The sequence below is a fragment of the Myotis daubentonii genome, chromosome 21, assembly GCF_963259705.1.
Source record: "Myotis daubentonii chromosome 21, mMyoDau2.1, whole genome shotgun sequence".
NCBI lineage: Eukaryota > Metazoa > Chordata > Mammalia > Chiroptera > Vespertilionidae > Myotis > Myotis daubentonii.
Window position 1 is genome coordinate 10,936,664 of NC_081860.1, and position 121,896 is coordinate 11,058,559.

Below are 121,896 nucleotides of genomic sequence, written 5' to 3' on the forward strand. Positions count from 1 at the left end.
GGTGCTGGGGATGGGGCAGGGGAGGGATGCCCACAAATCTCCAGCTCTCGGGGTCCGAGGGGGGGACTAGATTCTTATTTGGGGGCCCCTCTGGCCAAAATTTGCGACGAAGACATGGAGACCCAGAGACACACCAAGGAGAGCTGGGGGAGCGAGACGCCCGCGGGGAAGGCGGGCGCCCGGCGCCCCCCGCCCCGTGCGCCCCTCCCCAGGCCCGCAGCAGCAGCAGCGCGCCCCCCCCCCCCCCCCGCAGGCCCGGCGGGGCTGCCCAGACTCCCTCCGCCCCCGAGCAGCGCGCCGCCCTCCGCCCGGGGCCCTGGTCGCTGCGCGCGGGGCCAGGGGCGGGGCACGAGGGGTGCGGGCGGACCAGCCAGGGCTTCTTACCTCCGCGCCAGCGTCCGTCCGTCCGACCGAGCTCGGTTTGCCGCTGGGAATGCTGGGCTCGGGAGGCTCCCACGGGCTCGGGTCGCCCCCAGACCCTTCGGTGGCCCCTAGCGCGCGGGGGCGCTGGGACCTGGGACAGGCGCCGCGCCGGCGGGAGGAGGCGGCTCCTGCGGGGCGCGCTGGGGCGGGGGCGTCTGCGGGGCCCCGTCCGTTAGGGCCTGGGGAGCGATTATCTTGAAGAACAAAGGCGGCCGGGGGAGGCTCGGCGCCCCCCGGGCCAGGCCCTGAACTTGAACTTGACACTTTGTCCCGAAGGTGGCGCGGGCACCCCTCCGAGCTTGGACGGGGCGCAAGGGCCAGCGCCGGTGCCAGGGAGGGGGCGCCCTGTGCGCAAAGGGGACCCCCGGTGCGCCCCAGACTGCCTTGGGCTGCCGGGTTCTGGGGTCTCCGCGGCCCTTCGAAGTGTCGGGGTGCGAACGAGGCCCCGAGGTCTGCGCCCACAGCCCCCACTTCCAGCCCAGCCTGCGCCGGGGCCGGCTGGATTCTCCGCACGTCGCGTCGGCGGCCGCTATTCAGCCGCTAATTGAACGTTAATGGCAGGTGCGGATGAGGTCACCGGAGCTGGCTCTTCTCACACATTTTTCATGCAAATGCGCGAAACTTTAAACAAATTTAAATAAAAAGCTCTTTGTGCTGCGCGCGCCTCAGTCCTCTCACTCCCGCCCGGAATCCTGGGGCCCGAGCCCGCTGCCGGGAGGAGCGCGGCCCGCGAGGGGAGCCGGGCGCCCGGACAGCGCCGCCTGCCGGCCGGGGGTGCAAACCCCGCCGCGCCGCCCCGGGACCGATTGCTGCCTGGATGCCATGGGGCGGGGGTGAGGGACCTCTAGTTGGGGTCCTGGGACTCGGAGAGGCTAGCGGGGAGGCCGAGTGGGCAGGGGTTACGTGCCTGTGTTGGCATCGGGCAGCGCCCACATCCATGCCCATGGGCCTACCCTCTCCGTCGGTTCAATAGGATAGCGCCTAGTTATGCGTACGGATGTCTGAGGGTTAAACCATAATTTAGGACACGAACAAGCACTTAGAACAGCGCCTGGCACCAGAAAATATAGATTTTTTTTTAAAAAAAATTTTATTGATTGATTTTTGAGAGAGATTTGTTGTTCCACTTATTTACACGTTCACTGGTTGATTTTTGTATGTGCCCTGACCAGGAATTGAACCTGTAACCTTGGCATATCGGGACAACACTAATCAACTGAGATACCCAGCCAGGGCAGGTGTAGATTATTAATCTGGGGTCCAGGGCCCTGTGAGAACCCAGGCTGTGATTTTGCACATGCATGACAAACCTTGCCAAGCCTGGCCAGCGTGGCTCAGTGGTTGAGCGCCAAACTATGAACCAGGAGGTCAAGGTTTGATTCCTGGTCAGGGCACATGCTCAGGTTGCGGGCTCCACCCCCAGTGGGGGGCGTGCAGGAGGCAACTGATCCATGATTCTCTCTCTTCATTGATGTTTCTATCTCTCTCTCTCCCTTTCTTACCTCTCTGAAATCAATAAAACTATTTTTTTAAAAACTTGCTCATGCATCCCATCCTGGTCAGTGGTGAGAGCTGAGCCCAACTCTTTGTATATGTCTGAGCCTCCACTTCCTAGTCTGTAGAATGGGACTAGGGTTTCTGAGGTTGTTTGAGGATTAAATGAGAAGACATTTAGTGGAGTTTGAGGAGGAGTTTGGGGGCTGCCTCACACAGTCCAGAATCTCCAGAGCCCCTCTCCCAAGGGTAGGACACTTGGCTGCCACCTTCAAGGCCAGCCAGCGACCTTCATCCTCTTACCCAAGGACCCCCCGCCCAGGTCAGGGAGACAGGCTCCCCAAAGCCTCGGGAAGTGTCTTCTCCTACCTCCCCATCCACGCCCGGGCCCCCACCACATCAATGCACCATGAATTGTCTTGGCTGGTGGCTGAGTCTCACTTCCTTCACCCATGTCTTCCCAGAAAAACTGATGAGAGACGCAGGTGGCTTTGCAAAGAAACTTTATTCATTGTGGGCTGGGGAGAGAGAGGCAGGGGGGTCACAGGACTGGGAGGGGTCTCTCTCCCGGGACTCAACCTAACCCTCCCTCAGGACCATTGGGAGGGAGAAGAGGGGGGACCCCTGGCCTTGGGAGAGTCCCGATGATTCCAGGTGCCTGGTTGGGTCTCCACTCTCCCACTTCTGCTTCTGCAGCGTCAACCTTCCCTGTGCCCCTGTCACTCAGGCCAGCCTCGGAAGCTGGGGCAGGCCCGGGAGTGTCCTCATCTTCTTGCCAGACCCCTTCAGGCCAGGGGCCCCCAAGAAAAAGCAGAGCCCAGCCAGTGTGGCTCAGTGGTTGAACATCGACCTATGAGCCAGGAGATCACAGTTCCATTCCCGGTTAAGGGCACATGCCCGGGTTGCAGGCTCCATCTCCAGTGGGAGGCGTGCAGGAGGCAGGCGATCCATGATTCTCTCTCATCATTGCTGTTTCTCTCTGTCTCCCTTCCCCTCTGAAATCAATAAAAATATTTTTTAAAAAAGCAAAATCTGCAGGAATGCAGACAACCAGCAGCCAGGGGACGCTGCCCACGCCCCCCTCCCACCAGGTGGAGACCCAGGCCTTTCCCGGGACCCAGCCCCCGCTCTCCAGCGCTCACTCAGGCTTGTCTTGATCAGCAGGGCTGCAGCCTTGCCTCCAGGCCGCACCCCTAGGAAGCCGATCTGGACAGCCCCGGAGGTGAGGCAATAATAACCAGGCCTCACTCCGCTGTCCAGTCCAGCTGGCGCGGTGCAGCCCGTAGATGGCATTAGGTGCAGAGAGGGAGGCCCCGGGCGAGGGACTGTTTGGGGCGACCTTGTGAAGGAGGGGCTAATGTCTCTATGTTTGGGGCTGATGAGGAGGGGGTGCAGCTTGGGGACTTGCTCTCAGTGGCCAAGCCAAACAGGACCTCTTTGGGGTTAGGAGTACAGACCTTAAAGAGATTTAGTTTTGAATCTCAGTTCTGGCACTTGCAAGCTGTGTGACGAGGGACCTATAATGTAACATTTTGGGCCTCAGTTTCCTCATCTGTGAAATGGGTGTACCAATGGTGCCCACAGTGCCTGAGGTTATAAAGCATCGGCTTGGTGGCTTAGCCTGTGGTTGTTCTTAATGCTTCTTCCCTCCCCTCTCCATAGGCCCCACAGCTGATTTGGGGTGACAATAGCTCCTCCCCAGACCCCAGGAGCCCCCCCATGGATTTCCCAGGCCCTTCCAGGCGGCTCCTGGATCCAGGTGGACTGCGTGCCTCTGCCCCCACTCCGCCCAGGCCATCGGGGCCCCGTGGGGAGCCCTGGGCTGGGCTGTGGGCTGGCCTCTCTGCTCCTTTCCTATTTAGGGGTGAGGCAGGCAGGGGAGACACCAGCCGCACCAGCAGGACGATTCTCTCTCGGGACACACGCTGCTTCTGCAAACAGGACCCTTCACAGTCCTGCCCACCAGTCCCCCAGCACAGTAGCACCTCCATTGGGCTGTGGCGGATGGGGGACACCTCCCTGCCCACCAGGCCCACAGACCAGCATGCAACTGGAGTGGGGCGTGGCCAGGCTTCCAAGGCCCCCCCCAGAAAACGGGGGGGCTCCTGAAGGCGGAGTTGAATGCCTACTCATCTGCTCACAGAGACACAGGGAACCCCTCCCAGGCCTCTCCCGGGAGCTCGGACAAGCAAACAGGCTGAACATCCGTGAAACTGGAATACTGAGACCCACCTAAGCTGCACCCAGAGATACTAAGCCTGGCACGTAGTAGGCTTTTTAAAATGCACCATTGCAACCAGGATGTTGAAGTGTGGTTGGCAGGCAGAAAATGGGCTGTGGTGGGGTTTCTGGGTGTTTTTCCCGCAACATCCCCAGCGCCCTCTCAGAGCGCCTACCCCAAGGTGGTTAACAGAAGTTACCACCCTGGCCCGTGTGGCTCAGTGGATAGAGCATCGGACCACAGACTGAAGGGTTCCTGGTTCGATTCTGGTCAAGGGCACATACCTTGGTTGTAGGCTCTATCCCAGCCCGGGTCGAGGCCCATGCAGGAGGCAACCAATCGACGTGTCTCTCTCACATCAATGTTTCTCTCTCTCTCCCTCTCTCTCCCTCTCTCTCTCTCTCTCTCTCTCTCTCTCTCTCTCTCTGTCTCTCCTCCTTTCCACTCTTTCTAAAAATCAATGGAGCCGAAACAGGTTTGGCTCAGTGGATAGAGCGTCAGCCTGCGGGCTGAAAGGTCCCAGGTTCAATTCCGGTCAAGGGCATCTACCTGGGTTGCGGGCATATCCCCAGTGGGAGATGTGCAGGAGGCAGCTGGTCGATGTTTCTCTCTCATCGATGTTTCTAACTCTCTCTCCCTTCCTCTCTGTAAAAAATCAATAAAATATATTAAAAAAAAATAAAAATAAAAATAAAAAAAATAAAAATCAATGGAAAAATATCCTTAGGTGACGATTAACAACAACAACAACATAATAATAAAATAAACAAGGAGGAAGAAGCAAATTTAAATAATTAATTTCAAAAACACAGAAGTTATGCCTTTTATGTTTAATACCCTATTTAATTTTTTCTTTTTAAAATTTTTAAAAACTTTTTTATTGAATTTATTGGGGTGACATTGCTTCATACATTATATAGGTTTCAGGCGTATAATTCTATAGCACATCGTCCGCATGTTGTATTGTGTGCTCACCCCCCCTGTCAAGCCCCCTCCCATCAGGCCTTTTCCAATTTCTCAGGAAAAGTACCCACAAGCATGGAAAGAAAATACAACCATACAGAGAGTTCACATCCACCTGCATTTCCAGAAACTCTTCAGACATGAGCGCACTCAGGGCTGACTTCTAAACACACACAGTCCGGCCGGTGTGGCTCAGTGGTTGAGCATGGACCTATGAACCAGGAGGTCACAGTTCAACTCCTGGTCAGGGCCCATGCCCGGGGTTGCGGGTTCCATGCCCATTAGGGGGCGTGCAGGAGGCAGCTGATCAATGGTTCTCTCTCATCATTGATGCTCCTCTCTCTCTCTCTCTCCCTCTCCCTTCCTCTCTGAAATCAATAAAAAAAACCCCACATATTTAGCCCTAACTGGTTTGGCTCAGTGGATAGAGCGTGGGCCTGTGGACTCAAGGGTCCCAGGTTCGATTCCGGTCAAGAGCATGTACCTTGGTTGTGGGGACATCCCCAGTAGGGGGCGTGCAGGAGGTAGCTGATGGATGTTTCTCTCTCATCAATGTTTCTAACTCTCTATCCCTCTCCTTTCCTCTCTGTAAAAAATCAATAAAATAAAAACATATTTTTAAAAAATAAACACACACAAATGAGATCACATTCTACTGCCTGTTCTGCAATTTAATCTATTCACCTAAGAGTATACAGGGTGTCCCCCAAAAATGTATACACACTTGAACAGCCGATAGCTCAATTTTGAAAATGAAATGTATTTTAATAAACACTGCCTTCATAGTTATTCAAAGGACCCCTTATATACTAGCCAACCCTCCCCACCAGCGTAGAGAGAGACCCACCACACTCATTTTCATAGCTATATAGTATTCCACACTCTGAATGGTCCACAGGCTCACTTCCAATACTTCACATTCTTTTTTTAAAAAATATATTTTTGTTGATTTCAGAGAAAGGAAGGGGGAGAGAGAAACATCAATGATGAGAGAGAATCACTGATCGGCTGCCTCCTGCACGCCCCCCACCAGGGACCCAAGCATGTGCCCTTGACCGGAATCAAACCTGGGACCCTTCAGACCATAGGCCAACGCTCTATCCACTGAGCCAAACCGGCTAGCGCCATACTTCACATTCTTAATAAGGAAAGCTCTGAGGCACACCCGAGTGCACACGTCTCTGGGAACGTTTCCATCTATAACCACCGAGTAAAGGCCCTGCAGTGCCATTTGTGACCAAGTGTGTGTGCATTTCACAGTCGGATGTTGCCACATTCCAGGAAATACTCTACAATCTACACTCTCCAACCAACAGTGTTCGAGTGTCTTAAAATACACGTGCTGGCCCAGCTGGCCGGCGTGGCCCAGTGCCCGGGTGTCCACCTATGAACCAGGAGGTCACAGTTCTGTGCCCAGCCAGGGCACATGCCCGGGTTGAGGGCTCGATCCCCAGTGGGGGGCGTGCAGGAGGCAGCCGATCCATGATTCCCTCTTCATCATTGATGTTTCTATCTCTCTCTCCCTCTCCCTTCCTCTCTGAAATCAATAGAAATATATATTTAAAACACACACACACAAAGGCTGGTGGCCCAGGGGTGCCCTGAGTCAGAGGGGAGTGGGCCCACGGGGGCGCTGGGAGTGGAGGGCAGGCCAGCGTGGCCGGATCCGCCTGAATGGTTCCTGCGGCCATTGTCTCTCCCAGCCTCGCCTTCTGGGGCAGCTGGGGGGGGGGGTGTTCACAGCCTATGGAGAGGGGGCTGGGCCAGAGAAGGGTGTGCAGTCTTCACCAAAGGAACCCAGGAACGTGCCCCAAGGAAGCGAGAGAGAGGAAGGGGGGGACCCGTCCCTGGGGGAGAGGGACGTCAAGAACCCCTGACTGATGAATAGCGAGTTTGCCCTTGAACCTCACCGGGCTTCGCCGTTCTCAGGCCCAGAACAAGAGCCGAGACACGTCTGAGCCCAGCTGCGCGGGGACCGGCGGCGGTCCATCTCAGACACTTTGACAGGCCGGGCCTGTTCCCTGCATAGCTCAGACCGGCCTCCCCGCTCCCCTGGCAACAGGCAGCCTGGCTCCCAGGTCCAGGCCCTGCCACCCAGAGGAGGGAGGGGAGGAGCACCAGGGAGGAGAGCTGGGGGGAGGGCGCCGCCCCCACCCCGGGGAGGAAATGTGGACGGATGGGGAAGAGCATCCTCCCAGAGACCTGGCCAGGGCACATGCCTTGACAAGGGGACAAATGGTGGCCAGAGGCAAAAACCCCCCCCACCCCCCCACCCCCGTGCCCTGTGGGATGGGTTGGGCGTGTTTCCCTCGGTCCCCGGCCGAGTTCCAGGTTGGGGGGGGGTGGGAGTGGAGCTTGCACTCTGCACAGATGCTCCTCCATCCTGGCCCCTGAGTGCGGGAGATTCAGGACAGCGACTCCGGCCTGGCTCTCCCTCCTGATGACCTGGCCTGGCGTGTCCGGGAGTGTGTGTGTGTGTGGGGGGGGGGTGGGTTGGGAGGGGGCGGGGCTCTGTACCCCTGTGCCCTGGGCAAGACCTACAGTCTCCCCCCCACCCCCAACTCCCACCCCCCCACCGGTCTCTTTCTCCATTTTCGGAGCCTCGGAAAAGAGGCTGGCCCCTCGCACAGCACAGGGCGATCTGAAGAGAAAGGACGTGAGGAGCCGGGCACTCTGGGGAGGGAGGTGTCCTATAAATCTCATTCAGGTATTCTTAGGGCTGAAAGTAGGTACCGCTGCTCCCTGGGGAAGGAGGGGGGGGAAGGAGGGCGGTGCGTGGGGGTGAGGGGGTGGGAGGGGTGCAGGGGGTGGGAGGGAGGAGCCACCTCATTGTCTCAGAACCTACCCAGGCGGGGACACTCACAGGCAAGAGGCGGGATCTGTCTGGGGCCTTGCAGCCTCTGGGTTCAGCGGGGAGGAGGAGGGAAGAGTCAGCCACCGTGTAACTTCAAGCGATTTGACCTGTGTTATGTCCGCGCCTCCCTGCAGCGTCCTGAGACAGTGTGGTTAGCCTCATTTTGGAAATAGGCAAACAGGCCCTGGCCGGTGTGGCTCAGTGGATAGAGCGTCGGCCTGCAGGCCGAAGGGTCCCGGGTTCGATTCCGGTCAAGGGCACGTACTTCTGGTTGCGGGCACGTCCCCAGCCCGGACCCTGGCCGGGGAGCATGCAGAAGGCAACCAATCAATGTGTTTCTCTCATATCAGTGTTTCTCTCTGTCTTTCCCTCTCTCTTGCACTCGCTCTAAGAAATCAATGGAAAAATATCCTTGGGTGAGGATGAAAAAAAAAAAGGAGTTCAGAGCTGGCCCAAGGTCACAGTGGTCATCCCAGGAGCTGAGCCACGTGCACCTGCCTCCTGCCTGAACTGTGTCAGCTGTTCCGCAGGCGGAGTCACTTGGCGGGGTTGAGGGGGGTGGGGGTGGGGGTGCTGGGAGGGGCCTGGGCACCAGGAACAGCACTTCCCCCAGGACTGCATCTTGGGGTTTGGAGCTTGAGTGTCAGGGCTCTGGCCCAGGGCAGCGGGACTGGGCGAGGCCCCCGGGGGCCACCTGGGGGCAGACAGAGCCACCAGGGCAAACACTAGGCAGGGCAAGTGGGAACACGAGAGAAGGCTGCAGGCCAGGGGCTGGGAAACTTGTGCTCTGTGGGCGGGCCATGTGCCAGCCTCATGCACGGGCCAGCGGTGAGCTGGGTTTCCACTTTTGTAGCCTCTGGTGGAAGGTAGGTGCGTCCATGTCCCGGGGCAAAGGGGATAAGGCCGGATGGATTTCCTGTGAGCCGGGGGTTGGGGTTACTGGCAGGTGACAGAGGGGGAAAGCAGGAAGAACTTCCAGATTCTAAAACGCTGGGGATGCCGGGCCGGTGTGGCTCAGTGGTCGAGCGTCGGCCTAGGAACCAGGAGGTCACGGTTCGATTCCGGTCAAGGGCACATGCCTGGGTTGCGGGCTCGATCCCCAGTAGGGGACGTGCTGCAGGCAGCCGATCCATGATTCTCATCACTGATGTTTCTCTCTCTCTCTCCCTCTCCCTTCCTCTCTGAAATCAATAAAGAAATATATATATATTTTTAAATCAATGGAAAAATATCCCAGGGGGAGGATTAACTGCAACAACAAAAAGGCAGACTGGCCCCTAATCCTCACCCACAGGCTTCTGAGAGGAAGGGACAGGAAGGAGGGGCAGCCCCCCCCACCCCACCCCCACCCCGGGGACGTGAGGGAGGTACAAGCCCCCAGCACAGGCTGGTCCCAGAAGCAGAGCCGCTGGCCACAGCCCTGGCGGGGCCTGGAGCTGGGAAGGACTCGGCTCCCTGATCTCTGCTGCTGGGTCCTCTGCCACCTGGGTGCCCCATGCCAGGCAGAACTGACCTGCTCAGAATGCAGGGGAAACCTGGGTCCCGCCTCCTGCCAGCCCCGCCCGGAACCACCCCGGAGGGAGGGCTGCGTGCTCGCTGATGGCCGTGGTGGGGCAGAAAGACACAAAGACAAATGAGCGGGTTTCAGCCCAGCTGTCCCTCCTCCCCGGGCTGAGGGCTGGGCCAGCTGCCAGCAGTGCCCATGGGCGACTCTTCTGCCTGTCCCTGCGGCCCGCCTCCCCCGAGTCACAGCCATAGACCCCGCCCGACCTTCCTACCTGCCCCGGGCCTCAGGCAAAGGGAGGGGGAAAATCAACCCTTCCTATTGTTTCCGCATGTAATTCTGACCATACGGGTTATTCTGCCCACCTACAGGTGAGTGTTTAGAGGTCACGACAGCCTGGCCGGTGTGGCTCAGTGGTTGGGTGTCAACCCATGAACCAAGCGGTTGCCGATGCGATTCCCGCTCAGGGCACATGCCTAGGTGGCAGGCTCAACCCCCAGTAGGGGGTGCGCAGGAGGCAGCCGATCAATGATTCTAATCGGTGTTTCCATCTCTCTATGCCTCTCCCCTCCTCTCTCTCTAAAAATTCAATAAAAACATATTTCAGCCCTCACCGGTTTGGCTCAGTGGACTCAAGGGTCCCAGGTTCGATTCCGGTCAAGGGCATGTACCTTGGTTGCAGGCACATCCCCAGTAGGGGGTGTGCAGGAGGCAGCTGATCCATGTTTCTCTCTCATTGATGTTTCTGAATCTCTATCCCTCTACCTTCCTCTCTGTAAAAAATCAATAAAATATATTTTTAAAAAAACGTATTTCAAAAATAAATAATATAAATTTTTTTAAAAAAAATAGGGGCCAAGGCAGTCAGGAGTCTACAGCACAGTGATACCAGCAGTGTCTCCCCTCCATCCCTCCCTCCACGCTCCAGGCCTGGGCCACCAGCAAGCTGGCCGGCCAGAAGCCTCAAACACCAGGTTTTGTGTTCAGCATGGCGCCTGTTTCCTAACTCCCTGTGTTCTCTCTCTCTCTCTTTTTATTTAAAAAATACATTTTTATTGATTTCAGAGAGGAAGGGAGAGGGAGAAAGAGATAGAAACATCAACAATGAGAGAGAATCATTGATCAGCTGCCTCCTGCACATCCCCCATTGGGGCTCAAGCCCACAACCTGGGCATGTGCCCTTGACCAGATCGAACCCGGGACCCTTCAGTCCGCAGGCCAATGCTCTATCCACTGAGCCAAACTGGCTAGGGAGAGGGGAGGCACACTTCCCAGCACACTTGCCCAGTTCTAGAACTAAACCCCAAATCCCACCCCCTCCAGCATTTTCCTGGCTGTCGGGGTGGTGGAGGGGGGGTGGGGGGAGAAATACCTGCAAATGATGCTGACTTCTAAGCTGGTTGTGAGCAGCCACAGCACAGTAACACCTTCTAGCACCTTCGCCAGGCAGGAGGGCTGGAGGCTGAGGTCTTGGCAACTTCCCTGCTGAGGAACAAAGAGCCGTGAGGCTGTGATGAGGGCTGCGTGCATGCGAGGGCCAGGCCCCAGCCCTCCACTGGGCACCACCCGTGCAGCGCTGAGCGGTCCAGCCTCGGATGGGATGGGAGTGCGCTTGGAATGCGATTCCCTGGCTTTGCACGCGCTCTGTCAGCCGAGTGCGACGCCCCCAGATCCCCTGTCACTTCCTAAAGCCCCTGTCTGCCCGCCCCCCAGCACCACGCTGATCGCCAGATTAAGGAGCTCAGGACTACAGCTGAGGCAGCTAAAACCCCGGAGGGAGGTGTGGGGAGGGGCTGGGCGAGCAGTGGGCAGCTGTCCCAAGGCCCTGCGCGTCCCCCCTTCCGCCCCCCCTCCCAGCTCTCCTCCTCACCCCGACTGTGGGCCCTGCTTTCCACCCCTGCCTCGAGCTCTAACTTCTACTCTTTTCCTCATTGAACTTTGGACTCACCCACATCCAAGGCGGGAGTGAGGGACCTCCGGGGACATGAGAAGCCTTTGGCCCCAGACACTGAGTGGAAGGTGGAAGGGGGAGGGGAAGGGGAGAGGGAGGGGCAGCCAGGATGGAAGGCGTGAGTGTACTGGGGTGGGGGCTGGTGGAGGGGTCCTGTGAGGGAGGTGGATGAGCCCTCGAGGGAAGGCCCAGTCTGGATTTTTATTATTATTATTATTATTATTATTATTATTATTATTATTTTAATCCTCACCCAAGGATATTTTTCCATTGATTTTTAGACAGCGTGGAAGAGAGAGGGAGAGACGGAGAGAAACATCGATGTGAGAGAAACACATCGATGGGTGGCCACCTGCATGCACCCCGACCAGGGCCGGGGAGCCTGCAACCAAGGTTCGTGCCCTTGACTGGAATGGAACCCGGGACCCTTCAGTCCCCAGGCCGACACTCTATCCACTGAGCCACACCGGCCAGGGCAAGGCCCAGTCTGGACTGAGCACCCAAAGGTGATCCCAGGGGCCCCCGAGGGAGAGCTGGAGGAGAGAGGGGGAGGGAGCACCAGAGATGGGAGACCTGACAAGGGAGGGAGGAGGAGAAGGAGTCTGGTCATTCCCAGCTTCACCCTGAGGCCCCAGCATTTCCTGGACGAGAGGCACCCCAAACCCTGTAGGATGCAAACTCAGGGCGTGCAGTTGCCTCCTGGCCACGTGGAGTCAGCAGATCTGTGAGAATGAGCCGGGATGGATATAACAGGAAGGAGCTAGAGGTTTTGGCACAGGGCTGTTTGGACGGTGAGTGTCCCCTGCCTGGCCTCTGAGTTCCCCAGAAGCTGTGACGACAGGGCCGGGCCACTGGGGTTACAGGGGGGACGTCCCGGGAAGGGTCTGGGGGCCAGACCCCGGCTCAGGTCACTGAGTCCCGAGACCCTGCACTGAGCAAGGGGGGCCGCGCTCCAAGCCCCCACACCCCTCCCTCCTCCCGGGGTTACTGTGAGAGCTGGAAGCTGAAGGCAGGACCCAGAAAGTTGCCCGGAGGCCCCTTCTGAGCCGGCCCCCATGCCAGGCCTGCAGAGGGCGACCAGGCACACGCCCAGGAGGCGGCAGCTGCCCTCCCTCCAGCCTCTCCCTGGCTGCACTGCCATGCTCCCTTCTGCTGGCCAGTCTGCCTCCCTCTGCAGGGGTGCGGGCGGGGGCAGGGGGGGGGTTGGGCTTGGGCTGTGAGAACCTGGGAAGACAGGCTCTGCTGCTCCTGACCCCTCTGCCCCCCCGAAAACGAAGACCCATCCCCCAGTGTCCACAGCGATGAAATCCTCCCAACCCGCCCGCCCCGGGGGGCCTGAATCTACACAGGTTTGTGGTGTCACCACCGTCACAGACCTCTGAGCCCGAAGGAACCAAGAGATTCCCGGAGTTCAACTCACTCATTTCTTTGTTTGTTGAGAGGGAAAGACAGAGAGAAACATCGACGTGAGCGTGAGAGAGACACATCGATTGGTTGCCTCCTGCAGGAGCTCTGACCAGGCCCCCCAGGGCAGGGGAGGAGCCTGCAACCGAGGTGCATGCCCTTGACCGGAATCAAACCCGGACCCTTCAGTCCTCAGGCCAAACCAGCTAAGGCCCAACTCACTCATTCCACCGGGGAGAAACTGAGGTCCGAGGCAGGGGAGACGGGCGGCTTGAGGTCACGCAGCGACCAGGGACAAGGACCTACTTCGAGTCCTGCCTCCTAGACCCTGTCCCTGCTCAGGGGGGCGGGGGGGGGTGGGGCGGGCTTCTCCCTCGGATCCCCAAACAGGATCCCGGCTGCATGGGCGGGCACCGGGGGTCTGGGGCCGGGCGCAGGGTAGGGGGGCGCATAATGCGATAAACAGCCTGGCCATCTGGCTCGGGGACCGAGGAGGGTCCAGACTGGCTGCTTCTGCTGCCCGGTCCCGGGGGGGGGGTGGTGTGGCGGGGGGCCCTGTGTTAAGAGACAGACGGCCAGATGGACAGGCACCGGCCTGGGTCTGGGCGGAAGCCAGTGAGCTCCCTGTGGTCAGAGCTAACCAACTCTGGGAGGTGGCGGGGAGGGGAAGAGGGGGCCCGGGAGGAAAGCCAGGCCCACCCCCCCACCCCCCCCAAGGGCAGAGAGACAGAAAAGCAGGAGGCTGAGCAGAGATTCCCGCCAGGCCGGGAGGAGCCGGGCTCCAGGTAGGCCCCCCGCCCCGGGAAAGACAAACACGTCTCCCCGGCCCCTTCTCAGACATGCATGCAAAACTAATTAACATGGGGGGACATGCGAGCAGCCGGCAGCTCCACACCCTCGAGCCCACGCAAACAAGGCGAGCCCTGTCCGGGGGCCGTGCACAAAGCCTCGTTGCTAATTTCGGCATCTGTCTCTGTCCGCCCTGGTCCTCCTGCCTGCGCCCGCTTTTTCCCAGCCCCGCGGACAATGCTGGGAACCGGCCTGCCGATCCCTCATTCAAATCACACCCGGGACAATGAGCTCATTGTGCAGCGCAGAAAAGGGGCTGCTGGGGGGGGGGGCGGGGTGTAAGGGGGCATCGGGAGTGGAGAAGGGGGGGTGAGGAAAGTGTTTACTAACACAGCCCTGCAGCTGCCCGGGCGCCCTCCCAGCCCCCGGGACTCTCTCGGATGGAGGTGGGGGCCAGCGTGAGTGAGGCTGGGCGGTGGATACAAGCCTTCCTCCCCTTCTGCCCCCCGCGATCCACAGTCTATGGCTGTCCCCGCCTGTCCAGGGCCAGACACGGCTTTTACAGGCCGGTTTGGGGGTTCTGTTTTTTCTCACTTCGGAGGGAGCCGTGGAATGTACCGACCGCACAGGAGACAGGGCCGGGGAGAGGTGTCTCGGCCATTGTCTCCCAACGTTTCCTTTTCTCCTCCTTCCCAGCTCATAAATTAGAGGGGAGAGGGGAGCTGCGGAGGGACGGGCTCCCCACGGGCAGACGGACGGCGGGCAGGCGGGGAAGTGTGTGAGCTCTGGGCAGATGCCACCCCCACCCCCCCCAGCCGGCACGGCTCCCACCACACCTGGCCAGACCCTCACACGTCGCCTCACACAATGAGCAGCATTAAAAAAACAAGCCGGGCCGAAACCGGTTTGGCTCAGTGGATAGAGCGTCGGCCTGCGGACTGAAAGGTCCCAGGTTCGATTCCGGGCAAGGGCATGTACCTGGGTTGCGGGCATATCCCCGGTGGGGGGTGTGCAGGAGGCAGCTGATCGATGTTTCTCTCTCATCGATGTTTCTAACTCTCTATTCCTCTCCCTTCCTCTCTGTAAGAAATCAATAAAATATATTTAAAAAAAATAAAAAAATAAGCCTGTAATATATATGTATATACACATACACATGGGGGTGGACAAACGTATGTGTACAGTTGTTTGGATAGAAATACAATAATTAATAAAAAAAATACAAGAATTAACTCACCCTAGCCAGTGTTGCTCAGTGGGTAGAGCATCGGCCTGCGGACGGAAGGGTCCCGGGCTCGAATCCAGTCGAGGGCACGTACCTTGGTTGCAGGCTCCCGGGCCCTGGTCGGGGTGCGTGCGGGAGGCAACCCATCGATGTGTCTCTCTCACATCGAGGTTTCTCTCTGTCTCTCCCTCTCCCTTCCACTCTCTCTAAAAATCAATAGAAAAATATCCTCGGGTGAGGATTAAAAAAGAAGAAGAAGAAATACAATGTTTAATAAATAAAAATACAAGATTAAACTCTGTGTTCCACATACTCACAACCGTACACCTACTTTTGCCCATATAGATAGATAATCTCCCGAAATCCCCGAGGGTGAGATCTGGGGCTGTGGAATGTCCTCCCTCCTAACCCTGCCCAGACAGGCCGACGTAAACGCCCCACAGCCCTTCACTGACACGCAGACACAAAAAGAAACACGCACCCCAGAGGCAGCCCAGACACACACACACACACACACACACACACACACACACAATGGTGTACTGAGTGCAGGCTGCCTGGCACGTCGGGTTGCCCAGCATGGGGGTGAGGGGGGAAGGGAGGCTGTGAGGCGGCTCTCTAATGCCCTCCTCCTGGAGCCAGAGCCAGAGGGGAAGGAAAGACTGACCACTGACTCAGGGGTCCAGATGGCAGCTGATCCTGCGACAGGAAAGTCTGGAACCGGACTCAGCCTTGGTCAGGACTGTTTGCACTGCCCTGGAGAATGTCTTTCCTTTTTTTTTTAAACTTTCTGTTTGTTTGTTTTTTGTTTTGTTTTACCAGAAGATATTTTTCCATTGATTTTTAGGGAGAGTGGAAGAGAGAGGGAGAGACAGAGAGAAACATCGATGTGAGAAAACACATCGATGGGTTGCCTCCTGCACGCGCCCCGACCAGGGCCCAGGCCGGGGAGGAGCCTGCGACCGAGGTACATGCCTTTGACCAGAATTGAACCCGGGACCCTTCGGTCCGCAGGCCGACGCTCTATCCACTGAGCCAAACCAGCTAGGGCTTTTTTTTGTTTTTTAATATATGCAAAGAAAAGGTGTTTAAAAGTCGTCGTAACTGTCGTACATACACTTCAAGACCCGTCTTGCCCGGCTGCTGGGTCCATTGGCAGGGCAGCCTCCTAGCGTGCAGGCTCCCCTGCCAACCACCAACTCCGGATCCAATCGGAACACAACCGGGATGGAATCCAGGCCTCGATGCCCCAAACGGCGCCCGAGTTCTTCCAAGGAGAAACCTCTGTACCTGAATTCATCCAGATGAAATGTATTGTCTGATTGCATTTAAGATGTTCCCTACCAGCCCAGCCAGTGTGGCTCAGCAGATGAGCGTCCACCCAGGAACCAAGAGGTCACAGGTTCGGTTCCCGGTCAGGGCACATGCCCGGGTTGCAGGCTCGATCCCGTGCCAGGAGGCAGCCAATCGACGAAGTTCCTCTCTTATCGATGTTTCTCTCTCTATCCTGCTCCCTTTCTCTCTCTCTGAAAATCAAAAAAAACATATTACAAAAAAGGAAAAGAAAAAAGATATTCCCTACCAATCTCGCACCCAAATCTCCATGGTAACTGCTATGCAGATTCCCAAGGTCAAAGTTGGTTTCTCAATGAAGAAACAGGCAAAAAATAAAAATAAAAAAAAGGCAATTGAGATGCCACCGTTCTAGACAGCAAATGGAATCTGGGAAATTGAAGTTCTAGCCCAAGCTAAAGGGCAGCTCAAGGTCACCATGGACAAAGGTCACACGGCCTCTGACCTGTTCTCCCAGGGGCCTTGGGGCGTGAAGAGGGGCAGGGCAGCCAGGAAGTGGCTGATTGGTGAGAACTGTCAAACCCCAGTGCCACCAACCCAGCCGCCCCCCCCTAACTCCTTCCCCGCCCCCCCGCTGGCCTTCCTGCCCTGATGGATGAAACTCCATACCACACAGGCCTCAAGTGCTGGCCGAGGTCTGTGGTTTCCTTCCCTGTCCCCCAAGGCCTTGCCCGGGGCCCAATACATAGTGTGTGGTCAATAACAGTTGAATGAAGAAATGAATGGCTGTGTGGCTCAGTGGTTGAGCGATGACCTATGAACCAGGAGGTCACGGTTCGATTCCGGTCAAGGGCACATGCCCGGGTTGCAGGCTCCATCCCCAGTAGGGGGCGTGCAGGAGGCAGCCGGTCCATGATTCTCTCGAATCATTGATGTTTCTCTCTCTCTCTCTCTCTCCCTTCCTCTCTGAAATCAATAAAAATATATTTTAAAAAAGGGGGGATGAATGCAGTAGAAAAATACAGCCTGGCGCAGGCTGACTTCCAATTCCCGAGCTTCCTGGTTCCCTTGCAACTGGGATAGGGCCCCCAGCACAGCCCTGGCCTGCAGGACTCAGCACTGTCGTAAACCCCGGCCCTCCCACCCCCGACTTCCAACCCTTGATTCGGGGAGGCCTGTTTGGGAACAGTGAGCCTCCTCCGACGACTGCACCCCAAACGATTCCTCCTCTCTTAACGCCCGCCCGTGGCCTGAGTCAAACCGTCCTGCCCTTGAATGCTGTGTCCTTCGGCGACTTCTGCTCCCAGGGGACAGGGGGCGGTCCGGATCCTAGGCTCTGCACCGAGGAGCTGGGAGCTCATGCGTGATCAGTAAAACGCTACGACTTAGTGCAGAGTGGCCGGCAGAGAGCGGAGCCCAGGCCCTGGCTGCCGCCTTCCCGGCGCCCTGGCTTATTACAGATGTGTGGCCGAGGGTGAGACGGTCACCCATCACAGGGCCTCCACCAACACCCCCCCCCCCCCCAGTCTAGAGCAGCAGATGGGGCCACAAACGGATACTTCTTTTTTTTTTAAATAAATATTTTCCCACGTATCTTCTTTTTTCTTTTCTTTTTTTGTTAAGTATTTTTCCATGTATCTTCTTTTTGTTGTTGTTGTTGTTGTTGTTAATTCTCACCTAAGGATATTTTCCCATTGATTTTTTGAAATATATTTTTATTGATTTCAGAAAGGAAGGGAAAGGGAGAGAGAAATAGAAGCATCAATGAGGAGAATCATTGATTGGCTGCCTCCGGGGATCGAGCCCGAAACCCGGGCATGTGCCCTTGACCGGAATTGAACCAGAGGACCCTTCAGTCCGCAGGCTGACGCTCTATCCACTGAGCCAAACCAGCTAGGGCTGAATTTTAGAGAGCGGGAGAGAGAGGGAAAGACAGAGAGAAACATCCATGTGAGAGAAACTCATCGACTGGTTGCCTCCTGCGCGAGCCCCGACCAGGGCCTGGGCCGGGGAGGAGCCTGCAACCGAGGTACGTGCCCTTGACCGGAATCAAACCCGGGACCCTTTGGTCTGCAGGCCGACGCTCTATCCACTGGGCCACACTGGCTAGGACCCAACGGACACTTCCTGGGTGCCACAAGGTAAGAATCACCGTCCCCAACTTTACAGATGAGAAAACCGGCTCAGGGAGACGGGGAAACCGTGGGCCAGAGGGGTGTGAGCGAGGTCAGGTGGACCCCTGGTCCCACCGAGCCGCACGCCCCCTGCCTCACACCACCGCGGTCTTGAAGCCGGCGACCCAACAGCAGAAGAGAGAAGAGCAGACTAGAAGCAACTAAACCTGGGGTAAAGGAAGCTGCAGGCCCAGAGGGAAGGGGTGGCCGTGAACTTGAGACCTTGGCCCACCCCCCACCCCCCCACCCCCCCGCCGTACGCCCAGGGAAACGACGCGCCCCAGACGCACTTCCCATCCCTGCAGCTCTGAGCCGCCAAGCTGCGTGGATAGGAAGGAAGGACCACACGCATCAGGCTGGACAGAGGCTGCGGACCCTGCCCCTCCCCCATGCCCTGGGGGTGTCCCGCTGCAGGACAGGTGCACCCCGGCCTCCAGGGGTAGACTGAGGCACAGACAGGCTGTGGATGCCACTGATAATGAGGAGAGGCCAGGACGGGCTGGGATGCTTCTCACCCCTCCCAGCACCCCGCCAGGGCTCCCAGGGGCCCAGCCCTGAGCCCTGCCCCCCCCAATTCTTCAGGTATATCGCCAGCCCAAAGCAAGAGGCGCTCCAAAGCCATCCCCTAGCAGCCCCAACAAGCACATGCTGCTTCCCCAAGCCCAGGCCAGCTCTGGGGACCAGGACCCCCAGGGACTCAGACTTCCATCTGCCCCAGGGCTGGCGCTTCCAGGAGGCACCGCAAGCCATCGCCCAATGGCCTTTGATGTAAAAAAGGAGAGCAGCCTGGCCAGTGTGGCTCAGTGGTTGAGCGTCAACCTATGAACCAGGTGGTCATGGCTCCATTCCAGGTCAGGGCACATGCCCGGGTTGTGGGCTCGATCCCCCGTAGGGGGCGTACAGGAGGCAGCCGATCAATGATTCTCATCACTGATGTTCCTATCTCTCCCTCTCCCTTCCTCTCTGAAATCAATAAAAAATATATTTTTAAAATAAATAAAGAAAAAAGAAAAGAAGAGCAGGCCCCTGGCTACCTTCACTACTCTCTCTGTTCCCCCAAACCCGGGGTGGAGGGAGTGGGAAGCAGATAAGTGTGCCAAGCGCTAGCTCAGAACTTGGCACAGCCTGGGCGCTGGGTACAGGCCTGTCGCCATGGTTATGACTCCTGACGAGTTCCTGGCTGCCCATCCTTCACCTCCCAGGGTCCCGTGAGGAGCCTTCTTTTCACAAACTCGGGACTCACTGGGGCTCACTGGGGCTCACTGAGGCTCACTGGAGCTCGCTGGGGCTCGCTGGGCTCACTGGGGCTCATTGGGCTCACTGGGGCTCACTGGGGCTCACTGGGGCTCACTGAGGCTCGCTGGGGCTCGCTGGGCTCACTGGGGCTCACTGGGCTCACTGGGGCTCACTGGGGCTCACTGGGGGTCACTGGGCTCACTGGGGCTCACTGGGGCTCACTGGGCTCACTGGGGCTCACTGGGGTTCACGGGGGCTCACTGGACTCACGGGTGCTCACTGGACTCACTGGGGCTCACTGGGCTCACTGGGGCTCACTGGGGCTCACTGGGCTCACTGGGACTCACTGGGCTCACTTGGCTCACTGGGACTCACTGGGACTCACTGGGCTCACTGGACTAACTGGGGCTCACTGGGCTCACTGGGCTCACTGGACTCACTGGGGCTCACTGGGCTCACTGGACTCACTGGGCTCACTGGACTCACTGGGGCTCACTGGGGCTCACTGGGGCTCACTGGGCTCACTGGGGCTCACTGGGCTCACTGGGCTCACTGGGGCTCACTGGACTCACTGGGGCTCACTGGGTCTCACTGGGGCTCACTGGGGCTCACTGGGCTCACTGGACTCACTGGGGCTCACTGGGCTCACTGGGGCTCACTGGGGCTCACTGGGGCTCACGGGCTCACTGGGCTCACTGGGGCTCACTGGGCTCACTGGGCTCACTGGGGCTCACTGGGGCTCACTGGACTCACTGGGGCTCACTGGGCTCACTGGACTCACTGGGGCTCACTGGGGCTCATTGGAGCTCACGGGCTCACTGGGGCTCACTGGACTCACTGGGGCTCACTGGACTCACTGGAGCTCACTGGGCTCACTGGGCTCACTGGGGCTCACTGGGCTCACTGGACTCACTGGGGCTCACTGGGCTCACTGGGGCTCACTGGACTCACTGGGGCTCACTGGACTCACTGGGGCTCACTGGGCTCACTGGGGCTCACTGGACTCACTGGGGCTCACTGGGCTCACTGGGGCTCACTGGGGCTCACTGGGCTCACTGGGGCTCACTGGACTCACTGGGGCTCACTGGGCTCACTGGGGCTCACTGGGCTCACTGGGGCTCACTGGGGCTCACTGGGGCTCACTGGGCTCACTGGACTCACTGGGGCTCACTGGACTCACTGGGGCTCACTGGGCTCACTGGGGCTCACTGGGGCTCACTGGGCTCACTGGGGCTCACTGGGGCTCACTGGGGCTCATTGGGCTCACTGGGGCTCACTGGGGGTCACTGGGCTCACTGGGGCTCACTGGGGTTCACGGGGGCTCACTGGACTCACTGGGGCTCACTGGGGCTCACTGGGCTCACTGGTGCTCACTGGGCTCACTGGGCTCACTGGGGCTCACTGGGCTCACTGGGGCTCACTGGACTCACTGGGGCTCACTGGGCTCACTGGGCTCACTGGGGCTTGGTGGCCCTTCACCCAGCCCGGGTCTTCAGGGCAGGAAACTGGGGTTTCTGAGAGCGGACGGAGGGGGCCTGGAGGGAGGCGAGGCTGGACCCGCAGCCGGGAGTCCTCCGAAGTGAGAAGGCCCGTGTCTCCCCAGCAAATCTCTCCCAAGACCCGGGCCTGGCAGGGAGCCAGGGCAGGAGGCCTGGCCAACAAGACTCTGGCTGGGGGCCAAGGCTCATCCCAGAGGCTTCCCGGGCAGAGAGCGGCAGAGGCCGGGGGCGGAGGGGCCCGGGAGAGGGGCATCGGGAGCCCTCGGGCCAAAGGAGACCTGCTCCACGTGGGCCTGGCAGGAACCCGGGCACAGCTGCTTTCCCGCGCCCTGTGCTTGGGCACATCTGGGAGAGATGAAATCCCAGCGAGGAAGGGGAGGGAGAGGGGGGAGTTCTCCCCCCGCCCCGGACCACCCTCCTGTCATCTACATCCGTGCCCATGCAGACTCCACGGGGCACCCCTGAACCCCCATCCCAAGACTCCTGTGGGCTTACCCACTGGTTCTCCTCACCCCACCCTACCTGCAGAGCCAGGGCTCCTGCCTCGAAGGATTGAGGGGGAACCCCATTTAAGGGGTTGCACTCGGTGCCCCCAAAAGCCCCATTAGGGCCGAACCTCCCTGTCTGGCTTTTCCACGGCCCTCTATGTGCAGCGCCCTCTGTGGCCCGAGACCTCCCAGCGGGAGGCCAGGGTTAGTTACTGAGCCCAGAGCTGGAAGGGGTCTTGATTCGCTAGTCTGGGCCGACGAGAATATAAACCACATGTTTCATTTAAAATTTTCTAGGAGCCACATTAAAAAGTCAGGAACACCTCGGCCGGTGTGGCTCAGTGGTTGAGCATCGACCTATGAACCAAGAGGTCACGGTTCGATTCCCGGTCAGGGCACAGGCCCGGGTTGCAGGCTCCATCCCCAGTGTGGGGCGTGCAGGAGGCCGCCGATCCACGATTCTCTCTCATCATTGATGTTCCCATCTCTCTCTCCCTCTCCCTTCCTCTCTGAAATCAATAAAACATTAAAAAAGAAAGAAAGAAAAGAAATACCAAACCTGGTAGACACAGACACCCCGGAGAGGAGCAGACATGGGTATGGTTGGCATCACAGCTCGGGAACAAAGACCCCCAGGAAGGAGCAGGAGGCGCCACCCTGGGCCTGGTGAATTTTCTACCCCGTCTCCCCGGAGGAAGGACCCCCCAGAGCCCCTCTCCGCTCTGGGGGGCAAGAACAAGTCGTGCATTTACCCGGCGCTCCTCGTCTTCTGGCTCCGAGTCGCCATGCCAACACACAGTCATAATTACCGAGGAGCGCGCCAACAGTGGCCGCCTTGACAAAGACACTGTATCGGGGCCTGTGAGCCGGGCAAGGTCAGCTCCGCGCCGCCCCCGGCTTCCTGCCCACTTCCTTTATTCCGCTCCGAGCCATCTCTGTCCCTCCATTCTCTCCCTCCCACCCAGATGGTCCCCGATTATACTCCCTCTGCAAAGCGAGGCAGGACGGCTCCGTGTATAAAACACTTTTATAGCAATTAGGAGACAGGTTCTCCATTGAGTCCCCGTTTCAACTTGTGGGAAAAGTCACCGGAACGTCCAGGCCTCAGCTCTGGGGCAGTGAATGGGGAGAAAGAGTCATTTTGAACGCTGCCCATTCAGCGCTCGGGCGCCGGCCTCATCCAGGGGCGGATGCGTGTCTGGGGGACTCTGAGATCTCCTTGACGATGCGGCACCAGGGGTACCAGAAGCTCAGGGAAGACAAAAGAGGGTTCAGATCAGAGACGGAGCTGCATCTAATACCCTGGGAACAGCAGGGCTTCTGTCCCCCCCCACCCCCCACCCCCAGGATGAGAGCAAATCTCAGAAGAGGAGCCAGCAGCAACTGAAAGGCGGGCTCTATCAGATTATAAAAAAAGATGAGTGGGATGGATGAGAACGATCAGGCTAAGTGACAAGCACCCCGAGGCCCCCCTGCGAGAGCGAGGACATGCGCCCATTTCGAACGAGAGGTTAGAGAAGGCAGGCCGACAGCCATCGCCCAGCCCCGCGCCCGAGAGCGCCCCAATTTCAGAGCGGCCCGGCCCCGGGTGCACCAACATCTGAACTTACAAAGGAGATAAATTGGAGGCCGGCGATTAGCATCACAAAATGATTATTCCCTTTGTAAAAGGCTTCCCTGCAGGACTGCTTTAAATAGTGCATTTAAACCATGATCTGATTTGCTAAATTCGATTTATACACACATCCACCGCCTAAGCTGGCGTGCAGCTGAATTGACATGGCTTCCCCGGGCACGGAGGAGGGGAGAGGCCAGCCATTATTTGGGGCCTTTAATCCTTGTAGACAGTAACTAATCTGGGGAGCTGTACCCTGGTTCTCTTCCCCAGCTGGGGCTCTCGCTGCCAACAGGCCTCGGCCGTCCGTCCTGCCTGGCCAGGGCAGAGCCAGTTCAGAGACAAGAGGCAGGATTTGGCCGGGATCTGGCCCATGGAACCTTTCTGCCAATAGGGGCTTCTCACCCACAAGCCGACTCCCTCCCCCGACACACACCCAGGGGGACAACTTTCTGGAACAGATTTATTCGGTGCCTGCAGTGAGCATGCGATGGGGTTCAGAGGCCACTCTGGGGGCGCCATGGAAATGTCCTAACCTGTGCAAGCTCTGGGGACCTGATGAGCCACCTTCTGCGGTTTGTACGGAAGCCGCCGGAACCAAACCCGGGCAGGCACCAGAAGACTGCCTCTCGCCCAAGAGGACAAAAGGATGGGTGGGTGTCCCAGGTCTCATGGCGACCGTGTGGCCGTGCCAGCAGGCGACCCTCCTTAGTCCCCAGAAAGGGACCTCCAGGCTTCACTGACAACCTGCTTCCTCAGTAGAAAAATGACCCCTCCTCCCATGAGGTCCAACAAGGTGGTGATGGAGCAGTTAGGAGCCAGACCATTGCCAAAGGGGCGGGGTGGGGTGGAGGCGAGGGAGGGACACACCACCCAGCTCACAGCATTTGCTGAGAGGGGTCTAAGGGATTCCTGGGCTCAGAAATGCAACATGCAGCCCTGGCCGGTTTGGCTCAGTGGATAGAGCGTCTGCCCGCGGACTGAAGGGTCCCAGGTTCGATTCCAGTCAAGGGCACGTACCTTGGTTGCAGGTTCCCCGGCCCCGGTTGGGGTGCGTGCAGGAGGCAACCCATCGATGTGTCTCTCTCACATCGATGTTTCTCTCTGTCTCTCCCTCTCCCTTCTACTCTCTCTCAAAACCATTGGAAAACTGTCCTCGGGTGAGGTGTAACGACGACAACGAAAAGAAATGCAACATTCAAAACACAAGTCCATTCTGAGAATTCCACTCCCACCCCATCCCTCAGTCCAGAGGTTTAGCCGTGAGCACCACTCACTCATTCATCAGATATTTGCAGACAGGCGCACCGAGCCCAGCCCCGCCCGAGGAATGGGGGCGCGCAAAGGGACAAGACAGCACACAGATCTGAGGGACAGAGGGACCAATAACACAGCTAAGCCATTTCCCTGTTAACAAGCCCACGGAAGCCTGCTCCTCAGAGAATGGGAAGCAGGACTCCTGGGCCCCAGCCCTTGCTCTCCTAGCGACCTTTATGATGGGGGGCTGGGGGGCAGGGGGCCTATCCCCCTCTGGGCCTGGTCCCTCGTCTATGACGTGAGCCCTTGACCTACATAATCTCCAAGTTTCTATAAATCTTGCCCTGACCGGGAATCGAACCGTGACCTCCTGGTTCATAGGTCGACGCTCAGCCACTGAGCCACGCTGGCCGGACTCTATAAATCTTTTTTTTTTAATATATTTTATTGCATTTTTACAGAGAGGAAGGGAGAGGGATAGGGAGTATGAAACATGGATGAGAGAGAAACATCCATCAGCTGCCTCCTGCACACCTCTTACTGGGGATGTGCCCACAACCAAGGTACATGCCCTTGACCGGAATCGAACCCGGGACGCCCCAGTCCTCAGGCCGATGCTCTATCCGCTGAGCCAAACCGGTCAGGGCCGGACTCTATAAATCTTATGGAGGAAAAAAAAATGTCCACGTCTCTAGACATTCTGATGACATTCTAAACGTTCTTTTTCAAACAAGAGTGTTAACCATCCTGTTTTCTTCTTTGTCTTGGCTGCCAGGAGGCTCAGAACCACCACAATATTCATCTGTTTCCAGGCCAGAGCTGTAGGCCAGGAGGTTGGGGCGTGATGGGCTGTGTCCCCTGGGCGACTTGGCACTTGACAGATAAGACCCCAAAGGTGATGAACCCGTGTGTTTGTGCAATGAACAGCAAAGAGCGTGGGAGGTTAAGAAGCCAGGCTCTGGGCCCTAGGCGGTTTGGCTCAGTGGATAGAGCCTAGGCCTGTGAACTGAAGGGTCTCAGGTTCGATTCTGGTCAAGGGCATATACCACGGTTGCAGGCTCCTCCCCCCGGGCCAGGACACATCAGGGCACGTGCAGGAGGCAACCAATCAATGTGTTTCTCTCACATTGATATTTCTCTGCCTTTCCCCCTCTCTTCCACTTTCTCTAGAAATCAATGGGGAAAAATTATCCTCAGGTGAAGATTAAAATAATAAAAAGAAGTCAGGCTTTGGGGCAGACAGCTCTGTCTATGCCAAAATCACCGACAGGAAACCATCCCGCCAAACAGGCCCCACGGCGAAATGCTTAGCACCAAGCCAGGCACAAAGAGCCCCTCGATAAACACAAAGGAACATTCCCGGAGCTCCCCAGTCCCTCGGTACAAACTCACATGCGTGGCACCTGCCTGGGGCAGCGGTGGGGCACCCGGCGCAGCCAGAACAACAGCGACTGCGCGTAAACTCCTCACCGGGTGGGAGGGGGGACTCTGCGTCCCCCAGCTCTGACCTGCGGGGACCCCGGCCTGCAGGGGGCGAGCTCCAAGTTGCGGGGCTCGAGCTCCAGCGCCAACCCTGCTGTCTTCCTCCCCGACTGGCCGCAGCCAGCCCGGAAGGAGCGAATGGAGCCTGCAGGCCCCAGCCACGCGGGCGACGCGAGCCCCCGGCCCTTTCCGCCGGCCTCTGCGCCTCCGCCACGGACCACCCGCAACCCGGGACCGGCGGCCTCGGTCTGCTCGCCCTTTAGGCCTCGCGGTTCCAAGAAACAGCGGCATCAGCCGCGCGCCTTCCATTTTGCTGGGACACAACCGAAGGGCAGGGCGGACGCGCCGCGGTCCTACGTGGCGCAGCGGTTTCCGGGGACCCTCTCCAGCCCGGGGCGCCCTCAGAGAGGCCGGCTGTGCCCCCAGCGAGCGGGCGCGGGCCGGACCGAAGCCTCGGTCTCCGCAGCAGCCGGGCGAGAGCGCACGGCCGGCGGGGAGCGCACGCGGCGACCCGGGGGCGGCAGTGGCCGCGATGGAGGGTCCGGGCGGGAAGGGGGACCACGCTCGCGGCGGCTTCCTGGGCTCGTTAGTACCTGAGGTCCTGCCGGGCGGTGGACACGGCCGGGCGGGGCTCCCCACGCGCTGCGCTCCTGGGGCGCGGGGTCCGATGGCGCCCGTCCTGGCGCGCACGCAGCCGCACTGCGTCGCGCTCTCAAGGTGACTTCGGGCCCGCGGCGCCCACCAGGCGGGCACCTGGGGTTCCCAGGCGGGTGCCCGCGGGGAGTGAGTGCTCGCCGGGCCGCCGGTGGTGCGGACGCTGCGCCCGGGTCCGGGCGGGTGACTCCGTCTCCGCAGCCCGCACAGTGGGCGCGCGGCCGGCCTTTGGGGTGTCGGAGCCCGCACAGCCCGGAGGCTGCGCACAGCGCGCCGTCCCCACCGGAGGGGCGAGGCCGCGGGCTCCGCAGGACGCCGACCCCGAGCGCCCGGGTGGCCCAGGGGCCACGTCGGAGGCCAGAACCTTCAGAGCGGCCGCTTACGAGGCGCCTACTGTGTGCGCCGCGCCCAGCTCTGCCGGGTTGAATCACAAAACACAACGAGCTGGTGAGTGTGTCGTTAGCGCCGTTTCGCCGGGAGGAGGGGACGGGTGCGGGGGCCTTGGATCCGGGCTGGGGACGAGGGTCGCCTTCTTGGCGACCCAGGAAAGCACAGCCGCTCCGCCGGCCGGGCTCGGTCTTCCAAGCTCCGAGGCGCCGCGCGCGAGCGTGCTCTCCGGGTCGCTCGGGGCCACTCACCTTTCTGCCGTCGCCTTCGGACGAGCGAGCCGGTGCCCACGGCGAGTTCGTGCCCACGGAGAGGGAGGGCGCTGAGCACCGGGACGGTGCGGGGAGGAAGGCGCAGGCAGGGCAGTAGCTGTAAAACAGAGGGAGACCTCAGGCGCCCCCCACTCCCGCCCAGATGCGCTCCCCTTCCAGCTCAAAGCGGGCAGGGACTATGCATCCTCCAGGTCACAGCCACAGCCCATCCCAGCCCGGGATGCGCGAGGGAAGCCCGTTGGGGGTCTGGCTAAGGGGGTCGCGCCCGGCTCCAGCCAGCCAGCAGGCCAGGCCCCCGCCCCCCACCCCCCAGGCTGCCGCGGGAGGCCGCGCTCGGAGCGAACCCCTGCGCGCTCAGAGCTGGAACCGGGAAATCGCAGGCCCGCGAGGTAGGGATGCGCCTGGGGCCCAGCGCAGCACTGAGAGCGACTCCCCCAGCCCGGGGCGACCCTGCCCTGACACGCGGTGTCTGCCCAGACGGGGACCCCAGGCCACTTTCCAGAAGCAACGATCTCCTATTAGAAATGCCGAACCCTGAATTGATATGGGCCTCCAGGGATGCCTCGCGAGTCCATTCTTACGCTGCTCATCCCACGCCAGCCGCGCTTGGAACTTCCCAGGTGTCCCAATGCCCCCCACCCCAGGGTGCCCCTTGGAGCCCTCCCAAAGTGGGGATCACTTCTTCCCTGAGACGCAGGACATCACGGTGCTCTCACCGGCTCCAGCGAGTGGAGGTTAGAATTTCAGACCATGCCGCTCATGCGCACCCCAGCCCAGCTGCAGAAAGCGCTGTCATTTATTAGGCGCCCACTGTATGCAGGCGCCTTATTTGTATATTTCAGTTCTCACCGGACCCCTGGAGTCATGAACCTCACTTCCCAGAAAGAGACACAGAGGCCCAGAGAGGGGAGGTGGCTTGTCAAGGAGACTCTGCGTGGTGATGGCCAAAACGTCCTCCCAAAACCGGCCTGGTAGGTGGGCATCGCTCTCCCCCTTCCCCCTTCCACCCAGGCCCTTCTGGAGTTTGGATCCGGGTTTATTCACTGGGTCCGAGTTAGTGCTGGCTCTTCCCCTCCTGCCTCAATTCAGGAAGTGTCAACCCGGGGGCAGGAAAGGCCACAGGGGCAGCCCGTCCTCCCACTGAACACCACCCCAGGACACCCCGCCCCTCTTTAGCCTGGGCCCCCAACCTTGGGGAAAACTGGCAACGCCTCGCGCTGGCCAAAGACCCACTCCTGGTTCTGAAAGCCTGACCTGCATTCCCATCCGGATGACTGGAGCAGGAGGAAATGAGACGAGGGGGCAGGGAGGGCGCGCTATTTTTACACACAAACCCCAGGGGGACCTGAGGGGGTTCAGGAGCTTAGAAAAGAGGGGCAGAGAGAGAGAGAGAGAGAGAGAGAGAGAGAGAGAGAGAGAGAGACTCCCAAGTGATAATTCCGCAGGAAGCCTGAACTCCCCCACCCTCTAAGCTGGGAGGTGCTTTTTCTTTAAATGATGTCTGTGTGACGTTCATGTGTTTTCCCCCTTCAATGAAGCCTCTTTAAGAGACAATCTCTGTGTGTTTTTTTTTAAAAAAAACAAAACACTATATCCATCGGGCCTGAGGTGAAAGAAAGAAAAAGCAAAATGAAATTTAAATTTTATTTTAAATTTTTTTGTTTTGTTTTGTTTTTTTCAGAAGAGAGCCAGGGCTCCAGCCCGCACCCCCAGGCTGCCTGGGAGGCAGCGAGCGCTGTGGGTGAAGGGGGGGGTGCAATAGACGGGGAGGCACCCAGGAATGGGGGGACCGAGGCGATGGTGCCTGAAACCTCGCTCTCCAGAAGGAAGAGGAGAGGGACCTTTTCAAAACAACCCCAAGGCCTGGGAAGCTGGCGTGGCTGGTGTGGCTCAGTGGTTGAGCCGCGACCTATGAACCAGGAGGACACGGTTCGATTCGCGGTCAGGGCACATACCCGGGTTGTGGGCTCGATCCCCAGTGTGGGGCATGCAGGGGGCAGCCGATCCATGATTCTCTCTCATCATTGATGTTTCTGTCTCTCTCTTCCCATCTGAAATCAATAAAGATAAATTTTTTTTTAAAAATAACCCCAAATGGCTGGTGTAGGTGCAGCCTAGCCTTGAACGTGGCCGCTGGTGCCCAGCCCCCTTTCCAACTCCCAGTCCTTCTCCACCAAGTAAGACAGAGAAGGCTGGGGCGAGGCCACCCTGGGCACCCCTGCAGCACACAAAAAACGGGGGTCTGACCAGAAACAGGGGAGCAGCTCCCCTCCCAGCACCCCCTAATTTATGGGGGTGACAAAAACTAGGTCGGCAAGCGAATGGGGGCGGCGAGGTGACCAGGGAGGGGGGTGCCGAGCAGATGGGAGCTGAAGGGGAGTTCTAATTAGCACAAAGCCCGCACCTTCCATTAATAGCTCTCCATCAGCTCCGGATGCCGAGAAGGGAGGCAAGAGGGAAGGTGTGAGGCTCACCTGTCCCCCCCCCCCCACCTCCCTGCTCATTAACAGGTCGGGGGTGAGAACAGGGCTGTCCTGGCAGAAGACCAGCCCGAACCAGCCCCCCCCCCCCCCCAGTCTGATTCCAGGCTTGACTTCTGGGCCTCTCCCAGGGAGAGAGCTGAACACAGTCCAGTGTGACCACCCACAGGCAAGCTGGACAGTGGCTCAGCCCTGCCTACCAGGACAGCGCTCCCTGACAAACAACAGCCCAGCGCGCATGGCTCAGGGGTTGAGCATGAACCTAGGAACCAGGAGGTCACGGTTCGATTCCCTTCCTGATCAGGGCACATGCCTGGGTTGCAGGCTCCATCCCCAGTGTGGGGCGGGAGTGCAGGAGGCGGCCGATCCATGATTCTCTCTCATCATTGATGTTTCTCTCTCTCTCTCTCCTCTCCCTTCCTCTCCGAAATCAATAAAAATATATTAAAACAACAACAACAAAAAACAACCTCCCAGCGTACGCGCCACATATATGACACCCTAGCTAGGTGCTTGGTAAGAGGAATCAGAAGGAGGGTGGGGAACGATGGGCAGAGGCAGGAGGGAAGTTTCTGGAAAGCCAGAAAGGCTGCCCCGCTGTTGGCTCCGTGGGTGTAAACGCATCCGTCAGACCCCATGGAACTGTGCACCCAGGATCGGTTTCTCTGTGTAAATGGGACTTGCAATCGCACAGGTCGGTGCATGTCGCTGTCTGTCACATGCAGACACGCAGAGGTCCCGGCCTCTGACCGGGTTCCCCGGAGCCTGGGCCAGAAGGTTCACACCCTTTTCAGGGGTCACCGTGGAGAGAGGGGCCCGGAGCAGCTGGGGAAACGGGCTGGGGGAGCACATCTCGCACACTCAGGGCGAGGAGGGAGGAGGAATGTCTGAATTGAATCAATTAGCGGCAGAGAACTTCAGAAAAGAAGCGAGGCCCTTCCTAAAAACAAAGCCCACTCCTTAATCCCCAAAGCAATCCCCTCGCCCATTCCCAGGGCCCTTCCTCCGCAAACAAAGCCGTCCCCGCGGCCTCGTCCACACCTCGGCCTTCATTAGGAGCTGAGGTTAGAGCCTGCATTCCAGCCCCCTGGAGTGCCCTAATGGCTGGGACCCCAGGGCACGGGCTCAGGGCTGGCGCTCGCGCTCTCTCTCTCTCTCTCTCTCTCTCTCTCTCTCTCTCTCTCCCTCCCTCCCTCCCTCCCTCCCTCCATCTCCTCTCCTCTCCCTGGGGCAGCCTGTTCTTCCTCTCCCGGTCTCTCTTTCTTCTCGTCTTCAAATCAGTGAATAAGCAACCCCAAGCCAGGGAAATCCAGGCGAAATCGTGGCTAACTCCACTTTGTCCATTTATTTTGACAAGTGCCCTTTAATTTAAATTCTTTTTTGGGGGGGCGGGAGAGAGGTTCTTTTTTAAAAATATTTTTTTATTGATTTCAGGGAGGAAGGGAGAGATAGAAACATCAATGATGAGAGGGAATCATTGATCAGCTGCCTTCTGCATGTTGGATCGAGCCTGCACCCCAGGCATGTGCCCTTGACCGGAATCAAACCTGGGACCCTTCGGTCTGCAGGCCGAAGATCTATCCACTGAGCCAAACCGGCCAGGGCTCATGTTAATTCTTGATGCTAATACTTCCTAATAGCCGAGTGGAGGTGCTGGGGTGTCGTTGGGGATATTGATGAGGTCTGCCTAATAAGAGCGCTCACTCCAGCCGGGGCCTGGAGAGCTGTGGGCTGGGCCGGAGAAGGGGGCTGAGACCGCTGGTCAGCCGGGCCTGGAGATTTTTTTTTGTCTGTGGGGATGGGGGGTGGAGAAGGGAGTGGGTTTGAGGATTAGCGAAAGGGAAATTAACCGGGTTCTAGAAAAGAGGCCAATATGCAAGCCCGTAATGTGTGGATGTGTGTATTTGAACACCGGGAGAGCACGCTCGGTGATCAGGAGGCCCAGGCGTGCGCACACGCCACATGCCTGTTTACACATGAATCTCCAATGTGCAAATGAGCAGAGGCCCAGAGAAACGGGGCTCCGGGCGATTAAAACCCGAAATCAAAATGGGGAAACCTGAGGCACAGAGTTCTCCCTCTCGTCCAAGGACCTTTCTCCCACTTACCAGGTGCCTCAAGGGGCCAACATGGCAAACATTTGGACGGTAACCAGAAGGGTAGGGATTTGGGGGGGGGTTGTTTGTTTGTTTTTAAGCTGGTGAGGATGCTCCCTTCAACACACAATGAGCCATGAAACCCAGGTCTCGGTCAATGTCACCGTTAATGGGATGGATATTGTTCTAGCTCCCACCCCAACCCTGGCGCCGCCCTTAACGTAAACTGATGGTCACATAAGGAGACGATTCGGTATGTAAATCAAATATATACAAGAAGGGGTATATTATACAGGGTGTCCCCCAGAAGGCATAGACACTGAATAATCATTCATTCCAATGGGTTAAATGGGAAAAGGAAGAAATATCCACTGAGCTATCAGCTGTAAAGTGCGTATACATTTTTGGGGGACGCCTAATATAGACAAATGTTGTCATCATTTTGGCCCAAACACATAGTTATCTGTGTACCCGGAGTTATATATTCCAAAGTATGGACATTCAGATTACCTACAGTAAGGACAGAGTTCAGCTGCCATACAATTAGTGCTTACTTCACAGGTCTCCCTTTCTCATCTCCACCTGGCCTGCCCTTGCCCACGGCGGTTTGGGGCCATTTCAAGAGACAGAAGTGGGTGATCCTGAGACCAGCTGCACTTCCCGCCTCAGGAGAGAGTCCAGGACTTTCCCAGAGCCTAAAAGCCTAGGTCTGGCCCTAACTGGTTTGGCTCAGTGGCTAGAGTGTCTACCTGTGGACTGAAGGGTCCCGGGTTCGATTCCCAGTCAGGGCACATTCATGGATCAATGATTCTCTCTCATCATTGATGTTTCTCTCTCTCTCCCTCCTGCTTCCTCTCTAAAATCAATAAAAATCTATTTAAAATAAAATAAAAGCCCAGGTTGGGTCCAGCTGCCCGGGCAGGACGATGAACTATGCAGCAATTGTTTGGTTTCTCTTACTCGATGATTCCATGTCTCCCCAACTAAGAGGTGCCAGGGGCTCAGAGAAGGTGGCCCGTTTCTTGGCACAGCCTCCCGTGTGTGAGAAGGTTGGTAGAACCTGAGGTCCCTTACAGTGACCTCCCATGCTCCCAGCAGAGGGAAACTTTGGCCGGTGGGGTGGTATGGGAGCCTCAGCCGCAGGCGCCTGGCTCCCAGCTCTCTCGCCTGGTGCCTGGTCCCCGTCTCCTTGAACCCATCGCCTTAGAGCCATGACCTGCCTCTGGCGTGGGAAAGGCAGTTTGGAGCTTTTCACAAATCCACTATCCCCTTGAACCAAAACCAATTAGGCTGGCCCAAGGTCCTGTCATTGAGGCCCTGGCCCTCTTTTCAAACCCCTGCGGCTCAATTACGGCGAGGGGCCGGCCAGTGAATGCCCGGACCACTTAAAGTGGCGCTTAAGCTGGCCCGGGGCTGGCAGGAAGGGCCTGGCTCTGTAGGAGCTGCGGTGGCCCATTCTCAGAGCCACTGACCAAGGTTTTGCTCCAGCCACAGCCCCCGCCCTGGCTCTTTTTTTAAAAAACCCTCCCCAACTCTCTGATTCCCAGCTGTCTGGAGGAGAGGCGGAAAGCTGGCTCTAGCCCTAGCCAGTTTGGACAGAGGGGTCTCGGGTTCTGGTCAAGGGCACATGCCTAGGTCGTGGGCTCGATCCCTAGTAGGAGACAGCTGATCAATGATTCTCTCTCATCATTGATGTTTCTATCTCTCTCTCTCTCTCTCCCTTCCTCTCTGAAATCAATAAAAAATATGGATATTTAAAAAGCTGGCTCTGGGAAACCACGAGACACTCAAACTGGGTTTCCCCAGAAAGAAGGGACCCCCCCCCAAGTTCTGCCCTCAATAGTCTCGCCCTCCTTGCTAATGGAGAAGGAGCACCTACTGTGTGCTGGTTGCTTTCAACGATGAGCCTGCAGACCAGCCCATCTTATGGATGAGAAAACAGACTCAGAGAGGGACAGTCACTTGCCCAAAAGCACAGCACTTACGGCAAGGTGATTTGGGGGGCGGGGAGCTCTGGGAGCTCCTGAAGAGAGAGAGGGTGAGAGGTAGACCAGGAAAGACCTCTGCACCTACATGAGAAATATGGAGGGAGTCCCACCTCGGGGAATCCATTCCCCTACCAGCTCTGGCTTTGTCCACACCATGCACACGCTCTCCCCTGCCTGACCCAAGCTGAACCCAATGAGGGATCAGGTGCCACCTCTGTCTCCCCCCCCCACCCCCCACCTTCCATCCTTACCTCCCCTTCACACCCAGGTCCAGGCGGAGAGGAGACTGGCCCTCGGTGATGGGCAGCTCTGCCAGGGCGCCCGGCCGTCACCATGGTGACGAGCATCCCACCCCAGGCCAGCGCTGATTGGTCACTCTCTCCAGGCTGATGGAGGGGGGCAAAAGTCAGGACGGGATGGGGACAGAGATACCCCAACACACTCGGGGTGCCAGAGATGCCAAGGGGGGAATGGAGGGAGGGGGCTATTAAAATGGCGCGGCGACCAACGAGCGGCCGCGCTGGGCGTGCGCACACCCGGGTGGGAGAAATCCCGGCGGCTCTCCGGTCTCCGGGGGCCTCGAAGGGCGCACGCATCCCTGGGGGGCTGCTCCCCAGCTCCGGGCTGACCTCTCCCTGCCCGCCCCGGACCCGCCCAGCCGCACGTTCGGGTCCGACGAGCGCGGCGCTGCGGATTAGCGATTAGCGGAGCCCGCAGCCCCGAGGGCGCGCGGGGCCGGCGCGTTTGGGGCGTGAGCGCGGGGCGGGGCGGCGGCCGCGCCTCTAATCCCGGCGGCGCTGCGTGTGGGAGCGGCCGGATCAGGGAATTAGCGCTGTAACTTCGGATTAGTAACGCTGGCTAAATGAGCGCCTAATGCCGACCCTTCATGCTTTTCAGAGGCGCCGCCGCCGGGCCCTGGGAGGCCTCCGGGCCTCGCTCCCCGCGCGCCCCGGTACCCTCTCCCGGCTTCGGAGCGGACCGCGGACAGCTCCCCGACTCGGGCCTGATTGTCGGAGGCGCCTGAGACGCCCGCTTGTCAGTCGCCAGGGCACGGGCCTACCTGGCCCAACAGCCCGGCTGGGAGTTCCCGGAGCAGCGAGGAGAAAAGCCCTCGCCGCCTTCCCCACGCGGGGGCTGCCGAGCTCCGCGCCCCACCAGCGGCTTCCCGGGCGACCCTGCGCCTCACTGAGCTCGCTCTATCCAGGTGGCAAAGCAACGGGGCTGGGCGAACATCTTTGAGATCCCAACCGATTCTGGCTTCCACCCTGCAGCTCCCATCGCCTGGCCAGGCTCCCCCCAACCCCCCAAGCCTTGTTGCGCCGGGGCTTGGGGCGTAGTGCCAACGAGCCACAAAAGTGAGGCCCAAACGCGGGGAGTGCGAGGCGGGAAGAGGTTGGGAGGGCACCCCGGGGGAGCGGGGAGAAAGCCCGAGGCCCAGGTGGACGGGGCATCAATGTTGAGCCTCCTGGCCCAGAGGGGATGTGAACGTGGCTCCGTTAGGGACAGTCATTCCTATTCCCCGGGTCCAAATCCGGCGGGATGGTCTCTCTCCACGGCCATTTCTAGTGGATTCCAGCCTCGCCACCCTCCCACAACGGAGGTTTGCATGAACCGATTTCGTAGAAAGCGGAAAGAACGCCGCCTTCTCCCAGGCTCACACTCGTCCATCCCCGGCCCCAGATTGAAGGACTACCCCCATGGTTTGGGGCCAAAAACAAAACAAAACAAACAAAAAACGCAAAGAAAAAAACAACTCATCTGAACCGTGCAGACACAATTGTCAGGCTGCAAAGCCACCCGGCTCCTAGTAGGACTAGTTCTTGCAAAATAGCGAAGGGATGGGGGTGGTGGGAAGGGGAGATGGCAGCCTGGGGCCCAGGGCCAAGTTGCTGGGAAGGGAGCAGACGCACAGGGTGAGGGGGTGGTAAGAGCTGCTCCATTTCCTCCGAAATGAGGTCACGATGAGCGCACAGGCTCCCAGGTGCGCCAGGAAGGGAGGATGGGGGGGCCCAGGGACGCTGCCCACGGCCTGCCTGGCGGATCCTGAACCATCAGAGTCACCCTTCGCCAGCCGCTTGCCAAGAAAAGGGGAGCGTGACCTCTACAAATGGGGAGGAGGTGCCACTCAGGGTCCAGGAAAAGCTCCTTCTACCTGCTGGTTACCACTGGGGGGGACCCCTGGGGGGAGAGTGGAGAGCCGCTGACTTTCCTGGCCTGTTCTTTTTTCTTCCCGTTTCAATTTTATTCTCAACAGCTAACACACTCGCGTGGCTCCGGATTCAAAAGGTGACACGGTGAACAGTGTCCCTCTGCCAGCGGGCTACCCGAGCCCGGCAGCTCCTGGCCCCAGGGGCGACAGAGTGCCCTCCTGGACTGTTTGAATGTTCAGCTTTCCCACGTCTAACCTATTTTCAAAATAATCTTGGTAAGCAAAGGCCAAAAAAAAATTTTTTTTAAGGCTTTTGAAGGCATGAAAATGGGAAGACACTTGTGTCACTCCAGGTCTGCACAGGGCAGGCTGGGGAGGGGCAGGGAACAGGGGCCATGTAGGTAACTGGGCCTCCCGCTGCGCGCCTGAACTGGGTGACCTGGAGGAGCTGCTCAGGCCTTCCCATCCGTCTGCTTCCTGGTGTCGATGAGGGAAAGAGGCCAGGGGATTGGGTTTGAGTGGTGGTCTGAGTTCTCCAAGCTTGACTGTCCTTGCACCCACACACCCGCATAGCCAGAAAGCCCCCCCTCAAATCCTCGGGGGGGGGGCTCTGAATGCACCCGGAACCCTTCTGCTCTGAGGCAGGGCAGGACCCCTCATGCTCAGGGGGTCCCCCAAGCTTCCAGGAGCCGGGCTTTGGGACTTTTGGGGGGTGTTAGGGAGGAGAGTGACCTGGAGGCGGACAAGGACCTCAAGAGGGACAGACCCAAGCCCACTCCCGCTGTGTGGGCCCCGCTCCCCAAGCCTCGCTAAGAGGGGCTGGGAGCCTTCGTAGCCGGGTGTGCTGCTTGGGTTGCCATGGAAACGGAATGCAGATTTCCCCCAATTGCTTTTTTATTTGCTAGACATTGTAATACATCTTATGTTGCGACTGGGTGTGTGTGTGTGTGGGGGGGCGCGAAGGGAGGAGGGGGAGGGGCTGTCGGGAGCTGGCCTGCACCTTAACCACTCCGGGAAGTTGGGGAGGTGCGGGCGGGAGTGGCCCCGGCCCAGGCGGGTGCGGAGGTGGCGCGGGGGTGAGCTGTTCCCTCCCGCCCACCCGCCCGCGCGAGGTTTGTATGCAGGGCAGGGCCGGCCCGTCCGGGAGGGAGGCCCCCGCCCGGCCCCTCGCCATTGAGCTCACTCCTCGCCAGTTCTGCTCGGCTTCACGCTGCACACAGACCCCCCAACTGCACACAAAGGCAGCTGCCAGAGCCCGTGAAAAGTGATCAAATTATCAAGAACTTGACCTCACCGAGGGGCGAAGCTCCGGCAACCCCCAAGCCGTATGCTAATGGCGCGCAGGCCGACTCGTCGAATAATTCCATAAAGGCCGCATTGTTAGCGGCGGGGCAGCCCGGTCCACCCCTGCGCTCCCTCCACCCCCACCCCCGACCGGCCGCTGTCTCTCTCTCTCTCTCTCCCCCCTCTCTCTCTCCCTTCGCATTTGCATCCCAAAATCCCCGTCCCAGGCTCCGGGACAGGATTGTTCCCGCCTGATTTATGGGGTGAAGGCGAAGGCTGGCGCCTTCCCCGCCAGCGACCCCTCTGCAACCCCACCCCCCTCCGCTCCCCCGGCCCGCTCCACTTTGGGGTTCCTGCTTCGGCGCTGGGGGACGTGTGGGGGCGAGGGAGGAGGCGTGGGGGACAGCTGGCAAGTTCCTCCGGGGACGGAAAGTGTCCCGGAGAGAGAGAGCCGAGGGCAGGTACCTGGTCCGGGCGCGGCCGCTCCGCCGGGCTGGGTCCGCTGGGCCGGCGCTGGGCTGCTTTGGGGTCCTGTGGCTCGCGCGGGCCGGGGCGGCCGGCGGGGCGGGCGCTCGCACGCAGAAGTTGTGGGAGTCATTTCTACTTTCGGTTATCTAGCTTTATGACGGCTCTGTGGCACTCATACAGCTAGATAACCAAAGAGAGAAACGGGCCTCCCTTCGCCCCCGCCGCTGCCGCGCCGTGGGCCCCACGTGCCGCCGCCCGCCAGGCGCGGGGACCGGAGCGGGCGCCGCTCCCGGATCCCCCGGGGGGCACGCGGGGAGCCAGAGGAGACCGACAGACCCACAGACACCCTGACCCCCACCACCGGGGCCGGCAGCCCCCGCCCAGTCCCCTCCCTCCCTCCCTCCAGCGCCCTCCCTGCGCGCTCTCCGCGAACCCCCGTCCCGTGCGCCTGGGCGCCCGCGCCCGCTGCCCGCTCCGACGGCGTCCCGGGCGCGCGAAGGGCGCGGGTGCGGTGCGCGCGGCAGCCTCGGGCGCCCCGGCCGCCCCCAGCGCACTGGCCCGCCAGCCCTCCTCTCGCCGGCTAATCGCCCCGCGGGGAAGTGACGTCAGCCCCGGGACCGGCCAATCACAGGCTCGCATTCAAATCCCAGCCCCCTTCCCGCGCTCCGCACCACCCAGCCTTACAATGGCCTCGGCGTTCACGGCCGCCCCTCCCGGGGAGCAGGGCAGTGCCCCCTCTGCCCTCGAAAGGGCTCCGGCCGCGCGCCTGGGTGCGCACCGTCTGGCCTTCCCCCCAAGCTCCTCTGCCTCCCCCTAAAGCCCAGGGAGCCCGGCCGCCCCCGCGGACCCTCAGAGAGAGGGAGCTCCCGCGACCAGGTTGGGGGGACGCGCCTGCCGGGGCGTGGTGAAGGGCTCTCCAGGGCGGCCCAGTGCGCACTGGGGAGGCCGAGAGCCGAGAATAGGAGCCGTTTCACCTTCAACTTCCCTCTTCCTCTCCCCACGCCCGGCGCCTTGCTGTAGACCCAGCCCACGCGCGGAGCGGAGGGAGCGCCGAAGTGTCCTGGTTGCACGGTCCCACCCACAGTCCCTGGCGCGCGGCGGCGGTTCCCGAGCGGCGCTCCACTGGGGCCAGGCCCTGGCGCTCGGTCCAGACTGCTGGGTCCCCCTCCACCCCCCGCCCTCAGAGCGCATCGAGGAAAGTACAACCGATTGCGCCTGCACCTTCGGAGATGCCCTAGGCCCCGACTGGCTACATGCTGGTTACATTCGCGTTCCAATCACACAAGAGCGCACAAAGCCGAGCCTCTGGCCTCCTTCTAGGGCGCCCCCCACACACCTGACCTCACATGAAAGAGGCTCCTCAGGGGACAGGGGCTGCCACCTGGATCCCCCAGAATCACCCCACCTGAGCCTGACCGCAGACCTGGAGGCCTCATGAAAGCCTCCCAGAGGCCAGTGGCCCACGGGCGCCCCTTCTTGCTCACCCCAGCCATCACCCCCTTCCTCCTGGGTCCTGTGAGAGCTGGGGGGGAGATTCGGCACAAGCAGGCGGTGGATTCCCGGCTTTCAGTGGTCAGTGCACGGGGTTTCTGTGCCCAGACTCACCAAGAGGTTGGGCGGAAGTACCCACGAGGGTCCATTTCCGTAGGGCCTGGGGCGCTGAGCTGCTCAGAGCCAGGCCACCCCCTGGCCAAAGAAGGGGAGGGGGGGAGGAAGAGGATGGCTCGGAGAGGGTTTCGTGATTTTTTCCAAATATCCCTTTCTCCCAAGAACGACACATCTCCATTTTGCCAAGTTCCCGATGTTGCCAGGTGCCTGCTGCTCCCCAAACACAGCTGGTCTCAGCTTTGTTGTATTTCCATCCTGATCCTAAACCCACTTCCTCCCCAGCCAGCTCGTGCCAGACCAGGTCGGGCGTTTACCCTCTCCCTCCAAACCCCCTGCACACGCACATCCCTCCTTCCAGGAGGGAAGGGAGCTAGACAAAGCGGCCGCTGGGGAACGAGGGAGAGGCCCCGGGGAAGGAACCGCCTGAATTTGGGCCCGAGACAGTTAATTCCAAAGGATTATCATAATTGGGAGGCGCCCCTTGCTCCCCCTCCTCCCGCAGCTCCTAGGCCCGCTGACTCCCCTTCTTGGCCCCTATGCGCTGTGTGCGTGGCCTCCAGAGCCCCGGGCCCATTAGGGCCACCCGGCGGGAAGGGTGGGGATTCGGAGGTCGGAAAGGGCTGAGAAGCGCCTTCACCTGTGAGAGAGGGAGGGGGAGGGGACGGAGGGGAGGCGAGAGCAGGAAGGAGGCCTCGGGAGTGCGATTTAAGCAGGATTCTGCACAAAATGGCTCCGCAGCGAGGCTCCCGGAACGCGGCGGCTGCAGGCGCTGGAGGCCCGGCTGGCGAGCTGAGGGCGGGCGGTGGGGGCTCTGGGAGAAAGAATGAGACGCCTGATTTGGATCCAGTTCCGATGCCGGAGGCCACAGCCCTGGGGCCGCAGCTCTGCCACCCTCTTTGGGAAACTGAGTCCCTGGGTGGAGAGCAGGCGAGGCTGGCCAGGGAGGCTCCCGTGCCCTGCTGTTGTGGGGCTGAGCTGGAATCAGCGAGCCCTCCGGGTCCACCGAGGGGGGCCACGGGGTTACCCGGGCTCCAGGGTGTAGGCTGTGGGAGGAGGCTGCTCTGTGGGCTGGTGGCCGGCCTCCACGCGCAGCCGAGACAGGAAGTGGGCCAGGTGATGCGAGCCAGAGCCACATGGTTTGGGCTGGGCACCGCCCGCTGAGGGCGGCAGGCTGCTGGCAGGCTGACTCCAGGCCCGGTTCTGATCACCCTTCCCTATGCGATTCGTTCTATGCCATTCGTCCCACACGAGCCCCCTAGCCTCGACCTACGGGCCCTAAGGTCCGGGGAAAGCAGGCCCTGGGGCTGGCTGAGCGCTGGGTGCGGAGACCACAGCCCCGGAGGCGGCGCCGGGCCCTGGCCATGGTGCTGAGAGCCGCCACCGGCCGGGCCTCGCTCTCCAGCGCTGCTGTTGGCTGAACTTCCCCGGTTTCCACCCCCCTAGTCCCAAACCTGAGCTCCAGAGAAATCAGCAGCTACCAGGGCAAAGGGACAGGCGCCAAGGGAGCCCCAAGGGGCATGAGTCCCCCCAAAAGGATCCGGCTCCCTCCCAGGTGTCTACAAAAATGCCCACCCCTATTGTAGCCTGCAGATTCCCACAACTCGAAACCCCCTCGCATAGTATACACACACTTGGCCCAAACACCCATCTTGCCCGGTACACACACACACACACACACACACACACACACACACACATACGTGTACACAAGCGCTCTGGTACCCATCAGCGGCCTCGGCTGCCAGGGTTCCAGGCTGGCTTGGGCCCAGTTCCTATTTCCTGCTGGTGGTTACACAACTCGGTGGTGCAGGGGCCGTGAAAACAGGCTGGAGCGTGACACACCACCCCCCCCCTGCCCATTTCAGGACGCGGTAGTGAAGTAAGAGGTTAAGTGGAAGGAGAGTGGGCAGTCCTGACTTTGGACAACAGCCCTCTGCAGGCGCCGTGGTCCAGGGCTCAGAGCCTGAGACTCAGGGAGCTCCCCAAACTCCAGCCCAGACCTGACACTGGCCCCGGAGACCCAGGCTCCTCCCCCAGCCCCTCTGGGCCTTTTTCAGGAGACAGATCTGCAGTCACAAGCGAGGCTCAGTCCAGGGGGCCTTTGCCCACTGCTCCCTCCCTCCCTCCCTCCCTCCCTCCCTCCCTCCCTCCCTCCTTCCCTCCCTCCTCAGGCCTGAGCTTTGACCAAGCTGTTCCTCCTGTTGTCCAGTCTAGAAGCCCAGCACTGGACCAGCTCAGAGCCCCCAGAGTCCTGCACCGGGGTCCCCAGGACCCCCACACCCCCCTTCACCAACACCTGCTCAGCTGGGCTGTGATGCCCTCTTTGGCCTCCACTCCTGGCCTCTCTTTCCTCTTACACATGCGGGTTGTGGGCTCTGGGGAGGCCCAGGCTGGGAAGGAACCCAGAAATGCCCTCCTGGAAAGACTTGAGGGGAGCAGCACCCCCCCCCCCTGCGTCTCCAGCCGCTGGTGTTGCCCGTGGAGGCTCCTTCCCTGGGACCTTGCACAACCTCCCTCATCCCCAGCCTACCCGCTGGCCTCTGGCCCTTGATTGAATGCCAGACCCTGAGACTCCATCCTCTCCCTCTCTGTACCTGAAGAGTCCACCCCTCCAGCATATGGGGACTCAGAAAAGAGCCCCTTTTCAGCCCAGCACCCCATTTCTCCCCAGTTACAAAGACTTGGCTATTTCTGGATGCATGCCCAGTTCTCCTTCCGTGATCTGACCCCAGAGTCTCTCCCAGCTTCTGCCACCTCCCTGCCCTGCTGGAGACCAGCCTGATCCCCCCCATTCCCCAGCCTTCTCCCAGAGAAGCCCTCCACTACAGCCTCGACCTCCCCAGTCACCCTCATTCCTCCCAGACTCTGGCAACTGGGCTGGGTTGGAGGAGACACCCTCCAAAGACCTTAGAGGCCTGTTCCGGGCACGGAATGGGGAGCAGGACAGAAAGGATTTCCCAACCATTTCCCATCACAGAGGCGGCCCAGCATGCCGTAAATCTTGTCTAGAGTGGGCGCCGTGAGTTGCATGATTTCTTAAACTATTTTGGCGTCAGGAAGCCACTTTCTACGCTATGATTCCCGTGGGAGAGGGCTTGAGAAGGCAGAGGGGATGAACGGGCAGAGGGAAGGAAGGGGGAGCCAGGGAACTCCCCGGAAGGGCCTCACTTTGGAAACATTCTCTCCTTTTGGCTAAACCCGCTGCAGTCCCGCAACTTCCCTCTGGCCCCGCTCCCCTTCCCTTTTTGCAAACCCCGAGCCCTCACCTCTGGGCGCTTCCCACTGCCCCACGACCCTCGCCTTGGCCTTGACCATTTGTTGGGGTGATGGGTCCGGCCCCAGACGCCGAGCCCCGCCTTCCACGCGCAGTCGGAGCGCACCCCTCACCCCGCCGGGTGGCGATGCGAATGCCCGAGCCGCCCCTGCAGCCCACAGGAGCCGAGCAGGGATGCCCCAGCCTGGGCCACAGCGCGCGCGCGCCCGACCCGCTCCCCCAAATCAGAGACGCGGCAGGCGCGGCACTTACAGACCAGGAAGGGGGCCGGGGGCCCGCGAGGCAGCGGCGGGGGTGGGGCGGCAGCGGGGAGCGCGGCTCCGCGGCCCCTGATCTGGAGTGTCTCGGGTCTCGGGACTCGGGCCCGGCGGTGGCCGCTCTCCAGGCGCCCCTGCCCCGGCGGACGCACGCGGAGGGACGCGGAAGGCGGGCGCGGTGCGGTGGCGCGGGCGCTCCCGGCGGTTCGCGGCTGGTTCGCGGCTTGGCTGGGCTCTGAGCTGCTCCCAGCGCCGCCTTCGCTGGCGGGCACGGCCCGCAGTGACGTCAGCGCGGCTCCCCCGCCCCCCTCTCCTCACCCCAACCAGTGCGGAAAGGAGGGGGCGGAGGCGAGCGGCGCGGGGCGCTCAGCCCGGCTCCCCGGCGCTTCCTTCCCCAGCCCGCGCGCCTCCAGCCTTTCCCGGGGAGTCGCGGCGCCATGGGAGCCCTTCATTCCGCGCGTGATGCCGGGATCAGCCGGGGCCACCGCCACCAGCCGGGGAGGTGGCGGCGAGCGGCGGGTTGGAAGCCTCGCCGGCCGCTCTCAGCTCAGGGATCCCAGCTGCTTTGGGGAGAATGGAGAGGTGATGGGATTGGGGGGCGGGGGGCGGGGGTCTACTCGCTGGGCTGCAGAAGTGTCCGTTAGGCTAAGGGCATCCACGCTGGGTGGCAGATCTCGGGGCCCCCGTGTGAGCTCCGGGAAGATATTTTAGCTCAAAGGCAGCGTGTCCCGCCCGGAGCCAAGGGTGCCCTCCCGGTTGGGTCCTGCTTTTCCAAGACCCGGCGGCGCACCTGCCAACTCCACGCGCCGGGCCGCGGGCGTCCCCGAGCCGCTGTCCAAATGCTGAACTCGGCCTGGGGAGCGGCTCGCTGCGGGCGGGCGCCCCAGGCTCCCCCGCGCTCCGCGGGGCCCGCCCGCCGGGGCCGACTGGAGGTCCCCGCACACAGGACGCGAAGCCGGGGAAACTTTGCTGCTTCGGGAGGGGCTTGGAGGCTCCAGGGCAGCAGGCGAGCGACCCGGCGGAGGTGGGAGCCGAGGAGGCAGGCGGCGCAGCAGCGCGCCTCGCCCGCCCGCCGCCTTCCGCGTGCGCCCCGGCCGCTCGCCCTGGGTCCCCTCCGCCAGGGCGTTTCTCCCGCCGCCGCTGCAGGGGACGTCCCTCCGGCTGAACTTGTCAGCCGGGGTCTCCACATCCATCACCGGGCAGACAGACAGGCCAAGTTCACGAGCAGCGCCGTTAACCCCTGGCGCACCGAGCGCCGCCCACAGGAGGGAAGCGCGCGCCCTCCGATCCCACAGAGGCAGTAGCCGCCTCTACTACTTTCTTCTCCCCCAAACAACGCGGGCAAAGGGCTAAGAAGAGGAACAGAGGACTTGCAAACCCCCCTCCCCACCCTCATCATGTGAATTTACTGGCCTTTTTTTTTGTCATTTTATTTACACTTTTGTCTTCATAACCGCTCCGGTTTCTTTTTTTCTAAATGAGTTGGACACCAGGGTAAGGGACAGCTTTGGTAAATGTCTTTCCCTCCTCCCAGATGTGTGGCTGTGCTCACGGTGTGTGGGAAAATGAGAAAGTTTTCGAAAAACGTCAGAGAGAAAAAAATATTAATTGGCCTTCATGGCTACACCGAGAGGCCTGACTTTAACAGAAAAACAAAACAAAACAAAACAAAAACAAAAGAATAGTCTCATTGGGAGAGTCTAGAGCGCTGGTTGTGTGTGGGGAGGAGCCGGCAGGGGGTGGGTGGGCACATACCCTGGCTGAACTGGACGGTGAAAGAAAAACAAAACCCAGACAGATCCTGCTAGAGGCTAGACAAGGAGGGGGAGAGAGAGAGAGAATTTAGAATCTGCAACCCAGCACTCCCTCCCTCCTCCCCCCATCGGCCCTATTCTAGTCTCCCAAGCGCTGGAGACGCCTCTCCCACCCTCCCTGGCAGCCCTGTTCCCACCAGGCCCAGAGTGGAAGCCTCCGGTGGGGGCGGCGGGCGGGGGGAAGGGAGGGGGGAAGGCTCCCCGCGCCAGGCAAATGCTCCGCCCTTTGGGGGAACCCCCTGCCGCCTCCCCAGGAGAAGTTTCTCAGCCTCTCCCAGCGGGCCGCCGCCTGGGGCCACCCGCCCCCTCCCCCCGCTCCCCATTGAATCCCCGGGTCTGGGAGCTGGCGGCGCCGAGGGCGACCTACCAACTTTTCCCCTGGGCACTTTCTCACCCCCCCACGCCCGCCCCCCCAGCCCCCAGCGCCTTCTTTTCTTCTCCCTGCGCTCTGTTTTGAAAGGAGGCACCCAGGCCCCGAACGTGTTCTGCAGTTTAACTACTTTCAAATTCTTGGTCGGGGTCACCCCAGGACTCCATTGTCCGCTATTGAGAGCTCGGGCGGGAGGGCGGGTGCGCCTGGGCCCGCGGGCCTGAATCCATTAGGCCGCCACTCGGCCCCTGCGGCCCATGGAGGCGCCTCCCCTCCCCCCGTCCTCCCCCCCCCCCGCCCCCCCTCCCCGCCCTGTGGAGTGGCAGGAGGCTGAGGTCCAGTGTTATCTGGGTCCCACCCTGTCTGGGCACCGGTGCAGGCCTTGTGCGATTCTTTTTTTAAAAAATGTTTTTTAGTTGATTTCAGGAAGAGAGAGATGGAAACATCAATGATGAGAGGGAATCATGGATCTCGGCTGCCTCCTGCATGCCCCCTGCTGGGGATGGAGCCAGAAACCCGGGCATGTGCCCTGGCTGGGGATCGAACCTGTGACCTCCTGGTTCATAGGTCGATGCTCAACCACTGAGCCCTACCGGCTGGGCGCCTGTAGGATTCTCCCCGCCTCTGTCCCAGTCTGCACGCCCTCACTCAGGGCCCTGAGGACACCTTGCTGTTTTCTGCTGGGCTCTTGGAGCTGCTAGGCAGCCTTTAAAGAAGGGGGAAGCCACCCTAACCGGTTTGGCTCAGTGGATGGAGCGTCGGCCTGCGGACTGAAGGGTCCCAGGTTCGATTCCGGTCAAGGGCATGTACCTTGGTTGCGGGGCACATCCCCAGTAGGAGGTGTGCAGGAGGCAGCTGATTGATGTTTCTCGCTCATTGATGTTTCTAACTCTCTATTCCTCTCCCTTCCTCTCTGTAAAAAATCAATAAAATATATATTTTTTTTAAAAAAGGGGGAAGCCAGACCTCGGTATGGGGTGGAGGAGCAGCCGACATCACACACGCCCCCCTCCCATCCGCCCTTCTGCAGCGCCCCAGCAGCCTGCCTGCCTCCCTCTCTTTCCTTCCGGCTCAGGCCCCCAGCGTCCAGCTGGCTCAGGCCTCTCCTGCGTTAAGAGCGTGAAAGGAGCCCCCCCCGCCCCGATTTCAGGTGTGGGGGGGTGCACAGGGAGCTCTGAGCAGCCCTAACCCAAGACGTGGCTTCCAGGTTCCTAGGTGCCAGGCGGCCCCGCCTCCCTCGGCCTCAGGTTCCAAGGAGACAGGGAGCATGAGGGCGCACCCGTAGGACCTCAGAAAATTAACAGGTGAAAGCCCCTTCCTATTAGGTCTGAGGCTTGGGGTCCCGTCAGCCCAGCACAAAGGAGGAAGTCTCAGGGGGACAGTTCCTAAGACTTGGCAGGGGACTCAGGCCCTCAGTGCCCGCCTGGGGATGGGCTCCAACGCCCGTGCGCCCCAGAGAGCGCCCCTCGGGATCGGTAGGGAGGCGGACACCCTCGGAGCCCACCAAAGGCCTGCACGTGCAGATTTGAACCCACTGAAGTACCGGGACCTGAACAGGGGGAGAGACTTGGCAGAACCCCCCCGCGGCCTAGGTGGGTAGCGGCCGTCCGACCAGCGCCCCCTGGCGTCTCCGCTGAGCGCGTGCAATGCCGCCGGGCCGTCCCCCTTCCCACCGGGTTGCAGACCTGAAGCCGGGAGGCCGAAGCCCGGTCTTCCCCCGCCCCCCCCTCACCCCCAAGACCTGGCCGGGCGACGCCAAGGCTCTTGCAGGACACAGGGTCTCCCAGGATCCTTCTCCCCCCACGTCCCACTCCTTCCGTCCTACCTGCGGGGCCCGGGTCCTTCCTTGGACGCGCCTGACCTCGCCAATATCCGGCCCCAGGACGCGGCGCCCCGCGCTGTGCAAACGCGCCCTCTGGCGGGGGTTCCCGGGATGTGCAGACGCTCGCGGCCGAGGCTGCTGTGGGCGGGGCGGGAAAGACTCGGGACCCTCGGCGGTGTAGGTCTGATGCAGCGGTTCTCAACCTGTGGGTCGCGACCCCTTTGGCGATCGAACGACCCTTTCACAGGGGTCGCCTAAGACCATCCTGCCTATCAGATATTGACATGACGATTCATCACAGTAGCAACATGACAGTGATGAAGTAGCCACGAAAATAATGTTATGGTTGGGTCACAACATGAGGAACTGTATTTAAAGGGCCAGAAGGTTGAGAACCACTGGACGTAGAGCTGGCACCTCTTCCTCCCCCTGGCTCCTCTCCACCTATCGGCCTGTAGGCAGGGCACCCACTCGTGTGTGAGGCCCTCCCGCCGGTGGGGAAACAGGCACTCACAGTGGGTGAGGCAGCCTGGCTCCAGGCCTAAATCTCACCTCCTGTTTCACTGGGGCTTCTGCTGTCCGGGTCTCCTTCCGGAACGCCCCATGGAGACCCAGGTGGGAGGGGCAGGCTGGGGCCTTCTTCCCCAGGCTTCCTGCAGCCGGGCAGCTGTGTCCCTGTCCCCATGGCACTTCGCCCTTCCGGTCTCAGCAGCTTCCCTTTCAGCCAGGGTCCCTCTCACGCCTGTAGGACCTCAGCAAATTAAGAAGTGAAAGTCCTGCCTTAACCGGTGTGGCTCAGTGGATAGAGCATCGGCCGGCGGACTGAGGGGTCCCGGGTTCGATTCAGGCCAAGGGCATGTACCTTGGTCGCGGGCACATCCCCAGTAGGAGGTGTGCAGGAGGCAGCTGATGGATGTTTCTCTCTCATGGATGTTTCTAACTCTCTACCCCTCTCTCTTCCTCTCTGTGAAAAATCAATAAAATGTATTTTTTAAAAAGGAAGTAAAAGTCCCTTCATGGTAGGTCTGGGAATCTCTCGGGGGTCCCATCAGTCAAGCACAGAGGAGAAAGTGTCGTAAGACTTGGCAGAGAGGGCTCACGTCCCCGGGTAACCTCCCTCAGCAGGAATCGGTGTCAACCATTTCTTTTTTAAATTAAGACATTTTAGGAAATATATCTTTTAGCCCTGGCCGGTTTGGCCCGGTGGATAGGGCATCGGCCTGCAGACTGAGGGTCCTGGGTTCCACAAGGCCACATGCCCCCGGTTGCAGGCTTGATCCCCAGTGTGGGGTGTGCAGGAGGCAGCCGATCAATGATTCTCTCATCATTGATGTTTCTATCTCTCCCTCTCCGAAATCAATAAAAATATATTTAAATATATATCTTTTACTGATTTCAGAGAGGATGGGAGAGGGAGAGAGGGAAACATCAATGATGAGAGAGAATCATTGATCAGCTGCCTCCTGCACACCCCACACTGGGGATCGAACCCACAACCTAGACATGTTCCCTGATGGGGAATTGAAACGTGACCTCCTGGTTCATGGGCTGATGCTCAACCACTGAGCCACACCGGCTGGGCAAGTGTTAACCATTGTTGTCCTTGCTGAGGATTCTTATTCCAGGGGCAGGGCACCTGCCTGGCCTGAAGTCACCTGGTGAGAGGGGCAGGTATCTTGATGGTCGTTGCCTGGCACTGGCTTGCTCTCCCAATGGCTATCAGGCAGGCCCAACCACAGCCTTCCCTGGAGGTGACACTCAATTAGGCCAAAGGTTCTTTCATTCTTTGTATGACAGACACCTTCTTAGAATAATGCCTTTAAATGCACAAAATACACAGAATTACACGGGAAAGCGAAGGTAATGAAATATTAGAAAGAAAAGGGAGCATGTATGTTTTGGTTAACTTATTAAATGATGAGATCTGGCGGTGGCCTAGTAACATTGTTATTTTCAAGTGCAATTAGTGTAAACAATACTATGAGCCCTAGCTGGTTTGGCTCAGTGGATAGAGTGTCGGCCTGCCAACTGAAAGGTCCTGGGTTCGATTCCAGTCAAGCGCATGTACCTTGGTTGCAGGCTCCTCCCTGGTCAGGGTCCCTGCAGGAGGCAACCAATCGATGTGTTTCTCTCACATCGATATTTCTGTCTTTTCCTCTCTCTTCCACTCTCTCTAAAAACCAATGGAAAAATACCCCCGGGTGAGGATTTAAATTATAGTATAAATAAAATAAAATATTGAGAAGTGTTTGGCCAGCGTGGTTCAGTGGTTGAGCGTCGACCTATGAACCAGGAGGTACCAGTTCGATTCCGGGCCAGGGCACATGCCCGGGTTGCGGGCTCGATCCCGTGTGGAGCTTGCAGGAGGCAGCTGATCAACTCTTTCTCATCATTGATGTTTCTATCTCTCCTCATTTCCTCTCTGAAATAAAAAAATTAAAAAATTGAGAAGCTAATTATCCCCTTTTAAAAAAGCAATACATTGGAACATCTGCAGCAACTGTAACGCTATGAAAACACACTCGATCGCTATTGGGTACTGCTGCTAAGACCACCGTGGCTGGTCGCCTAGCCTCCTCACTGAAGGAAATGCTACATTTCAGTAGGAGTAAGTAGTGAACGCGCCTTCCCCACGCAGGGACTCCCTGATGTACCACGAGAGCCTCTCCTCTCGGTATTTGGTAAAAATGTCAAGGGCACGAGGTTAAGTGGGGGAGAAGAAAACGGATTATAAAACGGTGGATTTTCATTTCATTTCATTTTTTGCCAAAAGAAAAAATAAACAAGAAAACATTCGTGCCAGAACCGGTTTGGCTCAGTGGATAGAGCTTCAGCCTGCGGACTCAGGGTCCCGGGTTCGATTCCGGTCAAGGGCATGTACCTTGGTTGCGGGCACATCCCCAGTGGGGGGGCGTGCAGGAGGCAGCTGATCGATGTTTCTCTCTCATTGATGTTTCTGGCTCTCAATCCCTCTCCCTTCCTCTCTGTAAAAAATCAATAAAATATATTTTAAAAAAATAAATAAATTTTAAAAAAAAGAAAAAGAAAAACACTAACTTTATAAAAAAAAAGAAAGAAAGAAAACATTCGTGTGTTATGTTAAACACATCTAGGACAGCGGGGCTTTTCTCTGCCTCTTGGGGGGCGGGGAGAAGGGGCGGGGGCGGGATCAGCGCCCAGGGCTGGCGAGGGGCGTGTCCCTGCCTAGCTCCGCCCCCCACTCCGGAGAACCCCGAAGCCAGTGCCCCTCACCCGATCACGGTGCCCTGGCACGTGCACGGTGGGAAGGTGGGAGCTGGCTCTCAGCGACTTTCCGCCGTCGCGCAGCTGGGTCCCCACGCTCTCGTTGCTCGCGTGGGCCTCATTCGGCGTGGCGCCCCGCAGCTCCTCCATCGCGGAGCGCGGAGAGCCCGGCTGCGGGGGCACCTGGAGCAACAGGAGGTGGATGCAGGAAGGGACCACAAAGGCGGGAAAGCACCCCCGGGAGGCGCCCCAGGCGGAAGGAAGCAGGACGCGCTTGGCCGGATGGGGGGCGGGGGATGGGGGATGGGGAGGCATTTACCACCGCGGGCCAGATTGGGGTTCAACAAATGGCGGCGGTTTTGCCCATCTGAATGGCCCAGACCAGGGGAGGCCGCACGGGGTTGACTCCTTTCCGTCCCTGTGTGTCCATTGAATCGGAATCGGGGTTTCCGCTTGGGGTGCGCTTCCTCTCCACTCCGCTCCCTCCGCGTTGGGGTACATTTTGGAGCTGCGCCCGGTTAGCCTGGGGCACGCAGGCGGCACTTTCACTGGGAGCGTGGAGTGTGGGAACCGTTACTTCCGCAGGCTTCGGAGCCGGACGGTAATTGGCACAAATCCCGAGCTGTCTGAGTGCCTCAGTCCTGGGACGTGGAATAAACCGAAAAAGTATGACTGAAACTCCCGCGACCGCGGCAGGACTCGAACCTGCAATCTTCTGATCCGAAGTCAGACGCCTTATCCATTAGGCCACGCGGCCGCCCGAGAGCCGTGGCTGCTTGGATCCACTAAACAGTCTCATGACCACGTTTGTCTGGGACCGGTCCACCTGCTCCGTGAGCAGGGGAGGCTGGACCCTGGTTCCCAGGGTTTTGCTGGGTGCGCCCACCCGGAAGTCTCCTTCTCCCCCCGCGGGCGGACCGGTCCACTTGCGGGCCTCCTATTGGCCGCGCGGGGAGTCTCCCCGCCCGCCTCTCGGGGAAGCCGCGGGACCGTGCGCGGCGCAGACGGGAAGTTGCGGCTGCCAGCGGAGCGCACGGTGCGCGGGGAGGCCACACGCCACCCCGAGGCTGCGTAGGCCGCGCGGAGGGAGCAGCCGCGCCGCTGGCCGGGGGTCGGGAGCGGCAGGCCCGGAGGCCCTAGGGCGGACCGAGGTTTCCGCGGGTTCGGCGCCGGGGAGGCCGGGTCTTGGAGCGGCCGCGCGGCCCCTCCCTCTCCAGCCTGGGAGCGGGGCCCAGGGCGCCGCGCGGGCCGCCGCGGGGCACCTGCGGGCGCCGGGCGTGGGTGGGGGCCCCGGGGAATAGCGGGTTCGAATCCGACTGCTGTCACCTCCTGGCGCTAGGCCCTCGGGCCGTGGCGTTCGCGATCGTGGCAGCCACCATTTGCCGAGGCCCCGGCCCCGCGACATCTTACCCCTTGTCACCCGCACAGCATCCCGTAGGGCAGAGTCCTGAGCCCCATTTTACAGAGCAGGACATCGGGGCCTAAGGCGCGCGCCCAAGGTCACGCAGCTGCTGGGAGCCAGGACCGGGCTTCACACCCGCGTCCGCCTCCAGAATCTGGGCTTTTTTCTCCAGCGTGTGCGCCTCCCCCGAGTTCACCGAGGAGCCGGCGTGAACCTCAGTTTACTCGGCGGGGGCATTGGTACCTACCCGGGTTGTGTGAGGCTTAGCTGAGGCGATGCCCCTAGAAGCGCCTGGCACGTTGCCTGCCTGGGGCGCAATAAGTGCTCCGGGAACGAGGGCTTCCGAGAGAACGGGCGATGCGTGTGTAACACCGCTTTCTGTCGTCTGTCTCCTCCAGGATTGCGGGTGGAAGGCAGGCATGGTCAGGCCCATTGCACTGACGGGAAGACAGAGACGAGACGTGTCTCTCCCCACGTCTTGCAGCCGGTAAAAGCAGCCAAGCTGGAGCCCAAAGCCAGGGGTCCCGAATCCCAGCGGGGAGCTCCCTGCACCCACCATGAGCCGCCTGCTCTGGAGGAAAGTGGCCGGCTCCGCCGCCGTCGGGCCCGGGCCGGGTCCAGCAGCTCCGGGGCGCTGGGTCTCCAGCTCCGCCTCCCTCCCCGGCCCCAGCGACGGGCCGCCGCCGCCGCCGCCAGTGCCATCCGCGGAGGGCGCGCAGCTGCGGCACAACCCCTTGCACATCCAGATGCTCTCGAGGGGGCTGCACGAGCAGATCTTCGGGCCCGGCGGCGGGGAGACGCCCGGCGAGTCCGCCGTGCGCCGCAGCGTGGAGCACCTGCAGAAGCACGGGCTCTGGGGGCAGCCGGGCGCGCCCCTGCCCGACGTGGAGCTGCGCCTGCCGCCCCTCTACGGGGGCAGCCTGGACCAGCACTTCCGCCTCCTGGCGCAGAAGCAGAGCCTGCCCTACCTGGAGGCGGCCCACTCGCTCTTGCAGGCCCAGCTGCCCCCCAGGCCCCCGAGCTGGGCCTGGGCGGAGGGCTGGACCCGGTACGGCCCCGCGGGGGAGGCCGAACCCGTGGCCATCCCCGAGGAGCGGGCCCTGGTGTTCGACGTGGAGGTCTGCTTGGCAGAGGGAACCTGCCCCACGCTGGCGGTGGCCATATCCCCCTCGGCCTGGTGAGTGCGGGCTGGGCTGGGCTGGGCTGGGGGGACTTGACGGCACGTGGGGCGCCCACCTTACTAGTTGGGTTCAGGGAGCATTTACTGGGCTCCCACGGGGTGCCTCCCGGTGGGCGCTTTTGTAGCGACTGCGGATGCGCGGTGAGCTCCATGCCTGAGCGTTGATCTGTGAACCGGGAGGTGGTGGTTCGATTCCCGGTCAGGGCACATGCTGCGTTGTGGGCAGGAGGCTGCCGATCCATCATTGATGTTTCTCTCGCTCCTTCTTCCGTCTTCTCTGAAATCAATAAAAATACTTTTAAACAATAATGAGATAGGCTTGACCCCAGCTTTCCTGGAGAGAAGGTAGAGGCCACACACACCCACGCAGATGGCAGGTGGTGGCAGGGGTTTGTGGAGAATCACAGTTGAGTGCTGTCTGGGAGACTGACCAGTCCCCTTGGGGGCGGTCTCTCTTCCCCTCTCCCGATGGCTTCCTGAGAAGTTAGCCCAAGACATTGGCCGGCAAACTGTGGCTTGGCAAACCGCGGCTCGCGAGCCACATGCGGCTCTTTGGCCCCTTGAGTGTGGCTCTTCCACAAAATACCGGCTCTTCCACAAAATACCGACTTCTGCGCATGGGCCACGAAGTTTCAATGGCACTGTCCGTGCACGCCCGCACGTGGTATTTTGTGGAAGAGCCACACTCAAGGGGCCAAAGAGCCGCATGTGGCTCGCGAGCCGCGGTTTGCTGACCACGGGCCTAAGACACGTGAACAGTGTTTCTATTCGGGGGATGCTATGGGGTATTTTGGGCAGGAGAGAGCTCCCGTGGGGGGGACTGTCCTAGGCGGGATAAGACATTTAAGCATCCCTGCTGCTCCCTTAAATGCCAGGCACCCCCGACCCCCATTCCCAATGTTCCCTGGAGGTAGCGTCCCCCTGAGCACCCCCAGTTGAGACACGCTGCTTTCCTCACCCTCCCAAGCAGGCATTTCCCCCCTAAAAGGTATAGCTAATCTCCTTTTCTGTTTTTACTTTATTTATTTTTAATTTTGTCCCTTCTTTTCTTTTTAAGTAACTTTCTAAGTGCCATGCACGTTTCTCGAACAATGATGGCAGCACTGGCCCTCCCCCCTTTCAGTCTTCATTCCAGGATTAAAACACTGTGTACAGCCTTCACGCTTTCGGGCCTGGCCGGCAAAAAAGTTGGCAGTTTCTTTATTTCTCCTGGAAGCGACTTCTTTGTGAAGAAAGCTGCGAAGTGTTAAATATGCAGCTGAAAATGGGGGAGACGTGGCTGAGTGGCGAAGACAGGCATTAATGGCAGGAACTAGATGATTTCTCGTGGCTGTAGCTCGAGTTAAGAGGAGAATCTAGCGCTCCTGTAACTCGATGGTCACAGAGCAGGTACTGTCCATCGCTCGAGAAGGTGAAGTAGGCCGCGGCGGCTGAAAGAAAACTAGGAAACCATTGGCAAGGAAGGCTTGTGTTTTGATAATTTAACTGGAGCCCCCTTTTCACTTCCGCCTCTTTCCTCTCCGAACTGTTCACTTGTTTCTCCCTGTGCTGCCCACCGGCCTCTCATTCTCGCTCCTTCTAGCCAGTGGGACGGGGGGCATCGCTCCCTTTGCTTGGGCACCGAGGCCTGGTCCTTCCTCCTGGGGCTGTGTGGCGGGCACAGAGGTCTGGGCTGACACTGGCACCCCCTCCTGAAGTTGTGTGTGGTGGGGGTGGGGCCATCCTAGCTCTTAACCGGGGCCCATCCCTGCTGCATGGCTGGGTCAAGTAACGTCAGGTACCCGACCAGCCCTCAGTTTCCAGTGGGCGGGGGGAGCCTTGGGCAGCCAGGCTTTGGTCTTCAGACTAGAGGGGCATGCCGCAGGCCGCCAGCACTCATCCAAGACTCACAGTATTACTGGCATTTGTTCCGACTCATCTCACATTCACCAAAGGTGTTTGTGTTTTGGCCTTTTTTTTAAATCACAAGTAAATTCATATTCAGGTGGCTCTCTGCACAGCTGCCAACCTGGATCTGGTCGCCAGTATGACTTTTAAAGAATATATATACATTTCTTTATTGATTTCAGAGAAGGGAGAAATAGAAACATCATTGATGAGAGAGAATCGGGTTGGCTGCCTCCTGCACGCCCCCTACGGGGGATTGAGCACAACCCCAGGCAAATGCCCTGACAGAGAGTTCAACCTTGATCTCCAGGTTCATAGGTCGGCGCTCAACCACTGAGCCACACTGGCCGGGCCAGTATGACTTTCATTACCACTAAAGTTCCTGTCATCGCCATAGCCGCACACATTTGACATTCTCCAGCCTTTTCCTCTGTGTTGTTTCACACGCCCCATGGCAAGTGGGGGAGGTTTCCAGCTTGAGTCCCTGAGCTCTCCCCACCCTTTGGAGTGGGAGCTGGATTTTAACACGGGGACCTCTTTTTGCTGATCCCAGCCTCCCCGCCCCCCCCACGTCTGTTGGAGCTGTTGGCAGGCTACCCCTCCTCCTCCCCGTCAGGGTACAGGGAGCGCCTTTGCAGCTGTGGCGGCCACACATGTGGCCTCGTCACTCACTTTGATGCTGACCGGCCTTGACCCTTTGGCATCCTGTGTGCACAGGGCTTTTCCTCCGCGGCCGTCTGCGCATGCTCAGCCTCGTGGCCCCTGAGCAGACTCCAGTCGCTTCCCAATTCCTGTCCGGACATCCCGGTCCCTCCCCCACCCCGCACAGGGACATTTCCCGGGCACTGTCGCTGCTCTCACTGAGCGAGGCTGCTCAGAGGCACAGACCCTCTGGGGTGTGTGGCTTGCTCTTCGTCCTTTAGAATCAATCGTTCCAGCCTTTGGATGACTCAGCCCGTACATGAATGCAGCATTTGTCCTTTTTTTTTTTTTTTTTGCCACTTTCACAGTCCGGCCGGTGTGGCTCAGTGGTTGAGTGTTGACCTATGAACCAGGAGGTCACGTTCAATTCCCGGTCAGGGCACATGCCCGGGTAGCGGGCTCCATCCCAAGTAGGAGGTGTGCAGGAGGCAACCCATCCATGATTCTCTCTTATCACTGATGTTTCTATCGCTCCCTCTCCCTTCCTCTCTGAAATCAATAAAAATATATTTAAAAACAAAACAAACAAAAAACCCCACCATTTCCACTTTGGATTCTATTCGAATTGCTTCTCTCACGTACTGGCACTTGGAGCACGAGCTGTCCTGTTTACAGACGTGAGGGGTGGGGACTATTTCTAAAGCACCTGAGAGCCGAGCTCAGGGTCGGTGCACACTTGGGCGGAGCTACGGCTGAATCCGGACCCCGGGCTGTGGCACTGGCACCCTCCTTACCTGCGGGAGCTCTTGCGACCACCACCAACACATACCCCCGCCCCGCCCCCCCTGGCCTCGCTCTGTGAGGGTTAGGAGCACCCATTGGTCTCACTGGTGTCCCCCTACTGGGGATTGAGCACAACCCCAGGCATGTGCCCTGACAGAGAATCCAACCTTGACCTCTGTCAAGTGTGGCCTGGCCTGGGTGGCGGGTCTGCAGGGGGTGCCGTGGAGCGGAACTTGGAAGCCTCTTGGCTGACCCTGCCTGCCTCTCCTCCCTCAGGTATTCCTGGTGCAGCCGGCGGCTGGTGGAAGAGCGTTACTCTTGGACCAGCCAGCTGTCGCCGGCTGACCTCATCCCCCTGGAGGCCCCCGCCAGTGCCGGCCCCACCCAGCGAGACGGGCAGGAGCAGCTAGTGGTGGGGCACAACGTTTCCTTTGACCGCGCCCACATCAGGGAGCAGTACCGGATCCAGGTGAGGGTCCTGGGCCGGCGCAGCGGCTGGTCTCGGTGATGGAGGACGCACTGTCCACCAGCCTGTTCCCGGACCTGGTTGTCACAGGACAATGGCCCTTCCTTGTGTGGCCTGTGGGAGCTCAGCGTGGGTCTTTGCGGGCTCCGGGCCCGCAGCCTGGCCTCCCTCCTGCCTTAGCCACGGATGAGTGGTGTGAGCTCCCCAGCTTCCTTCTTCGTAAGAGGAGGGAGGGGACAGCAGCTGTCTCATAGGCCTGTTCGGAGGGTCAGACCAATGTGCATGTCAGATACATGCCGGGTGTACAGTTGTGACAATTTTTAAAAAAATTATTTTCTTTAAAAACATATTTGTGTTGATTTCAGAGAGGAAGGGAGAGGGAGAGAGAGAGAGAAACATCAACGATGAGAGAATCATAGATTGGCTGCCTCCTGCACGCCTCCTACTGGGGATTGAGCCCGCAACCCAGGCATGTGCCCTTGACTGGAATTGAACCCAGGACCCTTCAGTCCGTAGGCCGATGCTCTATCCACTGACCCACACCGGCCAGGGCTAGTTGTGACAGTTGTTAACTTTATGAAAATGCTTTATCATGTGTTCTCCCGACAGCGCGGGGAAGGGCAGCGCAGGGGACGCAGCCTTAGCCCGTGGCTGAGGGTGCGGAGCCCCAGCCTTGCCCGCTTGCCCAGGGCCACGGAGCTTGTGAGTGGCGCGGCTGGGGTTGCGCCTGAGAGCTCAGAAGGCCTTGCTTTGGCCACTCTGTGCCCAGGGTGCCCTCCGAGCTGTGCTGGATGCTGGGAGGACTGTGTGTTGGGATTGAGCCAGGTCCGCACCTTCAGGGTGGCTAGAATTTGAGGGGGCCGGCCCCTCACAGGCATGAAGGCGTGGGAAGCGGTGTGAGGGGGAGGGAGCGGTGAGGAGCCCGGGCGGGCGGGCGGGCGGGCCCCTCAGCCGCAGCCTGTCCTCAGGGCTCCCGCATGCGCTTCCTGGACACCATGAGCATGCACATGGCCATCTCGGGGCTCAGCAGCTTCCAGCGCAGCCTGTGGATGGCCGCCAAGCAGGGCAAGCGCAAGGCCCGGCAGGTCACACAGCGAGCCCAGAAGTCCCAGGGCAAAGGCAACGGCCCAGCGGTGAGGACGCCTGCGGGGGGGCCGGGGACCCCTTCACCGCCCGCCGGTCAGGCCTGGGGCCCAGCTGAGCCGCCGTGTCCCTTGCTCCGGCCCCTCAGATCTCCTCCTGGGACTGGCTGGACATCAGCAGCGTCAACAACCTGGCGGACGTGCACGGCCTCTACGTCGGGGGGCCGCCCTTAGAGAAGGAGCCCCGCGAGCTCTTTGTCAAGGGCAGCATGAAGGACGTCCGCGAGAACTTCCAGGTATGGGGGTGCAGAGGGCTCCGGGGAGCGGGGGTGGAGGAGCCCTCGCCGACCCCGGGAGCATCGCGCCAGACCTGACCCTGAGCCCGGCGGTGGTAGTGGGACGGCTGCCCACCCAGCGCCTTCCTGTCGCCTGTGCCAGGACCTGATGGAGTACTGTGCCCAGGACGTGTGGGCCACCTACGAGGTCTTTCAGCAGCAGCTGCCACTCTTCCTGGAGAGGTGAGCGCGGCCCCAGGGGAGCCCGGGCTGGTGTGTTCCCAGCACCCGGCCCACTGCCATCAGGTGGCACGGGGCCTCTGTCCGTGGGGGCCGCCGGAGCCCTGGACGCTGGGTTTCTGCAGGTCCTGCAGGGAGGCTGGGGCTGTGCGTGGTCCCAGCTTTTTAAGCACCCACTCCACCCAGATCAGCGCTCAGGGCTTCCGGTCAGTGTGGTCCAAGTCCTGTCAGCCAGACCCAGTTTGAGTGTTGAGTCTTTAGGGTTCTCGCTACATAGTATCTTGTCCTCTGCACGAACACACCTTTATCTTTTATACTGTGTTTCTAGTGTATCTTTTTGTTGTTGTTGTTAATCCTCACGGGAGGCTATTTTTCCATTGATTTTTAGAAAGAGCGGAGAGACAGAGAGAAAGATCCATGTGAGAGAGACACATCTGATTGGTTGCCTCCTGCACCTGCCCCAGCCAGGGTCAGGATCGAGCCTCCAACCCAGGTACATGCCCTTGACCAGAATCAAACCTGGGACCCTTTCCGCAGGCCAACGCTCTATCCACTGAGCCACACCGGTTAGGGCTTTACTGTATCTTTTCTACGTTTAGATGTTCAGACACACAAATGCTTGCACTGTGTTAGCGCTGCCTCCAGCATTCAGCGCGTTACGCGCTGTACAGCGCTGTAGCCGGAGCAGCAGCCGTACGTAGAGCCCAGGTGGGCGGGGGCTGGACCATCTAGGTGTGTCGCCGTCTCTGCCGTGCCCACGGTGGCAGTCACCTAGCGACACCTTCCTCAGAACGTGCCCCATTGGTGAGCAGCACATGACTGAATCCACTTTACGGATGAAGGGAGGCTCAGAGAGGGGAAGTGACTCCCAGCCCCGTGGCCGGAGCGGCGAAGCTGGGGTTTAAACCCCGTCTGAGGCTGCAGGGCTGTGCTTGGCACGGGGCGGGGATCGGGGTGGGGACCGGGCCAAAGCCCTCCTCCTGGGGTCGCTGACGGCAGCCCCGGTGTTTGCGCCCAAGGTGTCCCCACCCGGTGACTCTGGCCGGCATGCTGGAGATGGGGGTGTCCTACCTGCCCGTCAACCAGAACTGGGAGCGCTACCTGGCGGAGGCGCAGAGCACCTACGAGGAGCTGCAGCGGGAGATGAAGAAGTCGCTGATGGACCTGGCCAACGACGCCTGCCAGCTGCTGTCGGGAGAGAGGTACCGGCCTGGGCGGGCGGGAGCCGGGCAGGGGTGGCAGGGAGGCTGGCTTTCGGCTCAGCCTCACCGCTGCCTGGCGGGCTGGCTGCGCAGGTACAAAGACGACCCCTGGCTCTGGGACCTGGAGTGGGATCTGCAAGAGTTTAAGCAGAAGAAGGTGAGGCGGGTGAAGAGGAACGAGCCGGCTGCCGCCAGCGACGTGCCCAGCGAGGGTGCCGGGGGCCCTGGAGACACCAAGGATCAGGAAGGTGGGGCGCTCGGGCGGGAGGTGGGCAGAGATGGGCCTTGGGAAGGTGTCGCTCCCGCCGCCAGGATGCTGGCGGGTCTAAGAGACCCTTCCCTGGTTCCGATCATGTGCCCCCCCCGCCCCCCCCCCCCCCCCCCCGCAGACCCCGGCCCTCCCAGTGAGGAGGAGGAGCTTCAGCGCGCTGTCACGGCCCGCGCCTGCTTGGAGCAGCTGAAGGGGACCACGGAGCTCCTGCCCAAGCGGCCCCAGCACCTCCCTGGACACCCTGGGTGAGCCCTGGCCCCTCCCCTCCCAGGATGCCCTGTTCCGGGCCCAGCACGGGGTGGCGTGCTGCCCTTGGTTCCTGCTGCCTCCCGTGCCTGTTCTCAGCTAGTTCCCTCTGCCCGGCTCACCGAGCACCTGCTGTGTGCCGCCCCGGCAGCCTTAGGGTGCAGATGGCATCACAGCTCCTCCTTCCTGGAGCTCCTCACCCTGAGTTGCCAGGCACACAGACCAGCCAGCGCAGCTGGTGTCTGTATCCAGGGTCAGAGCCTGGCTGCCTGGGGTAATCAGGGAAGGCTTCCTTGTGGAGGTGGCCCTTCACTGGAGCCTCACAGAGGGCACAGTTGGGAGAATAGGGGCAGCCAGGGTGACCTGCAAGTGTGAGACAGAACTCTGATGGCCCGGGAGTGTCATGAGAACCGAGGTGGGGTGGCGGGGAGAGGCGGGGGACAGATCGGCTTGTTGCTATGGCCAGTGGCCCTCCAGGAAGGGAACTGCCCTGGGCATTCCTGGCCCATCTGCAGCCTAGTCCAGTGGGACCTTTCAGTTATTCTCCGGTCTCCACGGGGGTTCCGGGCCACGTCCCAGAGGGCGAGAGGCAGCGGAGGCTAAGGTCCCGGGCCTTGGAAAGTGGGTGGAGCCCGTCACGGGGAGAGAGCCTTCATTGCAGTCACACTGTGACACTTCTCCGGGGGCACAGGTGGTACCGGAAGCTCTGTCCCCGGCTGGATGACCCTGCGTGGACCCCGGGCCCCAGCCTCCTCAGCCTGCAGATGCGCGTCACCCCCAAGCTCATGGCGCTGACCTGGGACGGCTTCCCCCTGCACTTCTCAGAGCGACACGGCTGGGGGTACCTGGTGCCCGGGCGGCGGGACAACCTGGCTAAGGTGCCATCGTCAGGGGTGGCCTGCCCCTACAGGTGAGGCTCCGGCTGGGGCGGGGAGGGAGCTGAGCTCCCAGGATCCTTCCTGCTGGGGAAGGGCGAGGGCCTGAGGCTGGGTTCCAGCTCCCTTTTCACGGCCCCTCCTCCTCTAGGCTCAGAGCCAGGTGCTCGGGAGGGGGGAGGACTAGGGGGGGTGGGGAGGACTAGGGCCTGCTCCCGACCCAGGGCCCGGCTGCACGTGTGGAGGGCGGGGGCTTTCTCTCTGAGTATAACTCACCGAGCACGAGTCACCATCTGGGCTACGACTCCTTGGGGGCGCTCTCCCGTGCGTTCTGAGCAGTGGCTGAGACAGGTTATCCCCGTCAGAGTGGACGAAGCACAGGCGAGGGCAGCCGGTTGGTGGGAGGTCACAGGCCGAGGGCTTTGAGAGGCAGGGGCTGGGAGGAGCCTCAGACTGCAGTGGCCCAGGGTCCTGGCTCGGCAGGGCAGCCGGGGTCCCTCGTGGGTCTCAGGAAAGGGGCTGGGATCGCCCTGCTCCTGTGAGACAGCGAGGGTGGGTGCGTTGGCAGGAGCCGGCCTGGGGCGGGCGGCTGACCCCCCTCGCCCGCTCTGAGTTTTCCCTGGGGCGGCGCAGCTCTGCGGCCTGGGAGCAACTTCGATAGTCAGTCTGGGCCTCGGACCAGCCCGCCCCCAGGGTGCTGGGTCACTTCCGATGTGTTGCTCGCCGTCTAAAACCGGGGAGGGCTGCCCACTCCTGCTCAGGGCTGATGCTGAGGACTGAACAAGGGGAATTGTGGGAGGCCCGCCCCTGCCCGCCCGAGCAGGCACCCTAACCAGAGCCGCTGCTGCTCTTCTCGCCCAGAGCCATCGAGTCCCTGTACGGGAAACACTGCGCCGAGCAGGGGAAGCGGCAGCCGGAGCCGCAGGCGGCGCGCCTGGCCGAGGAGTTCCTGCTCAGCGAGAGCAGCGCCCAGTGGCAGATGGTGAGGGCGGGCGCCAGCCTGAGCTCGGGGAGGGTCTCCGTGCCCTCCGGGGAAGGGGGGAGTGGGGCACGGTGTGCCCAGCTCTCACCCAGGCCGGCCTGGGCTGTCTGCGTGCCGCAGGGAGGGGCTGGTGGATTCCGGCCGACCCAGCCTCCTGCTTCACTCCCTTGGTACCTGGGCCCATCCAGGTGGAAGAGCTGGGCTGCTTAGAGGTGCAGGATGAGGCCAAGGCGGACAGCTCGGAGGCGGCAGTTCCGGGTCAGCCCCCAGCTCTGGTGAGCAGGGCGCGGGCTCAGTTCCTGGGGGGCGGGGGCGGGGGTACTGGCGGCCGGGACCTCCTTACGCCCAAGTAGCAGCTCACCACCTGCGCCCCAAGGTCCTGGGGGTTGGGAGGTGCTGCCTGCCCTTGGTGGCCCCACACTTGTGGGAAGGCCCAGGAGGAAGCCGGAGACCTGGTGGTTCGCCTGCCCCTTCCCAGCTCACCTGCTCAGCGATCCCGGCCCCATTCCCACCCCCGGCTACCCCTGGCCCACGATGAATGCAGGCGCTGGGGCAGGGCCTGATCTAGGCGTGTGGCCCCACAGACTGGGGCTGGCGGCCCCAAAGCCAGCCAGCCAGCCTATCACCACGGCAACGGACCCTACCATGACGTGGACATCCCCGGCTGCTGGTTCTTCAAGCTGCCGCACAAGGTAGGTGTCCTGGTTCGCGCCCGTCCGTGTCCTCGTGGCGCTCAGGGCTCCGGCAGGCCTGCGTGGCTCAGCCCGCGAGATCTCCCCTCGCAGGAACGGCGGTGGCGGTGCTGGGGCCCAGCGTGCTCTCAGGACAGATAGCACCATCGGGGCCGTGTTCCCGTGGAAACTGGGCGGGCAGGACATGCCAGGTGCTGGCAGTGAGTCTGCTCCGCGATGGGTGTTGAGTGACGGCTGCTCCTGCGAAGGGGCAGGTTTGCTGTCTTTAGTGCCTGCCTGTGCGGCCGTCGGGGCGGGCTTGCCCCCGCTGCTCTGCTCCAGGCTCTGGGCACCGGCGCCCCGGCCAGGGCCTGCCACCTGCCTCCAGCCCCTGCTCCCGTTGCCCGCAGGACGGCAACAGCTGCAACGTGGGCAGCCCCTTCGCCAAGGACTTCCTGCCCAAGATGGAGGACGGCACCCTGCAGGCGGGCCCGGGAGGCGCCAGTGGGCCCCGGGCCTTGGAAATCAACAAGATGATTTCTTTCTGGAGGAATGCCCACAAACGGATCAGGTGGGCACCGCGGGGGACGGACGTGCCCATCTGCCCCTGGCAGGTTCCTGCAGCCTGGGCCCCCTCCCCGCCTCCCCCAGGGCCCCTGACTCAGCCTGTGCTGAGCGGACAGCCCCGCTGTGGTCTGGAGACCCGGCTACTTGTAGTCCTGGTGCCGCGTGTCCACAGGCAAGACCCCTCCCCCTCCAGCCTCAGCTGCCCTGTTTATAGAGAATGGTACTGTAGGACCCCGATGCCCCCCCCCCCCCCGCCCCCCAGCTCTAAAAGGACCCCTCGGTGTAACTGCTGAGCACCAGGGCTGTCCTCTGCTGGGGGCTGGGCATGCTATATGGATTCACCTTGAAGGCCGGGTCCAGGTGCGGGCTGCCCGCAGTCCAGGGCGGGAAGAGTGCTGATGGCTCGCGGCTGCCCTGAGCGTGGACCAGGCTGCGGGTGGAGGCTGCACGGGTGCTCTGGGACGAGGGCAGAAGCTGCTGGCCGGTTCTCAGATGGCACAGGCTCCTGCCTGGTAGATTCTAGGGCACCAGGTGGCTGCAAGCAGCCTGAAGTGGGCAGTGAGGGCCCCGTGGGAGGGCTGGATTCTGCCCCGGGGGCCGTGGTGAGCCTGGGCCTGTCTGTCCCCCAGCTCCCAGATGGTGGTGTGGCTGCCCAGGTCAGCTCTGCCCCGTGCTGTGACCAGGTACGGCCTGCCCAGTGGTTGGGGGACAGGAGTGGGGGCGGGCGGTCCTAGGACCAAAGCAGGCTGCTGAGGCCCGTGCTCTCCCCTGCCCCCAGGCACCCAGATTACGATGAGGAAAACCGCTACGGGGCCATCCTGCCCCAGGTGGTGACCGCCGGCACCATCACCCGCCGGGCCGTGGAGCCCACGTGGCTCACCGCCAGCAACGCCCGGGTACGTGTCCCCGCACCCTGGTCCCTGCCCGTCCTCTCCGATGTGGCTAGAAATGGGGGTTGCAAGGGCCTTCAGTGAGGGGCAGGAAAAGGACCCCGAGATCGGGGTCAGGCGGGACTCGGGTTCTTACCTAGCTTCTCAAGTCAGCCGTTTTAGGAAACCCGCATGTTCTGGCACCTGCTGCCGGCCAGACACTGACCCGGCGTGACGGCTGCAGCCGTGGTGGTTAAAGGGGGCTGGCGCAGGGTGGGGAGGCCCTTACCTGCCAGCCTGTTGCTGCTACATCGCCGCCCCGGCCGGAGTGGGTGGGCGTCTCAGGGGTGTCTCTTCCTGCAGCCCGACCGAGTGGGCAGCGAGCTGAAGGCCATGGTGCAGGCCCCGCCCGGCTACGTCCTGGTGGGCGCCGACGTGGACTCGCAGGAGCTGTGGATCGCAGCGGTGCTGGGAGACGCCCACTTCGCGGGCATGCACGGTGGGCAGGAGCGGGGCCGGCGCGGGGAGGGAGCCAGCTGCGAGGCGGGGCCGGCGTGTCTGAGCCCCTCTCCCTCCGTCCTGCCCCCAGGCTGCACGGCCTTCGGCTGGATGACCCTGCAGGGCCGCAAGAGCCGGGGCACCGACCTGCACAGCAAGACGGCCGCCACCGTGGGCATCAGCCGCGAGCACGCCAAGGTCTTCAACTACGGCCGCATCTACGGGGCCGGGCAGCCCTTCGCCGAGCGCCTGCTCATGCAGTTCAACCACCGCCTCACCTCCCAGGAGGCAGCTGAGAAGGCCCAGCAGATGTACGCCGTCACCAAGGGCCTGCGCAGGTGAGGGTCCCCTGCGTCGTTTCCCGGGCCTCAGGCCTGCTCTGCTACCCCCTCTGCCCCCGTCTGCCCTCCCTCCCCTTACCTGGCTCTCCCCTTCACACCCGTGACTGAGCTGCAGGGTGGCTCGTACCTGGGTTGTGACATTTAAGTTGGCCTTGAACAGGTTTCCTTAGAGCAGTGGTTCTCAACCTGTGGGTCGTGACCCCTTTGGGGGACCCTTTCACAGGGGTCGCCTAAATACATCCTGCATATCAGATATTTACATGACGATTCATAATGGTAGCAAAATTAGTTATGAAGTAGCAACGAAAATTTTATGGTTGGGGGTCACCACAACATGAGGAACTGTATTGAGAACCACTGCCTTAGAGGGTTAATTACATTTGCCAGCCCTGCCCTAGCCGGTTTGGCTCAGTGGATAGAGTGTCGGCCTGCAGACTGAAGGGTCCCGGGTTCGATTTGGTTCAAGGGCACATTCCCAGGTTGTGGCTCGATCCCCAGTAGGGGGCACGCAGGAGGCAGCCGACCAATGATTCTCTTCCCCTCTCCCTTCCTCTCTGAACTCAATAAAAATATATATATTTTTAAAAATCTGTCAGTCCTTTGGCAGTTGCATCTAAGGCTTTCGGACAGGCAGCTACTCTGGCATAACCCAAAGCGTGGATTCCTGTCCGGGCTCTGCCAGCCTCTCCGTGCCCATTTCTGCCTCTGAAGCGAGCCTGTGGGGGACAGGCAGGGGCCCGGGGCTTGGCACAGAGCAGACACTCCCATGGGCATGATGGTGGCGACCTGCCCCCAGGTATCGGCTGTCCGATGAGGGCGAGTGGCTGGTGAGGCAGCTGCACATCCCAGTGGAGAGGACCGAGGACGGCTGCGTTTCCCTGCAGGATCTGCGCAAGGTCCAGAGGGAAGCTTCGAGAAAGTGAGAACTCTCTGGGTGTGGAGGGAGGGAGGGAGGGGGGTCCGGGCGGGCCCTGGGAGCTGGGAGGAGCTGATAGGGAAAGACAATGCTTGTTCTGTCTGTTCTGGTCCCCAGGTCGCGCGGGAAGAAGTGGAACGTGGTTGCAGAGCGGATGTGGACGGGGGGCACGGAGTCAGAGATGTTCAACAAGCTGGAGAGCATTGCCACGGCCGACGAGCCACGCACCCCGGTGCTGGGCTGCCGCATCAGCCGGGCCCTGGAGCCCTCGGTGGCTCAGGGGGAGGTACTGCGTGGACACGGGAGGTCACAGGAGGGAGAGAGGGAGGGAGGGAGGCACGCACAGATGCGGACGGGATCCCTCACCAGCGCCCCTCCCTCCCCAGTTCATGACCAGCCGGGTGAACTGGGTGGTGCAGAGCTCCGCGGTGGACTACCTGCACCTCATGCTCGTGGCCATGAAGTGGCTGTTCGAGGAGTTCGCCATCGACGGGCGCTTCTGCATCAGCATCCACGACGAGGTCCGCTACCTGGTGCGTGAGGAGGACCGCTACCGCGCGGCCCTGGCCCTGCAGATCACCAACCTGCTGACCAGGTGGGCCGGGCTCTGGGCCAGGCTGAGTGCGATCTAGCTCTCATCTCCCCGGAAGTGGATGTGTTAGCTTTCCTCTCTAGTTTTTTTTTTTTTTTTTTTAATATATTTTATTGATTTTTTACAGAGAGGAAGGGAGAGAGATAGAGTTAGAAACATCGATGAGAGAGAAACATCGATCAGCTGCCTCCTGCACATCTCCTACTGGGGATGTGCCCGCAACCCAGGTACATGCCCTTGACCGGAATCGAACCCGGGACCCTTCAGTCCGCAGGCCGACGCTCTATCCACTGAGCCAAACCGGTTTCGGCCTCTCTAGTTTTTTAAAGTCTTAAGACTGGCCTTCAACTTTTAAAGATTTTTTGGCCTGAAAGTGTCATAGATTAGATCACTGATGTAGTGAGCAGGCGGGTCAGGGGCGTTTCCCCAAATAGTAGCTCTCAAATAGCGCCCCCTACGAACACACCTTTATCTGTGAACGTTTCCTTCTGTGCCAGAAGCTGGTTATTCTGATTCCTAAGAGTAATACATGGCTAGTGGGGAAATTCACGTGATTTTAAAGTAATTTATACCTTATATATTGGGTTGCGTTTTCTCATGGTAGAATTTCACTTACTGGTTGAACTAAATGATAGCACAGTTCCGTGTTGATCTGCCCCTGAGAACCAGTGGGAGCCGCGCTGTCCTGATTAACGGTAAACGACGAGTGTTTACAATGCGCGGCGTGTCTCCAGTGCCCTCTGCACTGTGTCCCGGGGGCATTGTGTAAGGAGCTAACAGAGTCCTTGTATGCTCAGGTGATGAGGGAAGTTTTTACGTCAGTGACGCATGCCATCCCTGCCTCTCAGAGCTCCCTGTGGGGCGTGGGAAGGCGGGGGCGCTGGCCCTCGTGCCCTGCTCCCGGGGTGCAGGCCGTCCCTCTGCGGTGAGGGCCGGGGCGCGGCAGGAGCCGCTGAGGGGGCTGCTCTCTTTCAGGTGCATGTTCGCCTACAAGCTGGGCCTCAATGACCTGCCCCAGTCGGTCGCCTTTTTCAGTGCCGTCGACATTGACCGGTGTCTCAGGAAGGAAGTGACCATGGATTGTAAAACCCCCTCCAACCCGACGGGGATGGAAAGGAGATACGGGGTTCCCCAGGGTGAGCACACGCCTTGGTGCCTCTCGTTCCGGGTGGGAGGTGAGGTGCCCTGGGCAGCGCTCTGCCACAGGAAGCTCGGGCACCAGAGGGCGAGTCCCCTCTTAGCAAGCAGGTCGGCTACGTGTGTATAACGTGCCCTGGGCCCCCGGGAGCGGGACGTGAACCCTGAGGGGCTGCGCCTCCGGGGTGTGTTCACAGGAGTGACGGCACGTTGGCGGCCCTGGTTCTCCCATCGGCACCTCTCTTCTCCAACCACATCGGCCACGTTTAAAGGTTTATTGTGCAAAGTCAAAGTGCATTCTAAAGTGAAAAAAAGCTGTGCCCCGAACGCCAAACAACCAGAAAGCCTCCTTTCTAGAGGAAGCGTATCTAAGACAGACGTTTTATACAGAAGCACAGGGCCCTCCCCCGAGCTCCGAGCCCCAAGCCCAGACAGTGTCGTTAGCAACCTGCTCTCTTCCAGGCGAAGCGCTGGATATCTACCAGGTCCTGGAACTCACCAAAGGCTCCCTGGAGAGGCGTGGCCGGCCGGGCCCGTAGCCGCCGAGGCGGGCATTGCTCCCATGGAGCTCCCCCGGGTGCGCGGCGCCCACACTCAGGCTTTCGGCTGCGCTCTGCCAGGAGCAGGCTGCCAGGGAGGACCGCCTGTCACAGAAGGGGCAGCCGAGTTCAACGGGTTCAGAACAGGAGGCCAGCGTCGTGCAGGCTGTCGGACAGGGGCAGTGTGCTTGTCGGGTAAACAGGAAGCAGAAGCCCCAGAGTGCACATTAACTCAGGCATTTCGTTTCTTTCCTCCTTTTCTTCTTGGCTGGTTCTTTGTTCTGTTCTCCGTGCTCTGACGTGGTGTCCTAGAAGGAGAAGGTGACCACCCTGCTCAGAGGCCCGGAAATAAACAGATCCTTTATCTTCTCAGCGGAGCCTGGGCAGCTGTGCTTTCTCCCGTCCCCGCTCGCTGCGCCGCAGGGGGAGGGAGGGAGGCCTCGGGGCAGAGGCGGCAGTGTACACTGTGTCTGGACCTTTGTTAACCAGGGAGATGCACGGGACAAGATGGCAGAGGAGGAGCCCCAAAACGCTCACCTCCAGCGCCAAGCAGGTCGAGGGAGTGGACGGGGCAGGGACACCATGGCCTGGAGTGGGACAGTGTGTGGGGCAGAAGTTTTGAGAAGCCAGAAATTAGAGTGTTTATCCAACTCTGGGCCCTGCTTCAAAGGTGCTGCAGGCCCAGGGTGTGCTATCAACAGAAACCAAAGGAGTGGAACAGGCCGAGGGAGGAGGGAGGAGGGAGCACAGCAGGTCCTGAGCCGGAACGCTGGGGCCCGGCGGTCAGCTCCAATGCGTCACCCACAGACAGACCTCATTTCACCACCACCCCTTCTGGAAATGTGTGCCCCAAATGTAAGTGTGGGCCCCTGGGTGTGGCTCAAAGCTTCTTGAGGGTTTAGTTGTGTCTTGGCCTGGCGCCCTTTCAGCCCATCCTCTGTCTGGCTGTTGCCCCCCCATTTTCCTGCGGCTGCTCCCAGACAGGCTCCCCGCAGCCCGTTGGGAAGGGTGGCAGGACTCCTGCCCCCAGTCGGAAGCAGACACCGACCTCTTTGTTCTCGTCGTCCTCCTCCTCCTCCTCTTCCTCCTCCCGGAGAAGCATGTCCAGGATGTTCCCCTTGATCTTGAAGTCCCGCGAGGTGCTGAGCTTTATGTGCTGCATCAGGTTCACCTGCACGGACGCAAGCGCGGCACATGTTCCTGCCGCTGCACACGCAGGGCCGCCCCAGCCTCACCTACACCCCTCAGGTCCTACTTAAAGCGAGCTCATGCCCTGGCTCTGCTTTCCCACCAGTTTCTTTTTCTTTCGATTTCAGAGAGGGAGAGAGAAATAGAAACATCACTGATGAGAGAGAATCATTGATCGGCTGCCTCCTGCACGCCCCCTACTGGGGATGGAGCCCACAACCCGGCATGTGCCCTGACCGGGAATCGAACCAAGACCTCCTGGTTCATAGGTCAATGCTCAACCCCTGAGCAGGGCTCCACCAGTTAGTTTCCTACGGGATGTCTGGATTCAGGCCGTCAGGTCAGGAACAGAAAGGGCCGCGCCCTCCCCATGCAGCCTGGCTGCCTCAGTGGCAGGTCCCCTCCAGGCAAATGAACGGGTAGAAGAGCAGAGAGTGTGTTTACCTTGGACCTCTTGGAGAGGAAGATGAGGAATTTCTCATACTGTTCGATGGCGAAGATGAGGTTGGGGATTGGCTTGGTTTCCCGAAGAACTCTGGCCTGTGGGAGAGAAGCCCTACGTTCAGGTTCAGGGGTTCCTGAGGTCCTCCAAAGCTGTCAGAACCACCATGGCTTTGGGGAACGCTGGGCCATCTTTCAATCAAACGCACTTTTGCTCAGGTACCAGCCACCTAAGACCGTTGGCAGTTCCATCTCATCAACGGACTTCAATGCCAGCAGAGAGCACACCGAGTCCTTCCACTTATTACCCTACGTACTTGCTGGTACCTAGAGGCTGGCCAGGGAAGGGCCATCGGGAGAACTGTGGTTGCCTCTCTTACTGATGTCAGATAGGAAGGGGGAGGGAGACAGAAACATCAGTGATGAGAGAGAATCATGGATCAGCTGCCTCCTGTACACCCCCCACTAGGGATCCCGGCAACCTAGGCATGTGCCCTTGACCAGACTCAAACCTGGGACCCTTCAGTCTGCAGGCCAACACTATCCACCGAGCCAAACCGGCTAGGGCTGACTCGATACTATTAAGACTGCACTGGCTCTACCTCCTCTTTCTAGTCTGCACGTGAATTTTCACTACTGAGATGAAGTTCCCATTTGCATTCTAGCTTGTGGATCCTTCCAGCCATTTCTTATGTATATAGATGTGCTTCTATATAGTTAAACCCCCCACAAATGAGGGCACTTCTTATGATTTTTCTTTTTTAAAAATACTATCTCGGCAGCAGTATCTTATTTTTTCATGTCTGCACAGTATTCTAGTGTAAATGCACTAAAACCCATTTTCCAGCCCTGTTAGTGACAGCACCCTGAAGGTGGGATTACTGCATCCAGTGTGAGTGTCTAGATCTCCTAAAACCCAGCGGTTCCTGCCTACCAGCCCCCGAGGTTGGAGCAGTGCCTTCTGCTCTCACCCACTTTTCCTCAAAGGGTCCCTCCCAGAGCGCACCCCAAGCTGTTTCTATTTTTAAAACAAGAGCTCAACATTTTCTGAAGCTTCCTGAATAAAGCGTATGTTTTGTGGTTCAGAGGAAAACCAATGCTCCATCTGAACATAAAATCCGTTAGCAGAGCAGCAGCCACACACTATTCTATAACAGCGCTGAGATACAATTCACATACCCCACAATTCACCCCTTTCCACTGTACAGTCCCATGTTAGTATATTCAGATTGTGCAACCATCTCCCCTTAGAAATACTGGAACATCTTCATGCCCACAAAGCAGCCTGCAGCCCTCTTAGCAGGCACCTCCCAGTCTCCAATCCGATCCCAGCTCCAGGTAACCACTGGCCACTTCCTGTCCCCTCAGACCTGCCCGGTCTCATTTCTGTGACGCTTCCACCAGCAGCCACAGTGGTGAAAGCGCCCGCGGCTTACCATGGCCACGGCCCCAGCAGCAGCGCTCTTCTTCTTTCCTCCTGGGCACTGCGGGCTCCTGCTCCTCTTGTTCTAGAACAGAAACCACCCTCTTACTCCCAAAGACCAGCAGGTCGTTTTCTAGGCGGTGGGTACAGCCGGGCATGGGGACCCCCGAGGGGACGGAGCCTGGCTAAGGAGACTGTCCTGCAGCGGGTGTGGAGGACGGGAAGCATGTGGCACCCACAGCCCTCACTCTATTGCTGGGAGGTTTGCAGTTTGGCTCCCGGAACCAGCCAAACTGGAGGCAAGGGCAGGACCAAGGTTCCTGCACCAGGCCAGGGAGGCATAGAAGGACAGTAAAAGGGGGATGAGGAGGGGGCAGCAGGGGCTTCAGCTGTTGCTGAAAGGGTTCCCTGAAGGAGAGGAAGGTGGAGAGGCAGTTCCCGGGCCTGCAGCCTTCCCGCCCAGAGGCAACCACCAGATGTGTCTTCTAAGCCATGTGGTCACGCGCTGGAGAAGGGTTTCAAGTCCCAGGACACTTCTCAATGCTGTAGCTAATCGGAGGAGGAGGAGCTGAGAAAGTAGGAACGGATAAAGGGGACAGGAAGTACAGGGTTCTGATAAGGCAGATCTGAGATGCAGAGAAGCCGCCCCGTGTGAGGCACACAAACGCAGGAGCCTTCACCCCAGGGGAGTCCTATGCCTCGTAGGCCCAGGCATACCATGCCCTGTGGGGCAGGGAAGAGGATGAGAAACAGCCCTGGAAACGGACAGAAGTTACAGCGGGGGAGCCATGTGAGAGCAGGAGGGGCTGTAAGAGGGAACCGTTCTCTGAAAGAGTGACGGATGAATGGATTACTCTGACACACATTTTGGTGAAAGAGAGGGCTAAGGGGCTGTTTGGCAGGAGGCACCAAAACAGCCCCAACTGCCTGACTCCTTGGGCTTTTACTGTTAACAACAGCTTGAACTCAAATTAATCTCTAGACACAATCAGGGTAAGTACCCTTGAGAAAACACATGCTTCTACAAAGTCGTGTCTAACATCTAACAGAGAGATTCCAGTAAAACACCCCAGGGAATCCGACCTGTTTGGAAAAGTCAAGGCAGAGGCTGCTGCCTTCGGTAAGGTCCCCCAAGAGGCCCCCGACCTTTTGGAGAATCCTCCTTCCAGACTTTCCAACGACGCCCTGAACTTCCTCACAACACAACCCTGATTTTTCTATGAAGTGCTCACCGTCAGAGAACAGTGTTTGCTTGTGGGTCAGCTGACCTGTAAGGCTTTAAGTCAAATGTGGACGGGAAAGGGGGAAAGACCTAGAATACACAAACTAGTCCTAGTGTGATTTTCCCTGACGGGGCTGCTCTTTCCTTCGCCCGAGCTCGGCCCTTCCTCACGGCTCGCTGCTATTCGACTCGCAGGCCCATGGGATCGGAATCCCCCAGAAATAAAGCAAGTCACTGAGCCCAGCACACCCGTTCCTTCCTGGCTCTAAATGCAAGCCTACTGCATGTGTCTCTCACCAAATCAGACACACCTTTTCCTTGCTGCACAGATCTCAGGCCTTGGCGTGGTCCCACATGGGCACCTTGGGCTCATGTAAGAAATTACACTCAACTCAGGTGACCACACAGTCCCTGGGGAACTCAGGGAGCCCTCTCACATGGAGCTCTACTATGGCACGACCTCTGAACCACTTACCTGCACGTAAGAAATGAAGGAATAGCATACAGGGGTCAGGTGAGAGCCCGACAGCTTCACCTGCAGCAAAGGAAGAGGAAGCCGACGTAAGCGCAGGAGTAACACAGCTCCCCCCCTCCTGAGGAAGGCGTTCCCAACTCACCAGCTTCTCCATAATCTTTGGAATTCCTCTGGCGCTCCGACACACCTGGATATACTAACAAAAGATTCCTGGATTTAGTGTGTCATCCTATGCAAATGTCCCACACGCTGAAGGTACACAGGCATCCTTTCCCCTCCTCAAAGCTCCTAGCTCCAACAGGACAGGTGTCCCCGCCCCCCCCAAATATATATATATTTATATTGATTTCAGAGAGGAAGGAAGAGGGAGATAGAAACATCAATGATGAGAGAGAATCACTGATTGGCTGCCTCCTGCACACCCCACACTGGGGATCGAGCCTGCAACCCGGGCATGTGCCCTGACTGGGCATCGAACCGTGACCTCCTGGTTCATAGGTCAGTGCTCAACCACTGAGCCACGCCGACCCGACCCGACAGGAAGGGTTTGTTTTGAATTTGTTCAGCTCATCCCTTTAAAAACCCTTCAGGGACAGTCCCTACATCCAGATTGAGTCTTAGAAGATGTTTGAAGAGGCACTCACTTTTTTTTTTAATCCTCACCTGAGGATATTTTCCCATTGATTTTCAGAGAGAATGGAAGAGAGGGAAAGACAGAGAGAAACATCGATGTGAGAGAAACACATCGATTGGTTGCCTCCTGCATGGGCCCGGGTCAGAGAGGAGCCTGGAACTAGGTACATGCACTTGACCGGAATTGAACCCAGGATCCTTTGGTTTGCAGGCTGACGCGCTATCCACTGAGCCAAACAGGCTAGCGCAAGGCATTCACTCTCCATCAGGTGCCACATATTCATATGCCAAGGAAATAAAGGCCACCAACTGTTTCCTCCTGGCCTGTGGGGACGCCTGCCACCTACTGACCAAACCAGGACGTGGCCGGTGTCCTGACCCGCTGGGGACAGGGGTGGTGACCCTGGTCCTCGCTCAGATACTCACGTATTTGACAAGTGCAGTGAGAATGGTGTACATCTTGCACAGGTCCCTTAGCAGGGTGTCCACGCAGCTGCCCGAGGGCAGGGCGGTCTGCACCAGTTCGTGGAAGAAGGTGAGCAGCGTGCCCAGCTGCATGATGACGGCTTTCTCCACGGGATGGTTCGGGAGGGCTGCCTGCGAAGAGGCCTCTTCTGAAGGGAAATGAAATTGGCGCGTTCAAACCCAGCTGGCCTTCCTTTCTTTTTTTAAATATATATTATTTTATTTCAGAGAGGAAGGGAGGGAAAGATAGAAACATCAATGAGAGGGAATCATTGATCGGCTGCCTCCTGCACACCCCCTGCTGGGGGTCAAGCCTGTAACCCCAGCATGTGCCCTTGACCGGAATCGAACCTGAGACCCTTCAGTCCACAGGCTGACGCTCTATCCACTGAGCCACACCAGCCAGGGCATGGCCTTCCTTTCTAGTTAAAGTGAAGGAGCCTCAGAAATCGACACGTTAACTAGGAGGTGTGCAGGGAAATGAGCATGTGACTCGCCACGCAGTGAAGGGACACCCGCTGTCAGAAGCCACTGTACAGCCCCGGGAGACCTCGCTCACACACACAGCTCAGGAGGTGGTCCGGGCTGGACCGTGGTGGACGCTGCTCTCCCCCTGACTCCTGGCACCCCACCCTGAACTCGTCTCACCTGATACGGTTTCTTGGCTCACTTGTCCCTTAAGCTTGGTGATCAGCCAGTCCACTTCTTCCAGGACCTTCTCGGCCTGACTCAGAACCAGCAGCTGTGAAAGGAAGGGATGCCTGCCATGGCCACTGCCCTCGGCGGCCAAACAGAACAGCCATGGCCACCTGCGGTGGGTCACAGGCCCAGGACGTAAGTCCCTGTAAGTCACTCTTTGGGGGACATAAAGTGGGAAGGATGACAGGGCTGTTCCCCACGCTCCGGGATCAGGACTTACACAGACGGTAGGGGCCGCTGTTCGCAAATTCACCACCGCAAAGTGGTTTGTTTTCTCCACCTCGACATCCTGGGAGCGAGAGAGAATGAGCTGTAACGGCGTAGGCTGTGCCCTGACCCTCACCCCCAGTGCTGTGCTGAAGGCTGCCCCTCTACCTCATCTATGTCCCCAAGGTGCCCGTGGATGTCCTGGGACAGGTCACGCAGCAGGGCGACAGGGCTCTTATGCGCGACGTGGAGGCTGAAGAGCAGGTTCATCGCGCCCTTGCAAAACAAGGCATCCTCTAGGGCAGGGAGGGAAGAGAATCAGAGGCTGAGTTATCACCCCGTCAGTGCTTCAGGGGAGGGGGGCCCGGCCAGGACACATAGCTCATCATGTCCTGGCACAACGCCCCCCCCCCCCCCAGCTGCCCACTTGGACCAGTAGCTCACCCACAAACGTGCCCTGATCTCCACGTGCCCAAAGGAGGGAGACAGTTCCCAAGACCGGTCACCCCGACCGCTGCATAACCCGCACCCAGAAACCCTCTGCCTCGATCGCCCCAACAACGAAACTGCTACCCTGACCTCACATCCAGTCTTGTCTGATTTTGAACTTGATCTACAGGGGGTCATAGAGCAAGTACTCTTTTGTGTCGACAGTGCCAGTGTTCCAGAGTGGATGTGAGCAGAGGTCCCACCGCTCTATGCCCCCCGACACGTGGCGCTGTGTCTCTTTCTCATGTGGGCTCTTCTGCCGAATGCGTAAATGCTATTCGGTGGTGATTTTAAATAAAGCTGACAGGACGCGCGGCAGGACTCACCCCGGCTGTTTTCCTTGCAGATCTTGGATGTCCAGGATAACATCTGCACAAACTAGAGACCATTCAGCTATTACAGAAACGGCCGAGACCCATCTATAAGAGCCCTAGGCCTTCCCCCGCCTAACCATCTGCCACTACACGTGCCCGGACCTACTGGGACATCTACTTGGAACAGCACGAGAATAGGCCCAAAATTATGAGAATTACTGATACTTTCCTTATAAGATAGCAAACAACTTAATTCCCCAAGTCTATGCCCTCATTAAGGGCCAAATGTCCTCGGATCCCAGTCTGGGTCTCACCCCCAGCCTCCCCGCCCCATAACCACATCCAGGCCTGGAGTTCCTTCCTTCCTCCCTGTGCCCCGCAGCCCTGGGGCATCTCCAAGGACATCAGGCGAGTGGAGAGGGGCAGGAGAGTAAGGTCCTGGCCACAGAGACGGCAGAATTCGCTTTTAGGAGACCAGAGGCCAGAGGAGGTTAGAAGGGAGTAAGCAGAAAGTAGAAGAAGAGGTGCCCTAGCCGGTTTGGCCTGCAGACTGAAGGGTCCCGGGTTCTACTCTGGTCAAGGGCACATGCCCGGGTTGCGGGCTCCATCCCCAGTGGGGGGTGTGCAGGAAGCAGCTGATCCATGATTCTCTCTCATCACTGATGTTTCTCTCTCCCTCTCCCCCTTCCTATCTGAAACCAATTAAAAAAAATTAAAAAAGGCAAAACCCAGCATTTTTCTTAGGTGGTAGAGGAGACACACCGAGCTTCCTGCCCAGCAGTTCCTTCCATGGCCTGCAGCCCAAAGGCCCCGACAGGCTGTGATACGTAAGTGCAAGCCAGCCAGTAGGAACTCCTTTTGCTGTACTGGGGGAATAGTAAATTCAGAGCCTACATCTGAAAGCTGTGAACAGAGGCAGAAAGGCCTGCAGTGCCGTGTGAATGGAACCAGCAGGAGGCAGAACACACTTCAGTGTGAAGAGGGGTGGGGACAGGAAAAGGAGCTCCATTTGTATTTGCTTCTCCAGGAATAAAGGAACTTGAAGGATGCATAAGAAGCTAAGAAAAGGTATGTACTTCTTTGGGGGAGAAGAGCTGGACAGGTGGGCGGCATGAACAGGATAGGAGGAGGCCGTTGACTATAAATGTCTCTATAATTGTTGGTCTTCAAATCATAAGACTTATTATCTGTTCAAAATTAAATTTACAAGACAAGAGGCTGCCCTAGCCCGTGTGGCTCCGTGGATGCAGCGTCAGCCCACGTACTGAAGGGTCCTGGGTTCGGTTCTGGTCAAGAGCACGCACCTTGGTTGTAGGCTTGATTCCCGGCCCTGGTCGGGGCATGGGCAGGAGGCAACCAATCAGCGTGTCTCTCTCACATCGATGTTTCTCTTTGTTTCTCCCCCTCCCTCCCACTCTCTCTAAAAATCAATGGAAAAATATCCTCGGGTGAGGATTAACAAAAAATACAACAAAGCCCCCAAACAAGTGACTACCTGAGATTATGGGGGGAAGTGATGATTAAAAAAAAACAACTTCCCGCCCTAACCGGTTTGGCTCAGCGGATAGAGTGTCGGCCTGTGGATTGAAAGGTCCCAGGTTCGATTCTGGTCAAGGGCATGTACCTTGGTTGCGGGCACATCCCCAGTAGGAGGTGTGCAGGAGGCAGCTGATCAATGTTTCTCTCTCATCGATGTTTCTAACTCTCTATCCCTCTCCCTTCCTCTCTGTAAAAAAATCAATAAAATATATTTAATAAAACAAACAAAACTTCCCTATGTATATAAGCCTTTCCAAGCCCGTTTATTTTCCCTCAAACGTACCCCTGCCTGTCGTCGTATTTCTTTCCTAGTCCTCTGTCCTTCGCAGCAAAGTTATGGGAGGAAAGAATGAAGGTGGAAGTGAAGTGGGGTGAGTTGTTTGGCTCCAGGATGAAGTAAGTGCTAGCAAAAGGGACTTCTTCGGGCTACCGGGACCTGGAGGGCAGGGGAATCAGGTCCGCTTTCCAGCACTCACACACCGCACCACCCAAGCACCCCAGGCTGTGGCCTCTTAAAGACCAGCTGGCCCGTAAGTACGGGCGCACACGGGGAGCCTGTCCCCTGGGCTCCAGTGTCCTCACAGATCAGGAGGCCACGTGGGAGAACACAGCCTGGAGCTCCAGGACGCTCCCTGTCCTGCTGCTGGGAGCTCCTCCTGAAAGGGGCAGACCCACAAGACGTGGCCCTCCTCGCATTCTTCCCTGGGTGTGCACACAACTGTCCGTCTGCTGCCACACAACTTCTCTCGGCAGACTGCTTCCGCTTTGGGATTGCAGCCACACTTTCTGACTCAATCACCTTTTGTTGAATTGCCCCCAAAGTCAGTACCAGCTAACCTTGCTGAGAAAAGCAACTGCTGAATGTCAGCTAAAAATCAATTTTAGTTATATATATATTAGCTAAAAATCAATTTTAGCTACACACATACATATATGTACACACACATATATATTTTAAGTATATTAAATATATACATATATTCTTTGTTAAATACACTTTTACTGATTTCAGAGAAAAGGGGAGAGGGAGAGAGAGAAACATCAATGATGAGAATTATTGATCGGCTGTCTCCTGCACACCCCCACTGGGGATGGCGCCTGCAACCCAGGCATGTGCCCTGATTGGGAATCGAACTGTGACCTCTTGGTTCCTAAGTCGACGCTCAACCACTGAGTCACGCTGGCCGGGCAGCTACCTTCCTAACAATTAGCACATTTCCATAGGTTAAGAAGGTCGAGGGCACCCATAGTGCTCCCCATTCACCCTTGACGGTGGCCAAACGAAAGCAGTGCTCCCGCCTGTGCAGCTGCTTGAGATGCTGTCAGGGCAGGAGCACCACGCAGGAAGGGTAACCTAACAGGTCTCACGTTAACGAACTCAGGAGCATAATTAAAGGTACAGTCTAAAATAAGCTAGACTTGGAGAGGATATTTAGATACGTGTTTTTTAATACAGATTTTTTATTGATTTCAGAGGAAGGGATAGAAACGTCAATGATGAGAGAGAATCATTGATCGGCTGCCTCCTGCACACCCCCTGCTGGGGATCAAGCCCACAACCCGGGCAAGTGCCCTTGACGGGAATCGAACCTGGGACCCTTCAGTCCACAGGATGATGCTCTATCCACTGAGCCAAACCGGCCAGGGCTAGCTACGGTCTTTTAAGATGCAGTACCCTGCCCTTCTGTGGGATGAGAGGTGGGACTGAAGGAGGGGCGGTACCTGCGGGGAGGTGGGCTCCAGCAGCCTGGCCAAGCTGGTGAGGACGCTGATGAGGAGCAGGGCTTCCTTGCTGTTGAACTCCTCCTCTTGGCTGCTAAGTAAGTTCAACAAGGACCTCTGAGAAAGGACAGTGCGGACACATGAGCAGACATGTCCCTGTCAGGGAGGAGAAACATCTCGCCAGAGACCCCCAAGGCTGGGCCAACAGGACTCAAAGAGGACAAAATCTGAAGATAAACTTGATGGAACAGCTACTTTCCTACCCTGTTTTCCACCATCAATGTGAGTGTCTCTTAAACACTACAGACCCCTCCCCCTGCACATTAGGAAGGACTGTGCACCCCATTCTGGGCGGTTTACAGCTCCCTGCGCCCATCCATTGCCCAGGTTTAGATGCCCCCCACCCCAGCATTCCCTACACCCCTGCCCTGTCTTCCTTTTCTCTGTTCGTCTCCAACCACCTGAATTAACTGTATTTGTCTGCGAGTCTCCTCCCCACTCCAGGTGAGCACCTGGGGGGAGGGACTCTGTCTCCCTTCTCCCCTCCTGCATCTACCAGCCCCGGAACAGAACCTGGCGCCGAGCAGAAACTTTAAAGTTATCCTGATAGTATGACAACTAATCAGACGGTTAGGCACTGTCCAGCCTTTATGAAACCTGACAAACCCCAATTACACCAGCGACACAAAACAAAGACAAACTCCACACTTAACAGGCTCCAGGCCATCTGTGTGTGTCCACTCACACAGTGATCCCCGGGGCAGTGATTCTAGGAGGCAGTGATCCCCGGGGCAGTGACTGCGGAGGCGGCTGGCTCAGCACACAGCCCAGCATCCTTTCTGTGCGCTGCCTCCTCTCTAAGAGTGATGTCTGCTTGTTTGGATGATGACCCAGAGAAAACCCCATCCTACCTGCTCACTGTCCCTGGTTCCCCCCGGCTGGCCCTGCTAACCGCCTCTGCGAGGCCCCGGCCAGCCCAGCAGCTTCCCACGGCTGCTCACCTGGAACTGCCGGATCTGGAACGCTGCCCTCTGGGTGACCGTGACTTCCACCTCTTCCTCACTATCCGGGACATCTAGGGGAGGGAGAGAACTCTATCTTCCTTGAAGTGAACTATGCTCTTTTAGCCTTTTAGTAGCTGAAAGTTTAGAAAGACAAACGTCCTACAGGCAGATTTGAATATATTCCTAACGCTATGCAATTTCTTCACACTATTTCCCTCTTTCCAGCCCCTGTTCGTGGTTAAGCACAGTCCAGTACATGCCAATTCTGAACCCACACGTCACTTCCTAGCAACTTTAGGACTGAGCTCAGATGACCTCTGACAGGTTAACAAATAGAATCAAGAGGTCCGGTTAAGGAAGAGAACCCAGCCTGGCCAGCATGCAGTAATGCATTCTCAGCTGTGCCATTTATGCCAATAATTCCGTCCTGTTCATTCTACCTGCATGGGCGAGTGATGACTGCAGCCCTGGAATATTAATGTTCCCTGACAACCCAAAGCTAACTGCGAAGAGAGAAAAACCTGAACGGAAACCTTAAACACTGAAAACTTACTACCTTGTGTAATGGGATAAATAGCGTCCCCCTGCCCGGCCAGTGTTGCTCAGTGGTTGAGCGTTGACCTATGAACCTGGAGGTCAGGGTTCGATTCTGGTCAAGGGCACATGCCCAGGTTGCAGGCTTGGTCCTCAGTGTGGGGCGTGCAGGAGGCAGCGATCAATGATTCTCTCTCATCACTGATGTTTCTATCTCTCTCTCCCTCTCTAAAATCAGTAAAAATATATTTTAAAAAAAGAGAGCCCTGGCTGGTTTGGCTCAGTGGATAGAGCGTTGGCCTGTGGACTGAGGGGGTCCCAGGTTCAATTCTGGTTGGGGGCCCATGTCCAGGTTGTGGGCTCAATCCCCAGTAGGGGGCGTGCAGGAGGCAGCCGATCAATGATTCTCTCTCATCACTGATGTTTCTCTCTCTCTCTCCCTCTCCCTTCCTCTCTGAAATCAATAAAAAAATATATAAAAAAAGAAAGAGAAACCCAGACCAAGGCCATGAATCTCGCAGAGGTGCCCACCCAGCGCGCGGAGGAACTGGGGCAGGCGGGGCTGGAAGAAGTGTTGCACGGCGCTGAAGATCCTCTGCAAGCCCTCCAAGCACAGCAGCGAGATGCTCTTCCCCTTCTCCTTCTTCCCCGGCTCCTCCACGGACGTCGGAATGGACGTGTATCTCCACAGCAAGACCCTGAAGGGGAACAGAGACTTTATTATTTTTTTTTTATTTTTTATATATTTTATTGATTTTTTACAGAGAAGAAGAGGGATAGAAAGTCAGAAACATCGATGAGAGAGATCGATCAGCTGCCTCCTGCACACCCCCTACTGGGGATGTGCCCGCAACCCACGTACATGCCCTTGACTGGAATCGAACCTGGGACCCTTGAGTCCGCAGGCCGACGCTCTATCCACTGAGCCAAACCGGTTCGGCAGAGACTTTATTTTTAAAGTCGGCTTCCCTGCGGTGCCATTTACATACAGTAACACTCACACCCTCCAGATGTACAGCTCTGTGGATTTCAGCGAAGTTACCGAGTGTGCAATCATCCCCTCATCACGGTCGTCCCATCTCCCCAGAAGCTCCTTCATGCTCCTCTGTAGCCAATGCTCTTCCCCCATTTCCAAGCAACCACTGATTCCTGCCCCCATGCTTTTACCATTTACAAAATATCACATAAAAATGGTACCACTCAGCACGGATTGGTTTGGCTCAGTGGATAGAGCGCTGGCCTGCGGACTGAAGGGTCCAGGTTTGATTCCGGTTAAGGGCGCGTACCTCAGTTGCAGGCTCCTCCCCAGCCCGGGCCCCGGTCAGTCAGGGTTCGTGCAGGAGGCAACCAATCGATGTGTTTCTCTCACATCGATGTTTCTCTCTCTTCCACTATCACTAAAAAAAAAAAAGAAAAAAAAATCAATGTAAAAACATCCATGAGTGAGGATTAACAACAAAAAATGGTGTCATTCAGCGTGCCGCCTTTTGAGTCTGGCTTGTTACGAATTAGCACATGCTTCTGAGAGTCACCTACGCGGCTACAACTGTCGGCAGTTTGTCCCATGTCGCTCAGCAGTTTTCCACTGAATGGACGTACCACAGCTTGTTCTACACCAATTCATCCATCAGCTGGTGGGCGTTTGGGTTGTTTCAAATTTGGCTATTACTGCCAAGTAAATAAAACTTGCTAATATGCAAATCCACTTCAAGTTAATATTTTGTATATGACATCAGGAATGGATACAGATTCTTTTTTTTTTGTATAAGAGTGCTCAATTGGCCCTAACCGGTTTGGCTCAGTGGATAGTGCGTCGGCCTGCAGACTGAAAGGTCCCAGGTTCGATTCCGGTCAAAGGCATGTACCTTGGATGCGGGCACATCCCCAGTAGGGAGTGTGCAGGAGGCAGCTGATTGCTGTTTCTCTCTCATCAATGTTTCTAACTCTCTATCCCTCTCTCTTCCTCTCTGTAAAAAATCAATAAAAAATATTTTTAAAAAAAGAAAGAATGCCCAATTGTTTCAAAACCATTTGTAGAAAAGACCTTTCTTTCTCCATTAAATTACCTCGGCACCTTTGTTAAATCAAATAACCTATAACTATTTATTCTGTTCCTCTGGTTCTACCAATACACACTATCTTAAATACAGCAACTTTATAAGACTTGAGCCCAGCTGGTGTGGCTCAAGGGTTGAGCATCGACCTATGAACCAGTAGCTCACAATTCGATTCCTGGTCAGGGCACATGCCCAGGTTGTGGGCTCGATCCCCAAAGGGGGGGTTGGGGGGGAGGCGGTGTGCAGGAGGCAGCCGATCAATGATTCTCTCTCATCACTGATGTGCCTATCTTTCTCTGCCTCTCCCTTCCTCTCTGGAATCAATATATTCCAGACCTGAAATCAGGGGGTGTGAGTCCGCTTTGTTCTTTTACCTCAAACTTGTTTTAGTTACTCCAATCATCCGCTCCTGGAGACGCCACAGCCAGCGCGACAGGTTTCCGAGGGGGCGCGTGACTTACCGGGTTATGTCACAGAGGTTCTGAAAGATCTTGTCTGGGTTTTGCCCGTCGGGGCCGCTCACGTGCCCCGTCTCCTTCAGCTGCTGCACCTTCCGCAGGGCCACGCCCACGGCGTAGCGCATGAACTCATCGCTGGACCTCAGCACGGACAGGCTCTCCTCGTGGCTCTGGGTACTGTCCCTAGAGAGGGAGAAGGAAGGTCCCTCCGGCTTTCTGGGGACTGCTCAGGCTAGCAGCCTCCAGCAAGCTTCGGACGATGGACTCTAGGCGTCCAGGCAGGCCATTCACACACTATCGGCTGCAAAGAGCATCAGATGCCACAGGCTGGGGTTGTCCTACCAGACTGCCCACCCCCCACTTCAGACACCAGCCGCCAGCCCAGCTACCACCCGAGTTATGTCTCAGGTTCTGAAAGACCAGCGGGCTACAGATCGAAGTTCCCAAGGACCCCCTCCAGCTCGGAATGCTAACTGAGTCCAGGCTGCTGTCTGCACTTCTGACCGGCTGGCTACAAATCCGAGGTTCCCACACCCCCTCCCGGGGTTCAGTTAACCTGCTGGAATGGCTCTCACGGGACTCAGAAACACACGTGCACGGGAAGAACTGTGACGCCCCCCAGATGACAGTGCCTCCCGGGCTCCCGACAGCGTGGTCACAGCGCAGCTGCCTTTCAGCCTCTATCAGCCCCTCACCTGAAAAGGGCGGTGAGGAGATCAGACACAAACTTCAGGGACAGAAAGCTGTCGCTGGTTCTGCTGGCCGCTTTGGTTTTGCCTTTGCCAGCTTTCTCGGTCAGGATGTCGGAGAGTTTCTTGTAACACATGAATAAGCTCAGAATGTCCTCGAACTTGTTCTTGCTGTGGACAAGGGGCAGAGACCACCAAGGACAGCGTCAGAGGCTGTGGCTTCCCGTCGCATGGAGGAAACCACAGCGCTTCTGCAGACGCTCTCTCTATGCCAGACACTGTCATGCGGGAATGACCCCTCATCACCATGAGCTCCCGGGCATGCGATCTGCCGAACTATGGTTTCCTCCTGTACTGGGACCAGGCCATACAGAGCATGAGGGTCCCACACCACCACCAATCAAAAAGAGGAATTCTTGATTCCAGGGCCCAGGAATTCTGAATTAAAGCCTGCTAGAGGCACGGCATTCTCCTGCCTGTCCGTCACAGCTTGGGCGTTCCCTGGTAGGAAACACGGTGCCTGGTCTTCGGCTAGATGTCTACCCAAGAGGTACTGTCATGGCCCAGCCGGTGTTGCTCAGGGGTTGAGCGGCGCCCCATAAGCCAAGAGTCACTGGTTCAATTTCCAGTCGGGGCACATGCCTAGGTTTCAGGCTCAATCCCCAGTGAGGGCGTGCAGGAGGCAGTCAATCAAGGATGCTTCCCTCTCATTGAAGTTTCTATCTCTCTATCCCTTTCCCTTCCTCTCTCTCTCAAAATCAATGAAAACAGATTTTAAAAAAAGAGAGATACACTGATGTCTGTGGTATGTTCAGTAACTAGCATACCGAAGGAAAAACACATTCCGTGCCCCCCAACCCCATGTAAAATGGAGAATTAGGCAAACTGCAATTAGAATCACAGCAATAGCTTACCTGAAATTACTGATGGAGAAATTATATTCCATTAGAACCTCACAAACTCCCATCACAAGAGAAGCACAGATGTTATTTTTGATGCCGATACCAGTGCTCTGAGAAAAATCTGCTGATTTATCCTGAAAGACACCAGAGAAAAACTAACAAGCTTCCAAAAACTTCCATTGTACAACATAACTGAGCTGGGCAGTGTAGCTCAGTTGGAGCATTGTCCCATATCCTGAAAGGCTGCGGGTTCGATCCCTGGTCCGATTGCATATGGGAGGCAACTGGTGGATGTTTCTGTCTCACATCCATGTTTCTCTCTCTCTCAAAATCATTTTCTAAAAATTGATGATCTATCAACTCTAATAAAAGAGAAAAATGGTAATTGGCGTATGAGCTACCCTTTTCATTGGCTAATCAGGGCTATATGCAAATTAACTGCCAACTAAGATTGGCAGTTAACTGCCAACAAGATGGCGGTTAATTTGCATATGTAGGCACAATGCAGGGAGGCGAAAGGGAACGCAGGAAGAAGCCCCCTGCCACTGACAGTGATCGGAAACCCAGGGGGGAGCTAAGAGCTGGGGGGCAGGGCCGCCTTTGACCTGCCCCCCAGCCATGATCGGAGAATCAGGCGCCTTTGCAGCCCTGGCCAGTGATAGCAGGAAGTAGGGGTGGAGCCAGCGATGGGAGCTGGGCACGGTCGAAGCTGGCAGTCCCAGGAGCTAGGGGTCCCTTGCCTGGGCCTAAAGCGAAGCCCACGATCGTGGGGCCGCTGCAGCTGCGGGTCCCCGCTGCCCGGGCCGGACGCCTAGGCCAGAGGCGTCAGGCCTGGGCAAGGGGCCGATCCTGCGATTGGAGGGTGATGGGGGTCAACGCCTGAGGGCTCCCAGTATGTGAGAGGGGGCAGGCTGGGCTGAGGGACACTCCCCGCCCCACACACACACCCAGTGCACGAATTTCGTGCACCGGGCCCCTAGTGTATATATATAAAAGGCTAAATATGCAAAGTGTCCCCTCCAGAGTTCTATCACTTGCTATGATGAGCACTGACCACCAGGGGCTGGCGGGGAATGAAGGGAGGCCCCGGCTGGCATCCAGAAGGCCCCTATAGGCCCTGATCGCCGGCCAGGCCTAGGAACACTACCCGTGCACGCATTTCGTGCACCAGGCATCTAGTAAATAATAAATAAGAGATTTAGCAATTACCAGTTCAAAGTCCTCTAGTTCACTCTTGATCATTCTCTTGGTAAGAGACTCCAACATGTCATCTAACTCTTGGTAGAACCCTTCTTCCTCCTCCTCCTCCTCGTCTCCCTGCTGAGCGGGCATCACTTTACTCTTATACCAGGCCAAGCAGTGCTGAATGCAGCACAGCAGATGGTCCTGCAGAAGAAACAAGAACGAAATATTCTTGAGTGTTCAGAGATAACGTGCGAAGCTGCTGCTAATCAACAATTAATTCTTGCCTATCAGGCTAAAGTAAGCTATGCGCTAGCAGCACAAGTTGCATCGACCCGAATTAACAACACTGCAAAAAGCTGCACTAGCAGAGGCCTGGGTTCCTGACCTGCCCTCCCCAAAGGAACTGGCTTCGTAAGAAGCTGGAACCTCACAAGGCAACAGCGGACGCGCTCCCTCTGATCCAGTGCAAACACCATGGAGCCAGGCTGGGCAGCTCGGTCCTCTCTGGCTTCTCTGAGTCCCAGAGGCTATTCTAACGGTGGGGGTTTGTGCTAAAGGAATCTCAGAGACCAACACAGCATCTCCGAGGCTAAGGACACTGCATGGCAGAGAAGGTCCGTGCATGAAGGCAGAATATGACCATGGCGTGACCACGAGCTCTAAATGGGGTGGAGTTTCAGTTTTATCTTCGCTTCCCTGTCTTTCTGAGGCTAGAAAGCAAGAACAGAAGACCAACCTGTCCTAGCTCCCCTGAGGGGTCCACAGCGCGCCAATGCTAGCTCAGCCTACATCATCCCCGCCCTCCAGACTAAGGAAGCAGGTGCCCTGGGTCATCTGGTCCTCGCCTCCCTCCTGCCCCATCCTAAAGCACGTTCATTTAGTGCCACAACCCAAAAGCCACAGATGGAGACAAAGTGCTCCTGGGGGAAGAGGCGGATGCCGACGCTGACATCTTACCAACAGACACGAGTGATGATGGGTCAGAAAAGAAAAGCAGGGAGCGTTCAGAGTAAGAGCTCACCGGGAGGAGCAGACAGCTTCACGGGAAAGGCGTCTCTTTCGAACCATCAACTCTGTCAACAGGGTTAATATCTTAACAGTAAAAACAACGGTTACAGGAAGAATAGCAGTCTCACCAGTGGCTCCTGTAGCGAGATCTGATCTCCTTGGGTCAAAATACAAGCTTCTAACTTCAGAGGAGGCAGCACATCGGGCTGGGGCTCGTAGAACTGTTTCAGCTACAGACGGCAAGGAACAGAGACACTGTGCTCAGCGCTGCTTTTCACTTTACATGGGTTAAGCTAAAGGCACCTTTAGCCCTGACCGGTTTGGCTCAGTGGATGGAGCGTCGGCCTGCGGACTGAAGGGTCCCAGGTTTGATTTCAGTCAAGGGCATGTACCTTGGTTGCGGGCACATTCCCAGTGGAGGGTGTGCAGGAGGCAGCTGATCGATGTTTCTAACTTTCTGTCCCTCTCCCTTCCTCTCTGTGGAAAATCAATACAATATATTTTAAAAATAAATAAAAAAATAAAGCCACCTTTAATGTGTAGCACCTTCTCAGACCTACGTCCAAATGTCCAAAGAATTCAGCGACATCTGTGCTGCCCTGCTTGAGGCATTGTACTGAGATCTTTCCTATCCCACTTCCATTACCTCCTACGAAACACTACGTTCTCACACCAACTCCTACACTTCCACAGGCACTCAGCATTTTCAGTGGAGCTTCACAATTAGCATATAGGCTCTAGAGCAGTGATGGCGAACCTATGACACACCTGTCAGAGGTGACACGCGAACTCATTTTTTTGGTTGATTTTTCTTTGTTAAATGGCATTTAAATATATAAAATAAATATCAAAAATATAAGTCTTTGTTTTACTATGGTTGCAAAGATCAAAAAATCTCTATATGTGACACGGCATCAGAGTTAAGTTAGGGTTTTTCAAAATGCTGACAGGCCGAGCTCAAAAGGTTCGCCATCGCTGCTCTAGAGGCCTCAGGCAGGAGGGACACTGTTCAAGATGAAAAAATTGAATCCACAGAAATGAATAAAGAGCATCGGCAATGGTAAAAAGCGGAGACATATAAACAATTGTGTGTTTGTGTGTGTGTGTGTGTGTGTGTGTGTGTGTGCGCGCGCCTGTATACTTTACTTTTTCTTCTATTACTATAAAAGACATAAGATATAACTGTTTAAAGCAAAAATTGTAACACCACTTAGCTGGGTTTTTAACACAGATAGGTATTCTTATTACTATCAGTACATAAGAACATCTTTTAAAATTGTTCCCCCCTTCTTACTGAATTTATTGGGGGTGACACTGGTTAACAAAATTATACAGGTTTCAGGTGCACAATTCCACAACACATCATCTGCACACTGTATTGTGTGTTCACCACCCCACTGAACTCTCTTAATATATAAAAAGATTCATGCACCACACAATGACATATTTAGCCGTAAAAAGAAATGAAGTAACGATAGTTGGGACACCGTGGGTGAATCCTGAAAACACTGTCAAGTGAAAGACCACACACGATAGGACTCCTTTGATATGAAATGTCCACCTGAGGCAAATCTATAGTCAGAAAGCAGACTGGTGGTTACTTAGGGCTGGGAGGGTGGGGAAAAGATGAGAAAATGAGGTGATAGCTAAAGGGGGTGGAGTCTCTTTCTAAGGCAGCGGTTCTCAACCTGTGGGTCGCGACCCCTTTGGGGGTCGAACAACCTTTTCACAGGGGTCGCCTAATACCAGCGGAAAAGACATACATAATTACATGTTGTTTTTGTGATTAATCACTATGCTTTAATTATGTTCAATTTGTAACACTGAAATTGGGGGTCACCACAACATGAGGAACTGTAATAAAGGGTCGCGGCATTAGGAAGGTTGAGAACCCAGTTCTAAGGTGATGAAATGTTCAAACACTGATTGTGGTAAAAGTTGCATAACTCTCTGAATAGACTAAAGATCAAGGAGTTGTACACTTTAGATGGGTGAACTGCATGGTATGTGAATTACATCTCAATAAAGCTATTTAAAAAATTCAAATAAATGCTGAATGAATAAGTGTTAAGGGTAAAAGGTCTTATTTATTCCAGATATTCTCCAGCTAAATTCTTCCAATCTTGATTGTCCTTTTGAAATATTTCATAATTTAAAAACTCCTTTTAACAAAAAAATACAGAAAATAACCTAAGAGACACTGAAGTATCTGTTACATGGACTTAACACAAGGCAGTATTTTGCTGTGTTTGCTCCAGGTCTCACTCTTTTTCCTTTTAGAAGTAAAACAACAGACACAGCTGCTGACAACCCTTGTACAAATGGCTCTTCACAATGTCCTTCAGACTTAAGATGCAGACTGTTAACTGAGAGGGTAACTATTATACCATGGGAAGATGGCAGGTACATAGTGGTAATTAAAATAAAACATCAAGACCGCATCACAGCCCAGCCGGCATGGCTCAGTGGTTGAGTGTCAACTTATTAACCAGGAAGTCACGGTTCGATTCCCGGTCAGGGCACATGCCTGGGTTGCAGGCTTGATCTCCAGTGTGGGGCATGCCGGAGGCAGCCGATCGATGATTCTCTCTCATCATTAATACTTCTCTCTTTCTCCCGTCTCTTCCTCTCTGAAATCAATATAACTATACATTTAAAACAAATAAGTAAATAAACCATCAAGATAGCATCACACACCCATCAATGTGCCAGTGACTATTCGGGAATTATTTCACATTGTGAAAAGTCTGGAAAATGTCACTGCCTCTCACCGCCCCATTATCTGTTTTCTATATCCATAAATGCTTTTACCTGTGACAGCAGAGTCTGTATGATCGAATTAGCCAGCTGAGAGTTTCTTCGAAGGACATCATAGAATCCCTGAGAGGAATCAGAGAACAAATAAACTCTTTAACAGAGATACCAGTGATTCAGGCAATCATAACTTCAAAATAACACTATCTTTCTTTCTTTTAAATATATTTTTATTGATTTCAGAGGGGAGAGAGAGAGAGAAACATCAATGATGAGAGAGAATCACTGATCGGTTGCTTCCTGCACACCCCCACTGGGGATCGAGCCCGCAACCTGGACATGCGCCCCTGACCGGAATCAAACCTGGGACCCCTCAATCTGCAAGCTGACGCTCTATCCACTGAGGCAAACTGGCCAGGGCAACACTATCTTTCTTTATCCTATTCTCAGTTCTTTGAAGAAGATGAATATATTATTTGCTAGAGAAACAATTCAGAAAGTTTAAGTTACTGCCTCAACTGTACCCCAATAAATTCAACAGTAAGTACCTAATGAATTAAAAACATAAAAATGATGACGAGCCGGGGGATGCGACATTCCTCCCACTCTGCGGAGTTACCTCATAAAGCATGAGCCGCACGTCAGCCTGCTGGCCCAGGCACCGCCTCAAGCTGTCCATGATCTCCAGGCAGAACGCCTCGTTGGCCACAGCATTGTACCGACTGTGGACATCCACGTGGACCTGCCGAGGAAGGCACAGGTGAGCTCAGGCCCCTGGAACCCAGCAGCTCGTAATACACCTGGTTGACTCAAAAGACCTACAAGACTTCACACGTCTTCGAGAGCTGGGAGAATCTAGCTCTTTTTGCTCCCACCAAATCCTGAAAACGTTAGAGGCAGTTTTTAGTTTAGAAATGCAGATGGCAATAACACCCCTTAATGTGCATAGTAAATTCAGCAATTCCAATTTTGTTTTTTCAGATTAAAGGGTTTAATACAGGTTCATGTGCCAAGTAAATGAACTATAAAAGATGAAGGTCATAAACATATTTAGCCTCTGAGAACTACTGTGAAGAATAAATGAAATAATGAATGTAAAGCTCTTAGCCTAGTGTCTAACAGGACAAACCACAAATGCAACTCACATATCTAATTTAAAATTTCCTGGGAACCAAATTTGAACAGGAACTGATGAAATTAATTCTAACTTTGTACTTAACCCAACACATCCAAAATATTATCTCAACGTGTGATCGAAATAAAAAATTAATGATACTGTACATTCCTTAGTTTCACACTGTCTTTAAAACCCAGTGGATTTTACATGCACAGCACACTGAATGTGGACTGGCCGCATGCCAAGTGCCCAGTTCAATAGCCACACTGAGGCTAGTGACTACCATACCGCACAGCATGGAGCACACAGCAGACCTGCCACCAGCAGGACCTGAGCAGCACCGTGTGTCAGGACTGTCTGCACGACCAGAACAACAGGAGGAAGAGAAGCCAGTGCACTGCATGCCACCAAGCCCCGCAGCAGCGCCCACAGGCCGGCTGCGCCACCTCACCTGGCTGACGCCGATGGCCTGGCTGCACTGGGAGGACGACAGGCTGCCCAAGACCTTGAAGTTCTTCAGGAGCAGCAAAAACCCAGCCACCGCCGACTTCCGGGCATCAAGCTGTCTAGCTCAGGGACAGGCAGAGAAGCAAGGAACAAACAGTATTAATTTCATAGCAATAGTCTTCTGGGTCCAAAGAATCCAGTTATGTCTGGCCGGCGTGGCTCAGTGTTTGAGCATTGACCTATGAACCAGGAGGTCCCAGGTTCGATTCCCAGTCAGGGCACATGCCTGGGTTGTGGGCTTGATCCCCAGTGTAGGGTGTGCAGGAGGCAGCCGATCCATGATTCTCTCTCATCATTGATGTTTCTTTCTCTCTCTTCCTCTCTGAAATCAATAAAAAAACATATTTTAAAAATCCAGTTAGTTTTGTACAGAGAGGAATATGTGTCACAGTGAAACACGACAGAGCACAATGAACTGAATTTATGTGCTCGAATAAGAAATCAGCTGTTCACAGCAATGAGCAGCTGAGGCTTTCATCATCTGCTTAACCTCATGACATTACCTATACTTCCTTCTACCCTGACACGTCTACATGGGGAATGAGAACAAGTGTGTGGCGAGGCTGTAAGTGCTGAATTGCACAGGAAATGGTTGATTTTCTCTGCGCCTAAAGGAGAGCCATGCGTGGTGCCTGATAAACCCTCCACCCAGTAAAATGGTCCAGCCATCTCCCAGCGGCTCCATGACAAGTTCATGTTATAGATGCTACAACATTCACCTTAGCCTGTCAGACATGCATCTGCATAAGGAGCAACAGAAAACTCACTGCTACAACAGGGGCAGCAGCACTGGCTGTTCCTATGGCCATCCATGAGGGCAGCGTATTGCCTATGTGATTTCACACTTAAAGCACCAAGTGGTTTCCACCTAGTACTTGTCTCAGAGTATTTTGTAGGAGACGTATTGTCATCTACAGTTTGTATACTAAGAAATAATGGAAGAGCGGTCAGGAGGCATTGGCTAAGCCAAAAAGCAAAAGACCGAGACCCTCAAAAATTGATCTGGTCGACAGTCACTAGCCCACAATTCTGATGTTCACTAAAATAAGCTTAAAAAATTTTTTTTCAATTACATTTTTTACTGATTTCAGAGGAAGGGAGGGGGAGATACAGAAACATCAATGATGAGATAGAATCTTTGATTGGCTGTCTCCTGCACACCCCACACTGGGGATTGAGCCCGCAACCTGGGCAAGTGCCCTGACCGGGAATCAAACCGTGACCTCCTGGTTCATAGGTCGACGCTCAACCACTGAGCCACACCGGCCTGGCTAATATTTACTTCTCAATGAAGGTGTTTTCCCTTCAGAACTGCTGCCAGCCGGCACTGGACCCTGCTCTGCAGGGCTATGCTAGTGCACAGCAGGGGACCCTCATCACAAGCTCGAATCCGGGCTCCAACACCAACTCCTACTGGGCTTGGAAGGTCACGGCCTTCTCTAAGCCCAGGTTCCCTGGTCTGTGAAATGGGAGCTGCAGTAACCCTGCAGGACTGCCTGGAGACTCAGTGAGATAGAGCACTGCGCACAACGCCGTCTGGTGAACGTGTTCGGCTGGGTGAGGCGTTTGCATGGCCCTGTGACCAGGTTGTACGAGGAGGCGGCAGAGAGGGCTGCTAGGAACATTAGACGGGGCGCTACGTACCTGGCAAACATAGCTTTCCGGAGGACCAGGATCAGGGAGTCTCTCATCGACATGCTCACTTTGAGAAGGGGCTGAAAGAGGAAGCAGAGGAGGATAAAACCAGAACGAGCTTGCTTATCGGCCTTAGCTCCTTGCTCCCCAATGCTGTGACTGTTCGGCTTTTCTGAGGCACTTTTTTTTAAATGTTTGTACTGATTACAGAGAGGAAGGGAGAGGGAGTGAGAGATAGAAGCATCAAAGATCAGGGAGAATCACCCACTGGCTGCCTCCTGCACACCCCTAGTGGGAATCGAGCCCACAACCCGGGCATGTGCCCTGACCAGGAATCGAACCGTGACCTCCTGGTTCATAGGTTGATGCTCAACCACTGAGCCACACCAGCGGGGCTCTAAGGCACTTTTCTACATGTTTCGGTGTATATCACACTTAGTAATAAGGACAACACTGTAGTTGAAATACTACATTGGAACTAGCCTTTAACTCTATTGTCCTCAACTGGCAATTTTGTAAGAGCCTTTCGATTCCATCACTAACTTGAAAGTGAGTCAAAGGCCAGAGAGTAGCGCTGTGAAGACGGGTAAACTTGGAAAGCAGAGTCTAGAGTTTGGGGCTCTTGCCCACCCCCACCCTTTTAAATATATTTTTATTAATTTCAGAGAGGGAAAGAGAGGGAGATAGAAACATCATGATGACAGGGAATCATGGATCGGCTGCCTCCTGCACGCCCCTTACTGGGGATCAAGCCCGCAACCCGGGCATGTGCCCTGACCGGGATCGAACCTGGGACCTTTCAGTCCACAGGCTGACGCTCTATCCACTGAGCTAAACCAGCCAGGCTGGGGCTTCTGCCCTTTTAATACAAAGTTTAATGTTTCAGAATCAAGAGAAACAGGATTCCTTAGACACATTTATATTCATAAACACATCGGACTCCCACTCGCCCCACCTGGGTTCTCTGCTCCTGGGGGGACTCACCTGCACCGCCTTCAGCAGCCCCTGCACAGTCTGAAGGGGCAGGAGGGACAGGTAGTCGAAACTCTCTGAGACTCTGGAAGAACAGCTCTGAAGAAGTAGGGGCGAGTGCATGACGATGTTTGCAAGCAGCTCTGAAAAACAGAACCCGCTATGAGTCGACGCAAGTAGCTAAGGCTATTCCAAATAAAAGGAAAATTAAAACAGGGAAAGCAAGGTAATAAGTTTGTTTCCTTTCTCAAGTCAAATATACTGCAATACAGATTTCTACTGATGCTACTTATTTTTCTACGGTTACTGTCTGCTGCAATAGGACAAGACTAGAAAAATTACCTAAGAAAGAGACCCATTGTACTGCATGACAGGTAGCGCACAGTATCATCATCTTCCCAAGCTAAGTCAATAAACATCTAGGAACTTTGATTATCTGTAAGCATACGTATTATGATCCTATACGGAATAGACAAAAGCTCAAAACATGGTCTCGCTCCCTTCAAGAATTTTAATTCGGTTGGAAGTCAAGTAATTATATTTTAAAAGAATGAAAGAGGTGCCCTAACCAGTTTGGCTCAGTGGATAAAGCGTCGGCCTGCGGACTGAAGGGTCCTAGGTTCGATTCCGGTCAAGGGCATGTACCTGGGTTGCACGCACATCCCCAGTAGGGAGTGTGCAGGAGGCAGCTGATCCATGTTTCTCTCTCATCGATGTTTCTAACTCTCTATCCCTCTACCTTCCTCTCTGTAAAAAAATCAATAAAATAAACTTTTTTAAAAAAAGAAGAGGTAAATAACAAAATACCAAATAGCTAATAATCCTAACATAGCTTATTGCCTAGAACCGTGGTCGGCAAACTGCGGCTCGCCAGCCACATGCGGCTCTTTGGTCCTGTGAGTGTGGCTCTTCCACAAAATACCACGTGTGGGCGCGCACGTACAGTGCGATTGAAACTTCGTGGCCCATGCGCAGAAGTCGGTATTTTGTGGAAGAGCCACAATGAAGGGGCCAAAGAGCCACATGTGGCTCGCGAGCCGCGGTTTGCCAAGCCGCAGTTTGCTGACCACTGGCCTAGAAAGTTGTAAAAAAAAGAGATCATGCAGGATTTCAAAGAAAGAGACCATGGGTTGGCGTGCTTCCGCAGAGAGGAGAAAGCTAAGCCGGCTTCTGGACAATGGGCCACATTAGCGCACCACGAGCCACAAAGGCCAGCTACTCACAAGGGAAAAGCAGGGGGAGGCGCAGGAATGGACAGGGGACAGGGCGCACGTCTGTGCAGCGGGGGTGAAGCTTCCGAATAAATAAGTGAATAACTGAAGCTAATGCTGGATCAAATTGTCAGGAACTTTAACTGCAGGACCCAGAGCTGACAAGTTATTGCTGAGGGAATTCCCAAGTGATGGAGGGTGCGGTAGGAATACCCTCTGGTGGTGACGTGCAGGCTGCACTGCCGCGGAGAAGAGAAAGCAGGGGATGCCGGTTAGGAAGCTGAGGCAGCGGTCTACGTGCAAGGTCACAAGATGGGAACCAGGCAATGGATGGGGGTGATGGTGGGAAGTAACAGTATGAGGGAAAGGAGGGGAGAATTTAGCCCGGCCGGCATGGCTCAGTGGTTGAGCTGCAACCTCTGAACCAGGAGTTCGATTCCCGGTCAGGGGACATGCCCGGGTTGCAGTCTCGACCCCTAGTAGGGAGTGTGCAGGAGGCAGCAATCAATGATTCTCTCTCATCATTGATGTTTCTATCTCTTTCCCTCTCCCTTCCTCTCTGAAATATATATATATAAATATATATACTGAGTAGCCAGATTATTATGACCACCCCATCAGTACAATGACGTGAATTACTTATACAAATAATAATAAAACCTTGAGAGTACTTGTTTAGGAAGTTTTCAATATTCAGTATTTTTGGAAGTGTCAATGAAATACTGATGGGGTGGTCATAATGATCTGGTCACTTCGTGTGTGTGTGTGTGTGTGTGTGTGTGTGTGTGTGTGTGTATAAAGAATGGGAGAATTTAGATACAAGTGTATTTGAGAAGATAAAAAAGAATTCCAGCTTCTGGGACTTGGAGAGCCAGGCCTCAGATAATAGAAATAGTGGCAATAAAAAGGAGAATTTGTTTGAAGGAACATCTCTTGCATTTGCGATATAAAGGAGAATACTAAATGGAAACACCCAGCAGGAATGAAAGCAATGAACTACGGAAAGAGGGCAATCTAGACATGAAGATTTGGGAGCCGTACCCATGAAAACAACTGAAATCAGGAAAACAGGAATGACATGCATAAGCAAGAATACGTAAAAAGAGGAACAGACGTCTGCTTCCCACCATGATGGAGCAACAGTGAGCGGATTTTTCCTCCAACTTCAACAACAACAAAAAGGACCAATTATATCAAACAGCAATGTTCAGACACTAGATAAGAGCAGTGAGCCTTCTCACCGCCCCACCCACAGAGGGGGAAACCCGGAGTGACAGGAGCAGAGCTGAGGGTCAGGAAAGCCAGGCAGCTGGAGTTCACGGCAGAGGACCGGAGGGAGAGGGCTGCACAGGGTGAGCCCTGGAGACCTGCCAGGTACATGCCCTTGACCAGAATCGAACCCAGGACCCTTCGGTCTGCAGGCCAAGGCTCTATCCACTGAGCCAAACCGGCCAGGGCTGTTAATTTCTTTTTATCGTTAAATTTTTTCCCCTGATCAAACCATTATGACACTGAAATGAAAATATTCCTGAGCACTTTAACCACCTTTTCCAAGTTCCATACCTAAGAAATGGCTGATGGGAGAGGATGCTCTGGTAACAACCCTGTTAAGGACCTGCTCCAGAATTTCCTGTCTGATCATCTCATGGATCTAAAAAGAACAGAAGAACCAATAAAACATTCCTTGGTGACTTTGAGCTTATAATTGAATCCACGCATGTTAGGCAGAATGAAGGGCAGTGTGGATATGGGTAAAACTTCAGTGTTTATTTCAAAGACAGATACAATGAGAATCACCTGAAAGACTGGACCCCTGAATCCCACCCTCAAACGACCATGTTTAGGAACCTACAGAGATCCCTACAATGACCATGAACCTGAAGTGAAAATGTCGCTACATATAACGTTCAACATCAAACAGGAATGACTGCACTTGGGTATCCATTATACGCCGACACCCACATTGCTGACAGTATGCACATTTAATGTAAAATTCATAAGCCCATGACAGTGTCTGAAAACCTAAAAACACCTTCACCAGTGTCTGGAAGCACAATAGTTGCCTTAAAAAGGACTTAAGAATTTTAGTTAAATTTCTTCCCGGAACTGGGTTATTTGAGGTAGAGAGTAATAATGAGATTATTAGCAGTCAATTATATGCTCTAGAGATGCCCTGACAAAGCCAATATCTATCTGTGTGAAATCAAATGGAACCTCCCTAGTTTTAAAAAAGATTAAAAATGGGAACTATTAAAGGCTCTTATTCTTAGAATGCTTTTTAATCTGATTACTATTAATAAGTCATTTATATAATCTAACATACAACTCTCAAGGGCTATTCTATGACTTTCACTCCATAGTTCCAGATCAGGACACTAGATTAACATTTCAATTAGTATCAATAGCCCTAGCTGGTTTGGCTCAGTGGACAGAGCATCGGCCTGTGAACTGAAAGGTCCCAGGTTCGATTCCGGTCAAGGGCACATGACCGGGTTGTGGGCTCAATCCCCAGTGGGGGACTTGCAGGAGGCAGCCGATCCATGATTCTCTCTCATCATGGATGTTTCTCTTTCTCTCTCCCTCTTCCTTCCTCTCTGGAAAAAAAAATTTAGTATCAAATACTTTCAGCCCACACTTTTGGCATGTAGCCACATTTAACAACTGCATGTCAAGATGACTTAGATGCCCTGGCCAGTGTTGCTCAGTGACTAGAGTACCAGCCCTCACACCAAAGGGTCAGGGGTCCAATTCCCAGTCAAGAGCACAAACCTGAGCTATAGATTTGATCCCCAACCCTGCTGGGGGCGCATGCAGGAGGCAATTAATCCATGTGTCTAACATCAAAGTTTCTCTTTTTCTCTCTTACCATCCCTCCTCCCTTCCACTCTCTCTACAAAGCAATGGGAAAATATGCTAAGGTGAAGATTAAAAAAAGAAAAGAAAAACAAAGAAGACGACTTAGAGGAATCACTAGCAAAAGAACTTTTCTAGCTTCAGGTAAGATCTAGCTTTCGTTTTTCACTTGAAAAAAAATGTATTTTTCAGAGCTGATTCAGAAATTAAGACTGAGATGATAGTCATAATATCGTAATGAGTTTAAAAAAGGTAAATTCCCCATTTTGGTTCTTCAACAACAAACTAATAAGCATGATTCTTCAAGTCTGATATTCTACAGCAATGTAAAAGATTATTTTTTTGTATAAATAAATAGCATTAAAAAACACTCAGAAATGATTTACTGCTGGAGGAAACCATGGGAAAGCTAACATCTATTCATACTTCTAAAAAATTATCAGGGGTGGGGGCAGGCTAGAGGGAGTAATGGGGGAGGAAATGGGTCATATGTAATATTTTCAACAATAAAGATTTATTTTAAAAAAGAAATTATCAGAATGAATAAAAAACAGAATGAAAAACTCATACAAATAAAAGATGAGAAAGTATGTATTCCATTAAATTAGAACTGTGATGTGTCAATTACTACCCCAATCTGTTCCCGAAACTCCAATTTCCTGTCCTCCAAACTCCAGCAAACATCATGCCCCATTTATGATATCATTTAATGAAATCAGGAAGTGGTTGCCAAGCTGGAGTCTCACCTTAAAAGTCTCCAACAGGATGTCACCTCCCAGCTTACATGCATGCTGGTTTGGTGTTCTAGAAAGACCGGGGCTGCTTTCAATAGCTTGTCCGTCTACAATCTTCTTTGGCCCGTATGAATCCATTAAAATGAAACCAAACTGGACCAGGCCCTGGGTAACGTGATCCCAACTATGGACACTGCAAGAAAACAAAGCTTAGTTAAAAAAAAAAAAAAAAGCGTAGTGAAACACCTTACCCTTATCTTCGTTGCCATGTTACAGTTCCCAAACTTGATCCGATAACGATAACCAACCGCCTTCACCTGAACCATTCCTTCTCACGCATCCGTATGGTACACAGCATCCTTCTCCACCTTCTCCTTCAAGACCCGCCATGTCCCCACTTTATGCCAACAAGTGAGCCATGACAAGACAGCCCTGAGCTGACACGTGCGAGTAGAGGATCCTGGGCCTAGAGGCAGAGCGGCTCTCGGGGAGGATGGTGACACACGGGAGGATCTGGGGCCACACGCCTAGAAGATCAGCCCTCAGGACATCTCCCGCTATCAGATCAGAGCTAGACTGTGTTAAGTAGGTGCGGCCCTCTGAGACGAACTAATGGGGAACGCCAGAAACAGTAAGGAGACAAGCAATAATCACCAAATACAAGGGGGAAAAAAAGCCGTCTTGAAAGAGAAGCACCAGACTCACTGAATAGAACTAATATCTGAGGGAAAAGGTTACTGGAACACATGGGAGACTTTAAAAGTATAATGATTATCCTCAGAGAAACTCTCTATATATATAAACCTAAGCGACTGAACTACCGGTTGCTATGACGCGCACTGACCCCCAGGGAGCAGACGCTCAACGCAGGAGCTGCCCCCTGGTGGTCAGTGTGCTCCCACAGCCAACCTCCGCAGCCGGCCAACCTCCTGTGGTCCCTACTCCCGGCCAGCCAACCTCCCACCAGCTGGCCAGCCCCAATTGGGACTGGGCAAGACAGTCCCAATCGGCCTTGATCACCGGCCAGGCTGAGGGACCCCTCCTGTGCACGAATTTGTGCACTGGGCCTCTAGTAAGAATATAATAGCATGGCCCCAGCCGGTTTGGCTCAGTGGATAGAGTGTCGGCCTGCGGCCTGAAGGGTCCCAGGTTCGATTCTGGTCAAGGGCATGTACCTTGGTTGCAAGGCTCCTCCTGGGCCAGAGCCCTGGTCAGGGTGCGTGCAGGAGGCAACCAATCGATGTGCTTCTCTCACATCAATATTTCTCTCTGTTTTTCCCACTCTGCCTAAAAACCAATGGAAAAATATCCTCGGGTGAGGATTTAAAAAAAAAAAAAATACAATAGCATGAAACAAAAACAAACTGTTATAAAATAAACTGGGAATTTTGGAAATGAAAAATATGATTGCTGGAGTGAAAAACCCAACTGATGGACCAATGAGTAAAATGGAGAGAGCCGAAGAACAAATTAATTTGAAGAAAGAGTTAAGGGATTTTTGTAGAACTTCACATAAAAAGACCACAATATGAAAAGCATGAAAGAAAAATTGAGAAATATGGCACAGAGATCAAGAAAGTCCAATGGCTAATGGAAGAGAACAGAGAGAAAAGGGAAAGGGGTTACTCAAAGAAAATAAAAGGAAAAAAGTCAGCGTTTAGAGAAGACAGGAATTCTTACAGTGAAAGGGCACACCAATATCAAGCAGCAATAAGTTAACCCCTAGAGTGCCGGGAGCGCGATCACACTCCTCCTGTCTTTCGCCAAAAGTGCCGGGAGCGCTATCAAAGCTTTGAAATGGCATCTAGTTCTAAGTCTGCTTTTATTAGTGATGATGATATTGCTAAATGTGTCAATGTAGTAAAGGTTTCCTTAAGTTTTTGAATATGTAACTTCATTTACTTGCAATTCCTAATTTTTTTCCTAAACTGCTGTAAAATCAGCAAAAATGCCTTGGCAATTTTAGCATAGTCCCTAGGACAGTGATGGCGAACCTTTTGAGCTCGGCGTGTCAGCATTTTGAAAAACCCTAACTTAACTCTGGTGCCGTGTCACATATAGAAATTTTTTGATATTTGCAACCATAGTAAAACAAAGACTTATATCTTTTAAAATTTATTTTATATATTTAAATGCCATTTAACAAAGAAAAATCAACCAAAAAAATGAGTTCGCGTGTCACCTCTGACACGCGTGTCATAGGTTCGCCATCACTGCCCTAGGATATTGGTTGGCACTCAAAGGGTTAAAAGGGGACTTACACAAACATTAACTGTATTAAATGTCAGCAGTTTTCTCTGATGGGCCATAGGTATGGCATCACATTTTCTCACACCAAACACCTGAGGAACCTACTGGGGTGTGGTTCATGAACTCACCTGTTCTTTACCACTTCCAAGACCATGGATGAAACACAGGACCGATGAGGGACTAGATTCTGAAGAAATTTTGAGCCTTGGAGAAGCTGAAGATCCTTAAAGCTTTTAAAAACTGAAGCCTTTAAAAGGTCAAACACCTAATACAATGAAAGAAATAGGAAAATGAAGCAAAAAATGATGTTCCCTGCCACAGAATCTTAACCTTGTCACAGTTCCTACTTGCTGCTCTACTCTCAGATCCCCATGACAACTGTCTTCACTAGATGAGTACGACATAAAAATTATGACTTTCAGTGGGAACTTAAGAGACAGGCCTTCCCACAAGTAGAGAACACATGAGCAAAAAGGGCGAAGGATTTTATCCTTTCATCCTTGCAACTAACCTATTCACCATTATTTCAACGTGACCAGGGACAATTTCTTGGAAAGCTAATCCTACATAATAAAGAGGTAATATGCAAATTGACCATCACACACTGGCACAAGATGGCCACCACAAGAGGGCCTGCAGGGGAGGGCAGCTGTGGGCAACTGGGCCTGCAGGGAGGGCAGTTTGGGGCGATTGGGCTGGAAGGGGAAGGCAGTTGGGGGCATTCAGGCCGGCAGGCAGAAGTGGTTAGGGGCAATCAGGTAGGCAGGCAGGTGAGCAGTCAGGAACCAGCAGTCCCGGATTGTGAGAGGGATGTCTGACGGCAGTCGGATATCTCCCAAGGGGTCCCAGGTTGGCAAGGGTGCAGGCTGTTCTGTGGGACACCCCCCACCCGTGCACGAAATTCATGCACCAGGCCTCTAGTAGAACATAATAGACCATAACAGAACTGCTGAATACCCAGCCAAACTTCCCATCCTTGCTACCTGTACTGTGTGATGTTTCCATTTTTATTCACCTCTCTTACCAAACAATAGGAAATAGAGGTATAAAGCAAGTACCCGAAGAAAAGTCTTCAAGCAACCCCCAGTCAACAGTGTGGGCCTACCTGTCTTTTTTATTGTTGTTAATCCTCACCCGAGGATTCTTTTCCATAGAGAAAGTGGGAGAGACAGAGACAGACACACATCAACTGGTACCTCCTGCACAAAGCCCTGGGATCCAGACTCTTGACTGAAATTGAACCCAGGACCCTTCAGTCCGAGGACCGACGCTCTACCCACTAAGGCAAACTGGCTAGGGCCCTACATGTCTTGTAGAGGAATTTGCTGCTGGCAGAATTGAGGTGGAATTGTTTAGGAAAGAATAATAAAAAAAAAAAAATACAGGCTCTTGAACTCCGTATCAGCTATAGAAGAAACCAAAAAGTCATTAATAAATACCTGCTCCTCAAACCTTTGTATTCTTGCTACAGAGAGCAGGAGGGCAATGCTGAAGGGACATATATAATTATTACTGAAATCTCCTTGCTGTCCTGCCTAGAACAGATAAACAAAAAAGGAGTCAGTATTTACATCTTAAAAGTGTAACACAGCCTACTTAAAAAAAGGTCCTTAAATACATCAGAAACCTGTATGATGGAGCTAAAACTATAAAACTTTTGGAAGAAAACAGCAGAAAATCTTTAAGAACCTAAATTAGAAAATACCTTCTTATACACAATACCAAAAGCAAAATTATGTAAGAAAAAAATAGATATATTGGACATTATCAAAACTCAGAACTTTTCTGTGCTTCAAAAGACACCACTAAGAAAATTAAAAGACAAGCCACAAGGAAAAATATGTGCTACCTACATATACGATAAAGGGCTTATACCCAGAATATATGAAGAATTCTTCAAACTCAGTAATGACATACAATGAAAAAAAGAAATGGCTGCTACCAGGATGGGGCAAGGAATGTACAAAGTGAGCCTTGGATAGTTTATGCCATAAACATGCCCAAGGACTAAAGGGGTCAGAAGGACACATGAGCAAACTAGAAGGATCCAGGTGGCCAAATATGGGTCACGTTGAGAAATGCTTTGAGAAAAAAAAAAAAAAAAAAGAAATGCTTTGAGTACACTGTATTTAAAAAGGTTCATGGGTACGTACTAATATTCCCCCAAAAATTAGAAGGCAAAAGGAAGGCGCTTTTCACAGAAAAAGGGTAATCAATAATGCAGAAAAACCATTTTAATTTTCATTCTACCATTTTATAACTCCCAGCATAATTACTGATGTGGGCCAAGAATCCTTAGTACATAAAAAGACAAAAACTGCGTGTGAAAGCTGCTGAGGACAAGAACTGTCACATGATCTCAAATTATGATCCCATGGATGACTGTCAGATTATAAAGAAAACTGATGGCCATTGTCTTAAGCAGTAGACAGCCTGCTAACCATGAGCCTTCGGATGTAATGCCACGGCACAGAGGTTGGCAAACGACAGCCTGCAGGCCAAATCCAGCCTGTTTTTGTACAGCCCGTGAGCTACAACTTGTTTTTACGTTTTAAATGGCTGGGGGAGAAAAATATCAAAGGAAACTTTCATGATGTGTGAAAATTAAATAAAATTCAAATTTCAGTGGCTTTAGAGTTTCACTGGCTCATACATACTCATTCATTTATGTGTAAATCTAGGTCCCTGGTCGGCAGACCGCAGCTCGTGAGCCACATGTGGCTCTTTGGCCCCTTCAGTGTGGCTCTTCCACAAAATACCATGTGCAAGTGCACACGTACAGTGCGAATGAAACTTCGTGGCCCATGCACAGAAGTCGGTATTTTGTGGAAGAGCCGATATTTTGTGGAAGAGCCACACTGAAGGAGCCAAAGAGCCGCATGTGGCTTTTGAGCCACAGTTTGCCGACCACTGATCTAGGTGAAGGGTAGACAGATGTTTGTCCTGCTAAAGTATTTCAACTTTTCTGTGGGTTAAACATTTCAAAACAAAATGTTCGGGGAAAAATAGGTCCTTTATCTGCATACTACCTTTCTTTAAAAGAGTTTGGAATACATCTGATTTTTATCTTAGTACTTCACAAATATTTAATGAATGACTTAGTTTCACAAAACCTCATATTATACTAGAAATAGGCAATATCCCTAATTCATAAATGGGCAAATAGGTCAGTGTTGACGTTAACATAAGATACTAGTGGAGTTAAGATTAAAATTTCAGTTCCTTGCTGAACAGTTCTCATCTTCCTTTTTAATTTGTTTTTTGTTTTAATATATTTTTATTGATCTCAGAGAGGAAGAGAGAGATAGAAACATCAACGATGACAGAACCATGGATCGGCTGCCTCCTGCACGCCCCACACTGGGGGTCGAGCCTGCAACCCAGGCATGTGCCCTGACCAGGAATCGTCCCGTGACCTCCTGGTTCATAAGTCGAAGCTCAACCACTGAGCCACGCTGGCCGGGCTTTTTCATTTCAAAAACTAGAACATTTAAGGAATGGCTTTCACCAGTTAACTGCCACAATATTTTGAATTTAATTAAAAAAGATCCGCCACTTGCGTCATAGATGCTTATGGCATACAAATGGTTAAAACGGAACTCGCTTATCAATGTGGTGACGTCAAAGTCAAAAACAAGATCTACCAAGCATGTCAAACTTATGGCCCACCGGCCGCGAGTTTGACATGCTTGCTCTAGACCCAGGGTCATTCTGCAGTATTCCTCCTTGCTTCCTTCCTGTCATGAACTGGCATAGAAGAGGCCGGAGCTCAGACATCCCTGCTTCACAGAGATCCCGGGTCACCTCAAGAGTTTGCGCTACCTTTACGTGTTTCAGGAGTTCTCTGCCTAGTTCACAGTCCAAGGACATGGCAAACACAACGTGGAGAATAACGGTGCCTTCCACGTGACGAAGTTCACCTGACGGCACGGTGATAAGATCCAAGAGCCTGAAAGTCAACAGAAAAGTATGAGGAGACAGCAGGGCAGACGCCCCGGTGAACACGTGGGGCAACGCGGGCTGAACTCAGGGTCGCTGGGCGAAGGCAGCAAGCGCCGAGTCCACGGCCTCGTTCTCTGCTCCCTTTTGCAACAGAACTTCCTGAAGTGTCCACAGTCATTATTTCCACTTCTTGTCCTCTTCCCAGTTAAATACAATTCATTTAGGCTCTGTCCCCTCCCAATTCTCACCCCCAATGCCACTGGCTAGTATTGCAAGGGTTCCAAATGATCCCTCGGCTGCCAAAACCAATCATCGTCCCATATTAACGCCTCGGCCAATTCCACACAGCCAACACTTTTTTCTTGACATCCTTTCTTCTCTGAGGTTCTGGGGCATTGTCACAGGCCTCTGAGCAATTTTATTTTTTTTTTTGCTGGTTCACCCTCTATTTATTTATTAAATATTTTTATTCATTTCAGAGAGGAAGAGATAAAAACATCAATGATGAGAGAGAATCATGGATCGGCTGTCTCCTGCATGACCCACACTGAGGATTGAGCTCGCAACCTGGGCATGTGCCCTGACCGGAAATCGAACCGTGACCTGGTTCCCGGGTCGATGCTCAACCACTGAGCCACACCAGCTGGGCTCACCCTCCTTTTAAATGGTGGGATGCCTCTGGGCTCAGCACTGGGTTCCTTTCTCTTCTCCTCACGCTTTCCCTAGGTGACCCCATCTGGTCCCTTCCGACCTCTATCTGCACTCTGGCCTCTCCCTGTAACACCAGACTGCCCGCTAAACACCTCCGCATGGAATGCTAACCCACACCTCAACGCAACAGGGTCACGGCTGGGCTTATTTCCTCAGAAGCCTACTTTCCTGTCAGTCCTTCCTGAGTAACAAGATCACCTTCGCAGCCAAGTAACTACAAGTTACTCCACAGCCGAGGCAGTAGGCTGCAACAGGACCAAGAGTGTGAATTCTAGCCCTGGCTGAGTAGCTCACTTGGCTAGAGCATTGTCCCGATATACCAAGGTTGGGAGTTTGATCCCCAGCCCAGGCACATAAAAGAAGCAACTAATGAATGCATAAATAAATGGAAGAATAAATGGATATTCTCTTTCTCTCTCTCTCAAATAAATAAGTAAATTTAAAAAAGAGTGAATTCTACAGCCAAGCTGCCTGGATTCAAACCCAGCCCTGGCTAGAGAATCTTGGGAAATTCCTCAAGTTCTCGGTGCCTTGGTTTCCGCACCCAAAAGATAGAAACGAAATAAGGTTGTTGTGAGGTTTAAAGTGCTTAAACAGCACGTGGCACAGATAAGCACTTACAAATATTTGCTGTAAAAAAATCCCTTTTCAGACATGCCGTGCTGTCTCCTGCCTTTGTACTGTTTCACTAACTTAAAATGTTCTTTTCCCCGATCTACATATTGTGGCTCTTACCATGCAGTGAAAACAGCAGCTTCTCAGAGAGGGCTCCCTGACTACCCAATACAATGCTGCGATAGTGGCTATGCTGCCTCTATCACATCATCCATCTGAATTAGATGCACTCTCCACTCTACTGTTTTCCTCATTTTCTGTTCTCTTCTCACTAAAATTTAAGCTCCACGAGAGCAGGGGCCTTGCCTGACTGACTGGCTCACCGCTGTAGACCCAGGACGACACAGTTCCTGGCACAGAGGAGACACTTAATAATAAATAGCTTTTAAACTTACAACTTACAGAACAGTTACTGCTATTTTCCCAGAAAGGAGCAAATGCAAAGAGTTGAGGAGGCTGCACGGTTCTTTTAACTGTATTACTGGGCAGCTGGGAGAGGGTTAGGGAAGCTCTGGGCTCGGAGGTGAAGGCAGGGACCGGAAGGTTAGAGAACAGTGAAGTAACTACGATGCACAATGAGGAGATAGATCTGTAAAAGTGGTTTTGTTTCTAAACCGTATTACTCACTCGTCACCACTCTGTTCCTCTTTGTGCTGCTTATCTAGCTCGTTGAAGAACGCTATGATGCCTTCCAAAACCCTCTTTCTGCTCCCCTGGAAAAATACAAAACAGGCAAGATCAGCAAGTTGAACTTTTCAGCTTAAAGGCTTCTCAAGGATAAATTTAAATAAACAAATTACATCCCAGAGTCACAGTAAGAATTTATGAATACGGAATACTTTTGTGTTAAAATTGGGTTTAAAATACATCTTTTTTTAAAAAAATTTCCATTGAAACAGTCTAAGTGCCCATCAGCAGATGAGTGGATTAAAAAACTGGTACATCTACACAATGGAATACTACACTGCTATAAAAAAGGAACTTTACCATTTCCAACAGCATGGATGGACCTGGAGAGCATTATGCTAAGCAGAATAAGCCAGTCGGAGAAAGGTAAGTATCACATGATCTCACTCATTTGTGCAATATGATGAACACAGACTGCTGAATAAAAATGGATCCAAAGACAGAAAAGCACCAGACTGTCAAACCTCAGAGGGAAAGCAGGGGAGGGCGGGGCAGGAGAGGGGAGGGTTAGAGATCAACCAAAGGACTTGCATGCATGCATATTAGCATAACCAATGGACATATACACTAGGCAGTGGGAGCTTGTCCTGGGGGGTGAGAGTGAACAGGGAGGGATCGATGGGGAAAAAAGGGGACATATGTAATACTTTAAACCAGCGGTTGCCAACTAACTGGTGGTCCATGAGGCCCAAAAGGTTGGCGACCGCTGCTTTAAGCAATAAAGAAAGAAATTAATAAAAAAATAAAAATAAAAAGATAAAAATAAAGTTTCTATTGATTTTTTAAAAATATATTTTATTGATTTTTTACAGAGAGGAAGGTAGAGAGAGAGTTAGAAACATCGATGAGAAAGAAACATCGATCAGCCACCTCCAGCACATCTCCTACTGGGGATGTGCCCGCAACCCAGGTACATGCCCTTGACCGGAATCGAACCTGGGACCCTTCAGTCTGCAGGCCGACACTCTATCCACTGAGCCAAACCGGTTTTGGCATTGATTTTTTTTTAGAGGAAAGGAACGGAGAAATAAAAATATATCTTTTTAAAAAAATGTTTTTATTGATTTCAGAGGGAGGGAGAGAGAGAGAGAAACATCAATGATGAGAGAGAAATTGATCAGCTGCCTCCTGCACGCCCCACACTGGGGATGGAGCCCACAACCCTGGCATGTGCTCTGACCAGGAATCGAACCATGACCTCTGGTTCATGCATTGACACTCAACCACTGAACCACACCAGCTGGGCTAAAATACATCTTAACGCCAGACTTAAGGGGCCTATAACCCACCCTTTCTGAGATCTGTATTCCTTTTCCTACCACACACCAAACACTCTGACAAGCTGTTTTCCTGGGCTGAGGAGCAGGACCTTTTCACTAGATCAAATCACCGAACAGGGCATGAAAGCAACCATGGCCTAGTACAGTGATGGCAAACCTATGACACGCGTGTCAGAGGTGACACGCGAACTCATTGTTTTGGTTGATTTTTCTTTGTTAAATGGCATTTAAATATATAAAATAAATATCAAAAATATAAGTCTTTGCTTTACTATGGTTGCAGATATCAAAAAATTTCTATATGTGACACGGCACCAGAGTTAAGAGGGTTTTTCAAAATGCTGACACGCCGAGCTCAAAAGGTTCGCCATCACTGGCCTTGTAGGTACATCAGGGTAAGAATAAGCTGAAGGGCCCTGGCTGGACATCCCACTGGAGTTACAAAAGAAACAATGCAGCTCGGCCGGTGTGGCTCAGTGGTTGAGCGTCAACCTATGAACCAGGAGGTCACTGGTTCGATTCCCAGTCAGGGCACATTTCCGGGTTGTGGGCTCCATCCCCAGTGTGGGGTGTGCAGGAGACAGCCGATCCAGGATTCTTTCTCATCACTGATGTTTCTCTCTCTCCCCCTCTCCTTTCCTCTCTGAAATCAATAAAAATACTAAAAAGAAAAGGAAAGAAAAGGAAAGAGAAGAAAAGAAAAGGAACAATGCTGTCCTACCTTTGAGGAGAGAATGAGCAGCTGATAGACCAGAGGCGGTATTTCCTGCAGGCTCAGCTTGGAGAACATCTTGAACACTTTTCCCATCACGAGTTCCATCTCTTCTGCAGTCAGAGGCACATCCCTGTGGATGAAAGATGCTAAGGGCCAGAGCCGACTCACGCCACAGCCTAATGGGGGAGACACTGGAATATTATAATGCCCCTCTGCATTTTCTCCAGCAGAGAACCTTAAAGGAAACCAAGAACCTTACCTAAGCAAAGTCGCCTTGGAAAAAAATCATAAACTTATACGTTAAGAAAGCAAATAAAGCAAAAAAGAGAGAGTGGGGGGAAATGCTGTAACAGAAAATAGAGGTACCAACACTCTCACTGGGGAGAGGGTGGGGGTGAGCTGTTACATTTCAGCTGGTAGCAGGGGAGCTCACACGCAGGACAGAGGAGAAGAGGGCAGGGTGATGCTTACTTGAACATGGAGGCCAGCTGAACCACGTATCGCTGATCCCATCTGGTTAAAGATAATAACGAAGAAGATGTAAGTTCATCACATTTTAACTTATAAAATTAGGAAGGAGGGGGGAAAATTAGGGCCATTTCAGGTGTGATTTGGTGCCACTGGGAAACAAGATAAAAAAGATAACATGTAAAACTACGAAATACATGCTTTTAACCTAGCAGACTGGAAGTAATCAAAGTCTGATGATATTCAATGCTGGTGAGTTGTGGGAAAGAAACACTGCTCACCTGCTGTTTTAGGGAGTGTACACTGACACAGCCCTCCTGGGAAGACAAGACTCCCCGACTTTAAAGGTGCACATAATTCTCGGGCGAGGATTAAAAAAAAAAAAAAAATATATATATATATATATATATATGCACACACACACAAGCACAGGCCCACCCAAGTCTCTATTAGAAAGATACCCCCTCTGCATGCTTGTAACAGGTCACCCAGACATATATGTTCACTGCAGCACTTGTTATAATAGCAAAATGGTATTGATCGAATATTATTGGGGAGAAAAATCTAACAACTGGATATTAGCCAAATAGACTACTGTGGAACTATTAAAAAAAATGATGCAAAAAAAATGATGTAGTTTTGTAAACAGACATGAACAGAAGTGGGATATGAATAACACAATGTGTACTGAATAAGATCCTTTGTGTAATTCAAAACAAATGAATCAGCCCAGTGGCGTGGCTCAATGGTTGAGCGTCAGCCTATGAACCAGGAGGTCACAGTTCAATTCTCGGTCAGGGGTGTACAGAGGCAGCCAATCAGTGATTCTCTCTCGGCATTGATGTTTCTCTCTCTCCCTCTCCCTTCCTCTCTGAAATCAATAAAAATATATTTAAAAACAAATTAATCAATGGATAAATATATATGTGTGATATATATGCCTAATATCATTTACGTAAAAGATCTTATATAAGAAACTATAAAAGTGGTCATCTTGCCCTGACTGGTTTGGCTCAGTGGATAGAGCGCCGGCCTGCAGACTGAAGGGTCCCAGGTTCGATTCCGGTCAAGGGCATGTACCTTGGTTGCGGGCACATCCCCAGTAGGGGGTGTGCAGGAGGCAGCTGATCGATGTTTCTCTCTCATTGATGTTTCTAACTCTATCCCTCTTCCTTCCTCTCTGTAAAAAATCAATAAAATATATTAAAAAAAAAAAAGTGGTCATCTTTGGTTTAGATAATGTTGGATATTTCCTTCTGGTTCTTTTTAATATGCCTAACTATAATCATAGTTTTCTATAACTCAGTATCATTCTCTTTATATTTCACTGACTATACAGTGAAGGCTTTTCATCTTCGATTTATGTCTTTATACATTTTACTCTTAATGGGTATAAATTTCATGTCTCTATTATTTTATGATTAAGTTGATCACCAATGTCTTTGTTGAACATATCCATGTATGAGAATTTTCTTTTATGTTGGACTCTGTTCTCAGGGTAATTCCCATATTTCTGGGTTTGAAGATATAAACATCACTTACATATTCCACTCCCTCAAAAAAAAAATAAAAGATATAGCAGAAGGGCAATTTCCCCAGCCTTAAGGATCTTAGGACTCCAAAGAATACTGGTGGACTAAATTGCTGTGTTAAGATAGACAGTCAGCCGAACCGGTTTGGCTCAGTGGATAGAGCGTCGGCCTGCGGACTGGGGGGTCCCGGGTTCGGTTCCGGTCAAGGGCATGTACCTTGGTTGCGGGCACATCCCCAGTGGGGGGCGTGCAGGAGGCAGCTGATGGATCTCTCCCATCGATGTTTCTAACTCTCTATCCCTCTCCCGTCTTCTCTGTGAAAAATCAATAAAATATATTTTAAAAAAAAAAGATAGACAGTCAAATAAATGGAAATTATATGTATAATCTTAGAACAAAGAATGTAGTAAATAATCACTCAAAAATGCAACACAGCCTAAGTGGTTTTATACAAGTGCCACATTATAAATGAACTAAAACATTCAGTGATATGAATTCCTAAAACCAATGGGAATTCTTCCTTCTTCCTTCCTTTCTCTTCTTTCTTTCAATATATTTTTATTGATTTCAGAGAGGAAGGGAGAGGGAGAGAGAGACAGAAACATCAATGATGAGAGAATCAACCATTGGCTGCCTCCTGCACACCCCTCACTGGGGTTGGAGCCCACAACCCGGGCATGTGCCCTTGACCAGAATGGAATCCGGGACTTCAGTCCGCGGGCGGATGCTCTATCCACTGAGCCAAATCGGCCATGGCAGGAATTCTTTCTCTTGACCCTTACAGTCACGAGAAAGTTCTACAGAGTAATGAGAGACTCACCTGCCAGAGCAGAGGGTGCTGATCAACTGCTTCCTACATTCTTCCCCACTCAGTTCATCTAGAAATGCAAATACACTGAGAATAAATTTGATTACGCGATTGGAGAAAAGCCACTAAAATGGGGAGAAACTTACCTTTTCCACACGCCAGACTGCCCTTTTTGGTACCAAGGGCCGTGAGAATGATGGGTAATAACTCCAAAGATTTTCCATTCGTTAGGCTGCCCTCTTTGATTGCACCAATAAACTCGTTGGCTAATTCAACCAACGATGGTCCCGGGAAACAGTGGACCTACGTGTTCATGGGATTAAAAAAAAAAAATTGAACAGAAATCCAAATGTTGGCTATCTCTTTCCAAGAAACAGTCTTTTGCTGAATTAACAGAACTGGCAATGAGACCAGAACTGGCTCTATCAGGGACTCAGGGCATCCTCTCTCTGGTACAAGCCTGTCATTATAAAGGATTGCACTGGCCGGTTTGTCTCAGTGGATACAGCATCAGCCTGCAGACTGAAGGGTCTTGATTCTGGTCAAGATCACATACCTGGGTTGTGGGCTTGATCCCCAGTAGGGGGCATGCAGGAGGCAGCCAATCAATGATTCTCTGTCATCATTGATGTTTCTATCTCTCCCTCTCCCTCTCTGAAATCAGTAAAAAAAATATACTTAAGCCCTAGCGGGTTTGGTTCAGAGGATAGAGCTTCGGCCTGCGAACTGAAAGGTCCCAGGTTTGATTCCGGCCAAGGGCACATGCCCGGGTTGTGGGCTCGAACGCCAACGGGGGCGTGCAGGAGGCAGCCGATCCATGATTCTCTCTCATCATGGATGTTTCTCTCTCTCCCTCTCCCTCTTCCTTCCTCTCTGAAATCAATAAAATTAAAAAAAAAAAAAAAAAAAAGATTGCAAAGGTCAGAATCCTCTACCAGTTCCCTATGTTTTCAAATACGCCAGCTCTTCAAAGATACACGTCCACGACACCAGAAACGTAACAGAACCACCTAGATGGTTAATGGCCCATCCATAAACTATTTTGTCTTTTAATAGTTCCCATTCATAAACAGGACCTGGGCTAGGTCTGGCACATCTGTTTTCCCTCCCTCAACAAATTACAACAAAGGCCCACCCCACCCCCCAAATCTACCCAAAACCAAAAGGGTGTTTGCTTTCCAGCTCACCTCCAGCATCAGCAATCCGATGATCTCAGAGGCTATTTCTTTCTGCAAGTCCCCTGACTCCACCAACTGGGTACAGCAGGTGTATATCTTGCGTCTCCTAAGAGCCCCAGCTTCCTCAGAGCAGGGGGAGCCTTGTTTTAAAAAGGTGTACAGAAACAAAAGGACAAGTCTTACAAGGCTGAAGGGTAAGTAAATAGGAAAAAACATACAGCTTTGTAGTGTAACACAGAAAAAGAATGATCAAAATACTGATGACTGTGGTGTTTAAAAGTTTTGAAAAAGTAACTTAGGCAGTTGGCTGAAAATGTCATCTTTTCTTCTTCCACCTATGTCATTAATTTTTTTTTTTACATCATTAATTTTTAAAAGAATTAAAAACTACTGGACACTTTTTTGGGTCCATAACCCAAATTAAATGTCTTTAACATACTTCAAAATATCAGCACTGGGTGATGTCGGAGTAATACAGATCTTGGAAGATTCTTTCCTCCAGAAAAGCAAAAAGAGAACACTGACAAAAACCGTGAAAACCAGCTTGTTCAGAACTCTGGAAATTAAGCAGAGACGTCTAACCATCCAGGGAGTATTTAAGAAAAACAGCAGAATCTCAGGGAGAACAGCGAGCTTGGCATTTAACATCCACTCATCCCATCCCCCTGCCTTCCGCTAGCTCAGGAGTCGTTACAAGCCAGAAGCCCCAGCCAGGCTGGCGTGGCTCAGTGGCTGGGCATCGACCTATGAACCAGGAGGTCACGGTTCGATTCCTGGTCGGGACACATGCGTGGGTTTCGGGCTCGATCCCCAGCATGGGGCGTGCAAGAGGCAGCCGATCAATGATTCTCTCTCATCATTGATGTTTCTATCTCTCTCTCCTTCTCCCTTCCATTATGAAATCAGTAAAAATATATTTTTTAAAAATTTAAAGCCAACAGCCCCTGGAAGGTGACAGAGAAGGGGTACAGAGTTTCTGTTCAGGAATATAAAAATGCTCTAAAATTCATGTGGTGATGGTCGTGCAACCCTGTGACTATACTAAAAGCCACTGAACTGCACATTTTAAATGGATAAATTGTATGATATGTCAATTATATCTCAATTTAAAAAAAACTGTACACTTTTAAAGGGTGAATTTTCTAGTACATGGAATATATCTCAATTTTTTAAAATGTCGTCTTAACTACTACTGGTCTTTTATACAATCAATGAATTAAAATGATTAGGAGGTAGTTTCCACAAGTACTCCATAACTCATGCTACTTTTAAGCCAGGTTTTCCAAGTCTGTATTTTTAAATAAGATGAAAATAGGTGGGAGCCATAATAATCTTCCCCAGGTTTGTCTGTCCAGGAAAAAAATTACTCTTCTTTCTTTCACCTAACCTCCTTTTCTTGGATATTTCTACGAAACAGTCATTTAGCAAGTTTCTATAAAGGTCAACTCAACCAATCTTGAAAATTTTTTCATGCACAGGAAGATGTGTATTTATTTATTTACTAGAGGCCTGGTGCACGAAATGCGTGCACTGGTGTGTGTGTGTGTGTGTGTGTGTGTGTGTGTGTGTCCCTCAGCCCAGCCTGCGCCCTCTCGCAGACCAGGACCCCTCGGGGGATGTCCGCCTGCTGGCTTAGGCTCAATCCCTGGCAGTCAGACAACCCTCTCACAGTCCAGGACCCCTCGCTCCTTACCACCCGCCTGCAGCGGAGGTGGGAGAAGTTCCTGCCACTGCCGCTACGCTTGCCAGCTGTGAGCCCGGCTTCTGGCTCAGTGGCACACCCCCTGTGGGAGCACACTGACCACCAAGGTACAGCTCCTATGTTGAGCATCTGTCCCCTGGTTGTCAGTGTGCATGACAGTGACCAGTCATTCCGCCATTTGGTCGATTTGCATATTAGGATTTTATTATATAGGAGCTTTTATATCCTCACCCGAGGATATTTTCCCATTGATTTTTAGAGTGGAAGGGGGGAGAAACAGAAACATCGATGTAAGAGAGACACATCAATTGGTTGCCTCCTGCACTTGCCCTGACTAGGGCCAATGATCGAGCCTGCAACCAAGGTACCTGCCCTGGACTAGAATCGAACCCGTGACCCTTCAGTCTGTGGGCCGACTCTATCCACTGAGCCAAATCAGCCAGGGCAGGAAAATGTGTTTTTAGACCCTTGAAAACTAAACCAAGTTAAAATGCACTGCTAAGAGTATAAAGCCACTTTTTTTTTCCTTGTAGCATGTTATTCTACCACAATCTTAAAACTCACTGAGTCATGATCTGCAAAAAAAATGTAGAACTGGCCCTTTTTCAAAATATGTTAACAAATATACCCGCTGGAAATGAAGAAGCTCTATACCCCATTTCATTAAATCCCACAACTCTTAGCCCCTTAAGCAGACCAGGCACTAACCACTGCTACTGTCCTCTCCACCATTTGAAAAGCACAAGGAGCCCTAACCGGTTTGGCTCAGTGGATAGAGTGTTGGCCTGGGGACTGAAGGGTCCCAGGTTCGATTCCGGTCAAGGGCATGTACCTTGGTTGCAGGCACATCCCCAGTAGGAGGCGTGCAGGAGGCAACTGATCCATGTTTCTCTCTCATCGACGTTTCTAACTCTCTATCCCTCTCCCTTCCTCTCTGTAAAAAATCAATTAAAAAAATATTTAAAAAAAAGAAAAGCACAAGGAAACCAAAGCTGATGTTATGAAATGTACCCTCTATAGGCCCCCAAACCAGCCATCTCACCTCAGGCAGCCACTGCAACCCCCTTGAGTAAAATTATTAAAACTCACAAGACAAGAGACTTGCTGCTTTAGTTGATTACGTAAAGTCTCCCAGACACACAGCCAAGCCTCAGTGGGGCTGCAAACAGCATGAATAATAGCAACATGCGCCCCAAGCAAACAGCTCTACCAACGGAGCCAGGGAGACAGGAGGGCACCCGTTATCGTTACCTCGGAAGATGGCTCTCAGGAGGGCTCCAACAGCTCTGCCTTTCACCGCCTGGTTCCGAAGGAGATTCGCGAGCTGTGATCAGAGAGAAAAAAGACTACAAGTCTCTGGCAACAACTTCCTGACCCCAACGCCCTAACCTCCCAATATGAAAGAACTCATCTGTCAGGTTCAAGTCCTTCTGAGGCTCCAGGGGTTAGAAAGGACACATTCATTTAGGTAGATCAGGGTAGACTTTAACATGACGCTGGGCAGAGCGCTGGCCTGTGGATGGAAGGGTCCCGGGATTTTGTTTTTAAATTTTTTTTTTTATATTTTATTGATTTTTTTTTTTACAGAGAGGAAGGGAGAGGGATAGAGTTAGAAACATCCATGAGAGAGAAACATCGATCAGCTGCCTCCTGCACATCTCCCACTGGGGATGTGCCCGCAACCCAGGTACATGCCCTTGACCGGAATCGAACCTGGAACCCTTGAGTCCGCAGGCCGACGCTCCATCCACTGAGTCAAACTGGTTAGGGCGTCCCCGGGTTTGATTCCAGTCAAGGGCACATGCCCAGGTTGTGGGCTCGATCCCCAGTAGAGGTCATGCAGGAGGCAGCCAATCCATGATTCTCTCTCATCATCGATGTTTCTCTCTCTCTCCCCCTCTTCCTTCCTAAGTCAATAATAATAAAAAGACTGAACTTTATTCATACTGATAGTGGGGAAGGGCATGTAATGAGAACAGAGCCACAGTTGTCTAATAATTATTCACCTCTCTAAGTACAGACAAGTTTTCTTACAGACCCTGGGAGACCAGGGGATGAAACAAGGCTGTAAAAAGGTAAGATGCCTCCATGGGTCCATGACTCAGAAAAGAAACACATTTTGGGAACAGACCAAGGACAGGACACACTTTGACTTGGTTGCTGTGCCCGGACCCTGACCCCCTCTGGGAGTTTTTCTCAGGAGCGCTAACCATTCCCCGGTCCCAGGCATGGGCTGAGCTGTTTCTAACACCATAGATTAGCCACCTTGTTATCGGACTCTGAGCTCCTGAAGGCTGGACTGCAGACCCTCCCCTCCCCTTCCCATGTTACACTTGCAGCTCGCAGCTGCACGTAGCTATCTTCTCCCTCGTGTGTATATAACCAGCCAACTGGTGAGGGGGTCAGAGCAGAATTTCCAGGGTGATCGACTGCTCTCCCTATACTGCAGGCATTATTGGAATAAACGCGCATATGAGTCAACCCTGTCTCTGCTTAATTTGGCTCAAGCAGTGACAGGTGATCTCGGACCCACTGTGTCTGGTTTCAATACTACAAACATATATAGAGCACTCAGTCAGCACTAGGTTCTTGGGGCTACACATTCAACAGATATTTTGAACATTTTTCCCCCCTAGGCACTAGGGATACAAGGATGAACAAGATGGCCATGGTTATTTGACTCAAAGAGTTACAGTAGAGCAGGAGGGAAAAGGGTGACAGAAAAAATTTTGGAAAAAAAATGTGTAAAGGGCCCTAGCTGGTTTGGCTCAGTGGACAGAGCGTCAGCCTTCGGACTGAAGGGTCCCAGGTTCGATTCCAGTCAAGGGCATGTACCTTGGCTGCAGGCACATCCCCAGTAGGGGATGTGCAGGAGGCAGCTGATTGGTGTTCCTCCCTCATCAATGTTTCTAACTCTCTATTCCTCTCCCTTCCTCTCTGTAAAAAACCAATAAAATATATTTTAAAAAAATAAAAATAAATTTTTAAAAAATGTGTAAAGGGAATAAATCGCAGGCTGAGAAAGACAATAACTGAGGAAAGGGAGATGATTTCAGCTAGAGTAGGCTAATCTTTTTTTTTTTAATTGATTTCAGAGAGGGAGAGGAAGAGAGATAGAAACATCAATGACGAGAGGGAATCACTGATTGGCTGCCTCCTGCAAGTTGGACCAAGCCCACAACCCAGGCATGTGCCCTTGACCGAAATCAAACCCGGGACCCTGTAGTCTGCAGGCCGACACTATCCACTGAGCCACACCGGCCAGGGCAGAGTAGGCTAATCTTAAGGAAGGATTCTTCTCCATGCAGGAATCTGAATAGCCTGAGATCAATTATTACAAAAAAAGTAGATCAGGAGAGGAAGATTAGGAACAATAAACAGCCTAACATAAGGTAATTATTGTATCATTTTATAATCATATACCTTGTGAAGACATGGTGGTATTTATTCTCTTACTAATAATTTTTAAATATTTTACTGCTTATGAATTTTTTTAATACATATTTTTATTGGTTTCGGAGAGGAAGGGAGAGGTAGAGAGAGACAGAAACATCAGTGATGAGAGAGAATCACTAATCGGCTGCTTCCTACACACCCCCTACTAGGGATCAAGCCCGCAGCCCGGGCATGTGCCCTTGACCGGAATCAAACCTGGGACCCTTCAGTCCACAGGTCAACGCTCTATCCACTGAGCCAAACCAGCCAGGGCTACTGCTTATGAATTTATCTTCTCTAGGGAAAAATAAAAAGGAAGGAAGGAAGAAAGGAAAGACAAGAGCACCAACAGGCAAATCTAATACCTTAATAACTTCAGTCCGGATGTTATCTTCATATTAGATTGTTCTAAGAACCATAAAAGTGTACTAATTTGCTCATACTATATAAATAATATCAGAAATATTACTTGCACGTTATGTCGCTGTATAAATGTACACATTTGCCCTCCAGCTGTCCAGTTCTCTCCCTCATTTCTTAACCTCCATGAGCTGTAACCATACAAATCCTCATCTCCTAAGGAGAGTGGGGAGTAGACGGAGTGGCGGGACAACCTTTGATTTTGGGGGAGCACGCTTCCCGGTACTCACGTCGTCTTCTTCCAGGGTTTGAAGAAAGGCCTGCAGTCTGTCTGCTGTCTTTTCTGCTGCGAGAGACAGAATTTTCTGGTCCATCGCTGCACGTCAGGGCACTGGAAGGCAAACGTGTCAGCGCTGATGAAATTTCCAGAAGCAAACAACGTTTTTTTTTTTACCCCCTTCCCTCTCTGTTAACTGCATATTTCACAGATATTATGGACAATACACAGTGGATGATACGCAACAGACTAAGGACTACCAACTCGTTCCCGTTAGGTGATTCTTAGCTGAACAAAATCATCTCGAGAATTAATTCCCTCGACTGTCCTTACTAGAAACGTTTATTCTAATTAAATGGATTCATCATTTTGCCCACATTTTTTAAATTTAATTTTTCTTTTTTTTTAATTCTCACCTGCGGATATTTTTCCATTGATTTTTACGGAGAGTGGAAGAGAGAGGGAAAGACAGAGAGAAACATCGACTGGTTGCCTCCTGCACGAGCCCGACCAGGGCCCGACCCAGGGAGGAGCCTGCAACTGAGGTACGTGCCCTTGACCAGAACTGAACCCGGGACCCTTTGGTCCACAGGCCGACACTCTATCCTCTGAGCCACACCGGCTAGGGTTTTGCCTACATTTTTATGTTTTTCTAGCATCTACCGTAACAAAACTCATTTAACAGTATGTCAAATATGTAATAAATTATTACAAATATGCCCTGACCGGTTTGGCTCAGTGGATAGAGCGTTGGCCTGCGGACTGAAAGGTCCCAGGTTCGATTCCGGTCAAGGGCATGTACTTTGGTTGCTGGCACATCCCCGGTGGGGGGTGTGCAGGAGGCAGCTGATCGATATTTCTCTCTCATCAATGTTTCTAACTCTCTGTCCCTCTCCCTTCCTCTCTGTAAAAAATCAATAAAATATATTAAAAAAAAAAACAAATAGTGCCCTGGCTGGTTTGGCTCAGTGAATAGAGCGTCGGACTTCAGACTGAAGGGTCCGGGTTCGATTCTGGTCAGGGCACGTGCCTGGGTTGCAGGCTCGATCCCCAGTGGGGGGCGTGCAAGAGGCAGCCAATCCATGATTCTCTCTAATCATTGATGTTTCTATCTTTCTCTCCCTCTCCCTTCCTCTCTGAAATCAATACATATATGTGTATATATGTAGTATATGTGTGTGTGTGTGTAAAAAAACATACATAGTATTATAATACATAGTAAGATCTGGTAAAAGAATAAACAAACTGCACTGCAAACGCAAAGGCCAATTAAATGGTATAAAAACAGAGGAGACATGAGCAATTAGGCTGAAGAAACACGTCCACATCTTCCCCGCAGCGGGAAGCGGGAACCGGGGGTCAGAGACTAAATGTGAGTAAACAGACGGTGTCGGTGTCCGTTCCTGGGGGGGAGAGCGTCACCGACGACGGCACAGGGGGACCCGAGACACTGATTTGGGGGAAATGCGGACAGAGTGTAAAGAGGGGAGGGTTGGGAATAAAATGCCAGGTGCAGGGATTTGGGTTTGATTCTGCAAATAATAGAGAGCCACCAACATTTCGGGAGCCAGAGAGAGTCTGACATGATTGCGACAGCACAGGCGGCAACGGCGTGCAAAGCGCGGAGGCCGGGAGGTGACGGGGCTAACGCGGTGGCAGCGACGGAGGCCCGTATTCGGGTTCTTTAAGGGAAATTTAAAATTTTTAATTACGGGACGGAGTCGCTGAATCTCGACGGAGGAAGCGCCGAACGCGAGGGCTGAAGCGTCCCACGCCCCGGGCGGGGGTTGGGGGGGAAAGAAACCGCGAAAACCCACGAGACAAAGCTGCGCACCTCGACCTTCCGGGACACAGAAACTCCGGACGCGACCCTGCTGTCCTCACCGACCCGCTCCGTCCTCCGGGGGCCGAACGCGCCGCCCGGGCCCCGCGCCGAGCCCGTCCGCACCGACTGATCAGCCCGGACGCCGCCGCCAACTTCCAAAACTCCCGCGCAACTGCACGCCCCCGCACTTCCGTCGCCCGGAGCAACAGGCCCCGCCCCCCGCCGCGCGCTTCCGCCGCCGGGCGCCCGCGGTGGACTGTACCATGAAGGCCGATGGGGTGGGGGGACCGTCGGGAGTCCTCGGACGTGCCCACGCACAGTCGCGGGGGGGGAGGCGCGGCACGTGAACTCGAACGTGGGACCGCAGAGTGAGCATGCGCAGTGCGGGCTGGGGGCCTGCTGGGGAGGCCGGGAGAGGGGACGAATGAAGCGATGGTCTTTGCATCCGAAGGTCTGGAAGGCAGAGGGAGGGGTCCCACTCCGTTTGCCATTGGAGGTGCCAGGGATCCCTCAGCTTTTGGTTGTTTCTTGTGAGAAACCCCAGCATTTAGTGCATAGTTTGGCAAAGCAGTAAATGCTCAATAATTGTTTGAATATTTGCAGTAAAGCAAAGAGCAACGCGGGAGAGGACAGAGAGTCTATCGCCTATTCCTTTATTCATGAAGATTATTTCAAGCTGATGAATATTCTATTAAGTCCCTCCCCTGAGATTCCCCACGTGCAAGAGAGAGATAAATACCCTCAATGCAAAGGACTCAGTGCCCCCTTCCCCCCAGAGGAGCATGCCCGGGCCATTGCTCCTTCCTCCCCTCTAAGGGACCCCACAATAATAGATACAGAGGCAGAGCTGCCTCAAACAGATTGTCAAACTGCAGCGGGAAGGCCGGGGAGGGTTGGGGGGCAGGAGGTAGGGGGGTAAGAGATCAACTAAAGGACTTGTATGCATGCATATAAGCATAACCAATGGACATAAGACACTGGGTGATAGGGGAGGCTAGGGGACTGTCTAGGGCGAGGGGATAAAATGGATACATATGTAATACCCTTTGTAATACTTTAAGCAATAAAAAATAAATAAATAAAATAAAATAAAATAAAGGACCCCACGAGACTTGCAACCAGGGGAGCAGTGGGCAGCGGCAGCTTATCCGGGGCCAACCCCCCAAACCTGTGTCCACGGCCCCCTTTTCTCTGAGTTCCCAGCGAGCCAAAGCAGCCCAGCCTGGGCTCTCCTGTTGCTTCTTCCACACCAACGTGTCAAACTCAAAGGCTAACACAGGCCAAGTAAACGAGGCATGTGCCCCGCGGGCCGTGAGTTTGACATGCTTGTTCTACACCCTGCCTTGTTTCACTGTCCAAATTGTGTTGGTTTTTTAAAATATATTTTATTGATTTTTTTTTTTTACAGAGAGGAAGGGAGAGGGATAGAGAGTTAGAAACATCCATGAGAGAGAAATATCGATCAGCTGCCTCCTGCACACCCCCCCACTGGGGATGTGCCCGCAACCGAGGTACATGCCCTTGACCGGAATCGAACCTGGGACCCTTCAGTCTGCAGGCCAACACTCTATCCACTGAGCCACACCGGTTAGGGCCCTAATTGTGTTTTTGCCGCAGCCAATAAATTCTTGCTTGCTTTGCTGCAAAGAAGAGAAAAAGAAAGAAAAGAAAAATGAGGATTATTTCAAATTTTTCTATCTCCTCAGCCCTTAGCAGATAACCTCACTGTCATCAGCACCAATTCCTTCCTTCAGCCCCCATAGCAATGGGACCATGTGCCTTCAGGCCTTCCCTGGCCTGGGAGAATTATTCCTAGCCAAAGGCACTGACCAGACTCTTGCCCCCTGGACTGCTCCCAGGAAACGGAGGTGATGTCACCTTCCCCAGGACTGGGGTGAGGGGGCGGGGGCAGGTGTGACTTCCCTGGGCAGTGCGGCTCTCACTTCTAGAGGAGGGGGCAGCCTGGTGATAGG

At 54.8% G+C, this 121,896-nt stretch overlaps 2 protein-coding genes and 1 non-coding gene across 5 annotated transcripts; 1 reads left to right on the top strand and 2 right to left on the bottom strand.

Moving 5' to 3' along the window:
• Positions 1–50,722: 50,722 nt before the first annotated feature.
• On the bottom strand, positions 50,723–50,795 carry TRNAR-UCG (transfer RNA arginine (anticodon UCG)). Its single transcript has one exon. It is a non-coding gene; the product is annotated as a tRNA-Arg (tRNA).
• Positions 50,796–51,049: 254 nt separating this feature from the next.
• On the top strand, positions 51,050–68,073 carry POLG (DNA polymerase gamma, catalytic subunit). The gene is made up of 23 exons (XM_059678272.1): positions 51,050–51,189; positions 51,839–52,617; positions 56,209–56,401; positions 57,367–57,531; positions 57,630–57,776; positions 57,919–57,998; positions 59,015–59,197; positions 59,291–59,445; positions 59,587–59,713; positions 60,406–60,624; positions 61,451–61,571; positions 61,760–61,846; positions 62,156–62,263; positions 62,653–62,813; positions 63,439–63,492; positions 63,588–63,705; positions 64,042–64,177; positions 64,268–64,514; positions 65,314–65,436; positions 65,551–65,719; positions 65,820–66,028; positions 67,001–67,161; positions 67,625–68,073. The coding sequence occupies exons 2-23, from the start codon at positions 51,998–52,000 to the stop codon at positions 67,699–67,701; spliced, it is 3,660 nt and encodes a 1,219-aa protein (XP_059534255.1). The 5' UTR covers positions 51,050–51,189; positions 51,839–51,997; the 3' UTR covers positions 67,702–68,073.
• FANCI (FA complementation group I) lies at positions 67,424–120,109 on the bottom strand. 3 transcript variants are annotated; one of them, XM_059678270.1, is made up of 38 exons: positions 119,933–120,109; positions 118,112–118,212; positions 115,278–115,350; positions 112,334–112,464; positions 111,293–111,449; positions 111,159–111,216; positions 108,810–108,851; positions 108,345–108,468; positions 106,284–106,369; positions 104,211–104,337; positions 101,828–101,923; positions 100,517–100,653; positions 98,151–98,331; positions 96,115–96,202; positions 93,353–93,483; positions 92,378–92,448; positions 90,678–90,792; positions 89,729–89,851; positions 89,167–89,235; positions 86,484–86,585; positions 85,372–85,548; positions 84,175–84,296; positions 83,267–83,431; positions 82,575–82,754; positions 80,588–80,754; positions 79,520–79,593; positions 78,519–78,635; positions 75,270–75,321; positions 74,623–74,750; positions 74,468–74,536; positions 74,197–74,290; positions 73,510–73,697; positions 72,593–72,646; positions 72,451–72,510; positions 70,767–70,838; positions 69,334–69,429; positions 68,750–68,872; positions 67,424–68,009 (listed from the first exon to the last, which is right to left on the bottom strand). In XM_059678270.1, exons 2-38 carry the CDS (start codon positions 118,193–118,195, stop codon positions 67,929–67,931), a joined length of 4,014 nt encoding a protein of 1,337 aa, XP_059534253.1. In that variant the 5' UTR covers positions 118,196–118,212; positions 119,933–120,109; the 3' UTR covers positions 67,424–67,928. The 3 variants fall into 3 exon arrangements, with proteins under 3 accessions (XP_059534253.1, XP_059534252.1, XP_059534254.1); XM_059678269.1 differs by having other exon boundaries at positions 118,112–118,197; positions 119,916–120,109; XM_059678271.1 differs by lacking the exon at positions 101,828–101,923 and having other exon boundaries at positions 118,112–118,197; positions 119,916–120,109.
• Positions 120,110–121,896: the final 1,787 nt, after the last annotated feature.

Coding starts and splice junctions, on each gene's coding strand:
- POLG (XM_059678272.1), top strand. CDS start 51,998: ATGAGCCGCCTGCTCTGGAGGAAAGTGGCCGGCTCCGCCGCCGTCGGG. Junction 59,198..59,290: donor CAGCTGCTGTCGGGAGAGAG/GTACCGGCCTGG, acceptor CTGGCTGCGCAG/GTACAAAGACGACCCCTGGC. Junction 59,714..60,405: donor CACCTCCCTGGACACCCTGG/GTGAGCCCTGGC, acceptor CCGGGGGCACAG/GTGGTACCGGAAGCTCTGTC.
- FANCI (XM_059678270.1), bottom strand. CDS start 118,195: ATGGACCAGAAAATTCTGTCTCTCGCAGCAGAAAAGACAGCAGACAGA. Junction 85,549..86,483: donor TCTCGCTACAGGAGCCACTG/GTGAGACTGCTA, acceptor TTTCTTCTGCAG/GACCATCTGCTGTGCTGCAT. Junction 73,698..74,196: donor GAGCCAAGAAACCGTATCAG/GTGAGACGAGTT, acceptor ATTTCCCTTCAG/AAGAGGCCTCTTCGCAGGCA.